The following is a 141039-nucleotide window of genomic DNA, read 5'->3' on the forward strand; positions in this document are numbered from 1 at the left end:
CTTCTTTCCGTGGATGCAATCTCTCCACTGGAGTTTCTGCCCGTGAGCAGTTATTCCAAAATAACAAGCCAGAGGGGTGGGGAATGGATGGGGTTGTGTTTCAGAGGCAGAAGCCCCAGCCGGGTGGCTCCTGGGTGCCGTCTGGCCCCAATGTTGTTATCTTGGTCTCCAGTCCACTGCACGTGCTTCTCCATCCTTTACACACACGAGGATGGGCATCAGGACTGGTTAACACACAACGTGCTTTGTGTTTCCTCCGCAGGAAGAGTCCAGAATTTCTGACTGTACAATAACGACCGATGGAATAAATTCATCACAGTCACTGAGACAAAGGCAACCTCTTCCCTCTAATTAGTTAAGCCCTCTGCCTGTTCCCCTCTGACCCCAGGAGTAAACCACTTTTCCCCAACACTAACTTGTCCTCGAGAGCTGACCATCTGCACGGATCCTTTGGAACCACTGAATGGCACCAGTGATGCGGTCTGTTAAATCCCTGTCTTGTTCTCAATAAGAAGCTGAGTTTCTGACAGATAATGATCAAACCAGGGTCTGGAGCCAGACTGCCCAGATTTGAATGCTGACTTTGCCACTTACCAACCCCGAGCAAGTACCTTCACCCCCCAAAGCCTCAGTCTCCTCAGCTATAAAATGGGAGTAACGAAGCTACTATCTCGGAGGATTAATGAGATAATTCACATGGAAGAGCGGCCTGGCTGGTAGTAACCACCCAAGAAGAGTGTTTTTATCATTGCTGTTGTCTGTCCCATGGCAACTGTGGTTGAATTAGGAGGCAACTAACTCTTTTGAATTAGCTAGAGATAAACCCACAAACCAATGAATAAGTATTATTCGAGGACCGAAAGCCTTTGTCATGACGACATTAAAGTGCTCTGTGGGTATTTAATCCAAAATGAGGCTTTGTTCCAGTCCTGATAAAAATAAGGCTCCGATGGAAGGTGACCAGCTCCGAGGCTTCTCAGCACTGACCGGACGTGAAGTGCCCTCAGGTTTCCGTGCAGTTCAGGGGATGCTCAGGGAATCAAGCGACCAGCAGCACTGCGCCCGCCCCTTCCTTTTCCTGACAGTGACCTTGGAGGGTTCTCTGAGGTGGGCAGAGGAGCGAGGAAAGTTGCTTTTCATCAATCCAATGAAACTATGCAAAGACCTGGGAAACAGAAAAGCAGAGGCCGTTTCTGTCCTCGCGGCCTCGGACGAGTATGAGTGAAAGTCTGCTCTTACGCGGGGTGAGTAAGTACACCTCTGGATGTCGTTCATAATATTTATTTTGGAAAAATATTTTAAAAAGGAATTTCTTCATTAACAAAACAGTAAAAAAAAAAACCTCAAATAACATTTGCACAATATTCCATAAATACATTTATATACAAAAAAATATAATCACATAGATCCGAAGTGCCTTTGTACATATTTACCAAAAATTTAAATTATAAAAATGAACATCACAAAATACTCAAGCTTTACAGATATCATGAAAAATATTTTTACAAATCCAAAAAATAACGCACATTTTTTTCCACCTAGAAAAAACACATTTTAGTATCAAAAAGGACAATAAAGGCAGTGTTTGTGATTCTAATTCAAGAAAAGACTGGCTCATAAGAATCCAACATATACACTCCAAGCAGTGCGAGCTTCTCACGTAGTGATCAAGTCCATTCATTTAAATATATATTCTTTAAAAGCAACTGTCCATAGTGCAATGGAAACGTCCTAAAAGGCAGTGCGACAGGCGCCTGGAACGCCTGCCGGCCGCCCCCTCGGCAGGAAGAGGACCTGGCTTCCCAGCAGCAGTCACGAGCACCTCCGCTCCTCTCAGCAGCATCGTCGGGGCAGATATCCTTGGAAGTTCACTTATTCTAAGAGAAACGGGAATTCGCCACATCACCTCCACTTTACACCTAGGGGGGCCAAGAGACAGAGGGGAGGTTAGCGCAAGTCATAGGCCCGGTTCCGACCCGGCCGGGCCGAGGGTGGGTCGGGCAGCCGCGTGCTGACCTCAGTTGCGATGACGCACTCGTCCTTCTCCTCGGATATGACGTACACCGACTGGTACTTTGTGTCTTTCGAAGTGGAGTACACAGAGTCCGGCCTTTTTCTTTCAGCTGCTTCTCCACTAGAAGGGAAATGAAAGACATCCATAGTCAACACGTGAAAACATTTTTGAACAGTACAATGACCAGAGCTTGGAGGAACACAGCCAGCTGGTCCCCCTGCCCGGCCTGGCCCGAGGCACCCCACGAGGGTCGGGCACCCTCCCCCCTGCTGGCCTTCCCGCCTGCCCCCTCTGGCCCGTAGCACGCACCCCCTGAGGGTCGGGGCACTCTTCTCCTCCCCCGCAGAGCCCTGGGGCTGGCTCTTGGCATCACGCTTGCTGTGGGGCTCCCCACTGGCAGCGGCACCCTTGAGGTCCTGCAGCAGGTTATAGCCCACGGCGGGGTCGCAAGCCTTGAGGCTGTTCTTCTCGGTGCCGGGCTCCGTGTGCAGGTCCACCTTCTTGTTGGTGTTCTTGATCTGCGTGGCCCCAATGATGCTGACAGAGATGTCCTTCTCCCGCCGGCGGTTGGCCAGGTTATTCATGGTCTCCGCCTCCCCCGGGCAGGGGTCGGCGGGGGGCCGGCGCTTCTGCAGCCTCAGCCGAACGCAGACCACGGCGGCAGCGCAGCCCAGCAGCAGCGTGAGGACGAGGACCGCGCCCGCGCCGACGGCCACCCAGGGGAACGCGCCGGCTTGGCCCTCCACGTACTTCTCGGTGAGGTCCACCACCACGGGGCCCGGGGGCAGCTCGGGAAGCAGGAACTGGCAGTTGGGGCCCCCGTAACCCCGGGCGCACTCGCACAGGTAGCGGAGGGCCCGCTCGTGGCAGGTGGCCCCGTTGTGGCAGGGTGCGTGCTCACACCTGCTGACGGGGGCACTGCAGTTTGTGCCCGTGTACCCGGGGGGGCAGGTGCAGGAATACTCATTCACGCCGTCCCGGCACGTGCCGCCGTTGGCACACGGGGAAGAGGCACAGTCGTCCACGCTGTCATCACAGTGCCTCCCAGAGAAGCCGGCTTGGCAGCGGCACACGTAAGCATCGCCAAGGTCTACGCACTGTGCACCTGGGACACGGACAAGGGCAGTGGCTTGTCACCCAGAAAATGCCCTGAAGCACGTGCTGCCCCGGCCGCTGCGTCACACACCAAAGCAGAGACACAGGGGCAGACCGGACAGAGGCCACCGCTTAAGACAACATACATCAAACACAGGCCCACGGCGAGGGCCGGGGTGGGGTTTCTGGTCAAGCTCCATAAATCACCTAAAAAATACAGGCTAATACCTCCTGACATGCACCGTGCAAAACGCTTTGCCTACCGTGCTGCATTCGCCTGCACAGCAAGCCAACAAAGGACCCAGTTTACAGATGAGGAAACCAAGGCTTAAAGAGGATGACGTGCTTGCCCACAGTTACACAGTTAGTGACAAGTAAGACTTGAAACAGAAAGAAAGAGAAACCAAGAAAGGAAGGGAGGGAGGAGGCTGGGGTTTGGTCTTTGTCTTTCCAGAGCCAAGCCTGCTAAACCTCCCTATTCTTCCTCTCTAGACATGAAGCATCCACTGCTCTATCGGTTCAGTGGCTGGAAACCAACAGGAGAGAGAGCTTGACCCCAGGACTGCCACACCTTCTGTACAGAACATGGAGAGCAAAGCAAGCTGATTCCTCTCCATTGATTATCAGACTCCACGCAGAAGCTCCAGAAGCTTCCAGAATGGTCCAGCCTGTCTGGGGCCCAGCTTCCCCCTCTGTGAGTTTGCTTAGGGCATCCCCCCCACTCGTGGAGACCATACATCCTCGCAGCAGACGGCTCTGTTTGGTGACAGAGCAGAGCTGGGCTTCCCTCCAAAAGTGCAGTGGCTGGGCTGGCGCTGGGGCTGACCCGCTGATGTTCGGAGTCTCGGGCACCCGAGGCGCCGCAGGACGGCGCGCAGGTCATTGCGTCTCCACCTGAGCCGGGCCCTGCGGACAAGGAACGCCCCTGCCTGCCTTCCTAGCTCCCTGGGTGCTTCCAGACTCGGGGATAAGATTTCTATAAACAGTTTCTCACTGTTCAGACGGAAGGGCTTCTGAAACGCAAGGCAACTCACAAAGTGATGAACTCAGCCTGAAACTAAACTCTGCGCTTCTGACGCGTTCTCACCAGTGTGGACCACTGGACGTCTCGGATGGGTCAGGCGGCCCCCTTACCATTGGAACAGGGTGAGGAACTGCAGGAATCCATTTTCTTCTCACAGTTAAAGCCAGAGAAGCCCCCAGGGCAGCGGCAGGTGTACCCTCCCTTGGGGTTGTCCGAGCACCGTCCCCCGTTGAAGCAGGGGCCGTCGGCACACACCATGGCACTCAGCTCACAGATCCTGCCGTAGAAGCCAGGCGGGCAGGTGCAGGAGTAGCTGTTCTCGAGGTCCTGAGTAATGGAGAAGATGAAGAAAGCTTTCCTACGTCGTTCCGAGGGACCCACACGGTCTGTCTCAAACCAGAGTTCCCGGTTCGGCAGGAGAGCCCACGGTGGCCAGACTCACCGTGCAGCTCCCTCCATTCCTGCAGGGGCTGGCACTGCACTCGTCCACCTCCGTCTCGCAGTTGGCCCCCGTGTACCCAGGCCGGCAAGAGCAAGTGTAGCTTCCCTGGCCCGTGTTGGTGCAGGTGGCCCCATTCTTGCAGGGCTTGTGGTGTGTGCAGTAGTTCAGGTCTGTGAGGGTGGAGACGGGAAGAGGAGGAGAAGGGAGGCCCAGGGTTAAATTCGGGAGACCGTACTTCCCTGAGACAGCGCCCGGGAAGCCAGGCTGCCTGGCGGGGGACAGGAGGCTTACCCTGGTTGCAGAAAAGGCCCCCCCAGCCTTCCTGGCAGTTGCATTGCCAGGGCTGCTGGCAGGTGCCGTGGAGACAGCCGGGGTACCGAATGCACTGGTCACAGTACCGGCCCTGCCAGCCCACTCTGCACCTTGGAGGAGAGGACAGAGTCAGTGGATGCTGACGCTACCGGCTTCCTAGCAACACCTTTCCCACTCACGAGAGACTGTCTTCCAACAGCATCAACACCGCTGGTTCTCAAATGAGGCAGGACACTGGACCATCCTCAGGAGCTTTAAACCATGTGGATGCCTTCGTCCCACGTCAGAGGGTCTGACTCTGGGTCCAAGGGCCAACCGGGGCAGCATCTCTAGGTAATTCTAATGTGCTGCGAAGTTTGAGAACCAACTAAACTCTCTCTTCTTCTGTGCCGATTCTTTTTAAATCTCCATCTGTAAGTTCCACAACCACTGAGATGGATGACAGCCCTTGACCCTATGCCCGTCCATGTATTTATTTAGTAGAAACACAGAAACACAGCCCCCTCCAACCAGCTAATCTTACCTGCGGTTTTCAAAAGGGCATCTAGAGATGCTTTACTAATACACTAGGTGTAAAAGGACAACAAGAAAAAGAAAAAAGCAGCTCTTGCAAACTTACTTGCATTCCCCTGGCTTGTCGCAAAACCCATGTTGCTCATCGCACCCCGGCAAGCAGATGGCTGCGAGAAGAAAAGGCACAGCGTCAAGCCCACCAGAGTGGCCCCCAGCACAACAGGGCTACAGACCGTGCCCAGCTCCGCCACAGAGCCTTGCCGAGCCCCGGGCATCGACTGTCCTGCCCGGTAACCACCGCGGACTTTACTCAGCCCAGGAGGAGCATTCTTCTTAACACAGCGGCTCCAGGACAAAAGAGCGCGGAAGCCCCCCCTCCACACCCGGCCCCTTTTCTTCTAAGAGAGGGTCAGAAGTCCTTCCCCCTCCTCCTCCCCCACTTCCCAATTCTATGCACAAAGCTCCACCTCTTAATACCCAGAAAGTGTGTGTGTAGATAAGGGTGGACAGCTGGTATGCAGAGTACCAGGGCAAGACAGCTGCTCTATTGTCTGTTCTCTCCCAGCAGCTGCCCCAGTGCAACAATACCGGCCTCCCCCTCGCCCCCCATGCCCCCACCCCTCACACACACCCCAGCGTGTACACCACACACACACACACACACACACACACACACACACACACACACACGTGCACCCTTTCCACCAATGGGAACAGGCGTGCGTCCCAGCCGCCTATCCCCGGAGAGATCTAATCGATGGCACGCGCGAGCTGGGGGCGGGGACAGACTCCAGTGTTTGAATAAGAAGAAAAAAAGTTTAAGTTTATGGCAACCCCACGGTGAGGGAGAGGGAGGGTAGCCAGGAGGGAGGCGGCAGGCCGGCCAGAGGTCCCGGAGGGGGTGGGGAGGCTGGAGGCTGAGGTTTCAGCTGGCTCCCTTCTCCTGGTTATGAAACTCATTAACAAGCCGCTCCACAAGTTTTTAAGACAACAGAGCCAGCTCAGGCCAAGGCGAGCTCAAAGGAGCTGTGGAAAGCTGTGCGGGCTGAGCGACAATGACGCTGCAGGTATGCGCAAATCCAAACTGAGAAGCTGCACCTCCCCGGCGAGAGGTTCTGTCCTGCCAGAGAAGGTTCCCAGGCTCGGGGGCGGAAGCAAGGTTCCCTGGGGTTTCTGGGGAAGCTCTAGGACCCACCCCACCTGACACCTAGAGTGCGAGGTGGCAGTGAGGCAAGTGGGGTCCAGCTGAACCAGGCCCAGGAGCCAGCCGGTCCTCACAACCCTCCTATGCCCCCTGCACCTGTGCAGCTACCCTGCCTGCCTGGAGAATACAGAACTACGGGCAGGCAGGGCCTAAGTCACTTTTGTAAAGGTATGTCCCCCCTCCCAGGCAGGGTACTATGTGAGCATCCTGCAAGCAGGACAAGCAGACCCCTCCCCAAGCATGCCTGGCAGGCCCAGGCCTCAAAACACACCCACCCACGTCCATAGACCCTGCGAGTGAAAGTGTCGTGAACAGTGGAATGTTTTTAAACAGGCCGAGCACACCAACTCCGGAGAGAAAATGAAGCACTTTTCAATGAGAAGCTGTCTGGGCAAAGAGAACTCCTTTGGTAAAAGCACGCCCTGCACACAGCCTCCTCTCTGTTCCTCCCTTCCTTCCTCCCTCCCTTCCCTCAGGCTTACTTCCTGACCCCTGGCCCTGTGTCCAAAATCCTCCCTGATTAAGAAAGGCAGCTTCCCATAGCGGAAGTTAAAACGTCTAAGTTGACCCCAACCTGCCACTGGCTAACTGTGAGGTCTCAGCAAATCTCTCTGGCTCCCCGGCCCTGGTTTCCCCACCAGAACATCTCTCCAGGGCTAAAACCCCAAGATGCCAGCAGCTCAGAGAATATGTCCCCACTGCCGGGGGTGGGGGTGGGGGAGCAGGCCTGGGGAGGGGTAAACTGAGGGAGCGGCGGCCTCCCGCAGGGACTCACGCTCAGTGCAGTACTGGCCTTTCCAGCCAGGGTTGCAGACTTTTTCCCCTCGCTCCCCGCAGGTGAAGTGGCCGAAGGCGTCGTCGCGGGGGCGGCAGAAGACCGAGCAGCCTTCCCCGTAGTAGTGCTCGTCACACACAAATCGGTAGGAGTACTTGAGGTCTGTGCGGCCGCTGCTGTGCAGGTCCTGGGACCACTCCTCGCCCACTGTCAGGTGCCTCTGCGTGGCCAGGCGGCTGATGAGCCTTTCCGGGTTCTCTGCAGGAAGAGGGTGCTCTGTTGGTCCTGACTGGGAGCCCAGAGGCTCGGGGAGAGAGGGAGGTGGAAAGGATGCTGGGCAAGGAGGCTGAAGGCTCTTCTCCTCAACCTTCCGGAGTAACTTGCAGAATGAAAGACGCAGACGTTTGTTTCTGGGGAGATCTGAACTCAAATACATAATAACTGGAGACGCAGTTTGCACAGTTTGGGAGTGTTTTGGTTTGTTTTTACCTGTTGCGAGGTCATCAGGAGAATCAGAGTGGAGAGCTTCAATGATCAGAGAGAAGGTTCCCTGGAGGAAGGGGGAGGAGACAGAAGATAAACCAGAAATGTTTAAAAAAGAATCAAAGCTTTCGGGACGACCAAGTCGTCGCAGATCTGTGTGCAGTGTGTCGTGGGGGTGGGGGGGTCTCTGTACATCTCTTGTCTGATTTCATTTTCCTTAAGGAAATGGAGGAACTTTTTAAAGAGTGGTTTCCTGACGTGTTTTTTCAGCCTGTTAATACAGGATATCGCGGTAAAAAAAAAAAAAAAAAGAAAAAGAAAAGGAAAAACGATTGCGCGCAGCAGGCGGGGCTGGAGGGGCTTGTCTGCAGTCTTCTGGGGAAGGCGCCAAGCAGAGGGCCTGGGGGCTGTCAGGCTGCGAGGGCGACTGAACAACTAGCCAGTCCACGAGCTGGGGAACTAGAACTTTCCCAAGTGAAGGGGCCCGTTCAACTTGGGGGCTAGGCGCAGAGACCGGATACGGAAATGTCCCGGGTCCTCAGCCTCTCTGCCTCACTCTATCCCGGCTGTCACCTCCCACACTCCCCCCCGCCGCCGCCGCCGCCGCCTGCAGATCACCCGGGCGTGGAGTCAATGCCCCAGGCCGCCGCGGACCGCGGCGCCCACCTGCCCAGGCCCAGCCCCGCGCCCCCGCCGCGCCCCGGAGCAGGGCTGGCGGCCGCCTCCCTGCCCACCTGCCGCCCGCCCCGCGCCCGCAGGTGCGGCGCTCACCGGCCAGGTGAAGCCAAAGGGGAAGCGGATGGGGTTGCTGAAGGCGGTGTCCGCGCCCGCGCCGTCCGGGAGGCTGAAGGAGTCGACGCCCAGCACCGGCGTGACGGTGCTGCCGTAGGTGCAGGGAGGCTCGGGGGACACGCTGGCCTGGTAGTGCTTGAGGCACACGCGGAAGAAAGTCCTGCAGGCGCACGGCGGCGGCCCCGCGCCCCCGCGGCAGCAGTTGCGGTTCCCCAGCAGCCCCTTCTTGTTGACGAACTCCTGCAGCTTCAGCTCGAACACCCCGGAGCTCCAGACCTGCGGGCGAGGCTAGGGCGTGGGGCTCCAGGCGCGGGGAGCCCGCCCGGCCGCGTCCTGCCCTGGGCCCTGCCCCCCGCGCGGCCCGCGCCCCGGGTCCCCCCCACCTGACGCCACAGGGAGCCGGAGAGCCCCGCTGACAGCCTACCTGACGGCGCGGCCCTTAGGACCCCGCCTGGCAACTTACCTGGCACAGCAGGGCCGAGAGCACGGCGAGGGCCAGGGCGCACCGCCGGCCCATGGTGCACCGCCGGCCGCGCTCGCTCTCCTCGCGTCCCCCTTCTCTTCTGAAATCGCCAGGGAATGCTCGGGGAGGAAGGTGTCTCCAGGAGCGCGGGCAGGAAAGCGCCGCCGCTTTGCCTCGGGCTGGGATTATCCGGACTTCTTTCCTCAAGGGTCCGTCTCCGGCTCTTTCGGAGGCCGAGTTTCCTTAGATCCTCCCTGCGGAGGCGACTGCGGCTCCGGGGATGCACGGGAGGAAAAAAAAAAAAAAAAGGCTCCCCGGAGAGATTGCTTCTGGCGCGGCAACTTTCGGTTTTCCCCTCTTTCTTCCAACCCACGAGTAGGTAGGGGTCGTCTGCTTCCTGGTTTTGTCTCAAGATTCTTCGCAGGAAAAAAAAAAAAAAAAGGAAGAAAGAAAGAAAGAAAAAAAAGAGAGGAGAGAAAGCGTCCAGATATTCAGCCCAATTCCCGACGAGCTGCAGGGCTCCCCGCGAGTCCGATTAGCGAGCCGGGGTCTGGAAATCCCACGCGCGAGGCGGTAATCCGGCGCCGGCGGAGCGCCCGCGGGTGCGGCCCGGCCAGCTCACTCGGCGGCCGCGGTCCGGGGAGCGCCCTGGACCCGAGTTTTTCCCAGGGACCCAGCCAGTGCCATCCAGGTCAACACCCGGGGTCCCGGACCGGGTCCCGGCGGAGGCTGCGCGCCAGGCTGTGCGTCTGGTGCGGCGCCGGCCGGGGCTCCGCGGGCGCGCAAGGGCTCGGGCTCGCCCCGCGCCGCCGCCTTATATCCCGCCGGCCGCCCGCATGGCTAATGAGATGCAAATGAGCAGCCCCCCAATCTGGCGAGAGCTGTCACAAAGGAGCCACTTTTCCAAACCCTCCTCTCAATGGATCGCCAAATGGTCAGTGAGCTGTAAAATGTGCAACCCTCCTCCCCGCCCCCACCCTCCCCGCCCCCGGCCCTCCCCTGCCCCCGCCCCCAGCCCCCCACCGCACGAAACGCACTCATTTACATTCCTGTAAAACGTTCACCGCAAGAATCCCCTCTGCGCCCGAGGCTGGTGCCGCCGCCCGGGCTCCTCGGCGCTGCCCTCCCGGCCACAGGCTCGCAGAGGCCCCGGGACCCGCGGGGGTGGCGCTGCGCCCCTGCCCTGCCGTGAGCCACCCGGCGGGTGAGGCCGCGTCCGGCCTCGGGAACTCTCCGGTCGCCGCGGCGCCCGCCTTCGTCCCTGTTGCGCGCCGCGGCCGGGGTCTGGCGGCGGGGGCGAAGTCGGAGGCCCAGTTCCCGGTGGGCCGCCCCTTCTCCCGGGCAGCCTCTTCCTAAGGAGGAGTCTCCGGGGCGGGGGACCGGGCACGAGAGGGAGGGGGCAGGCTTGAGCGGCGGGCAGAGGGTGGCGAGAGGGCAGCGGCAGTTTCGGGAAGTTTGGGAAGGTCTGACACCCAGACGTCTCCGGGCAAGGACGGCGACTCTGCGTCTGGGAACACAGGGGCGAGCGCGGCGCCCCCGGGGACCCTGTTGCCGCGAGCTCGGGGTGTCCCCGCGCTGGTCGGCGGCCGCTGGGGGGCGGGGTCCGGCTAGCGCCCGGGATCCTGACGCCTTAAACCACCGCCCCCCCTCCGCCCCAAAAACACACACGCACCCTTCCGGGCGCTATTCTCGGCCTCCGACACCTTTCCTGGGTCTCCGGCCCCTTTCTCCTGTGTCTTCCCCCCTCGGCCTCCCTCTGCTTGGTAAAAAGTGAGTTTGGTGTGTGTCGTTCGCGTGGCTGTCATTAAGGCAGTCTGTTATTGTGCGAGGCTGAATCAGTGGCTCTTTGTGCGCTCAGCTGTATGGTAATGCAGACCGCACCTGCTCCCCGCACAATGCGGAGAGAAAGAGCTCCCCTCCGCGCGCGCCGCGGCCTCTGCAACAATGTCCGGCACATGTTCTAAAGACCCTCTAGCCTGGCCGACTCAACCCGCAACCTTCGCACAACCATCACCTTATTAGGGTTTACACGTCCATCAGACACTAGAACTTTTGTTTTCTTTTTTTTTTAAGGGAAATGAGTTTATTGGGAGGGCCGAGAACACACGTTATCACACAATGAGCTATCTAAATTGCTCTCATGGTTGCGGGCGCAATGCAGTGTTAAGGTGGGGCATGGACTCCTACTCTGGCATCCAGCTTCTTGCTGGGCGCACTTCGAGGTCTCTCTCCCACCCCCTTCTGCTCCTCCTTTATTCCCCCCTCCCCCCAACACCTAGGGCAGCTTCATCCAGGACGAGCAGTGTGAGCGTTGGAGTACATGTCACTTTGATGGCGGCACAGCCCCAGGGCGCCTGGCCACAAGGGCCTTGCTCTAGGTGTGCTACGGCTGCCTTGTTAGTGGGAACGTGCACTGTCCTGGCAAAGTGTGACTTTCATTGAGGCAGATGTTGAGATCACAGTGTACCATATAATGCACGGGAAGAGGGAAAATTCTCAAATACCAAGTAATCAGTTGAAGTCATTCATGGCCATCCCTCCAGCTGTTAGGCAACAGGCTCCCAAATACCTTCAGGACAGATTTTAGGTTTTCCACTGATGCCAGAGAAGCAAAGAATTAATCGAAAGTAATGTGCATGTAATGTTTAAGGCTGAGGTGAGAAAGGCAGGCTTGGACCCCACCAGAACCCCCTACGGTTTGGTTCACAACAAATGGAGACTTCAAAACCTCCTGTGCCCCCAGGACGGTGGCAGTCCCAGCGTGGCCGCCCTCTGGGGACTTTTCGAGGACTCGCTGCATCACCACAGGGCTGGGCCAGTGCGAATCCTAATTTAATCTTGCCACCTAGTGTCAGCATCCTTTTTTCACTACATCCATGTTTCCTCTGAAAGCTAATTTCTGAGAACTCTGCTCCCTACTGCATGGAAGCTGGTGTGTGTGTGTGTGTGTGTGTGTGTGTGTGAGAGAGAGAGAGAGAGAGAGAGAGAGAGAGAGAGAGAGAGAGAGACAGTGGTGGGGAGAGAGGTAAGAGGGTTCCAGGAGCAGGAGAGGGCAAAAGAAGAAAGGAATGTGAACTCTAAATCCTCTGTGCTTCCAGACTGAGAGTAGATTTCGGTAAGAAATGAAATATAGGGAACCTTTTAATTAGAAAATGGAAGTGGGAAACAGGCTCATCTGAATGCCTGTTTAGAAAACTGGAAATAAAAAGTTCCACGCCCAAGGGCTTAAACCTTGCGGGGGTTGGGGGGGGAACGACTTGCCCCAAATCTTTAACAAACCCGCCTCAGTATCAAGTATTTGTTAAATTGACATGGCACAGATTTCTCGATTACAGCGGCAAAGCGGAACTGAAAGGCATCGTAAAATCCATCAGAATCCTGCCCAAAGCGTTCATTCTTTTCCAACTTAATTTATGCCACGCAATTCTGTATTGGGGAAATCAAGCAGAAAGCCCTTTTCTTGCCCTTCCTCCTCCTCCGGCTCTTCTTTCCTCTACTTTCTTCCTCCTCTTCTCTCTCCATCTTCTTCTCCTTCTCTCTCTCTGTCTTTCCCCCCACCCCACATTGGGCCCTCTCCCCCTCTCCCTTTCAAAGCTGAGCTAACGGGAGACTGTTTAACTTCAGTGTTTCTATAGGAGTCTGTTGTAGTTTAACTCCTGCACACCAGTAGCTGAGATGAACAAAGGAGAGACTCGAGGTCCAACTATTCATCCTTTCTTTGCACTTTAATTTTCATTGATTGGGAAGACAAGGGGAGCCCTTAGGGATTCAGGCTGAAGGGGGATGACACGCCTTTAGACGCCATCAGCCCCCTAGCCAGCCATCTGCTCCAAACCAAATGGCGTTTTTTCACTCCCTAACTGCATGTCTGTATACTCCTGCGACTAATCGCTCTGAACCCCCTAAATGCAGGAGGGAGCTTAAGCTCGACTATGTTAAACAGAGTTGCCCCCGTGCTGGCTTTAGCAGCCAGATTCCCTCCTCCCACACACACCATAAATCCTCACCTTGCTCATTAGGAAAAAGCAGGAAACTTTCTTTTAAATACTTTTTGATGTCTCAGCAAATTTACTGTACAAAGTGAGGCTCATTAGGGCTTCGAAGGCACCCAATACATCAGACACAGGAGTGGGGAGAGGGATTTACCACCTGGTGTTGGTGTTTTATTTTTGCCAGGCATTCAGAGCTTATAGCCTGAATGACCCCAATGACCAGGGTAGGCTCAGCTGTATAATCAGAACCACAGCCACACCAACTACAGCTGAGTTCTCTGCTTGTTGGCGACCCTGATCATTTTACCCATCATTTTATTAGGCCACTTGGGAATAAAAGCTCATGACCATCATTTTATCAGATTAAATGCCCATCCTCAGCAATGAGTGTGACTCATGCTGTGGTCAGCCCCATCCTGTTTCCATCCCCGTTTGCCTAAAGAAAGGTTCTATCCCTGAGGTATGTGTGTGGTGGGGGAGGAGGGCTTGGGCAGATTGCAATAAACAATGCCCAGAACAGGATCCAGACTCCAAGCCAGCCCCAGGTTCAGTTTTCTGTGTAAACAAGTCTGGAGACTTGAGTGGGGTTTGTGTTTTCTTAGACCAACTGAATACTGTATACCCAACAGAGAGGTTCTCTTATTCCTAAGAAGAATTAGGGTCCTTGTTCAGAACAAGAAAATGAAAAACTTCCAGGCAGCAAATCTGGTGTTGATCAAACATGCCAGCTTACTTGAAAAAGAAGATGATGAAGGGAACCTAAAGCAAGTTTATTCATTGGCATTAGCATCACATCTCCCACCAGCACACCCTTCTGCCCATTCCCCATCAGTCACAGGTCTGGATTCCTTCAGCGGGTAAAAGAGCAGAGGAACTGGCCTGCTTGCTTCGCACACAGGAAGCTCCACAGACATCTGTGGGTAAAACCTCACCCGCGCGGGGTGGCTGTGATGGATGGTCCCTTACTTCTTCTTAAGGACCGAACCCCAGAGACACGTGAACATTTACAAGACGCACTGACCCGAATGTATACACGGTGTGTTTGCACCTGATCAAGTTCCTTCCGGATCACTCTATTGAAGATACATCCTAACCCAAGCCATCCGTTTGTCCACGGCGGGAAAGAGGGGCAGATCTAGCTTTTATATTCAGGCTCCGAGGCTTCCCTCTCGCTAAGGATAAACGCTACGCGGCACACCAAGGAAGGCCCCACAGCTCGGCCTCCCCTGCCCTCCCTGGGACGTTTCCCTCGGGGGAGGGGCGGCCTGCAGACGCCCAGGACCACTCCTGGTGGGCGGCAGGTTGGCGCGGGGCGGAGAGCACCGGTACCGGAGGACAGAGCCCAGGGAAGACCCAGTGGGCCTGACGCCTCCCCTCTGCCCTCCCTTCCACCCGCCAAGCGCAGACACCCGCAGCTAGGGAGGAAGGACGGCCCGGCCACGTGGTCCGGAGCGGGGACCCCGCGCCCTGGGGCGCAGCGCGGGCCGGGGTTGCGGAGGCATGCGCTGGTTTGCATGAGAAAGGCGGTCGCGTGGCTCAGCTGGCGGCGCGGAGTCCGCTCCTCCGACCCCGGGATCATCTGCCCGGCGGTCCGCGCTCATCTCCATGACAAAGCGCTGTTTACCTGGCGCGGCTCCGGGCGCCTTTGTCCCGATCGGATGACCGCGCAGCTGCTCCGCTCGCCCGCCCGAGCGGCCCCCGACTGAACGCGCCGGGCCGGGCGCTCTGGAGGGCTGCCTGGAGGGGGCGCGGCGCCAGTGGGCGCTCCGGAGGGCTGCCTGGAGTGGGTGGCGGCGGCGGGGGGCCGGGCACTCGCCGCAGGGGCATGAGCGCCGGGTTGGGAGGGCCAGGTCAGCGGGTCACCCCCGGCCGCCGGGCGTGCGGCGGGGGTGGGGGGCACCCGGTCACCTGCACCGAGGCGCGGCCCCACCTGGGGGTCGCCGGCCCGTGACCGTGTCAGACAATGAGGGTGGGAAAGAAAGGGCGGCGCGAGCGACCCGGGCCCTCCCGAGGCCTCGCTCCGGGACGCGCCCCATCCGGAGGTCGCGGGCACCTGTCGCCGGTCCCGGCGCCCGTCAATCACCCGGCCCGCGGGGCGGGGCGCGGGCCGGGCCGGAACCGCGAGGAGGCCGCCCCGCCCGCTTGTCCCAGCCGGACCCGAGCTGCCCTGCGCGACTGCGCCATCCTTCCCCGCCTCCCACCTCCTTTCTGCGAGCATCTGCCCGCAGAGGAACAGATGTGGGCACCTGCGGTGACAGGCCGCATATGTTCCATCCTATTCACAGGCATTCAGACGTGGCTACAATGAGCGGCCTTTGTGCGCACAGTCACTAAATATATTAATCTGCACTCCCCAGAGCACCGGGCTGTTTAATTTTTCACTAGCAATAACATCTGATCTAATCCTTAAATCGGCTCCCAAAAGCCTGCCCTCCCGCCCTCCTTTTTTTCCTCTTTCTCCCCACCCCCTCCCGAAAAACGTGTGAAGCTATTCAACCTTCCACCTGTTGCCTGCTGAACTGGGCGTGGGTTCCTGAGCATCTGATGTCGGTCGGGGCAGGGGGTGGAGGTGGGATTGGGGGCGGGCGGGGGCGGCTGTGCGGGGGATGCTGCCTGGCCACACGGGCACCGCCAGGGCCTGTGTACCAGAAGGAAAATAAGCGCAACGTGCGAGGGTGGCTCCCGAATGCTGTGCAAACAAAGAACGATGATTATTAAACAGCTTCCAAAGCAGCCCAGCATACCCATCCTCTCCGTGGAAGCGCCTTGAAAATGTACAAGTTCCCATTTATCTTTTTGTTTATTAAACTCTGATGGTCATTATAAACACTGGTCAATAGGCCACACAGCCAAAAGGTAACATAAATCTCAGATGTACGACTTAGATTTTTTTTAAGAGATTTTGTTGCATGACTCTTTTATCTTAGCATCCCGTATTCTGTTTTGGTTTGTTTTCGGTCACAATGAGTCCCTTAGTGCCATTGTGGGTGTCACAATGCAGACGGACATCGGGCTGTGAATGAAGACAGAGGCAGTTTAAACAAACCAAGCTCTTTCTTTCCTTTCCGTCCATTGTACTATGAATGGGCCTTCTGCATTCGGCTGCTAGGAGACGGCTTTGCAAAGCCCTACTCCAGTAAATGGGCTGGAGAGAAAGGGACCCCAATAAACAGCCTAAGTATTGGAGAAAAAAGGGGGACAAGTTTAGGCAAATGTTTTTCCACCTTCGCATCAACACCTTTCCTAATCTCAAAACGTAAGACATACTTTCCAGCAGTTTCCCTCCTTCTTGTCACTGTAATTCTTACTCCCCCCTGACCCCCCACACCTCCTAGGAGACGCAGAGTGGGGACAGCACTGGCTCACCATTGAGATGTTTCCAAATGCTGCTTTGTCTCCGGAAAGTAGAATGGGGCATGGGGCTGTTTATCAGTCATCATTGCTAATAACTAAGGATTGCAAACTGCTCTCAAAATGGATGCCTGGATGTGTTGCTAGGTAAGTAGGGGCAGGGTTGGTGAGTCTGGACATTTAAGGAACAATCATGAACTATGAATTGTTTTCGTGGTAGTTGGAACTGTTCTGATTAACATAGGTAGGTTAGCTGAAGCAAGACACATAGCTGTTTTCAGGTCAAGGGTCCAGCTTGAGTACATTAGGGAATGACCCACCACCACCACCTGCGTTTCTCAGGGGCTAGAACGAAGTCACAGGCCACCACCGATCCAAACGCAGTCGAGGGAAATGGGAGAACCACGACTGGCTTATGTCAATCACAGTTCACAGCTGGGGCTACTGTCAGGCCCAGAGCACAGGGCAATGAGAAGGCCAATTCATTTATTCGTTTATTCATTCATCCACTCACTGCTCAAGGGGCTGGAGGTCCAGAGTGAAATCAGACCTGCTTCCTGCCACTAGATGAGTGGTAGGAGTAGAGAAGTATCGCTTGGTCTTTTGTTTTTGGAAAGAGTTTTTGTAGGATTAATATGTCTTCCTTCAATGTTTGAATAGAACTCACCAGTGAGACCACCTGGGTCTGGAATTTTCCTTTTTGGAAGATTTTTACTTACAAATTCAACTTAATATAGGGTTTAAGAAATATGGGGTTACTCAGATTTTCTATTTTTTCTTTGGTCAGGTTTGGTAATTCATATGGTTCAAGGAATTTCTTCATCTCATCTAAAGATGTTCAAATAGTCTCCTTTTTACCCTTTGGTGTTAGTAAAATCTGTGATACCATCCTTCATCCTTATTTCGGGTAATCTGTGCCTCCTATCCTTCTATCATGATCAATACAGCTATGGGTTTATCAGCTTAATTGATCTTATCAAAGAACAGTCTTCTTTCAGAATCTCCATCCTTCACTTCCTTTTGCCTGATGTCTAAAACTAGTAATTTCATAAATTTTATCTAGTTGTTTACAGTGGAAGGACAAGTTCTGTAGGAATTATTCCTTCATGGGCAGAAGCTGAAACAGTTACGATACTTCTGGGTGCAAATAGCAGAAAACCCTAATTTAATATTCTTAACTTTAAGGAAAAGATATCATCTCATAGAATGAGGAGGTAGAGTGGTTTTAGTTAACTTCTGGCTCAACCATGTCGTCAAGGCACAATGTGCCCTCCATCTTTCTGCCCCACCTTTCCTGCCTTGCTGGCTTCCAACATGGGTTAGCTGTCTCCTGTGACTGCATGAAGCCTGCAGGGACCCAAGAAGTCACAAACAGACACAAGGACGGCCAGTAGAGGAAGAGGACAATTTCTTTCTGTATGACGCTCTTTGTTCAGTGACAAAACAATTCTGTAATATTTACTGTGGATCAGCCATGTAGAAGTCAGTATGTTTTAACGGTTGTAGCTTTTCTTCTTTCCCAGTTTTTGGGAAACATTTTACTGTCTCTTAATTCCCAACTTCTCCCTACTTTCAACCTACAGTTTTCTTTTTCTCTTCCTTTCTTTCTGTCCCTGTTTTTCTCTCTTATGTAAATCCTTCATCCCCTGTTTCTAGATTCTCCCACAAACCGATAAATCTGATGTGTACAGTAGAGCACAGGAAAGTGTCTATAGGTGGCATGAAGCAGAAGGTGGGGAAAAGGATGTGAAGAGTCTCATGTAAGTCTTTGTGCTCCTTTTACACTGATTTCTATGTACAACTTTCCTTTTAGATCCTAGGAAAGAGACCTGGGAGTAATCGCTGGCTCTTCCTTTCCTTCACTGTAGTGTATGTAGTCATAAAAAATGTTAAGAAGCCATTAGAATTTAGAAAGATTCGAGTTTGAGTAATAATTGTGCTGCTTACTACCATTGTACTAGTTACTTAATCACTTCTTAAAACTTATAATAGTTTCCTTTTATCAAAGTAATATACTTACAGATTTTAAAATTCAAATAGTACTTCTAGATTTACAAAAAAATAGCAATTTCCTACACCATGCATTCCCACTCCCAATTCTTTCCTTTCTAGCTCGTAGCTACTTCTTTTGAAATTTACTCGTATTTTTAAAAAACTTCCTAATGCTATGTCTTTTTCAGTTGTGTACATTGTCTATGGACTTCCTAACTCTAGAAGATGAAGGTTTAACACTTCCACCTGATTTCCTAGACACACGCATATTTATGAACGCATAGAAGATCACCTCCCATTTTTTCCAAAATAATAATAGCATCCTTTTGATTAAATTACCATTCAGCATTTACCTCATTAAAATTATGGAATCATTATTCACAGCTGAGGCATATGCCACGATTACGTTTTCTTTTTTGTACAATTTTGTCTTTACTGGATTCAACAATTGCCAAATTTATTTGCTTATTGACTTTTCTATGTACCTATTACATACTGTCACCAAACTCTGAATATCTCCTTTTAAAACACTCCAGCAGGGCTTTCCTGGTGGCGCAGTGGTTAAGAATTCACCTGCCAATGCAGGAGACATGGGTTCGAGCCCTGGTCCGGGAAGATCCCACATGCCGTGGAGCAACTAAGCCCGTGCACCACAACTACTGAGCCTGCGCTCTAGAGCCCGCGAGCCACAACTACTGAGCCTGTGAGCCACAACTACTGAAGCCCATGCGCCTAGAGCCCATGCTCCGCAACAAGAGAAGCCACCACAATGAGAAGCCCGCGCACTGCAACGAAGAGTAGCCCCCGCTCGCCACAACTAGAGGAAGCCCGCGCGCAGCAACGAAGACCCAATGCAGCCAAAAATAAATAAATAAATAAAATAAATTCAAACAAACAAACAAACGAAATAACACTCAAACATCTCAGGCATTCCATGGACTGGCTTTTTCCTGGAGATGTGTCTCTAGCTTTCTCCTGGGATTTCCCACCTCTCTCTTCACTTGGATTCCCTAGCGTCTGGGTCCTAAATATTCCTTTTTCTTGGCCTCTTAGTTTTGGAGAATATCCTCCAGCAGGTATCTGAGATAAGGTATTTGGTAGAAAATATTTTTGAGCTGCATATCTGAAAATCTTCCACCCTCACAATTATAACTAATATTTTGATTTTGAGTAGAATTCCACGTTAGAGTTATTTTCTTCAGAATTTTGAAATTTAGTGCTCCACCGAATTTCAGTTTCCTGTAACTCTATTGAGACTTTCCATGCCATGCTAGTTTCCACTCCCTAAATGCGACCTTTCTGTTTTTCCTTATGGAAGATCTTTAAGGTCCATCACATTTTGTGATGATGTGCTTTCACGTGGGTCTTCATAGGCTTGTTGTGCTGGGCGTTTGGTGGGTCCTTTCCACAGGAGAGCATGTCTTTTAGATCCGGGAACTGTTCTTGAATTATTGCTTGAATAATGCTCTACTTCATTTTTCTGTCCTCTTTCATGTAACTCCTATTTTTCAGATGTCAAACTTCTTAATTTTCTAATTTTCTTATGTCTTTCTCTTCATCTTTTTCTCTTTGTTCTGTTATCTGAGAGATATCAAATTTATCTTCTATCAGTTTTTAAGTTTAAATTACTGCTTCTTAAATTTTCAAGAGCACATTTTCTGAATGTTCTTTTATATACTTTTTTTCCTTTCCCTGGTATATGATCTTCAGAGACTGCAGACCATGAAGTTTTTTATAATATTTTCCCTCTTCCTAGTTTCTGTTTGTTCCCTTTTTTGCTGTCTTCCTCAAACGTCTGTTCGCCTTGGTCATCTGTGCATATTCAGGAGGGGCAGAGCCGAGTGCCGCTGAGTGGCAGGGCTCACACAGCGTGGTGAATGGGGCTGTGGTCGGCCTGCCTCCTCTGTCTCCACGGTCTGGCTCCGGGGGTCTGCACCGTCTGTCAGTGTGAGGCTCCTGCTCCTACAGTCCGGGATGCGTGGCTTCTCCCTCACACTGCCTGAATCCCTACCTCCATCGCTTTCCTCCGTTTGCCCCTTCTGCCTACAAGTCCTTCTTCTTCTAATCCTGCCTCAGGCCCAACCCGCCCTTCCAGGCTCAGCTTGCACATTGCCTCCTTGCTGCCTTCTTCATCCATGTGTTCTAAGACTTTATGTGTCACTTGTTCCCTGATACCTGAAGTGTGTGTTTGTCTCCCCAACCACCCGTGCACTCAAGGCTTGAGACCATTTCACATACTGTTGGTGCGACCCTATGGCACCCAACAAGTATTAGGTGCTGAGCACTCTTTATTGATTTTAGAAAAAAATATCAACAGGAAATGAAAGCCTTGTAGGCCGAATGAAGAGATTGCTTCCCAAATTATTTAATACATACATATGGTGTCACTTCAATTTGGTAATGCTTTTTTTTTTTTTGGTGGGGGGCGGGTAGATTCTTAGTTCCCTGACCAGGGATCGAACCCATGCCCCCTGAAGTGGAAGGTGAGTCCTAACCACTGGACCACCAGGGAATTCCCATCAATTTGGTAATACTTTTTGAGTGCTTGATCTTCAAGAGACCCTGCAGGAACAATATTTGACCATCTTATTTCCCTGATGGAAGCCTCCAGCTCCCTGGGGCTTGCAGCAGCCCTCCTGAGATAGGTCATATGTAAAGATAGGTTTTGAGATGCATCTTAAATAACTTGATATTATTAATTGAAGTTTGTCAAGTATTTACTTAAAAAATAAGTTAGATTGGTTTCAAAGTTATTCTTCTGTCATAACACTTGGCTACCAAAATGTTCTCTTGGTTGTAGAGAAAAGGGTGGTGTTGTGACCAGAGGAATGGGAATTGTGTATAATCTGAAGCCTGCCTATCTCCCAGCCCAGGGGAGCATGTCCTTAATGGGAACCTTACTGGCCTTAAAGCAGCTGCAAAAACAAAGTCGAAGCGGTGGCTACCAGAGTCCAAACTCCTTAACGTGAGACGCAGACACCGCACGACCAGGCAAGCGCGTCCTCGCTTCCTCCCCTCCTCCACTGCCGTGGCTGCCCGCCCCGGAGCTCTCATGCCCCGTTCCAGACCGCAAGCCTGCCCACTAAAACTGTGGGCTCCAGAATAGTTAGGGTGGCCGCCGCCGTCACAGCAATGCTAGCAAGGCTCCTCTCTACCTAGTGCTTGCTGTGCTCTGCTGTGTCCTTGGTCAGCCCAGGCTGGGAAGCGCCGCCCTCCTCCAGACAGGGTAGACACCGAGGCCCATGGTCGAGGTGGACAGCGCGCCAAGGTCCCTTGGCTGGAAAATCCACTCGCTCTGGACCCCCGGCCGCCTGCCTCCTGCGGGGCCCGGGCTCAGGGCCAGCCTGCCGTCTCCTAGCAGCCCACACCGCCCTCCCTGCGCTCTTCCGCCAAACTGCGGCGTCAGGGCCCGGGCTCGCGTGTCCGCACCACCAGTGGCCCATAGAGCCAGCGGGTGAGCCAGCGGGTGCCGAGCGAGGCGTGACCCCGACCTCCACGCACCGCGCGGTTTCCGAGGCAACGGGCGCTGCGCCGGCGCATCTCGCTTCCCGGCGCCTCTGGGGCCCGGCCGCGCAGACCCCGCCCACCGAGTGGGCGGGGCGGTTTCTCGAGCGGAAACGCCCGAGCGGAAGCGGAAGTGCGCGGCGGCTGCGGCGGGCCGACGGCTGCGCGGGCGCGTCTCCGGCTGTGCAGGCGCATCTCTAGGTAGGGCTGGGCCTGTGGGGCCAGCGCGTCTGGGCCGCTCTCGGTCGTCGCCTCGGCGCGGCGGCTGCGCTCGTGGTTCTGCGCCGTCGCGGTCCCTGGGCCGCGTCTCCCTCACCGCATGTCCCCACAGCCGTGCGCCCTGCGTGCTCCTCCCGGTGCCGCCTTGGCCCGACCCCTCCCCGGAAAGAGGTGTGCAGTTCCGGGTCGCCGTGTGGTCCCTGTCGGCCGTACCCCAGGGAGGCGTCCTCTGACCTTTGCACTTGGCGTCTCCGAACTTGGGCGCCTTCCGCATTGACCCGGCTGTCCTGAGCCGGAGCCCCAGCACCCAGCAAGCACCATGCCCTCTGGGGAATAAAGGCCGGCGGGATGACGCCTAGGTGGCTGAGAGGATGATTTGTCCATGTCGGCCAAGGAGGGGCCAGAAGTTTCTATACAGAAGGGGAGGGTTCCAGCTGAGTTTCGAATAAGTGGGAGTTGGGAGGTGCCGAGGGGCAAGAGACCATTCATTCCTTCAGAGGGAACAGAATGTTCAAGACCTGCAGGTTTGAGACTGCCTGACATATTCTGGGAGAGACAGGGCGCTAGAGCTGGGGATGGCAGGAAACTCGGGGGAATTGGGAACAGGGAAGTGATGTGATCGGATCGGAGTGTTAAAAGAGTCATCTGGCAGGCGTAGGGATGGTGGTGCTGGGTGACTGCATGTGATAAGAGGGCTTTTGCAGCCGTTTAGGGAAGAAGTTTTAGGACTGAAAATCTGGAAATGATAGTGGGGAGAACTTGCAGGTGAGTTTGATGGGGAAAAACTGAGGTCGTGGTATTTCCAGTCACTTCCACATTTTTGGCTTGAGCGCTTGAGTAGGTAATGCAGAGAATGAGAACCACAGAATGGGGACAGGTCTGCAGCATCAGGTTCCTCACCTGTCGCCTCCCAAATGTATTACGCTCTGGTTCCTCCATGTCTGGCGTCCTCCTCCTGTTTTGTCCTCCATCTCTGTCATTTCTGAATCGTGGCCTCCCATCTTCATGTGCTCTTTGGCCTGCCCACGTTTGGACCTTTCTGTGAGGAGCTACCACTCCTGCACCACCACAGCCTTCACACATTCTCTGTGTGTCGATTTCCCCATCACCCCATCTCTGCCATCTCTAAGCTCTGCCGTAGGGGCTTTCCCCCAACCTTGCCATTCCTCTGTCACAGGACTGCAGTGGTGCATTCCTTATAGGTTGTGTTCAAGGAAAGCAGTGAGAACACCTTGGCTGTGTCAGGTCGCACACTACTCATCTCCATGCATACCGTTTCCTGACCACCTTACCTCCCAGTTGTCTTTGTGTAATTTCGAACAGGCATGTCTATTTTCCAGACATGGAAATCTCTAATCACTTCTGGCCCTCTGTTTTCTCGTCTGTGAACTGAGAAGACCGCAGTAGGTGTTGGTTGAGGTCACTTACAGTTTTTACTATTCTGAGGTTCTCCCTACTCCCTGAGCCTGAATCAGTGTCATTTATGGGGCAGGTTTACTGTAAAGCTAATGAAGTTCAGGCTTCAGGGGCCTCGCTTTCACGGGCCCCTTTCAAGGCACTGGGAAGGACCTCAGTGGTCTTGTGTTTATAATTGTGTGTCTTTTATTTTTATTTATTTATTTTTAAAAAATTATTTATTTTTGGCCACGTTGGGTCTTCGTTGCTGCACGCGGGCTTTCTCTAGTTGCAGTGAGCGGGGGCTACTCTTCGTTGAGGTGCGCGGGCTTCTCACTGCAGTGGTTTCTCTTGTTGCAGAGCATGGGCTCTAGGCGCGCGGGCTTCAGTAGTTGTGGCTCGCGGGCTCTACAGAGCAGGCTCAATAGTTGTGGCTCATGGGCTTTGTTGCTCTGCAGCATGTGGGATCTTCCGGGACCAGGGATCAAACCCGTGTCCCCTGCATTGGCAGGCAAATTCTTAACCACTGCGCCACCAGGGAAGTCCCATAATAGTGTATTCTTTTTTAGAAGAGGGACTTCAAATTATATAAGTTTCAGGCCCTACAGTACTTGGATCCCTACTAAACTGGCCATTAGTCATATCCTGCTGTCTTGGTTTTTGTGTTCTTGTCCTTCAGACTTTCCCCTCCCCACCTCCTCCTCCTCCTTGTGTGTGCCTCTTATTGAGGCTTAGAGAGAAAATATGAATGAATGGAGCTGGTCAAACTCCTGCTGTAACCTGGCTTTGGTTTGCTCTTGGGTCAGGAAGAGAGGTGTCAGAGATTGGCAACTTAGCACAGTGGGCAGAATCTTTACAGCAGTGCATGTATTTGATTTGCTTGTCTGCTGGGTTGCCATGTCCTTCAAGAAAAGGTTGAAAGTAAGAAGGGAAGTTCACTTAATTGAGATCATAAACGCAGCTCTTATCTCTATGGAAACCAGAATCATACACTGGAAATTCATTCAGAGGAATTAATTGCATCCTTATTTTATTAGTTTGAAACTGAGGCAACCCTTATGCTATCAGTTACTTTTATAGAGCTTTATAATAAGTGTGAATAACTTTTACATTTTCATTTGCTTTTAGAAGGAAATTTCTGTTTCTTTATAAGGTGTTCTGTTGGAAAAGTCTTCAGAGTTAAAACATGCTATTTAAGGTTTAAATTATTTATATAAATATAATAAGATATTTCTAAAGGATTTTATAGTAGTAGTTTAAAATCTGCCAAATTGAGAGGTAAATCATTATCTTATTTTTACAAATAAGGTAATCAGTGATGTACAAAGAGAGTCAGTGATTTGTCTTCAGTCAGCCAGTAAATCAGGGCCATTGCTAGCTAAAAAAGCCAGGTCCTAAGCACCCGTTTCCTTATAAACAAGTGTGGTTCAGAGAAGGAGGAGTCCGTTTAACTCAGCTCTTATTGTCGAGTGCTTACTATAGCATGCACCGAGTTTATACTTCCACATACCTGTCCAGCTGCACGCCCGTGTGCATGCTAGGCTGTAGAAAGTACACAACAGACATGGATGCTTTCCCCATCAGTCCTTGAGCCCGAAGAATTAACTCAGTACAGATTCGTGTAAGTTACTGTAAGTCATTTATAATAAAACGGTCTGCAACCAGGACAAGGGGACAGTAACACTTTGAACAGCAGAGTTTGCTGGATAGTTGAGTTTTGGATTTTTGCCCATTAAGCATCAAAATTTCACATTTAGGGTGGAAATCTTTCCAAAATAGAATATTTCCCTGCTTTCTTTTTAAATTTTTTTTTTTAATTTTAAAAACTTTTTTTTTTTGCGGTACACGGGCCTCTCACTGTTGTGGCCTCTCCCATTGCGGAGCACAGGCTCCGGACGCGCAGGCTCAGCAGCCATGGCTCACGGGCCCAGCCGCTCCACGGCATGTGGGATCCTCCTGGACTGGGGCATGAACCCGTGTCCCCTGCATCGGCAGGCGGACTCTCAACCACTGCGCCACCAGGGCAGCCCTAAAAACATTTTTTTAATTAAAAAAAAAAAATTACTTTTAAATTTAAAAAAAAAAATTTTTTTTTATTTTTTGGCCACACCACAATAGCTTGTGGGATCTTACCCCAGGCCCCATGCAGTGGAAGCGCGGAGTCCTAACCACTGGAGCCATTCCCTACTTTCTTAATAGAGTGTGCTAAATGTGATATGAACTTTCCCTAATCCCTGTGATATGATCTCAAGTAAACATTTTAAACATAAAATTTGTGATGCAAACAGTGTTAGGGCTCGTTGAGGCACATACAACTGTTTTCCCTGTTATTTGTTTGGAGTTTTTATGTCTTTCGGCCTCTTTCAGTGTTTTTGTCCCTTTGCTTTCCCCAGGTCAGCTGTTAGAGGTTCTGACCCTTGTCAGTATGTGCGTGCCTGCCTCAAATGCTCTTTCCATACTTTTCTTCACTGTGGACTTAGGAGCTAATTGTTAGAACTATGTAGAAGAAGAATTTATAGATGATAAATCAGAGCCTGAGAAGTTGTTTATGAATAAATTGTTTCAGTTTTACTTGTGAATTTTAAAATTTATGTTGGAGTCTTATCCTGAATTCTGGATACATGAGGCATAAGTTTTTGTAGGTGGCAGACATTTTCCTTTTCTATGTTCATTGACTTGAAGGGGTTTTGTAGCGCTGCAGTCGGGTGCGGAAAGACCCAGGGTCCAGCCTTCTGGGTTGCTCCTTCAGTCCAGCCTTTCTGTTGGGCCCCTGGGACTGGGAGGACCTTCAGAAAGGAGCGCTCTGGGCTAAGCGCGTGCCCCGCAGGCTGACTCTGCCACGCGAGTTGGTGTTCCGCGCGTGCCGGCAGCAAGTGCAGTGTTGGGGTGGGGGCTCCCCTAGTGAGAGGAACCGGTTTCGGAGGCAGGTGGATTCAAATCCCGGCTTTGCCGTTGCCGTCTGTGACCTCAGGCAGGTGACTGAGCAGCTCACACTTGCTGGCTGCCGCCCAGCAGCCGTTCGTTCCTGCCTTCGTCGCTGGCAGGCGTGCCCCACAGTGGAGTCCGAGCAAAACTTGATAGCGTGCCAGTGGGACGAGAGGGGTGTCTGCCGTGGGGCTCGTAGAATAAGCTGCACATATTTAAAGTGTACGGCTTGGTGCGTTTTGACATGTGTTTGCGCACCCGCAGGCTTTCTTCTTTCCTGACGGACCCTGAGCCTTTGCTCCTTCTTTCAAGGTGCATGTCTTAGGGACTTCGTCTTGCTGGTTGCTGTGCCTACAGCTGCTAGATCTCTGGTATATCGGGGAGGGTGGGGGAGCAGAAGAGCCTCTCTGTACCCTCCTTTGTCTTTTGCAGCAGGAAACAGGGCTCTGCCTCCCTGCAGTGTTGGGGTTCTTCCATATCCACATGAGGGAGGGTGCTGGGCTTTGCGGGGGGGTAGCTGGTTTTCCCCAGTCGGGCCTGCCTCTCTCCCTCCTCCACAGCACAGGCAGGGCAGTGCTTCTAAAATGCGCTTGCTTAAGAGCCTGAGCAGCATCTGCTTTCCCTTAGGATGAAGTGTGCACGTGTGTGCGGCTGTGCAAACTGGTCGCTGCGCCTCTTCGTCTCTCTAGACTCTTCTTCCCTTACGACAGAGGTTCTGGCCAGACTGAGGGGTTTTGTTTTTGTTTTTTTCCCCCGTTTTCCACGTTGAAGAACACATTTATAATACAGTAAATAAAGTGCAGATTAAACTACCTAATAGAACAGATATTTTAAGCACCTTAGAAACACTAATTTAATAATAAAAAAGACACCTTATGGACTTAAAAAAGATTCATCCCTTATTCCTCTTGCTTACGCACCCCCCCCCCATCCGCCTGCTCTCCCCTCTCCCTCTGGCTGTGCCTGCCGGCTCTTCTGCCTCATGTCAGGGCCGCTTGGAATGCCCTTCCTCAGGATGGCCGTCGTGGATCCCAGGTCTGGGTTGGGTCTTCCTGCTGAATATTCTGCACGCCCTCTGCTTTTCTCTGCCCTACAGTAATGCCCAAGTGATCATTGCTTGTTGGAGGCTTTCCTGCTGGAGCATAAGCTGCCAGAAGGCAGGGACCCTGTCATGGCTCCACAGCTGCTGTAGCGATGACACAGGTAGCTGCTGAATGAGTAAACCCGACTTATGTCTAAATAAAGTTACCTGGTGTCATTGAGGAGAAGTAAGTGTGAGTGAGTTACAACTACAGTTAGGGAAAAATGACCAATATGTGCTTTTGCGTTGACTCAGCAGTTTCACACCTAAGATTAATCCCAAGGAAATGATCAGAGATGGTGTGTTCAGAGATGTGTATTCACGGATGTGACTGACATTCTTATTTATGGCATACGGCATTGGAAATGAATGTTCAGCAGTAGGGTTAGATAACTCCTATTATGTCTACATGGTGCATCCGTTAAAAGTGACACTGCAGGAGGTTAACATTACGACTTGGGAATATATTCATAATAAACTAAGACACAGAAGTAGATTATAGAAAAGCATGATCCCAATTTTTAGTAACAATGAATAATTAAAAAAACTAGAAATATGTACTCAGATGTTTGTTGTAGTCACCCTTGGAAGGTGAGATTATGAGTAGTTTTTTTCTTTTTGTGCTGCCCTGAATTTTCTGCAAAGAACATGGCTACTTTTTTAATCAGAAAAAATTTTTTATAAATAAGTACGTTCCTGATATTAAAAAGCAATATAGGTTGTAAAAATCATAAATACAGTAAAGCCTGACTAAAATTTATATGGCTTTGTTTTAAATTTTGAGATAATTTAATAATTTTGACTTGTGCTGGGCTTATTTCACTGAACTTTAGCAACTAATGAAAAATGATGACCAAATTTATAATATAAATAAAATTGCATCACAACAATTGAGTCTTATAAACCTCATTTTGCATATAAGAAGAATGAAGTAACTTGCTCCAAGATTCACTGCTAGTAAGTGGAGGTTAGAATTTCAACTCAGCTCAGTTTTGTTGTAGAGCCTTCCCTTCTGTCAGCAGTGCTGTGCTGCCCAGCGTTCTTTTTCCCTAGGACGCAGCCAAGAGGGGTCGAGCTCCCAACTCGGTGCATCTGCCACGCACGGTTTTCTGAATGTTGGCGTCAGTGGTCATGGCCACACTGTGGTCCGGAGGGTCCTCCAGGGAGGGCACACTGAGTCTGGAGTTGTGACGGCTGTAGGCTTTCCATTTCCACTTGGAATAAACTTTATTGAGGTTGAAGTTAGTGTTAAAATATCCCTCTGACACTTGTTAAGACAGTGAGAAGGACTCTCTTCAAGACTTGAGTGGTGAGAGAGGTGGGCTCAAGTTCGAACACAGCACAGACACCGGGGGATTGAGAGCCTGCAGCAGAGGGAGGGTCGCTGGGACTGGAGGGCGGGGGAGCAGTTAGATCAGATCTTGAGGAGGGTCACATGTCAAGGGTGGGGTTACTCAAGCTGACTCAGCAGGAATCTGGCTAAACTTGGTAAGGATGAACTTGCAGCTCAAGGTGGAGGCCTGTCGAGAAGAGGGCCCAGGAGCCTGAGTTTGGTCAGGGAGAGCGTGTCGGCCAGTAGTTCCGCGAGTCCCGTGTGGAGGCCTCTGACAGCAGGGAGAGCAGCCTGGTGCAGCCGCCCGGACCACCTGCAGTGAACCGCAGCCCTGGCTGTGAATTCCAGTGAGCGCTGGGCAGTTGCCGTGTCTCGTGTGCTGGCCTGGGACACATGTTCATCCCTGAATTTTCAGTCCTTGTTCTTACCCTGCTGTGTTGAAAGGGTCCCTGTAAGTTCCTCTTTTTAGCTGAGGCTAATGGGGAGGAGAGGAGAGAGCAGACTTCAGATCCTCCACTTAAAGGTGTGAGGGGCCTCATGAGAGGGCCCAGGCCCTGGGCAGCAGGTTACCACTGGGAGAACAGTGGTCCAAGAGTCAGACACGGAGCATGGAAAAAGAGGACTGTATGTTCTTCACTGAATCCTGGGACATTGTCCAAGAGATTCTTCCAATATTCAGTTTTCTAACAGAAGGTCCCTCTCTGTTTTACTTTGCTGTTTACTCTTCATGAGAGCTCAAACACTGTGATGTTACACGTTAACTTGTAGATTTTTGTCTTGTAGAGACATTATTTCTGTCTGATAAAGATCTATCCAAAGGTTATGGTTCTATTTCTGTAGGACATTAACCCAATTCGTCTCCAACTTTAAAAAGCTCACTTTGGTCGGCCAGCTCTTCAGATGCGCTCGGAACTGGCTTCCTGTCTTACAGTTTCTTTCATTAATTTATATTTGCATGGGTTATGTCTTTTCACCTTTGAACATTATGCCTTGACACCTTTGGGATGCTGGATGTGGCTCAAGGTGGCCACAACTGCTGGTACTGGTTGCCTACAAACACTGCTCCATGGGGGGCAGGGTGTGTGCCCTGGGCTGTCCATGGGTCCACTGTTGCTGTGTCCAGAGTGACTCTCCATGTGTAGCTTTTGACCCCGTTCTCTCAGTGGCAGATAGGGTGCATATGTGTTTTGCTGCCTCTCTCTTCATTTCTCCAAGTGTTTGTCAGTTGAAAGACTGTGAATAAAGGAGCTTCTGGGCTTCTCCTTCCTCTTCTCTCCAGGCCTCATTTACTGGTAATCCAGTACATTGGGATTGGTCTGGATGTAAGGAGAACAGAGCCATTGCTAGGAGCGAGGCCTCCTCCCGTGTCACACACTCTAGCTGTACTTGTGCACCTGCTGCTCTTTCCTAAAATCTCCTGCACTGATGCTTTGTTTCCCAGACCAGTTTGTCAGCTACTCAAGGGCAGACTCTACTCTGTACTCTTTGCCCACAGTTGGAGTCTATAAACTTGTTGATCCCTGATTTCTCTTTATACACTTGCCCTTTGATGCCTTTATCTATTTATTCGTTCACAAGTGGTTGCCAGGCCCTCATGTGCCTGATACTGTGCTGGGTGTTAGGGATCTGACAGGGTGACATCTTCTGCCCTGAGGCCCACATTAATGCACGTGACTCCCAGACTGTATTTTGGGCAGTGGGACTCCTACCTAGTGAGACATAACTTTTGTTTTCCAGGCAACAGTTATCTAGATAATGACAATTTCCTGTATAATTTGCAGGTAGAATAAATGAAATTTTGTATATGTGTGTGTATATATACGTATAATTTTACAATATATATATTGCATAATCATATATGTATTTGCAGTCATCTTAAAAACTACCTTTAGAGTATATGTTGTTAGCAGTAAAAGGCTTAAAAAAACGGAAGAAAGTTGTTTAAAAAGGTAATATCCAGATTTCTCTTTTTAAGCATCTCCTTTCACACCACACTGACTGCATTGATGGCGGGCTAACACTGCATTAATGCTTTGAAGAGCCGAAGTGCCGGAAGGCATCCTCTAATGCCCAAGTCCCCAAACCTTTGCCTATCCAAAATTGTCTTTGTGAATGCCATAGAAGAGCACATTGTAACATAACATTCCTGAGGTAATTTGTGATTCAAACTGTGAGAAATTGGCAGTGTGAAAGACAGGAAAAACCAGTACATGTTTAAAAAATAGTGAGCTTTTCACTACTGGGGTAAGCAAGGAGGAAAAACATTTGAATAAAATCAAAGCAGAGGCTGAGCCCGACTTCTTGCAAAATAAAGAGGAGAGTGTTTCAAGAAACTCAGTGTTGCCACTTGCAGTTTTAGTAGAAAAATGCTTGAAACAAAAATGTCTTTTTATCGGTGAGGGAAGGCAGCCAACGCAAATGTGGCAGAGCTGCTACACAAACGGGCCCACGTCTGTGAGGGGTGGGAGTGAAGGCGGTGCCGATGCTTTGCCCTCCTGGCTCCATCTCCACGTGGGCTTGGTGGGAGGGTCCTCAGCACCCGCACGAGCTCGGGGAAAGAAGCAGGTCTCCTCCCGCTGTATAGAAAGAGTCCGCCTCCTGCTGGGTAAGATCTGCCTTGGATCCACTCGTCGTCCACAGACCTTGCCTTTTTTTTTTTTTAAATCCATTTTGGTATTTTGTACAGCCTGACATTGTGTTCTGAAACATATCCCCTTTCCACACCAGGCCCGGAGGGCCCGACTGGAGAACTGCCTTATGGCTGAGATAATCATGTTATGAAGTCCATCTCCTGCTTCAGAAACACACCTTCCCAAGATGAACCCACTGCTAGTAATAGGTCTACAGTGGTTTGGGGTATATGGATCCACTATGTGTAACAACTTAATGAGCAAGGCCTCACTCAATTTCAACTTAAATGTGTGCTATTTGTGTCCACTCAGTTTTTAGATATTCTTTATTATTAATGGCTATTAAACAGATAACTCCAAATTCTCTTAGGGGCAAGGGTTCATTAACAGGCAGCAAATTCTTAAAAGATAATCCACGAGGGGGCCTTTTCCCAGCCTAGTAATTTATTTACTGAAATAGGGCTTACAGTTTTTTACCCGCCAGGGTTGTTTTGAAGAGTGGAGACGTGTGCTTTGAGTGCCCAGTGCTGTCTGGCAGGAAGTGGGCACAGACAGGAGCTGTTACTGCTGTGCGTGGGCAGCTTGGGGCTGCTGCCCTCAGTCCCCAGCCTGGGAGAGGCACCATTTGCTCTTGTGCTGCTGTTTGCATAGTAAGGATACTTTTGTTTTGTTTTATCAGAGGACCGGAAGCCCTGATGAAAAGAATAGGCCGTTAAGATAAAAGATGTCTGACCACTGATGGGTGTTACTGGCTATACTACATCTTTTGTTATGTGTAAGGACATCATACTTATTACATAAAGGACTCTGCTTAGATTTTTTCCAGATTGTGAATTCTGATCCTTTGAACTATTTTGTGTGTTTTTACATTTTAGAATGGGCAGTTTTCCATCCAAAGTCAGTCAGTCACCACCTCAAATGTTGCTGCATTTGGCCTAGTGAATATTCATGTAGTTTCCTTTTTAACACCTTTATTGAGATGCACTTGATGCACAGGAAACTGCACATATGTACAGCGTATGATTCGAGAGGTTGAGCATGCGTTCACCCGTGACACCATCCCCACAGCCAAGGTGGTGAATGTGTCCATCACCCTGTCTCCGCTCTGTCAGTCCCTGTCTCCTCCTGCCCCACTGCAGACGACCACAGGGCTCTTGCCACTGCGGGCAGCTCAGCTCTCAGTGGGCTAGGCTTTTACATAAGTGGGATCGTGCAGTGTGCACTCCTTGGTCCAGCTTTCACTCAGCAAAATTATTTTGAGAAACATCAGTGTTGCACGTATCAATTTTACATTTTATGTTTTCAAAATTAACTTCTGTTTGAGCTGCTAGATGGGCAGTATTACTTCTTTGAAATTGTTAACCTGTTTTCGAACTTTGTTGAGAAATCTCTTGAGTAATAGTCTTAGTGACAATCTTAAAAGAGTGCTGCCCTGTGCTGTCCTGGTGGAAGTCCGACTCAGCACCTTACTCGCAGGCGCAGCCCCACGGGTGTGTCCGGGGAAGCCTCTTCAGGCTCCTGACCAGCGTGACGTGCTCTGTGTTGTGCTGGAGACAGAGAGTGAATGTTAAATATTGTCTGTGTTTGCTCTGAAAGGAGCCATATGTCTGGTGATAACGCCATAAGTACTCATTTCTTTTCCTTTCCAGATCCTTTCCAGGAGGTCAGTTATGGGTGTGAGAGGCTTACAGGGATTTGTGAGAAGTAGCTGCCCACATATATGTATGGTAGTAAATTTCAAAGAGCTGGCAGAGCACCACCGAAGCAGGCATCCTGGAGGGACTCCTACCATTGTGGTCGATGCCATGTGTTGCCTCAGATACTGGTACACGCCGGACTCTTGGATCTGTGGTGGCCAGTGGCGGGAATACTTTTCTTCTTTGCGAGAATTTGTGAAAACTTTTACAGCTGTTGGCATCAAGTTGGTATTCTTCTTTGATGGCATGGTGGAGCAGTCCAAGAGAGATGAGTGGGTGAAACGAAGACTCAGGAACAACAGGGAGATAGCCAAGATCTTCCATTATATCAAGTCCCACAGGGAGCAGCCTGGCAGAAACATGTTCTTCATCCCCTCAGGGCTGGCCATATTTACTCAGTTTGCTTTGAAGGCCCTGGGTCAGGAAACTCTGTGTTCGTTACAGGAGGCCGACTATGAGGTGGCTTCCTATGGCCTCCAGAACAACTGTCTTGGGATTCTTGGAGAAGACACTGACTATTTAATTTATGACACCTGTCCCTACTTTTCCATCAGTGAGCTCTCCCTGGACAGTCTGGACACCATCATGCTCTGCCGAGAGAAGCTCTGTCAGAGCCTGGGTCTCAGCCTGTCTGACCTTCCTCTTCTGGCCTGCCTGCTTGGCAACGACATCATCCCAGAAGGCATGTTCGAAAGCTTTCGTTACAAGTGCTTGTCTTCTTATACCTCTGTGAAAGAGAACTTTGACAAAAAAGGTAACATTATCTTAGCTGTAGCGGACCACATATCTAAAGTTCTTCGGTTGCATCAAGGTGAGAAGAAGCTGGAAGAGATGTTACCTTTGGGGCCAAACAAAGCTCTTTTTTATAAAGGAGTGGCATCATATCTTTTGCCAGGACAGAAGTCTCCATGGTTTTTCCAAAAACCTAAAGGTGTAGTAACTTTGGACAATCAGGTACTATCCATGAGTTCAGATCCTAAATCCAAGCAAGAAGTTCCCGTGTGTGCAGACCCTGAATCCAAGCAGGAAGTTCCCATGTGTACAGACCCTGAATCCAAGCAAGAAGTCCTTTTGTATACACACCCTGAATCCAAACAAGAGGTTCCCGTGTACACAGACCCTGAATCCAAACAAGAAGTTCCCATGTGTACAGATCCTGAATCCAAGCAAGAAGTTCCCATGTACACAGACCCTGAACCCAAGCAAGAATTTCCCTTATGTACACACCCTGAATCCAGGCAAGAAGTTCTCTTATGCACACACCCTGAATCCAAGCGGAAATTACCTGTAGGTACGGACCCTGAATTTAACCTAGAAGCACCCCTGTGTACAAACCCTGAAATTAAACAAGAAGATCTTGTAAATATGGGGCCTGAAGTCAAGCAACAAATAACTATGGTTTCGGATCCTGAGATCTTGAAGGTATGTAGATGTGCCCACCCAGATCTAACGTCATGATGGAAAGTATACCCATTGATAGATTTGACAGTGAGTATTTATTGACTGCCTGCAGTGGTTAAGACACTGGGGTGGGGGGTGGGGGTGGCAGGCACAGGACAGAACCCTTGGAGTTTAGCTAGGAAGTAAGATACAATACATGTGAAAACCCACATTATAAACTCTGTCTCACGTTGTTACATCACTGTTACAGAGAGAGTGCTCGAAATTTGGAAGAGAGTAATCACTGTGGGTGAAGTAGAGAGAGAAGCTCCCAGAGGAGGGATAACTGAAGCCAGGCCTTCATGGGGCTGAGATTTGTTGTGAACAGGTGAAGATGGGGTCTGTGGGAGCGCTGGAGGGGTGGCCTGTAGAATCTCCCCTCAGGCACAGTTCTGGGACAGGTAGCAGAGGCATGGGGTTTGAAGGGCTAAGTAAGGAGAAAACAGTTGGAAAAGATAGACTGCGGCCAGATTGTGGATTTTGGTACATGCCATGCTAGGAATTTGGACGTAGTCCTGAAGGTAATATAGAGCCTTGATAGTTTTTGAAGGAGAGCCACTGTTTATTAACTGCTTGCTGCATGTAGGATCTGTCTACGTGCAGTGCGTGTATTTTAGCTCATTGAATCCTCTCGTTCTCCTTGGGTTACAGAGAAGGTGCATGTCCACATGAATGCCCTGAGGCATCTCAGCAAGTGCAGAACCAAACATGACCACAACCTTTCATTGTTCTGGCATTGACTGTCACCATCTTGTACAAGTTAAAAACCTGGGGACCATCTCTCCCATTTTTCGTAACCAGTCTCTCCCAAGTCTTGGTACTTTGATCTATTCGGTGGATCTTACCACCCTAGGCCAAAATATCGCTTGTGTGAATGACTGCAGTCATCTCTGAGCGCTCTTCCTAAACAGACTTCTGCCCCTTCCAGTCCATTTGTCATGCTGCACACAGAAATAAAACCCTTATTTGCATTCCGTAGCTCTTAGGAGGGAAACAGTAACCGGAACAAGGCTGGCAGCCATCACCCAGCCACTACCTGCAGCTCCACCTTTGTCTGCCCCTCGGCTGCTTGCAGCCTCGCATGTGCTCTTCGCCCTCCTGGACGGCTCTCCTGCCCCCTTCTGCTAGTCGATGCCTGCTCGGCTTTTCCACCACACACGCAGAGAAGCCCCCTGGCTGCCCACCCTGTGTGTGTGTGCCTGACGTTTGCAGCGCATGCCCCTGGAATGTCGTATTTGGTTCCTGTCTTTCCTGCTAGATGGGGCGGTTCTGTGAGGGCAGGACCTTGTTTGTTCTTGTCATTGCCAAGCCCCTTGTCCTGTCCTGCTGTCGGTCTGGTAGGGGCTGCTAGTTCAGTCTCAGAGGGGATGTTCTCTGTCTCTTGTATCTTCAGGTTTTCTCTAGTGACTTCTTCCCTCCCTCCTGTACAACTGCAGGGGTTCTCCTGTCCAAAAGGTCTTTCCCCTCTTTCTCTGTTACATATATTGTAGCAGAGGAGCTAAGAGGTAGAAGGTGATACATGTTTTAAGAGAGTTGTAGGTGAAAAAGTATTAAGAAGTTAAATTTATTCTACTGGGAAGCATTCTTAACTGCTTTTTAGAGGAAAAAGAATGTGGGGTGGACGTTGGAGGAAGGTTAGAAGTGGACCTCCACGTGGAGGTGCTGCCAGGCAGTGGGACATGAGTAGAACATGACAGCAGGGCACAGGTGGGCCTCAGCAGAGAATGAGGAGTCGTCTGATGAGGAAGAAGGAGAAGAGCGTGGAGGAAGGACAGAGAACTAAACCTGGGCTCGACTTGCATGTGTTCAGTTTGGTCGTGCAGGTGGCTCTCCAATGACACATCTCTTTGTAGTTGTTCATGGTTCCCAGCAGGTGTTCCTTGCTGAGTCTCCTTCGGTCATCGCACAGCTCTGTCGCTAGATGCGTGGGTGAGGACATAGGTGTGAAAGTGACATGGTCTGCAGTAGTCACACGACTAGTGCTTGGCAGACCCCGGCGTTGAACCCAAGCCTTTGACGCTTTCCAAGATCACCACTGCCTTCCCTGCTGGTCTAGAAGTTCATTGGCGCTTAGAGAGGTGACACAGTCGTGGTCGGTAGTGTAGAAGCAGGAGAGTGGAGGAGTGTGTAAGGGAACCCCCCTGCTCTGAGTCTTCATTCGAGAGGCGGCGGTGTCTGCGTCTCAGCCAGCCCAGGACTCTGACTGAGCGATCACCTGCCACATCCACAGCGCCATTCCAGGCCCTCTCTGCTCACTCTCCTTTGCTCTGGCCCCTGCCAGTCCCTGACTTCCGCTCCGGTCTCCCGTCTGTGTACACCTTGCACCTGTCCCGTCTGGGCTCCTCGTCACACTCCCTGGCTCATCCGCCACACCCACCCCATACCCACCTGGGCTTCCGCTGTGCTCATGGGCGTCCTGGCCATCTCACCCAGTCTCCTGCAAGGGGAGTGCGGACAGGTTGGGTCTGACTGCCAAGGGTAGCACGTGTGTGCTGAAAGAGTTCAGGATTTAGTTCTTACACTCTTTAAGGAGGCATTGGCTATCAAGCAGAGGTGTGGTGAGATCAGTTCTTTGTTTTTTGAAACATTGGGTACACGGCAGAGAATGGCTATTGGCACATAGGAGGGTTGGGTGGCCTCAGAGAGCTGTGGTCTCCCAGGGGCCTGGGGGAGTTCAAATTACAGGGATTTGGGGAGCAATTTGGAGGCAAAAAAGGCAGGAGCTGGGGATGGGGTTGCTCTTTCAGGAAGTTTGGCAGAAGCCTGGGATGGGAAGAGGCCGGCACAATCTGGTAGGCCTGTCTGCCGCTTGCGGGGGGAGGGTAAGGGCAGATAGTCTGCTGTTCCAGTGACACTCGCATTTACTGAGCTTAGTGATACCTTTGAAAACAATTTTGAAGTTTCTTAAGTTTCCCTTAATTTTTCCTTAAAAAGTTTTTTGCAATGGAGTCTTCCAGCCCTGTCAATAGGTAACCAAAATTCAAATGTGTGCATTTTGACCACACATAGTCACCCTGGAAATCCTTAGGTGCAAAGTTGCTGAATGCAGCAATTACCTGAGTACATACCCACAACCACTGCTGTTTCCTCCAGAGTTACACACTGTTGGATAAACTGAATTCTTGCTTTAGAATATTCAGGTTAGGTGCATATGTTAAAGTTTTTCCAAGTGTGGAATGCTATATAATATCTACAGTTAAGGGCAGAGATAAAAAGATACTGAGGTGATGAGCTAATTAATGAATTAATATTACGCTTGTAGAGAACTTCTCTGAAAACCCTGTGTATACCCAGAAAAGAATGTTACATCTCAAATTCTGTAGAGTTGCCAAAATTGAAGATTTCTTAGTAGAGTGAATATAATTTATTATAGCTATATACATAACTTTGTCAAAATACTAACTCTTCTGAAATAAAAAAAGAGTAAGAAATGGAAGAGGGAATAGGAGAATAAATTAGAAGGTATTCTGCCTTAAAAGGATCATGAAATATCTAACCATATTGTTTCTGATAGATTCTGTATCAAAAGGGGTGTTATAGAGAAATAGGTTACTTCTAATGATCTTTGATTGGTTAGAGCATCAAGTAATAACTCTTTTGGAATCCTTGCTGACCTTAAAGTTGCTAGTTTGTCTGCCATCCTGATTTAAAGAAATTTTAGCCATGAGATAGACACTCGAGTATGTCCAGCCTGAGACCAGTACTTACCACCTATTGGCCACGCACTATGTGCCAGCCTTGTATATTAACACATTTAATCCTCACGATAGTTCTGTGAGGTCAGCACCTTTGTTAAACCTGTTTTACATATGAAGGAAGTGAGGAGTTAAAGGGATTAGGACTCAAGTCTACAATAATGAATGGGCGTGACTGAGCTGCTTCACGTGTATGAATAACAACGGGACACTGACACACAGAGGTTTTGGTGTTCCAGGTTATTGGCAGCACATTTTAAGGGCCATTAGTGGTAGGCTGGATTTAAATTCTGAAGAGTAATCTAGATGAATTTATTCCTGCAGTAATAAGAATGTTTTTGCAGGAACATGAAACCTGTATGGAGGATATTATAGGCCGTCTGATCTTAGCTACTCATTGAATGAGAAAGTGGTATCCATTTAAATCATCCATCTCATCACCTACCATGTGCTGCCACTGTGCTGCATTCGAAGTAGAAAGAAATGAGTGCCCAGTGCATAGTTGCTGCTCAATAAAAAATCCCTGAACAGTTGAATGAACGTGATGCAGTTTCTAATCCCAGGGAGTTTATGGTTTAATAGGAGAGGTAAGGCCAGGTAACCAGTGTAGGGTAAATGTGAGTTTGAGCCCATCAGGCCAGGGGTAGGTGAGTTCCTGCTCAAAGAGGATGACAGGGTTATGGAGAGATGACGCTTTAGGGGACCCTCAGAGGAGCAGAGACTGGGAAGTGGCTGGTTGGGAAGGGCTGAAAGAGGTCAGTTTTCCGGAGCACAGGGAGGATTCTTGCAGAACTGTGGAGGTTGGGCCCCAGAGAGTCCACGAAGGGCAATGGTGTACGTGGGAAAGGAGATGGAGGCCTCCGCGGGGCCTCCCTTGAGTCTCAGGCTGAAGAATCTGTGGTAGCCGGCCAGATGCTTTGAGGAGGCATTGACTGGGCCTCTGTTTCCAGGAAGGCAGAGTATCGCTGGGATGAAGGGTGGCTTGGAGAGAGGAGACACTGGTGGGGGCGGCTGGAGCCCTGGGTAGCATCTCTCCGTCAGGTGGACAGGATGATGAATGACGGCAGGAGGAAGTACGACAAGTCTGGTAGGTGATTGGAAATTGGAGGAGGAGCAAGAGGAGTAATAGAAAGCTTTGAGCCAGAAGCCCAAAGGAAAGGAGGCACAGAGGCCAGCTTGACGTCATGAGTTCGAGTGACAGTTACTCTATTTCTGAGCCCTCAGAGGCGTTGGATTTCCTATTAAAGGTCACTGTTTTGTTTTCAGCGAGAAACCAGTTGCATTTAAATTTCCGGCAGGTCGCCAGAGCACATCACGTCCAGGCAGAGAGCTACTTGGTGTACAACGTCATGAGCAGCGGGGAGGTCGAATGCAGCAACAGTCTGGAGGATGCGATGGACCAAGCTCTGCCCAGCCAGGCCTTCGTCTACCGCCCAGTGCGGCAGCGGGTGTACTCCCTCTTGCTGGGGGATAGCGAAGGTGAGTCATGGTCTCGCAGTGACTGTGCTCATGGACCTGAATTCTGAGAACTGACCAGACAAAGTAGAGTGCATTCTTTCAGGACTCGGGGTTTATTTCTCTGTGAAATCTGTAATGTAGAATGCCACTCGCATCTGTGCAGAATAAAGGGTAAATGCCTTGGGACGTCTATATCTAATTAGCAAGCATTTGACCAGTATTCATTAAAAGAGAAGTGCATTGTTTCTGTAAAATGTCGAGGTTTTTTTTTTTTTCCGCGGCACAGCATATGGGATCTTATTTCCCCAACCAGCGATCGAACCCACGCCCCCTGCATTGGAAGTACAGAGTCTTAGCCACTGGACCACCAGGGAAGTCCCTAAAATGTTGTATTTTTATGCCTTAAAAGGATTCGTCCTTTTTAAAAAATGTGAAAACCCTTTCCTCCTGTAGGAGTGTAGGGTGTGTTTATTATTAGAAGACAGCGTCTAGTTACTCTCCCTCAAAATGTGAGTTTCGTAAAATGATTGTATATAATCATATATTTTAAAATATAAACAAAATTTTCCTTTGGAGTTTTTGTAATTAAGTTTATGTTTTTCCATCTGTATTTCAGTTTCACAGTAGGAACAAGAGGATAAGGAGAGGACCATGGCTAGGCCAGTAAAATTGAGAGGACCTTTAACACCAGGAATAAAATTAATCAGACCCTGTAACCCTCTGTTAGGAACAGTCTGGGGAAATTGGGAGTGTCGGAGAGCGCTCTGTAGCACAGACTAGTGATGCTTAATGCATGCAGTTACCTCCGTGCAAGGCCTTGCTGACCTGAGGCAGGCTGCTGGAACACCATGGTCTGATCGGATGGTGCTGGGATGAGAAACAGAGTCTGGCACACTACTATCAGGGCAAGGATTGAAGCAGAAAAGTCCTGGTGAAAGGATGTCTGTGGCCCATTTGCCTAAACTCCATTATCTCCAAACCTACCAACATTACTATTAATATTATTCCAGAAAGGAAACATTTACATAATCTAAAGGTGGTGATAGAATCATCAGATTGAAGTGTTGTGATTATTCTTTTTTTGGGCAGAAGGAGTGACAGGTCCTTTGTACCCAGATTTTATTAGATTCCCAGCACCACCCAGCATGTGCTGCCTTCTCCCATAGGTGCTGTGAGAGTTCAGACACTGATGTGGCCTAAGGAGGACATGAGAAAGATGTTTAAGCTGATTTGAAGACAGAAACAGAAGAACCTATGTAAACTTTGAAACCAAATATTATTGAAATAATTTTTCTATTTTTCTTATGTGGTTCTCTGCCCATATACTCTTTCTTAACATGAATGATGGCACATTGACTCCGATGATTAAAGAAAAGATATCTTCATCATGAAAAAATTTCATGTATTATTTTTAGAGTATTTTGTTAAATGAGGTTAAAATATATAAACTTCATAACTTAAATTTCCTACTTTGTTAATGCAATTTATTGACAGCCATAGAGATCACTTTATTAGATAACCACAATAACAGGAAAATTACTCAGATTGAACTTATCTTCACAACTGACCTTCACTCTCCTTTTTTCTTTCTCAACTTTTTGGCTTTCTACATGAAGTCTACATTGTTAGGATGTAAACATAAAAAGCTGCTGTTGCAGGTTTATTTATAATGAATGTAATAAAGCGTATTCTATGCTGTTTGCTTGGCTTGGCTTACTATTGCCCATGCACCTAAAAGAGATGTCTTTTCTACAGTTGAGCGTGGTGTTCTATAAAATGCCAGTATTGCGAAGAGGGCTATGAGAGTCTTCCACCGACTTTCTGTCAGCTTGTTCATAGTTTTTAAGAAAAGAGTGTTGAAATCTCCAGATACTGTTGTGGATGTTTTTATTTATTCCCTTCAGTTCTGTTAGTTTTTACTTCAGATGTTTTTGAGGTTCTGTTATTAGTGAATGGTATCAGACAAAGCTGGCTTTGTCTGATACTAGTATACACACCCCACTAGTATACACACCCCACTTTTCTTATGATTATGGTGTATCTTCTTTCTGTCCTTTTACTTTTAAACTATTTCTTTATATTGAAAGTATGTCTCTTTTAAGCAGCATATACAGTCTTTCAATCTCTGTCTTTTAATTAGACTGTTTAGGCCATTTACACTTAATGTACTTATTGACAGTACATGTAATGTCTTCATGGGTTTAAGTCTTCATTTTGCTCTTTGCTCTGTTCTTTCTTCCCTTATTTTCTCCTTTTCTGACTTCTTTTGGATCAATTGAGTAATTTTTAGTATTTTGTTTTATATTGGCTTATTATTGGACTTGGATTATTAGATTTACCTGTTTTTGTTTGCTTGTTTTTTTAGCAGTTTTTATAAGGTTTATAATATATGTCTTTAATGTGTCACAATTTGACTTCCGTATCATATCACGTAATGTGTATTGTAAAAACCTTACAACAGTGTACTTGCATTCTCCCTGCTATTCTGTATATTTTTAAAACTTTTAAAATGATTATATACTCAAGGGAGTTGCAAAAAATAGCTCATAGGGTTTCATGTACCCTTTACCCAGCTTCCCCAAAGATGACATCTTATATAATAAAGTACAATATCAAAGCCAGGAATTTGACATTGGTACAGTACTATTAACTAGATCATAGACATTATTCACTTTTCAGCATTTTGTCCACCCATTCACTTGGTATGTGTATAGTTCTATGCTGTTTTATCCCATGTCAAGGTACAGGAATGGTCCATCACCACAGGGGAACTCTCTCATGCTGCCCTTTTGTACCCTGCCCTCTGTCCCTGTCCCCTGGTGACCACTAGTCTGTCCTCCAACTCAACATTTTGGTCATTTTGAGAATGTCACATAAGTGGAAACATAGTAGGTAACCTTTTGAGATTATGCATATGTTTTAAATCCCATAACACACGATTCTTATTTTTATTTTAAACCATGGCTTGGCAAACTTTTTTGTGAAGGACCAGATGATAATAAATATTTTAGGCTTTGAGGGCCCCACAGTCCGTAACAACTGCTGAGCCCTGCTGAGCCAAGTGCCATGGACCTACATCCAGAAGGGTGTGGCTGTGCCAGTGAAGCTTTATCTAGTTTTCCCATGTCACAAAATTTGAATTTTATGTCATTGGTCTGTGTCACGGAAAATTCTTCTTTTGATAATTTTCCAAGCATTTAAAACAATATGAAAAGCATCATTAGCTTTCAGACTGTATAAAAGCAAGCAAGCCAGATTTGGCCTATGAGCCAAGTTTTCCAACCCTTCCTTTGAACAGTCAGTTGTCTTTTTTTTTTTTTTTTTAAGAATAATTTATTTTTTTTGCTGCGTTCGTCTTTGTTGCTGCGTGCAGGCTTTCTGTAGTTGTGGCGAGCTGGGGCTACTCTTTGTTGCAGTGTGCGGGCTTATTGCATCGCGGTGGCTTCTTTTGTTGTGGAGCACGGGCTCTAGGCCGTGCGGGCTTCAGCAGTTGTGGCACATGGGCTCAGTAGTTGTGGCTTACAAGCTCAGTAGTTGTGGCTCGCAGGCTCTAGAGCGCAGGCTGAGCAGTCGCAGTACACGGGCTTAGTTGCTCCTCGGCATGTGGGATCTTCCCAGACCAGGGATTGAACCTGTGTCCCCTGCATTGGCAGGCAGACTCTTATCCGCTGTGCCACCAGGGAAATCCCAGTCATTTGTCTTTTAAAGGAGTTAATAGGTGAGATGAGGTCTTCTGTGTGCACCATTTCTGCTGCTCTTTTTTTTTTTTTTGGTACGCAGGCTTCTCACTGTTGTGGCCTCTCCCGTTGCGGAGCACAGCTCCGGACGCGCAGGCTCAGCGGCCATGGCTCACGGGCCCAGCCGCTCTGCGCCATGTGGGATCCTCCCGGACCGGGACACGAACCCGTGTCCCCTGCATCGGCAGGCGGACTCTCAACCACTGCACCACCAGGGAAGCCCTCTGCTGCTCTTTATTTCAGAAATATAATTCTGCTGGATGTAGAATTTTAGGTGTTTTTGTTGGGCACTTTCAGGGTGTCATTCTGTTGTCTCTGGCTTGTGTTTCTCATGAGTTGACGATGGTCCTTCTGACTGTTGTGTCCACAGGTTGTAAGTGTGTGTTTCTCTGGCTGTCCTTAGGGTTTCTTCTTGATTGCTGGTTTTCAGCCACTGTTTAAGCTGAGCTTTGGAGTCGTTTCCTCTCTGTTTATTCTGCTTGCAACTCTTGAGCTCTTTGGGTCCATTTCTATTCCCTATTGACTTAGAAAACAACATTTCATGAAACGGTGCTCAACTTTTTCTATCTCTCTCTCACGTATCACTCTGGGCCTTCAGTTACGTGCCTGGTTCACACCTCACAGTGTCCCTCAGGCACCAAGGCTTGTTTTTATGCCTCTTCTCTCTGTGATTCAATTCGGGTCACTCTTGTTGTCATTTTCGCATTTCCAGTGTCTTTCCTCTGCAGTGTCTAATCTGCTGGTAACCCATCTGGTGAAATTGTCATTTCAGATATTGTGTTTTTCAGTTTTTTAAAACAATCTTCCATTTCTTTCTTCCCTGTCTTCATGTTTTCCTTTAAATCCTTAAACTTGTTCACAGTAGCTGTTTTCAAGTCCTTGTCTACTAATTCCGTCATCCCTGTCATTGCTGGGCCTGTGTCTGTTTATTGACTTTTCCTCCTTATAATGGGTCCACATATTTCTGCTTATTCTGATGTCCAGTATTTTTTATTGTATTCTAGAAGATTTTGGATCTGTGAAGGGTCTTGATTTCTGTCCTGTCGGGCAGTTCATTTACCTAATCCTTTCAGGGCTTGCCTTATAGGGAATTTCAGGAGGTAGAGTGGCCCTGCTCCTGAGGCTGGGCCTTCCTGGGCTGTCACCCTAGTGCCGGTGTTTGACAACGTCTCTGCACACTGGCCGCAGGGGCCCCTGGGTCGGGCAGCAGGGTTCCCCATGGTTGTCTTGTCTGGCCTCACTGAGCTTTGCCCTGGACCCACCAGGACCTCGAGCATGCTCCTTTGCAGACTTCTGGAGCCCTCTCTGCACGGCACCAGCTCCTGGTTCTGCTTGCAGCCCCTGCTGTCACGACAGCCTCGTCCTCTCAGAGAGTGGCTTGTTCTTCCAGGCTCTCCCGCCCTAGGTTGCTGTCTGCACGGTGCCTCAGGGTAAAAAGTGTCCACTCGAGAATGCGGTGGCTTCTAGAGTTGTTGAAGAGGGGAGAGTCGTCAGCACAACTGCCCTGTCTCAGCCAACCCCACCCTCCTCTAGTGTTCCGGGTGCTGACGGCATTGAGTGCTAGTGTGGCTCTTGTTCCTTTCTTGTGACTGTTTTCCCCTTGGAGAGTTTTATCCTGCATGTTTATACATTTTTCTCCCATCCATATGTCCGTTTTCCTTTATTGGAACTGCTAAGAGATGTTGCACTTCCTGGTCTGATGTTCTGTTTCTTCATCTTCTACTTCCTGGTTTGTTTTTGCTGCGTTTGGGTAACATTTCACCACTCCAACCTCAGCTTTTTTTGGAGAAGTGTCCCTCTCTCCTTCCTCTCTCCATCAGGGCCTTTCTCTTCTCCGTCCTGAAGCTCCTCCTGGACCGTCAAATTCCTGCTGGAAGCCTCAGGTTGCTGGCCTGGCTCCTGTTCTCAGTGGCTCTGTTGGTGGGAGGCCATCAAAGCTGGGTTTGCCCCCTTTATCCACAGGTGATTTCATTCACTTGCATTGCTTTAAAAACCAAATCCATGTTGAAAAATACAAAATTTATTTTTCTGGCTCAGACCATCCTTTTTTTAAATTTTTTATTGGAGTGTAATTGCTTTACAATGTTGTGTTGGTTTCTGCTGTACAATGAAGTGAATGAGCTATACATATACATATATCCCCTCCCTCTTGGACCTCCCTCCCACCCCCCATCCCACCCATCTAGGTCATCACAGAGCACTGAGCTGAGCTCCCTGTGCTATACAGCAGGTTCCCACTAGCTATCTCTTTTACACATGGTAGTGCATGTATGTCAGTCCTAATCTCCCAATTCATCCCACCCTCCCCTTCCACCCCTGTGTGCACATGTCCATTCTCTATGTCTCCGTCTCTATTCCTGCCCTGGAAATAGGTTCATCTGTACCGTTTTTCTAGATTCCACATATATGCGTTAATCTATGATATTTTTCTCTTTCTGACTTACCTCACTCTGTATGACAGACTCTAGGTCCATCCACATGTTTACAAATGACCCATCCTTCTGACCAGTTCTCTTTGTCCCTCATGCCCTTGAAAACCAACTCCCCCAGATTCCTCCCTTATGCCATCATCAAAATTGATTTCCTCTGAAGAAGCTTTGTGCTTTTCATTCTTAAGCTTATTACAGTTCGTACTTGCGCCCTGTTCACATGCGTGTTGTCCGGTGGCCCTCCTCCCCACTAGGCTGAGAGAGCAGGGACTGTTCAGGGGGCATTTTGCCACACCTGGCAGATTTCTCAGGTGAGTTAGGTGACCGATATTATGTGTGTTGAGTGTGTGTTTAAAATGTTACCTTTGGGCTTCCCTGGTGGTGCAGTGGTTGAGAGTCCGCCTGCTGATGCAGGGGACGGGGGTTTGTGCCCCAGTCTGGGAGGATCCCACATGCCGTGGAGCGGCTGGGCCCGTGAGCTATGGCCGCTGAGCCTGCGCGTCCGGAGCCTGTGCTCCGCAACGGGAGGGGCCACAGCAGTGAGAGGCCCGCGTACCGCAAAAAAAAAAAAAAAAAGTTACCTTTTCAGGAGTACTTGCATTTAGCAAGGCATTCCTTAGAAAAGGATTACCCTAATGGTTGAATTTCAGACATGGGAGGGAGAGCGATGGTCTCTCAAATCCCAACTAGGTAAGCAGCTGTCTCTAAGCCCCGTCTGACTGGCAGGCAGGAGCCCACTCGTTTGGAGTGAGGTTTAGAATCAAAGTTGCCTTTAACTCCACGGTCATCGACTCTCAGCACTAGGGCTCCTGCAGGTGCACAGCTGTGGACGCTGGAGGTCTGAGCCAAAGCACAGCACCGAATTGATGGCTTCATACTTCAGAGTTCCTAATTATGGGCAAGATTTGGATAATGGATCTGTTGGATACTCCAGTTCATCTGGAATGTTGGAGGATGCCTCTTTAGGGAGTGGTTGGTCGCTGTCACTCTTACATGTATTTTATATAGTTGAATATATGGTATTTAGACAGCTCAATGGCATCATGGCCAAAAGTAGGGAGAAACCCTGAAATCAACTCAGACCTCAGCCCATCCTTGGCTTCATACCCATTCTTACTGCTGATTTTAACTCTGTCTCCGTTTTTTAGTCTCCCTAATGATAAGATTAGGTTAAATCACCATAAAACTTGATATATTTTAGGAAATAGAAGGAACTCAGAAAGATGCAAGAAGGCAGATTCTGTTCTGCTCTCCTCCTCTTGTCTCACTGGTTTGCAGCTCTGGAGAAGAGCCCACGCCTATGGCAGTCTTTAACAGTTAAGGTTAACTGTCCTTTTTCCTTGTCATTCTCTCCTCGTTTTCACTTAGCAGACACATCTGGGAATCCATGGGAGTTGCAGGAGAATGATAGTCTTGTGATGGGCGGTTAGGGAGTCATGTCATCCGTGTGGCACCTTTACAAAGCGCCTACAGGCCATCAGCTCATCCAAGTCCTAGAGGTTGACCTAAAAGGTGACTTTTTTTTTCAAATGTATACAAAAAAGAATGGGGAGTTTTTCTATATTTTTAAGGACTAAAGCCGCACATAATTACAGATTAAACCAGCAATATAAAAAATATTACAGGATCATAAGGACATATGTATACTTTTTAAAGCCTGGAGGATTGTTATCAAACTTGAAAGTACAGTACTTGAGCGGTTAAAGTTGATGTTGCTTCTGCTCGTTCTCTTTCCCCTCCCAGTGCTCACAGACCCTCCAGGTTGTGTGAGAGGAGTGGGCACTGCTGGCAGTGTGTGTTGGCATAATCAAGAGTTTTTATGGGAGAGCGGTTGGGCATGTAGACAGTTCCACAGTTTTGCTCCCAGGGGAAAATGTCTTAGTTATACTAGAAGCTTTTATAAAGCAGTATAATGTGTCTGTCCTTTGGGAATAGCAGAAGAACAAGTTTGATTATGCTACTTTTCTGTTTTCCGTATAAAGTGTTATAGCGTGAATAGAGAGTAAAACTAGCAAAGAAATTTTACTTGAGTTTTTACTTTGCTCTTTTGAACTCAGAGCCTAGCAAATTGAAAGTTCAAATGAGAAAATCAACCTTTTCTTTTAGGAATTACCAAACTCAATTTCCTCTTCTCTTTTTCTTGATGTGTAGGTATTTAAGAAGATTATTTTAATTCAGACAAACCAAATTATTGCAAACATTTCTGCTGTTGTTTCAAAGTGCATACCAGATTAAAACCTCTGAAATTACGTGGTACCCCAGAGAATGTGCTAAACTATAGGATTTTCAAGCAAAATGCATTTATTTTTATTTTAAGAAGATTTCAGGTAACACTTTGCATCCGGCTGTGGCTTTTAGAAGGAGTGGGGAGCTGTAACTGTGTCTGTGGTAGGCATAGTCTGAATTAACAGTGAAAATGCTTCCAAATGAATGTTTAGGTCTGGACAGAGACCGTATCCAGACTACAGACTTACTCTGCCATGTTGATAGCATTTTCTAGCTGCTCTGCACTGCCTTTTTACCCTCTTCTGGCAGAAGGAGGAAACGAAGGCGTATCGAGGGTCTCTGTCACCAGGCAGCTCACCAGGTGAGGGCAGGACGCAGAAGAACCTGCAGACACCTGCCCTCCACTTCGGAGAAGATGCTTGTTTTTATCCCTCTTTTCCTGTATCCTTCCCCACAATTTATAAAATGTTGTTTAGGGAATGAAACTTCAGATCAGCAGTTCTGATTGAACTTTTATCCTCTGGCTAGTTAATTTTATTTGAAAATTAAGAGTTTCCTATTCAAGGCTCTGTAAGTAGATAGCTGTAAGTACTGCATTTTAAGGAACATAGTTTGTTGTGCTGAGACCTAGTCAGTTAAACTCATCAGATGTCAGTTAACCATTTTATTGTAAAAGCAAAAGCTTCCCTTCTTTTGTTAATTAAGAAATACTTTGTAATTAATATTCACTTAACCCTCAGTGGTCTAAATTATGGAGAAAAGAGGGAATTTGTTGTCAGTGCTGGTCTAAATAATGAGGAAAGAGGGGATTGGGCATCAGTGGTGGTCTAAATTTTGAGGGAAGAGAGATCTTGCTGTTGGTGCTGGCCTTGGGCCTGTTTCTCTGCCGGGCCTGACGCAGAGGTGAGCTCACAGCTCCTATTGGGCTCTCTCGATGGGCAGCTGTTTCCTCCTGGATTGCAGCTGAACGACTGATGCTGTGTGGCATTTCTCTTGGAATATTTGTCCAAAAGATGACTTCCCTGGGTCTTAACAAGAAAGGAAATAACAGAAGGTCTGTCAGGTGTTTTTATTTTATTTTATTTCTTTAATTTTTATTAATTTATTTTTTGGCTGCGTTGGGCCTTCGTTGCTGCGCACGGGCTTTCTCTAGTTGCGGCGAGCGGGGGCCTGCTCTTTATTGTAGTGCGCAGGCTTCTCATTGTGGTGGCTTCTCTTGTTGCGGAGCACGGGCTCTAGGCGCGCGGGCTTCAGTAGTTGTGGCACGCGGGCTCAGTAGTTGTGGCACACGGGCTTAGTTGCTCCGCGACATGTGGGATCTTCCTGAACCAGGGCTCCAACCCGTGTCCGCTAGCATTGGCAGGCGGAGTCTTAACCACTGCACCACCAGGGAAGCCCCTATCAGGTGTTTTTAAATAAAGGATACCAGTGCCCAATGTGAACCTATCTTTACTTTCTTTGTGTGTTATTTAGAATTAAAACTTTGAGGTGTCAACTCTGAACCTCTGTGCTGTGAACAGTTTTAGATGAAAGATGGTCACTTGCACGTGGTGTGAAGTGCGGTTTTGTGAATGTTTCAGTGATTCCCCAGGAGTCAATTGGCAGGCTAGGTTCATCAATGGCAGCCGTTGAGTGTGAGTTACTAAACCTCCTAAGGTTTGTCTCTTGGGATGAGTAGGACAGTATTCACTCAGTTGGCTGTTTTTTGGGGTTTTTTTGCGGTACGCGGGCCTCTCACTGCTGTGGCCTCTCCCGTTGCGGAGCACAGGCTCCGGACGCGCAGGCTCAGCGGCCATGGCTCACGGGCCCAGCTGCTCTGCGGCATGTGGGATCCTCCCAGACCGGGGCACAAACCCGTGTCCCCTGCATCGGCAGGCGGACTCTCAACCACTGCGCCACCAGGGAAGCCCTGGCTGTTTTTTAATATAATGGAAACCTAGGCCAAGAGGATTATATAGAAAGTGGATTGTTTTGTTTTTAACAACATCAAGAATACTTCTCATATTTTCTTTCTTTTTAAAAATTTTTTGGTATGTGTGAAATTTAGACTGAGATGAATTTGCTCATTAAACTTAACAGTTAATGAATATTTGCTCTGGGCCTTGTTTTATATGAAGAAGACACAGTTCTTGCTCTGGGGAACTCACAGTTAGGGTGGGCAGCCGTGGGAAATATGCAGGCATATGTGGGACTCTGGCCAGAGAACTAGGGGAGGGAGGCATGGGGTGCTGGGGGGTGCAGGGGCAGGCGCTGGCCCCACACTAGAGGGACTGATGCCTAACTGAGAGTGAGGGAAAGGGAAGGGGGGAGTTCACCGTCAAGGGAAGTGGGCCTCTGCGGGGTGGGGGGGGGGCGGGCAGAGAAGAGAGTGCAGACCAAATGCAGAGGTAAGAAAAGACAAGGTGAGCCTGGGGATCTGGGGGGCTGCAGCTGAGTGGAGCACGGCACGTGAGCCGGAGCTGTGGTTCTCCAGGGTCCCGCAGCGTCAGCCGCCCAGGAACCGGTCACTACCCCCAGAGCAACTCAGGGGCCCTGGGCGATTGCTGGGCTCCGAGGTCCACACTTTCTTCTGGTCCCTGGGCAGCTATTGGGGGATCTTAATTAGAAAGAGTGACCGACCTGGTCAGATTTTCATTTTTAAAAAAGCAAAACCCCAAAAGCCCCATTGACATGGAGAATGGCTTGAAAGGGGATGAGACTGAAGAGGAGCCTGCTTTCACCAGGGCAGTGCCGGCGTGAAGGGGGAAGGCCAAGAGTTCCCCTTGTGGGCCCAAGGCCAGGGCTGGTGTGGTGAGGGCCCTGGGGGGGACAGGGTCTGGAGGCCGCAGGGGAGCCAGACGCTGATGGCTTGGAGAGGCTGAGTGAGAACGCTGAGTAGGACAGGCTTCCGCCACCTCCGCTTTGCTGAGGATGGTACAAGAATGGAAGCCACCTGAACTTCTGTAGCAATTAATAATCCAGCAACAGACAGAAAGGCCTTTAATTCTAGATTATTTCTATCAGCTTTCTGAATTGTCTGACATAACAGTAGTCTTGATAGTTGCGTAAAGTAGTGAATTTAAGAACAGAAAGGATGTCCTATTCCTCCAGTTCTCTGTAAATGTTTTCTGGAATGGTGGGAGGGTGGGAAGGAAGGAAGGCAGAATGCTGCAGGAGTCATCTCTGTGGCTGCCTCTCTGCCTGGTAATCACTTACCCAGGTGATCCTGCCATCCCCCCCACAAGGTTATCATTCTTGTTGGAATGAACGGATGGCCGTCAGATCAGAGGGTAGGGGGCCCACTGCTGGAAGCCCAAGGCCTCTCAGTGACCTTGGATGTGAGAACTCACTGTGCTCACCAGCGTGGAGTTGGTCCTGGCCAATGTGGGTCTGGTGCAGTGTTAGCCTGGTGATGAATTGGCACTCACGCATGTCCACTGATGCAGCTGTCTTTACTCAGGTGGTGCCAGCACCTGCCCCACTGTCAAGGAGTGGTTTGTGTACTCTGGGAACCCACTGAGGCAGCCGGACCTCGTCAGGCCTCTGCAGATGAGCATTCCAGGTACAGACAGCCCTGATTGAAATAAATCATTGATTTGTTGATGTGATGCAAGTCCAGTACTGATCTCTGTGGAAACATACTTTTCCAGAACTGTACACGTACTAATTTTCATTTCTACCATGGGTCCCAGAGCAATATATCTAATAAAGTTCTAAAACACCTGAGGAAAGGGCGTTATACCGATTTTCCCGGGGCCAGTCTGCCGAATCGTCCTGCCTCGTTCCCCTCCCACTGCTCAAGGTGCATGCGGGGCGGGGGGTGGGGGGGGGGGGAAGAAAGGTCGTCATGGGTTGGGCCCCAGGACCTGACGCCTGGCCCTCACTCAGTGAAACCCACCCAACTAACAAGGCTGGGTTCTTGCTACTCTGTTTGAGTCAGTTCTCATCTTGTTCCCACCACTGAAAGTGGGCTTGAGGAACTGGGGAGGGGAGGTGAAGAAAAGTTATTTTAACTGGAAAAAAAGTTTTTTCAAGGGAGGTATCTTAAAACACATAATGGGAGAGGAGGAAAAAACAAAGTTCTCCTAAAAATTAGTTGAAGTAAATCCTTCCTTCCTGTGAGTTCTTAGTATCTGAAAAAGGTCAAGCATGTTTGTAGGAGATAGTGTTTTACATACAGACAGCTGAAGAAGAGGGGTTTAGGGTTTATTTTAGTGGCCCTCGTTAGTGTTTTGGAAAACAAATACTTTTCTAAAACTTTTATATTCCGTTTTTGTATGTATTAAATTCTCTTAAGTCACTATTATTTTCTATCACTCAAGCCTATAATTTACCAAATAAGGCTTGAACACTGCAAAACATTTTGCTTATAAGTGGAATTGTATAGGGAGAGAAGTTGAAGGAATATTTCCTTACTCTCTCAGTTGGTGAGTGATATACTCAGACCTAAAAAGGTGCTTATCACAAAAACAAATTAAGATGAACTGACATTTGGTTTTACAGCAAGAAGTATTTTTAAAGGATAGCCAAAACCGTTTCCCAGAAATGTTCTGCTATATATGTAATTTTCATTTTATAGGATCTTTCCAGAAATAATGTGGAAAGTGATTATGATAGTTCTCTTCCTCATTTGAATTATAGAGAATATTTGGTTATTCATTATTGTGAGTTAATTTTAGAAACCACTCCATATAAGGTTTTAATAAGCTCTAGAAGTCATTCATTTATCAGAGAGACTGCTTCTGGGTCTTGTGAACCACAGGTTTGTGCGTGTGGCACACCCAGACTGCAGTTGGGACTCTGCTTCCAGAAGGAGCTGGGGACGGCACGTCTGCCATCACTAGGAAACTGGAAATGGGATCTTGAACTTTTGTTGCAGGTGGTTTAGATGAATTACTCTGTTCATGCTTATGTTAATAGTGATACAAGATGACAAGATTTTTATATAAATAGCTTTCTATATCCATGAGGAAAAATGCCAAGTGGTTTTAGACTAAATTGGAAAATGGACTAGCCAATTCCTGTCTCAGGTGTTTTCCATCCTCACCCTGACATGTGGGAGTAAAACCAGTGGACTCCTGCTGCTTGATCCTCACCTTGGCAGGCCCCTTGTGCACAGGTGCATGGTGTCCTTGCTGCCTGATTAAAGCCATCCTTTCCAGCCAGGCCAGTGGCGCTGCTAGAGCTGTTGCTTTAGGGGAGACCGTGTCTGATCCTTCTTGTTCTCCTGAGATGGTGCCATTAGGTTGGTATCATGGATGTTACATTTTCAGTGAGTCTCCCCATGTAGTGGCCAATGTAGAAAAAAAGACTTCTTCCTCTAACAGCACACATGATTTAACACTTGCTTTCTTAAATGGTGGAAATAAAAAATAAATCAGATGTTTTTTAACAAAGTAGAAAGGAGACAGAAGGGGAGCAGAAAAATTATAAAGATTACCTAAAAATTAGGTAAGAATTAAAAGGGGGAAAGAATTATAAATGACCAGCCAGGGAGCAGAAAAATTAATTTCATTACTGGTATATTTTATTCATGGAGCTCATTTACATGCATATATTCTATCCACATCCCCATCTTTATGTGTGTGTACATATACACACATCCAGATGTACTAGCTATATTACGTTTATAATTGTATAGATATTACATTCCACTTATCTTACAATATGTCACGAAAGATGATGTTCCTGGTAACACAAGAAGGGTGTACCTTGAAATTTCGCTTCCTTTCCCCAGACGACCCTTCCAGGATCCTTACGTCCATGTGTGTTTGTTCATTCATCACACTTCACTTACGGATGTTCTGCATTTTGTGGTGTCTTGGACCACATAACAGGGAAGCATTTGAAATAGCTTTCTAGCTCTAGAACTGGAGATTCTTCTTTAGACAAAGTGTAGATGATTTCTTTTTTCTTCACAGAGCCATTTTTTAGTCATAATAAGCATATCCTTATTTTACAAACCTAGGAAAGCTGATTGCACGTATCTAATTGGTAATTTGTGTGTCTGTTGGGGTGGCCCAAAGTTCATTCGTTTTTTCCGTAAGGTGGCTCTAGTAGCACTTAGTTATCTTTAACTTCATTCAAAACAGTTTTGTTAGATTGTATGTGACAGCTGTCATATCAGCATGCGTTTAATAAAAGACTTACCAAAATTGGTGAATTTTTGTGTAGCCATTTTAACATTGAAGATGGAAGAAAAAAAGCAACATTTTTGGCTTATTTTGCTTTATTATTTCAAGATAGGTAAAAATGTAACCGAAATGCAAAAAAAGATTTGTGCAGTGTATGGAAAAGGTGCTGTGACTGATCGAATGTGTCAAAAGTGGTTTGCGAAGTTTCATGCTGGAGATTTCTCACTGGATGATGCTCCATGGTCGGGTAAACCAGTTGAAGTTGGTAGCGATAAAATCGAGACATTAACTGAGAACAATCAACGTTATTCCATGCAGGAGACAGTCGACATGCTCAAAATATCCAAGTCAAGAGCTGAAAATGATTTACACCAGCTGGTTATGTGGATGTTTGGGTTCCACATAAGTTAAGCGAAAAAAACCTTCTTGACCGTATTTCCACATGTAATTCTCTACTGAAATGTAATGAAAACGTTCCGTTTTTAGAACAGATTGTGACAGGTGATGAAAAGTGGTTACTGTACAATAATGTGGAACGGAAGAGATCGTGGGGCAAGCAAAATGAACCACCACCAACCATACCAAATGCCAGTCTTCAACCAAAGAAGGTGATGTTGTGTATATGGTGGGATTGGAAGGAAGTCCTCTATTATGAGCTCCTTCCGGAAAACCAAACGATTAATTCCAACCAGTACTGTTCCCAATTAAACCAACTGAAAGCAGCCCTCGACGAAAAGCATCCAGAATTAGTCAACAGAAAATGCATAATCTTTCATCAGGATAACGCAAGGCCGCGTGTTTCTTTGATGACCAGGCAAAAACTGTTACAGCTTGGCTGGGAAGTTCTGATTCATCCTCTGTATTCACCAGACATTGCACCTTTGGATTTCCATTTATTTTGGTCTTTACAAAATTCTCTTAATGGAAAAAATTTCCATTCCCTGGAAGACTGTAAAAGGCACCTGGAACAGTTCTTTGCTCAAAAAGATAAAAAGTTTGGGGAAGATGGAATTATGAAGTTGCCCGAAAGATGGCAGAAGGTAGTGGAACAAAAGGGTGAATACATTGTTCAATAAAGTTCTTGGTGAAAATGAATAATGTGTCTTTCATTTTTACTTAAAAACTGAGGGCACTTTTTGCCCAACCCAATAGAATGATTTTTTTAAAGTGTTGGTCAAGAATCAGTGAGTAAACTTAGTATTTCTTGGCTATGTAAAGATGTTTGACTCACTAGAATCTTGCAGATCATCTTAGAAGACTATTTTATAAAATGAAATGAGGTGGAGTGGTATATTTTATGACAAGAAGGGGCTATATTTGACTCCTTCCATCATTTGGTAAACAACTATAGTGAAGTTTTCTTGTTTCAGCTCCTCTTAACATGTACTGTTGAAGGTTTCCATCTTGACACTTGTTAATACAGGTGAAAAAAGTGTTGTCACATCTTGGAGGTTTCTGTGGGTGGTAACTGGAGGTCACCAACCTGCTCTGTGGGTGAGAGCATGTGCTCCTCGTGAGGAGATGCTGTCAGGGCCCCAGCCTCTGAAGTCACCTCCCTGATGTTGTGGATTAGAATAAATGGATTTAAAACCTCAGTCGTGTTTTTCTTCCATTTGTAAAGATAATTGGAAGCTTTGTCAACTAAATGTTACAAATACACGTATGAGTCACAAGCCAGTGGTTGAATTTTGCACTGACTGCTTTTTATACCTAATTCACTGTATTTTGAATGTATTAGGTAGAAGCAGTATAACACTGTCATTTTGCAAGCATGAAGTTAGCTCATCCATGGAAGTTTAGAGTTTAATATATTGAGATGTCAACTCATTCTAGTCTGTTTATATCTGAATGAATTTTTTTACTTATTGTAAATAAGCTACTGAAGTTTATCCAACCAGAATAAAGATTCAGTTTGCATGTGAGTAGTCAGCGTTTTTTATTTTGTCTTTTTTTGGCCAGGGGTGCTCTTTCAAACAGAATGCTAAATAAATATTCATTTAAATCAGACTTACGAATTAAAACCTTCATAAGTAAACTTGAGACACAGTGTATGCAGGTTAATTTCTGGAAGTGTCACCTCTCTCGTTCTCAGAGTGCACACAAACCAGTTTTATGGTTTCTTACCCTAGGAATATACAAGGAAAATAATCATAGGATAACTCTAAAACCCAACGATTACATTATTTCCGTATAGAAAGCACACAGAAATGCCATGGCTTAGAGTGTAGGAGTGTATTCATTCACTCGTGCATTTATAGCTGTAAAAGCACACTCCGGACCATTGCTTTGTTACCAGTGGGGCATCCAGCAGCCTCCACCCTGGGGTGGGTCCTCCCAGGCATCTCAGACAGTCTTCCAAGTTGTCATTCACAGAAATGACCACTTTCCTTGTCCGTCTGCGTGCCCCTCCAAGGGCTCGGTTGCTCCGAAAAGCCTTGAGACTTTCCTGTCTGTCCACGGATTCAGGCAAAAACCTTTGCCAAGTGACAGAATTTGGTTTTTGAAACTGATGTGTTTCAGAGGCAGTGTATTGTAGTTGGTGACCTACAGACCAGATCACCTGCTTAGATCTCTGGATTGTTCTTTGGAACATCTCAGCTGCCCATGGAACTCTGGGTAAAGTGTAAGGGCTACCCTTGATCTTTTCTGGCAGAGTTACACAATTTTCTCATATTGTGAAATATTTTTACTTTGCTATTTTCAACTATTTAAAAAATGTGAAAGTCATTAATAGTTTATGGGTTGTACAAAAACAGACAATGAGCTGGATTTTGCCCACAGGCTGCTATTTGCAGACCCCTGCAAGATGATTGTTTTCCGGAAAAGCGTGTTTCTAAGAAGGAATAGCTGACCCTATGATTCTCTTGGAATAATATTTCTACCTTAAAGACTAGTGCCATTGTTTTTTTTTGTTTTTGCCAAAACAAAATTACCTTCATTTTCTTTCTTCCAAGGGAAAAGATGATTTAATAAATAATGAAAAAGTATTTTGAGGAGGCGGGAACACTTCAGCCATATCAGAAATGCAAGTGACTTTTGCTGGGCTGTTTCACTTCTGATGGTGGGAAATACACACCTGAGAATATTGAATGACATTGTGAGAAGCATAAACAGGAAAGGGGAAGAACTTCCTTTTTTGAGTCACTTAATTCTGATACCATTTGGTTAGTGAGTTTTGTTTTCTTAGTGAAGCTGTGGGATGGTTAGGTCCAGCCGTCCTTGCACTTGAGGATGCCTTACAGCCACAGGACCTACAGAAAGTCACAGCTGCTGCTCTTGGCAGGACCTGGCCCAGCCCAGGCCTGGCCCCTCTGGGCAGAAGGAGCAGGGCTGCTGTGTCTTCCTCCAGACTCATGCTGCCATTGATGGTGACTTGGGTAAATGAGTGAGAAGTTTTTCTTTTCTTTGATTTTAATAGTTTAAACATATATATGAAATGTAGGAATAAAACACAAATTTAGTAGAATTTTAATATTTTAGGAATTTCTGTTTAATAGTTCTAGGGATGTGCTTTCCAAAGCTTGGGGCTCACAGGTGCCCTGCTTATCCCAGTCTCTAGTTTGTTCAGTGCAGACTCCCAGGTACTTTACCTAGCAAAGCAGAATTTCTGCATACAGACTCCAGGAAATGTATTTTTTACAGTTTTGGCAGCTGGTTCTTTTGCACAATGAAGTTTGAAAACCGCTAGTCTGGGGAAATAACAGCAAACTAACAGCAAATAGGTGGTGTTTCCACCAAGCACCCCATCGCAGCTGTGCTGTGTCTCACGCCCTAAGACAGTACAGCGAGCAACACGGGTAGGAAAAAGCCCACTTCCCCCACAATGTAGCCATTTAAAAAAAGAAGACTGGTTTCAGTGAAATACATATATGCTGACCTTTTAGGGTTTCTGCTTGTTTAAACCAGGAAGTTCTGTTCATGTTTATTTCCAGTTGCTTTATACTTTAAAGCCCAAGGGTATCGGGAAGGGAAGAAGTTAGTGCCCTTTATTCCTTTATTGTATTTCTGCAGACGTGTATTATAACCTGCTACTGCAAAGAATAACGGTAAATGGACTTTCCTCTAACTAGGGGGAACGCCTAGTTTGAAGCTACTGTGGCTGAGCCAAGAGGCAGGACTACAGGCCCAGCGCTTGGACACACTCCTGGCCTGTTTTGACCTTTCCTCCTCGCGAGAAGAGCTGCAGGTGGTTGAGAGCCCCTTTCAAGCGTTGTGCTGCCTCCTGATCTACCTCTTTGTGCAGGTAACCTCCTTTCCTGTCGAAGCTGCTGCTGGCACCCCTCACTCCTGGCCCTCGCCTTTCGTGGGGTGTGGTGCTCTGGGATGTAGCCGTGGGTCGGTCCCCTGCACCATCTCTGCCCAGTGTCTGTTCCATAAACTCCAGTCCTTCGAAATGCTCGGACTCAAGTGAGGGCGTACATTTGAGAAGCCCCGTCTGCTGCCGGACTAGAGGTGGGCTGCACCTGAGTGTGATGGAGACTTGAGGCGTCTGACCCGTGCAGGAGCCCGGTTGCACTTTGCTCACGCTTGCTGAGCTTTTTGGGCTCTGGAGTGTTCCTGTGTCCCTGTGTGGGTGGTGGTTCCTGTTGGTGGGGTTTCACGTAATGGTGAGAAGGTCCAGCGCTGCAGTCCGGCTGACCTGGCTAGAGTCACAGCTCTTCCCAGAAGCACAGAGCTACCAAGGGAGACTACTTCAACTTTCCTAAGTCATCTAACAAACGTTCGCTTTTCAACCTGCGAACGGGATCACACCTTCTTCGTGAGGCTACTGGCCAGGCATTCTGTAGAAGGCGAGAAGTGTCCTGCACAGGTGCCCAGAGAAAAGCCCACCAGGGTGGTTGTCGCTGTCAGCCACCCCCACCCGCGGAGCTGGGCCACGCACGGGGTGGAGAAGGCCACAGCCACGCGTGGGGAGGCGCCACCAGCTCCTCGTTCGTGCGGTTTGTTAGTTTATGCAGGGAGCTTACAAGGGCCACTGAAAACATTCGCCTTTTATTAGTTTCCACGTGCATGATAACGTTGGGACGCCTCAACAAAAGAAGGGCTTAAATACCTTCCATCTCCTACTTCCCTTCCCCAGCTGAACTGTTTGCACAAGTCCTTTGCCATCAAGTGTCTGTTTCTTTAGCCATGTAGACCTTCTCACCAGCTTTCCTGATCCCCAGCAGCTGTCCCCTCCTCTGGTCTCTGTAGGTGATAGGTCTGCGTCTGCTTTGCCGTAACTATCAAGTTTTCATTTGTCTGGAATAGAAAATTATGTTTCTATTTTTCAAACCTGAATTCATTGTCTTTAAGAAACTTATGGTAGAATTACATTTCAGGGGACTCATATACTGATTTTTCCTTTCTAAAAGTCCTCTGTCATTTTATAGCTAGTCCTGTATTTTGCATTTTGTACAAACGTGGTATATATAGTTAAATCACCCTTAGAGATTTTATTGCTTCTTTATTGGTTTCACATGCACCAGTATCAACTTTAGTTTTGAGTAGAATTTTCCTTTATTTGCACCAGACTCAGCAAAGTGTAAATCAATAAATGATGGCAGGGTTATTTAGTATTTAAATGTAAAAATATATTTCTTTTTATATTTTTACTAAATGTACATGCATGTATTGTCAGTTAATATTTTCTGTCCATTGTTTATGAATCTACAGGTGGCTGAGGTGGACCCATAGAGGGAATTGGGAAGTGGTAGATGACCAATAGCTGAGTTTTCTCCTTCAGAAAGATCAGTGCTTTTCTTCTCAGTATTCCTTGTGAACATACGGATAGTGATGCCATGTGTTAGCGCTCCTAGGACTACGTTTTGCATTATTCTTTTCCAGCAGTAGAGATAGGTCCTTGAACCCATTCACAGTCACCCGATACAGCTCTGCTGTCTTGTCAGCTGTGCAAGTGATCGTTAGTTATGAACATCCACTTCCAACAGGAAAAAAATTCCAAATCACAGAACAGTCACTTTACATCTCATATTTATATAACCCTGAAGCAAGACAAGCATCAGGAAAACTTCTACTTATACCTTCTTTACACTAGTAACTGCCCTTTCAGTGAACATCTCTTTAGTGTAAGTAAGTCAGCATGAGATAGACTCAGTGTTGGTTTGACTTGCAAGGACACATTCAAATTGGAACTTTTTAAAACTAGAAAACAAATTGACACATCAGCGTTGTCCCTCAGATCAAAAGGTACTGTACTGTGTTATTATTCACGGGGATAACTTCTCTCAGGATTAATAAGACTAAAAAGGTAATTTTTAAAAAATACTGTACTTTTATATAGTTAAGCTTATATTAGATGTTTTGATGTGCCATACGGGTTAACTACATCCTGTTCAGAGTACAGAACCTGTAGAGAAACAAAACCCTCTCTTTTGTTCACTTGGATTCGTACCTACAAGTGAGCAGCATTTTTTATCAGAGGCTTATCTGAGAAGCTTTCCTGGGAGTGTAAGTTTGCATCATAGAAACTTTACATATTTTTTATAATCTATACTGGAGCAAATACTTTATAATAATAATATCCATTATGCAAAATTCTAAAAAATTGGTATTACTAAGACTTGCCTCCTCTGATATGTTATAGATTTGTTAATTACAAAGGTGGTGGCAGAGTATGAAATAGGTTAACTGAAAAAAATAGGACATGAAAGAGTTATTCCTTTCTCATAGGTAGTGTCTTTTAAAATCAGCCTTCTGCAAAAGATGCTAATGGCAAGAAGCAGAACTAACTGTATGCCAACAAACCTGTCTGAGCAGAGAGAGGTGAGGGTTTATGGGTTTAAAAAAAATACTTTCTGCTTGGTCTTGCTTCTGTGGATTGGGATCTTTTTTCTTGGTCACGAGTGCTGCACGTTTGTAGATTTCTTGGTTTTTCCCTGAAATAATTACAGCTGTCATTTATACAAAGGCAACAACTATTTTGGAGTAAACATGGAAATGGATAGTGACGGGACCAGTGTGGCATTTGGTGGCAGAGCCTTGTGACCCTGTGAGGAGGGTGCAGAGGTGTTGCCGATGGCCGGGCCTGGTGCCGTCTTTGATCTCCATTCCCTCCTCCTTTCCAGGGTCCGTCTCTTTCTCCATATCTCTGTCTCTCCTTGCTTCTCACTCACACTTTGGTTAGACTCTTTGATTCCACAAAGGATGGGAGGGGACTCATATCTGGGGAATCCTGGTTTCCTTTAAACTGGGATCTGAGGACACAGTTGATGTCTGGGGCTGGCAAGAGTGGGTGTTTATCCCAGCTCTGATCACTCTGGCTCAGGCCAGCTGTGGGTGCTCTCCGTCTGCAAACCCCTGAATTGTCAGTTCTGGAAATATGTGTCAAAACTTGATGACCTGTGTTGCTCCAAGACTTAGACTTGGTCATAGCTCAGGCTTTCCGCAGGCGCTCTGGAGCGTTCTGCCTTGCTAGTGAGTAACAGGCTCCCCAGTCCAGCTTGGCCCTAGGTGTTGTGGAGATTTTCACACCAGGGACTGTGGGTGGTGGGAGAAAAGACCCTGCTCACCTCCACTGGCGTCTCTTCTGCTGCCTCTGTGTGTGTGTGTGTGTGTGTGTGTGTGTGTGTGTGTGTGTACGAGTGTATGTGTGTATGTGCACATGCATGGTGTCCCATGGCTATATTTGGTCCGAGCTGGTTTTCCTGGGGCTGACGCTGGCTCTCTCTCCCACGCAGGTGGACACCCTCTGTCTGGAGGATCTACATGCCTTCATTGCACAGGCCCTGTGCCTCGAAGGAAAGACCACCATGGAGCTTGCAGACTTGCAGGTACTGACTGTCACACCTCTAAGGGTGGCCCGCCTGACCAAACGGGTGGCACACTTGCCAGCCTTCTTTACATTTGGTTGTTTTACAGGAACGTTCCCCATGACTTATTTATTTTGTAACTGGAAATTTTTACCTTCTGAACCCCTTGACCCATTTGGCCCACCTCCTACCCCGCCTCTGGCAACCACCAATCTGTTCTTTGTGTCTATCAGTTTGTTTTTGTTTTTGTTTTGTTTTGTTTTAAGATTCCACATAGAAGTGAAATCGTATGTCATTTATCTTCCTCTGATTTATTTCACTTAGCGTCATGCCCTCAATCCATGTTGTCACAAATGACGAGATTTCATTCTTTTTTTACGGCTGAATAATATTCCATTGTGTGTGTGTATGTATGTGTGTGTGTGTAACAGTTTCTTTATCCATTGCACTCATCGGTGGACACTTACACTTAGGTTGTTTGCGTGTCTTGGCTGTTGTAAATAGTGCTGCTGTGAACATAGGGGTGCAGATCTCCTCGAGATAGTATTTTTATTTTTTTCTGATAAATACCCAGAAGTGGAATCACTGGATCATATAGTAGTTCTATTTTTAACTTTTAAGAGCCTCCATGCTGTTTTTCAGAGTGGCTGCACCAATTTACGTTCCCACCAATGGTGCATAAAGGTTCCCTTTTCTCCACACCCTCTCCAACATTTGTTATTTCTTGCTTTTTGATGATGGCCATTCTAACAGTTATGAGGTGATATCTCATTGTGGTTTTGATTTGCATTTCCCTGATGATTAGTGATGTTGAGCACCTTTTCATGTCCCTGTTGGCCATCTGTGTGTGTTCTTTGGAAAAATGTCTGTTCAGATCTTCTGCCCATTTTTTAATCAGATTGTTTTGTTTTTTTGCTATTGAGTTGTATGAGTTATTTATATATTTTGAATATTAACCCCTTGCCAGATACATGATTTGCAAATGATTTCTCCCATTCAGTAGGTTACCTTTTCATTTTGTTGATGGTTTCCTTTGCCGTGCAGAAGCTTTTTTTCCTTTTTTTTCGGTATAGTTGATGTACAATAGTATATGTTACAGGTATACAGCACAATGATTCACAGTTTTAAAGGTTATATTCCATTTATAGTTTTTATAGTTATTATAAAATATTGGCTTTATTCCCTGTGTTGTACAATATATCTGTGTAGCTTATTTTTTTTATACATAGCAGGTTATATCTTTTAATCTGCAGAAGCATTTTAGTTTGCTGTATTCTCACTTGTTTATTTTTGCCTTTGCTGCCCGTGCTTTGGGTGTCAAATCCAAAAAAGTGATTGCCAAGACTGATGTCAAGGAGCTTACTGCCTGTGTTTTTTTCTAGTCGTTTTATTTTTTCTGCTCTTATGTTCAAGTCTTTAATCCATTTTGAGTTGATTTTTGTGTATGGTGTAGATACAGTTTCATTGTTTTGTATATGACTGTCCAGTTTTCCCAGTATCACTTGTAGAGACTGTCCTTTCCCCATGGTATATCCTTGGCTCCTTTGATGACCACTTATGCATGGATTTTTTTCTGGGCTTTCTATTCTGTTCTGTTGATCTTTGTGTCTGTTTTTGTGACAGTACTGTTTTGTTTACTGTAGCTTTGAGATACAGTCGGAAGTCAGGGAGTGTTATGCCTCCAGCTTTGTTCTTTTTTCTCAAGATGGCTTTGGCTATTTGGGGTCTTTTGTTCCATACAAATTTTAGGAGTGTCCTATTTCTGTGAAAAATGCCATTGGTATTTTGATTGGATTGCATGGAATCTGTAGATTGCCTTGGGTAGTATGGTCATTTTAACAATATTCATTCTTCCAATCCATGAGCATGGTATATCTTTCCATTTGTGGAAAGGTCCTTTTAAATGATATGTGTATTTACACGTTTATTAAAAATCCAGGTGATGGGGCTTCCCTGGTGGCACAGTGGTTGAGAGTCCGCCTGCCGATGCAGGGGACCACGGGTTCGTGCCCCGGTCCGGGAAGATCCCACATACCACGGAGCGGCTGGGCCCGTGAGCCATGGCCGCTGAGCCTGCGTGTCCGGAGCCTGTGCTCCGCAACGGGAGAGGCCGCAACAGTGAGAGGCCCGCGTACCACACACACACAAAAAAATCCAGCTGATTAGATTATATTTGTAAAGATTATATCACATTTTATATATATATACTGTACACACATTCATTTACAGACGTAGAAGTCTGCTATATATGAAATCAAAGAATACAGGAACCCTTAATCTGCAGGAATATAAAAAAAGAAAGAAGAAAAACAGTATTACTTGGTACTAAAAAAAAAAAAGACAGGCTTTTTTATAAAGCAGGGAAGGCAGTGACCAAGGACACTGGTCTCCTGGGTGCTGAGAGCACGGTGGGGCCAGGCTGTCCATCTGTCAGTCAGTCTCCAGTCGCTACTCTGTCCTCTCTGAATGCTGGGTATGTACTTGCTAGTTTTCCTGTCAGCGTCGTAACTGTCCATGTGTGCGTTCAGCCTACAGCTCTAGAGGACAGGGTCTGCTTACGTGGTCCTTTCATACTTGGTTTGTACAGCCCATATGAACACACGTGCATGCGTATAGATAGAGATGCAGGTGCATGGCTAGCAGGGAAAGTCAGTTAAGTAATATTCTGAATTGTATAGCAAATAAGTCCCCCGTCTTAAGCGACTTGAAAGGGGGAGGGTGGATTCTTAGATTCTTCTATCTGTATCATTTAAGACAGGGATGCCTCAGCCAGAGAATAATCACGGGTAAGGTATCACATGTCATGATGTGTGAGTTCCTGTGGTCACTTGCCCCCGTCCTTTCCTGGTTCCTGCCCATCGGGCGGTGGTGGGAGGAGCCCTGGGCCTCAGGAACCCTGGCTCCTGCTGTGTCCTGTGAGCAGTACCTCCAACTTGGGCGCCCTGTGTGCCTGTCCAGGAATGTAAAAGGGGTGCACGTAGCTGCCTTGCTCACCCCCAGGGTTTCGTCAGACTTGGGCACGTGCCCAGAGTGTTGTGTAAAGTCCTCTATGAAGCTTACTGTCACTGAGCCTAGCAGAGCCCAGGCCTGGCGTCCCAGCCAGACTGCGTGCTCTCAGAGCCTCTTTGCTCCGCCCCAGGGTGCTCCGTGGTTTAAATTTGCTTTCACTCTTTTCTTTTGGAATGAGCCAAAGAGACACTGGGGCTTTGTTTGCCTGTCAGTTCCTCTCTGCTGCATTGGGTCCCTGAAACCAACAAAACGATAAACCATCTCCTTTCAGGGGGAGACCCCCAACTGCTGGAACATTCCAGGCTCACCTCTCCCACCCCCGGCGCTCGGGGAGACCTATCTGAGCCACCCCGAAGCCTAGCTTACAGGAGGTGGCTGGCATCTTTCCTGGCACTACCAGGGCTCCTTGGAAAGTTCTTGGTCTTTTTTTTTTCTTTTTTTTTTTCCCTTGCAGTACGCGGGCCTCTCACTGTTGTGACCTCTTCCGTTGTGGAGCACAGGCTCCGGACACGCAGGCCCAGCAACCACGGCTCACGGGCCCAGCCGCCCCGCGGCACATGGGATCCTCCCAGACCGGGGCACGAACCCGCATCCCCTGCATCGGCAGGCGGACTCCCAACCACTGCGCCACCAGGGAAGCCCTCTTGGTCATTTTTGATTGGGAAATTGAAAGGAAAAGAAACAGGAGTTAATGGAAAGGAAAATTCTGTTCTGAAATTCGAGCTGTACCACATTAGCAAGGGGTCTGCTGTGAGCATAGCATCTCATCGCCCCGGTGAGGATGTTTCAAGATTTACTGGACACGTGACGATTGGGGCTGCTCCACGGCTGGACCCACTCTGCCTCCTATTGGGTGCTGGTCGAAGGCCCAGTGCTCAGCACATTTCGAATTGAAGGCAGTGCTGTGCCTTGGCGCTGAGTGCACGGGACCACAGGCAGTTCAGTCAGAGCCCTGCGTCTTGGGCTTAGACTCCAGAGTGTGTTGGAGCCACATTAAGAGGCCACAGCTCCTTTTCCACATGGGTTCCCCAGCATCGTGTCATCCCCCCAGCAGCCATGCACTTCTCAGGTGGGGAGCAAACGCAGCGTGTGTGAAAAGCAGGTGTAGACGTCTTCATCGAGAGATCTCTACATAATATTGCCTTGGCTGGTAAATCCTCACTTTCTAAATCACTCTAAGTCCCATAGGCAAAAATCAAAATGCTTTGAGGACGTATTGAGATCACATTCTTAGAGCTCATCAGGATAGGGTGCTGTGCTGATTAACTCACCGGGACAGCCACAGAAGCACAACATTGTGTAAAAGCGCACTCAGATTTAGAAGAATGCTTTCATTATTAGGCAGCTCAAAATTGGATGAATGAGTGAATAGTAGAAATAGAATTGAAAGTTTTAGTAGACTTTTTAAAGTTGTTTTGTAAACATAGGAGATGAGTGCTCCAGACAGATTAAATTAGATGAATGGGTAGGAAACCTGGTTTCCATATTTTCCTCATTTTTATTCTCTCTGGCATGCTTACGACTTTCAAATGCTTTTCCCAGGCAGGATATCGTTGAGTGACTTTGGGAGGGAAGAGAGGTAGTGAGAGGGCTCAGAGTGCCTGGAGCCCAGAGTCCAGAAGGCCTGGTGCCCAACGGTGGCAGTAGTCCCAGTTTCGCGTGGTTTGTATCACAGTACAGGCCCTGGTACTCGGTCCAGAAGATGCGGTCTCTCCGGGTGAGCACGAGCGTTGTGAAGAGACCGTAAGGTGCACAGTGGGGAACACGGCTGACGAGCCCTTGAGGGAACTGGCTGTGAGGGCTGGTCACGCCTCCTCCCTGAGTCCATCTGCAGTGCTCAGACAGGTTCTCCGGGCGAGAGGAGCCCGGGGAGGATGGCTGTGCCCCTGGGAGGGGGCTGGGGGCCCTTGTTGAGTGAAGGCGTGTGGGTGTGAGGGCAGCGACAGAGCCGGCGGGAGGCCTCCTTGAGAGTCGGGAGAGATCTCGGCCCGCCCTCCCGGGCCCGTAACGGTTCAGAAGGGTCGATCTCTCCCCCACCAGACACCCTGGGGTGTGTGCTCGGGCAGGAGAGAGCGAGGGAGGGCCAAACCCAGCCCGCCCCCGCCCCGCGCCCGCCCCCGACACAGCCAGGCTCAGTCGCTCACACATTGTCTGTGGACGCGTTCACATCACAGCTGCAAAACCGGGTGGTTGCGATAGATGCTCTCTGCCCTTCCCAGACAGCTGGCCAGCAGCCCTGGGCGTGAACCTGAGAGCTGGTTGGTGGGCACGGACGCTCAGGGTCAGAGGAGGGGTCCATGTGTACATTCCTGGCATAGTTCACAGCTGCCCAACTTTAGAATCTGAGCTATTCACATTTGGGTTTTCGTCCCTCTCCTGTTTTTGTCTTGAATCCTAAGCAGATGTTACAACTTCTTACTGCTTCTTACTACAAACATTCAGGTATTAAGACTTCAGCACTCTGGCTTTGAAACTGTCTCTAGCCTCTGTTCTCCCCTTTCCAGGCCACTCATACCCCAGGGTAGATTAAAGATTTTGACGCTCAGAATCTGCACTTTTCCAAGTAGGCTGGCCTTCCAGGCCCTCTGATTCTGTCTGCCCTGGTACCTGTCTTGCAGTCCAGCCCCCGTGAAGCAGGCCCTCCACAGACCCCAGCTTTCCATGCCCACCAAGACCCAGCGCTCACCACCAAGGTGACTTCTTTCCTTCTGCAAATACCTGTAGTTACTCCTGGTTACCTGTACTTGCTGATAACACATAAATACCTGTAGTTACTCCTGGTTACCTGTTTTTGGCAATTACACAGGTGCTGTGTGATCCCTCTTCCAGTGTTGCAGGATCTGCTTCAGAACCACGTTCTTCCTTTTCTCAGCGTGGGTCTCTTACTGTAACGCTGCTCTTGGATACGTGTCCCCTTTCTCATGTTGTTCAGACTGTTCTTAAACTCCTTGGCTTGTGGCTTCTTCAAGAGTGGGGACTCCGCTTTATTCATCTTTGTGTATTCTCTGGTACCTATGCTTCTGAGTAACTTAGCAGGTACTCAGCTAGTATTCAAATGAATTGAGATACATCCTTCCTGGGGCGGAGTAGGGGGCGTGCCGAGTGTTTATAACTTCCATGGAGCCCCTTTGGTGTGTCGTATGTACTCAAATAATTGTCAGTTTGCTTAATGTTTGTATAAACCGCTGTGATGTTGGTAGATGTCCTTTTTATCTTCACGAATAAGAGCCTTTCACATAAAATGTGTTTTTCTACAGCAGAAACGGACCTCAGACGTAATTTCAGTTTCACCTTTCTTTTTCTACAGCAATGTGATTTCCTTTACAAACCCCATCTCGTTGGTTGCGGTATATATCCCGGGGTTGAGCGGGTGGGCACCCCCCCGAGACACTGTGCCAACTCGCTCTACCAGTGGGGGCTGGGCTCCCTCGCCCCACTGCCCCCATGCCTGCTCACCTCCCACATCAGCCGGGCAGCAAAGCTCTGACATCTTGCACAGAGTTTCTTCCCCAGACCCACCTGCCAGAGGCGGAGCTCGCTGGCTGCCTGGCAGTCCCCCTGCGGGCTCTGAGCTCCACTCGCCCGAGGCCCCTCCCCTTCCTGCCCCACGCCTGCCCCTTCCTCTTGCTCACTCTTCACACGTGGGGCACATCGGAGGTCTTTCAGGTTCTCCGGGGGTGAGGCTTTTGAAAGTCAGAGGTCGGAACTTGGCAGTTTTACCCTTTCCTGTCCCCATGTATTGATGGCACAAAGTCTTAGGTGACTGAAGGCCTTAAGGAAGAATGGGAAGAAGGGTGGAATTATGGTTAGAATTACCTTACTACATTTTTTTGTAAAGATTAGCCTTTTACCATTCTTTCAGTCCTGGGCCCTTTCTGCAGTTTTGTACTTGTAAACATAATGGCAGACCTCATGGTGGTCGTGGACCCTGGAGCCACCTTCCTTCTGACTGGATCACTCGAGGCTGCAAGAGCTGCCTGAGATGAGGTGACGGGGCGGGGGAGATGAGTGCAGCTTCGAAGCCATAGGACGTCTGCATGTGTTCAGGTGGCTCTGAGTCTGGAGAGGGGTCAGGACCAAGGAGGCGGTCTGGAGTGGACATTGCGGGTGGTAACACTGTGGGAATAGCAGGCTTCATCCTGCCAGCCGTACGTGGGCTGTGCTGCTCCCATAGGTATTTCCTCTGTCACATAGTTTTTCGTGAAGGAAAACTTGACTTCAGACCAAGCTGCATGTTCTCTTCTTTCCTCTGTTCTTGGGTCCTTTCTGTGAGCCACAAAGCACTCTAGTAGGAATTGTTTTTCCTGTTTGTTATCTGTGGTCATCCATTCTGAACCTTATGTGTAGGTCAGGATGGAGTTGGAAGTTAGGTGTGTGTTCAGAGGCTGTCTCCTCATGCCCTGCACCTGCGGGGGCTGCAGATCAGAAGGTTATGGTTGGCAGGCCTATCAGTCCTGCCGGACCCAGCACGCCCGAGAAAGCCACTGACTTTGGCCGGGTGGAGATTTTGTTTCTATGTGTGGTGAGTACAGAAAACCTGCAGTTGTTCCACAGGGTATTGTGGGTATTTTAGTGATGTTACAGGGTGCTGCAGCTGGCCCAATCCTATGACAGGCGGCCCTTGCCAGTTTCTCACTTATTTCATTTTACTCTCTTCCGCTTTTGTTCCTTGCAAGTGTCCATTTAAATTCTAGGAGTGCATCTCAACACAGTTTACTTTTGCCTGGATTAAAGATGTGGCGTAAAAACGACATTGGATAAGAACGTGTACAGGAGAAATGGAATTTTCATCTCGCTTGCTGAGGGCAGGAGCCATGTAACGACTGCCCACGCAGGCCTCAGTGTTACCCTCGGGGCAGCACCTGTCGTCTCTCGTGGTGACCCTGTGTTCGCGAGAAAGAAGAGCTTTCTGGGTGCACTACTGCTGGTGCCTTGTTAAACGGTGCCCTGCCTCTGATTTCTTTTTCCCTCTAAGGTAGGATCAGAAGGTGGTAGGCTTCCCCACACAGCCTTCACATGTCACTTATTTACATGTAAATCCAGCAGCTGTTTTTAAAGTACCCACTGTGTGGACAGCCCTCCCGCAGTGACCCACCTGACACGCTTACCCCTGCTGTGTTCTCACAGGCTTATCTGTGTGTCAGACAGATGCACTCGTGTTATCCTCCACTTAAAGATGAGTGGCTCTCCAGGGCCTACCAGGTGGTGTCCGCACCCTCCGTACAGATGCAGAGCCTGCTCCTGTGGTTCCCGCCTTCCCCCCGACACACTCACCACGAGTCACGCGCTTGACTCCCTGTCTCCTGCCTATTGGCTCGCGTCTCTCCCTGTCCTGGGGGTTGGAGCTGACTCTGGTACCTGGCCCGTGGTTGTGTGGGTGATGTGTAGGTGCCAGCCACTGGCCCCGCTGCCTCAGGCGGCCTCCTGCCCCTGAGCAGCATCATGTCTTGTTTCACGGCAGGAGGGAGTGCTGGACAGAGATGGGAGGGTTGGAAGGTAAAGCTGGGAAGCTGCTAGGCTCCGGGAGACTGTTAGTATTGGATTCGAGCCCTCTGCCACCCCTGTTGGACACGGAGAGTCTGGGGGTCACAGGTAAGTTACTCAGTGCAACATGAGAAGCCTCCAGGGGAGGATCTCAGCAGACGGCCCCATTTTCGGTGGTCTCTGCCCTCAGGAGCCATCTTTAACAAGCTCTCCTGGAAGCGCGGGACCCCTGTGTGACTCAGGAGGGCTGAGGAGCAGCCGGCTGTTAGGAAAAGCCGGACCAGCCCCTCGTGCGCCTGCCCCGCAAGGTTCAGGCGGCCTCCTTGGGCTTGTGTTGTACAGTTGTGCCTGCCTGTAGCCACAGAGAACTTAGGTGCAGAACCTCCTGAGTGCAACCGGCCTTTCAGACCAGAGGAGCTCAGAGTTTGCCTTTGCTTTGTTTTCTGGTGAGTGGTAACGAGTCTGCAGTGCTCTCCTTGCCGTGTCTGGATTTCCACCTGGTTTTAGGACAGTCGCTCTGGTGAAGCAATGCCTGAAACGGAGCATCGGCTGACTAGGGGGTTTTGGCCTCCATGTATACATAACTGCTAATACCTTAGCGTATAAACACCACACAGTTGAGCTGTTTACTGTTAAAATATTGACTGTGAGGCTTTGCAGCGTTAGAACTGGTCTTTCTGGTTTCTGTGTCCGCATTAGATGCTCCATCACCTCAGCAGGAAGCGCTCAGGGCTCGGCTCCTCCTTGTCTTCATTCCAAAGCACCTTGAATCCTGTTTCCAAAATACGGCCGCTTTTATTTATGACTTTTATTGGTAAGGCCATACCTTAGCCACATGGAATTAGCCCGTGCTCACCAGCGACTCCGAGTCCGGATTCAGGGTCAGCCTTCTGCCACACTGACTTGTTCCCTAAATTCCAGTTCTTTGGGGAAGAAGAAGAGTTGCTACGTGACTTTCTCTGTTGCTGGAAGATACCCTCAGATTTTGATTCTGCAACCTGTGAAAAATCTTCTGCTCTTTCAACACAACCAGCTGTTTATTTTTGGAATACAGACTTGGTTGCAACATTTGAAAACCAGTGTGATTCACTTCGTTAGTACCACGCATGATGCAGAGAAAGTATTCGGTTGAATTCAGTACCTGTTTGTCGTAAAAAGTCTCAGCAGACCAGGACTGGAAGGGAATTTCCTTAATCCAACAAAGAGTATCTACAACAGAAATCAGACCTGATGGTAAAACAGTGGAAGTTTTTCCACTCTGGTGGGAGTGAGTCAGGGGTGCCTTCTTTCACCACTTCCCTTACACTGGAAGAAAAGAATAAAACTGTCAGTATTGACAGGTAGCGTGATTGTGTATATGGAAAATCCAGATCTACAGGGCAACCATTAGAATTACTAAGCAAATTTAACAGGGGCTGGTGCAGAGTCAACATACACAATCCAGGTATATTCTACAGAAACAATAACAAGTAAAAATAGCCCCCGCATTTTTTGTGTTTACACTAACATCAAAGAAAAAATATGAAATACTTAGGAAAAATCAACAGCTGGGCCAAGTCTCCACACTGGCAACCATAAAGCATTGCTGACAGGATGCGCTCCTGGGCTGGAAACAGGCTCACTGTTTAAAGATGCCCGTTGTCCGCAGCGTGGTTCATAGGCTCAGCATCCCCAGTCAGCCCCGCATGCAGTGGCGTGTGACAGCCCGGAGGGGTGAATGGCCTGGGGAGACCCCAGCAGCGTCAGTCCGGGGAAGCCGGAGCCCGTGTGTGCACTTCACTTCCGGAGCCGGTTCCGTCAGCTCACTGGCGAGCAAGCCCGTTCCTGCTTTGAGGAGTCGGTTAGCGCTACCTCTGGGGACAGTGGGTGTGACAGGGAGGGGCAGAGGGGCTTCTGTGGTCCTGGTGACATTTGCTTTGTGGCCCAGGTGTTGGTTGCCTGGTTTGTTTGAGAATTCAAGTGGCGCACATAGGATCTGTGCTTTGCGGAGTGGTATACTTCATTTAAACTTTACTTTAAAACAGACAAACAGGTGTCGAAGAGATGAACAGAAACTGACTCCATTACTGGAAAATGTGCTTCATGAGAGAACTGCCCCCAATACTCAGAAAATACGCAGCCACTGCGTCAGTTCACCTGACCTTGAGCAGCCATGGTGGGTGCCCTGACCTGGGGTTGAGACCTGCCCCGACCCGTGCGGCCTGCAGTGCAGCCTCGAGGCTGGGCGCTTTGCAAAGAGGGGAATGCGGGAGGTGGAGAAGGTCCAGCGGTGGGCAGGCGGGAAGGTGCCGACTGACACTGCCACTCAGGCCCCCGAGTGGGGTGGTGCATCTGAGAAATGGAGCATTTGATTTTACTGCACTTAAATTCAAACCTCACCCAGGGCCCCAGCTGCTGGTGTGGACAGTGCGGCTCTAGACAGACAGTACCCCGTGTGCGTGGGTGCACAGGGTGAGGGCTCGACGACTGAAATCAGGGAGACGGTGGAAGGTGCTGACAACAGCGAGGGGCAGATAGCCTGGTGAGGGCGCGGGCAGAGAGACCTGAGGGTCACGACCACGCTTCTCTCAATAAGGGAGGTGAGACCTGACTTAAAAAGGGCATGAACATCTGTCCCTTTTCCTGGTTTACTTCAATTTTGTAAACTATGTGAGATACATAATGACATTTAAAATCGCTGCTGTTTACTTTGAGCAACACAGATCCACCCGATGCCGACAGACTGAGTTGAACTTGCCTTGTTAACAAAACCCCGTGGACAGTTGCTGCCTGTCAGTTCACTGTGTGTGGTCAGCACAGGCCACAAATTCCAGAAACACGAGCGATTGAAGGCGAAGGGCGTCTCTGCAGGTTCTCACCAAACGGAGCCCCTGCTGTGTCCAAGAACAGGAAGGAGGTTTGACAGCAGAATAAATATTTTGTATGGGTGTGACCTTAATTTGTAAGAAGTAACAGACCATCAACCCTATGCAGTAATAAGCCATTTTATTCTTAAATGGTAGACATTCGTGTAAAACATATCTAATAATGTTCACAGAACTCAGTGTGATTTTTTAAAATGCGGTGACTCATCTGTGTCTAAAATGCCCCCGTCTTGGCTTCTCTTCCTTTGCCTTTGCTTTTAAAGAAAGTTTCCCAGTAGGCCCGAGGCTTCAATCCTGTCACCTTCCTGGCAGGTCAGAGCTTTGGCCTTTGCAGCTCCAAGGGTGTCTCTGTGTGCGGAGCAGGTCGCACCCCGAGGGCGCAGCGCCTCTGGTTCTCTGCCCGAGTGGCGGCTGCCTCCTCACCTTCTCTGTGCGTCTTGTCTCCACAGCTCGACCACGTCGACCCCAGGGCCGTGCAGCTGGGTACCCTCCTGGTCCGCGGCCTCACCACCCTGGTGCTGGTCAACAGTGCCTGCGGCTTCCCCTGGAAAACGTCAGACTTCATGCCCTGGAATTTGTTCGACGGGAAGCTGTTTCATCAGAAGTACCTGCAGTCTGAGAAAGGGTACACAGCAGAGGTGCTTGTGGAACAACACGTGAGTTCACAGTTTTCTTTATGCTTAGAAAAAGTAGGTTTGAAATCAGTTGCTCAAATGCATCACGAAAACTCAGAGTCCTCGGCTGGAGGTCAAAAGGGTCCGCAGCACCTTCTGTCCTCACGGTCATTTTACTTTAGGAACAGACCCCAGACGTCCGCTCTGAGGAGCCGCAGATCCCAGGCTTTGAAATTGACCCAGAAGTCCGTGAGGCTGCTGGTGCCGGTGGCCTCCTCCGCTGTGGTTGTGCTTCAGGCCTCAGGGTCAGCGTTGCTGAAGCTTCTGCCAGAACCTGTGAGGAGGCGGGCGAGCAGCGTCCTGCCCAGTCTCACACATTTTAAATTTTCGAGTGCTTTCGCTGCTTTTCCCCTTTTTGAGTTAAGAATGCACGTTCCCTGCAGAGCTGCCTCTGCAGACATCAGACTAATTCGATAGGAGCGGTGATGATTTGTTACTTGAAAATATTCCCTGAAGGCTGACAGTTTAGTTGGGGTCATTGGCTGCTGTTCTGGCTTTGTAAGTACAACTGCTACACGGTTCCTGGAAGATTTCCAAGTCGGGCCCCGGCCAAGCTCATTTGGAACGTGTGTTAATACCCACAGGACCCTGTCATCAGCGAGAGCTGACTGTCTGTGACGGGTCAGCGCTCCACGCCTTCGCATCAGATGGAAAACATTACTGACTGATGTGCCGGTAGTGCTGCTTCGCACACAGACACAGTCCAGGGCGTCATAGGAATGTAAGTGTTCAGAGTTTAGAAGCAGCCACAGTTATGTAGTCAACAAAAGCAGAGTACTGACAAAAATGTCCTGTAAGTGTGGCCTTAGTACCGAATCAGTGAAAGGTAACAGTAGGCCGGGCTCACGGCCTGCACATCACCCATCACGGACCCCTCCCTCCTTTCCTTCCTAATGTCTTGACCAAGTACAAAATGATTACAGGTTCACACTCACTGCTTTAAAACAAGTTAGGGCAGATAGGATCAAATATTCAATAGTACAGATGAGGCTGGAAAGGAAGGTCGCATGTTAATTCGTTGTCTGTGGCCTTGCTCTTTCCACTTACTGTCTTACAACCAAGAGGAACTGAGGTGATAACACATTACCGGCATGGATGTTTTAGGTATGATTGTGTGTTAGGGCCATAGATGTCACAGTAGAACTTGAAGGCCCTTTTGGAAATGCTTGTATAACCTACCGGGGACAGAGAGGGTGTAGCTGCCACTGTTGCCGTTCCAGGGCATGCAGGAGAAGATCAGTTTCTAAGAACATCTTGCTGAGTTGCAGTGTGGAAGGGAAACTGCAGCCATGCCCACACCGCTGCGGTGTCCTTGGGCACAGCATACTGTGTAGTTTCACTCACGTAGTTGCGTCTCCTGAGTGCCTGCCTGTGTCTGACACTGCTCCGCCCATCTGGTCTGTTTGCAGAGGTCCTGGCTCACCAGATTCCATGCCCTGAAGTCAGTCGTGTGCAAGGCCTGCATGAAGGAGAACAGACCCATCGTCAGCAGGCGGCACTGGCGTTCACACCACTCAGGTGGGTCCCAGCCTCTTGGTCCCAGGAGGGGCCCCACTGCCACGTGCAGCTGCAAGGAGAGGCTGATAAAATTGGAAGAAGAAACAAACTTAAGATGATAGTGTGCTGCTGAGCGGTTTAAGTTCTGGCCCCCTTAGGAGGGGGTTTTCAGAGGGTTCATGTGCTGAGAGTTAAGGACCCTCCTCTGGGGCTCAGCCTCCTTTCCAGGAGGCCCTGAAGTACACACGCCGCTGGGCTGGTGGGCCTTTATTTGACAGAGGTTTGGACGTATTTTTTCTCGTGATAAAAGTACATGAGAAAACACTTAGAATATAAAGAAAATAATTAAAAATGAAACTCAAATAACCTTTAATTCTGTCTCCTGAAGATGATGATGACAGGTGTTTTCCTGGGTTTTCGTCTCATTATGATTATACTCTGCATGCTTGTGTGCCCTGTTCTCCTTGGCACTTGACTTCCAGCGTGATCGTGGTCACGGTGGTCAGGCTCCCCTTAAACAGAATCCCCACCACCACACGCACTGCCTTTGCGTCGTAGCCCCCCCGCCTCAAGCTTCCGTTTTTTCTCATTATACTTGATGCTTTTCTGTGTGTTGTTTCCTTAGGATAGAGTTCCGTGGTTCACAGAATTATAGATCCAAACATAATTGGATTTTAGATAAATGTTGCCAACTTGTTTTCTAAAAACACACGGTCACTTCACACCTTCACCAGAGGGATTAAGAGTTCCTGTTTCATGCATTCTGGACACCACTTAAAAGTTTGTTTTTCTGACTAATTTGATAGATGAAAAAGCCTGTCTCCTCGATTGGGTGCTTCTTTGTTTATCAGTGAAGTCAGACATCTTGTTCAGTAGCTCATTGTGTTGAGTTCATTTTAATCACGTTCTCATGTCCTCGTTTGGGTAGGATCTATACCTGTAACTGTAGCAGCCCCATTTTTTCTTGATGGAATAGAGAATTACCCCAAATTCCTACTCCCCCAGACCGTCTTGACTTCTGCTCACACCAGCCCTGCACGTTTCGCTCCGAGATACTTTGTGCCATGAGGTCGGTGAGGCCTCGGGTCGCGTCCAGCTGCTGCTGGTCAGTGCTGTGTAAAGGGGCTTCCGGCCCCTCCCCACTCCTAATGGTGACAGAGTCCCTCCTGGCCTCGCCCCCTCTCCATCCTTTACCTTTCTCCAGCTGCCTGGAGATAGGCGGCGTTTGAGACCCCAGAGCAAAAGTTTATTCCTTGCAGAAGAAAGAGGCAGCTTCTCTCTGTGTCCCCTGTTCCCCACATCTGTTGGCAGCATGTCACTCAGGCCGTCTGCCCTGTGAGCACCGCACCAGGATTCCTGTCACTAGTGAGATTGTTAGCAGAGCAGTGACAGGCTGGCTGCAGACATGCAGATGGCAGGATGCAGGCTTTGTCAGCTACAGTAGTCACTGGGATTTGGATGCCTGAACCTCTTTCTGCATTTCAGAGTCTGACACTCAGGCTTAAGAGGACTGTACATGTGACAGGTTTTCTTGAAAGCCCTAAGACAGCCTGTGGTTTCACAGAGTTTAATGCTGCAGTACGGTCACTCCTAATACAGACAGGAAACTCTGTGATCTCTTTCTGGTGAAGTGTCCGTAAGATGGCAGACCTGGGTGATCCTGTCGAGTTACTCCAGATTATGGAAGAAGCGGTTTCAACAGATAATCATGAGTCAATTTACGTGATGTGGAAACTGCTCCTTTTTTCTGTCCTCGATGTCATCATTTTCTTCACAAATACAGCCTGATATTCTGTGGTTCACTCCCCTGGGCCCCGGTGGCTCGCCAACACCGCACAGGTTCTCAGTGGCAGAGCCCAGCCCCTTGGCCCCAGCCCAGCGTCCTTCGGTCACCTGCACGCAGCCGCTGTCTCGTTCTCCCGGGACGAGCTGGTGCCGTTGACACTTGCCGGTGCCTTTCAGGCTGCTCCCCGCCCTCAGCTGGCAACAGTGTGCGCGTGGAGGGCAGGGGCCCGGGGCTGAGCCAGTGCGGAGCCGCCTGCCCATGTCCTCAGAGCGCTGGTTCACCCCTGTGGCTGGTGCCGGGCAGGCTTGGCCTCCTTTCTTTATGGAATAGTGTGAGGTACCAAGGTAGTGTTTAGAATCACATTTAAATATGTACTTAGACTTGCTAGTACTGAATTCTAGTAGAGACAAACAGAAGAAGGCGTCAGGGTTTAGGAATTTAGAAGAAGAATTTAGAGTGAGCCGATTGCATGCCGATGAAGTTTGCGGGGAATTGGGAGGAGAGGGTGGCCTGGTCAGGCCCACCATGTCCCAGAGCCCCGCGTGCTGGTGGCCAGCAGTGCGGGCCTGGGCCTGTGGCCACTGCCCAGGGCAGCTGCCCGAGGAGGCAGAAAGGAGAACTTACTGCCCTGCTTTGAGGGACCTGACAAGATAGCCTGCTCGTCCCCCCCACAGACTCCTGGGAACAGGTTTAAGTGCAGCCCTGACCCAACCCAGCCGCCGTGCCGTGGCCCCAGCATCTGCATTTTTCAGGGGCTTTCCCTGTGATGGTAAGGACGCCAGAAGTTTGGGAGCTGCCAGCCCAGGGTCACCTTGCTCTACTCTTAAACACGACTGCCATTTGGAGTTCAGCGTCTGGTAGCTGCTGACGTGCTGATCACGTGTCCCCACAGGGCGGAGGGGCCGACAGGGATCCAGCGACCACAGGATGAGCTCTGGGTACAGCCGGTCTGGCCAAGGACAGCACTGGAGGGACCAGGGGCCAGGTAAGAGGCAGGCGGGGTGGCGGCAGTGTTCTGGAGACTGCCTCGCAGCTGTTTTGGAAATAGGTTGTATGTTTACAAGTAAATAAACAGATAAATGTACTGATAGATCTGATTGCTTTGCCTTGTGAAGTGGAGACGTAATTGCCATGCTCGGTGCTAGCCTGCCTCTGCTCACCGCTTTATTCATTTTCTGTCAATTTATTCATCTGTTCAAGACCCAGTTTTTTGTAATTTACTCAAAGGAAGGCTCTTGTAAAGGCTACATATACATACATCCTTCTAATAAGAACACAAACAGTAGCATTCTACCAGTAGAAGCATTTTCTTATGTTCTATGACTTGTTTTTTTTTTGCGGTAAGCGGGCCTCTCACTGTTGTGGCCTCCCCCGTTGCGGAGCACAGGCTCCGGATGCACAGGCTTAGCGGCCATGGCTCACGGGCCCAGCCACTCCGTGGCATGTGGTATCTTCCCGGACCGGGGCACGAACCCATGTCCCCTGCATCGGCAGGCGGGGACTCTCAACCACTGCACCACCAGGGAAGCCCTATGACTTGGTTTTATACGTAAGAGCCTTAACAGTGTGATCTGGGAAGTAAGATGAATCCTTTGCTTCTTATGTGTGTAATACAGATACCTGGTTTGAACGCATAAAGATGAATTTAGTACGTTGTGGCCACGTGGACTCTGAGCCAGGCTGTGTGTGGACTGCTCGTCCCGTGGTGGCCTGTGGGGGGCTGAGTTCTTCCCACTGGTTCTTGGTAGAATCTGCATTTACCTAATGTTAGGAGTCTGTTGTACGGTTCCGTGATGCCAGAGTTTATGATGACTGTTTCGGAAATGCCCATCCCTGTTGGGAGAGGAAAGCTTCCCAGAGTTAGACTCGCAGGTGCTGCAGCTGTTCCTTTGAGCTTACTTCACCTGCAGTCTCTGCCCTCCCAAATGACGCCACCCACTGTCACTTGAAGCTTCAAGGTGGGCTGGTTGAACAAAGTGAGTAAAGTTCCATCTTCTTAGAATCCCTGGTCCATTGTTGGGACGGGGTTACTTCCGCCCAGTGCCAGCTAAGTCATCTGAACGATCACGTAGTGCCGTGTCACTGAGCAGGGAAAATACCTCCTTTCCATGACTTCACAGCGAGAAGGTGCTGAGGTTGACTCAGGTGCAGACAGGGCACCCGGAAAACCATAGGCAGGTCTGTGTACGCTCTGGAATCAGAAGGTGATAGCAGTGCTGTGGACTCATGGCCGAGGGCGCAGCTCCTCAGACACTGGGCTGGGGGGCTGTCCATCCGTCACACCTGCGTCGTGCACAGGGACATGCTGCCGATGGCACTCATCCGTCAGCCCCATCCCCCTCTAGCTGGGCGGTGGGACTGCTTGGAAACAGGCAGAATTTCAGCTTCTGACTCTTGAGAACGATGGGCCTTCCTCAGGGGAACCAGGGGCAAGGTGTTTCTGAGAGAAGGAGGACCCTGGACAGATATGCGGAGGCCTGGAGGGAAAAAGGCGGGGCTCCCCTCCCCCCGCTGGGTTACACGAGGGGTCCGAGGAGAGGGGCAAAGCCATGCACAGGGGGCCACAGCCGCGGAGGAGCAGGGGCGGCCCTTGCCCGGCCGTGCTCTCCCCTCGCGAGGGCCACACAAGACGCCCTTGGTGTCCTGAGCAGGGCGATGCCAGGAGGGGCGGCCGTCAGGCAGCAGACTGTCACCCACATGCCCAGAGCCCTCGGCCTTCAGTGCGGAGCCGGGAGGAAACGTCCTGCGGTTCTGACTGGGTTTGGGTCTCGGTGCTGGTGGCCCTGGGGCCTCGAGGCCTTGTGTGGTGGGCTTGGAGCCGGGTGCGGCCCGGATCCCCCACTCCAGATATGAGTGCGATGCTGGTCCCCCTGGAGTCAGGCCCCCAGCAGAGCACGGAGGGCGGGGGAGCTGGGGGCCATCTTTAGCTGCCTGGCCCGGCGTGGCCAGGGTCAGCCCTCCCTCCAGAGTCCGCTCCCAAAGCCAGGAGACAGGCCCCTGCCAGTGTCTCTCCAGCCGTCTCCCTTCCCACCACCACCCTGCGCTCCCCATCGGGGCCTGGTGTTCTGTGAACGGCCACCTTCCCTCGCCCCTTTGGCTCAGGCCTGTGCCCTCTCCCTCCTGCTGGGCCTCGGGTCAGGAGAGCCAGGGTGGGAGGCTGCAGGTTGAGACGGGCACCGGGTGGGAGAGGCTGTGACCTCGGGCGCCTGCGGGGGAGCACTTGGCCAGCACCAGGCCGTCCTCTAGAGGGCGTGTCACCTCGAACAGCTCCTGCACCACCCCTGAGCCTCATCATTGGGTGTCCGGCCCAGGTACCCCTAGTGTCCTTCTGGCTCTGAGCCCCAGGTCCTTTGCTGCTGCTTTTTCACGCTGGGACAGTGGCCCTGCAGAGTGCATAAGAGGCAGACCTGTGTCCTTGGGATGCACCATCGGGTGCAGGCCTCGTGTTGCCCCACACCGGGTGGCGTTGGGCCTGGTGCTCCCTTGAATTTGAAGCCTGTAGAATAGTACACGCTACAGACTTTCTTTTCTTACTTCACTTGGGTCCAGACAGGCAGAAGCTGTCTCGAAACCTGGGTCCACCACCTGCCAGAGGCCTGGCCTGAGCAAATCACAGATCCCCTGGGGCTGTTCCCTGACGTTTGACCTGGGGCCGGGCTCTTCCTGCAGGCTGTGCTGAGGGCTGGAGGGAAGGCACCCGTGGACCTGGCCTCTGGTGGCCCCTACGCTGTCCTTTCTGAGACCTTGTTCCTCTCTTGCTGTTAGCTCTAGTGTTTCCCTTAATATTTTCACGCTGACCTGTTTTATTAGAGTTATTAGTTTATTAGAGTTGTTTTTCTATTAAAAAGCAAACAAAGTCAACTATACCTCAGTTAAAGCTGTTTTTTAAAAATAAAATAAAGGAAGGAAACAAAGCAAAGCTTGACTGTGCAGGCTTGGCCTGTATGAGTTCAGCCATCACTTGACCACAGGACCAGAAGCCATTGCTTAAACACCAAATCCTCTCCAGGACATTGCCCTCAACCTGGTCAGAGTTTCCTCTGGTTGCCGGCCAAGGAGAAAAGGTCGTGAATGTTGGCTTCGTCCTTACTTCCTTGTGATGGCAAAAATTTCAGGAGCGTGTTAACATTGAAGAAGGAGAAACAGTTTTCCTTGGATCTACAGTAAACGAAGAAGTTTCTTCAGATTCTGTTGGCAGAGATCTACAGTAAACGAAGAAGTTTCTTCAGATTCTGTTGGCAGACAGGAGTAGTGTCTGGCAATTTCTCCTCGCGCAAATTAGAAAAACAGTGACTTTCCTTAGGGCGGAAGCGTAGACACTCACCATCAGCCCTGGTTCTCTGCTGGGGAGGAATCTTCCTCTTGAGACCCCACGTGACTTGACAGCTGGCCCCCTGGGGAGTGGCAGGAGCCCTGCTGGTTGTGCGGAGGCCCAGGTGCTGCCCGCGTTCACGTATCCTACATGTGTGGACTGGGCCCTGTGGAGGTTGAGGTCAGGCTGAGTGGTGTTGGTGAAGAGAGCAGTGGACGGACACAAGCCTGAGAGTAAGCAGGTCAGTGCAGAAGGACGGGGACACCCGGACGCTGAGGGCCTCTGGGAGGCTGGAGGCGGCAGTGTCCCAGTGGGACTGGACCAGAGTGCTGGCAGGCAGCTGGTGACTGGAGAACAAGGGGCTCCTCGTTGGTCTGGCGGGCTTTAAGGTGCTGGGAGGAATGATTCAAGGAAGTGGTTGGGTCTGGGGGAGGGAGGGTGAAAGGTTGTCACCTGCAGGAGCACAAGGCCAGGTGTTGCCACCACCTTGGGCTGATGAGAGGGGTCGAGGACGCATGCCAGCAAGGCCTGTGCATGTCTGCTGAGTCTTCCCACCTGGTCTCAGGCTTCGGGCACGTTGGCAGAGCAGAGGCCCCCGGGGAAATGTGCTGTCTCTTCCCTTCTTCCTCCTCTGCCAGAGACCTGAGCTCTGGGCCCCACAGGTCTCACTACCAAACCTCAAGTGCAGGTCACAGGACCCAGGTCGATACGTGGACTTAAGGAACCATCGACTCAGGGAATGAGGCCAGAGGTGCAGCTGCGACTCCTCTTTCAGGTGTCGGTGGTTCCCGAGCTTGTGCCGGTGCCTCCGGGGTGTTTTCCCTGTACACCCAGCACATACGTCTGATAAGGGGTCTTTGAAGGAAACCCCTGCTCTGTCGGGGCCACAGTAGCCACACCAAAGTCAAGGGGTGCTAGTGCCAGAGGGCTGGGGCTGAAAAACTTCCTCTGGGAGGCCACAGATCAGAGGCAAATTGAGGTGGTGAGCACTGAGTTGGTGTCAGACTTCGGAATTGAGGAGTAGGGTGGTGGAAGTTCCGACGGGACACACATGAACAGCCGGAGTGTGTGCACTTGCATGTTGCCTGACATGGAGAGTGCTCAGAAAATGTTACTGCAGTGCACGTATGTTTCCTAGTTGCAGATGTTTTCATATAGTATATGTTTCGTACACACACACACACACACACATTTGTATACATAAAGTCTTTTATTGGGACAGGAATATGTTTTTTCAGGTTAGGTAATCCACTTTTTCAGTTTTATGCTATGATTGAATTATGTCATCTCCACTTGGCCAGCACATTTTTTGCTGGGTATTGTCTACTTTTGAACTCCTGTTTTAGTATTTTTTGGAGATACTAAGGTAGTCCAAGCAGAAGGTTGTCACTATTTCCAGGGCAGAGTTAACAGGCAAAATTCTTCCTATTAGTGAAAAACTAAGAATGCCTCAAAATGAGAGTATTCAGTTACTGCCCAGAAGTTGGGAGATTTCCCACGGCCGCCCCCTGGCCTGATGAGAGGCCAGCCGTTCCATTTGGGCCTGGCCGGCCGAGAGAGGTGAGAATCACAAGCCTGTGAGACCTTTCTGGGCTGAGATCCAGTGAACTAGGGGTGGGGACCCCGGACCAGCAGAGGTGTGAACCTCCCCTCACTAAGGGGGTGAACATCAAAGCTTTCGGAACTTTTAAAATGCTAGCCGGCAGCTAAAGTGAGAATGGTTTAACCTCTTCCATGCTGTTGGTGAGAAATGATGTGTTAAATTCCACAGTCAGTAGCCACAAATTTGCCTGTGATTTCTTCAGATTTTCACTTCTCTGTGGTAATTCTGTAGGAGGCCTGGGCTGTTGTAAAGCTGCCTCCGATCATCTGTGATAACAAGGGTGGGGCCTGGAAACCTCATTCTGGCCACCGCTGTGACCTCCTGCTACCCTCCTGGGGGTGTGGGTGACAAGACTGCCCATCATCCGTGAGCACGGGCGGGAGGTGGGCAGCAGCCCCATGGGCAGGGGCAAGGAAGCCCTGGGCTCTGCTGTGGAGGGAACCACACTCGCGCTTTTCCACACTCAGCAGAATGTGCCATGAGCCGTCTCCACGTGAAAGGCCATTTCCAGACTTCACTGACAGCAGCGACTGTGCAGGCGCAGTGCAGGCGGTTGGAACTGGAGTTGAGGGGAGCAGGTTTGACGCTGCTTCCTTCCACTCACAGGGCTGCCTCTTAATTAATTGCTTCCTACTTTAATGGAATAATTATGGTGGCCAAAACTGAAAAGAGAATAAAGTTCTGGCCCCAAATATAACTCAGGTGTTGTTTTTATACATACTTAGAAATGTGCCATTTTTTCTCTTTGAATTTTAGAGAAATTTGATTCTGAATTTTTGTTTTCATATTTATTTGGTGCAGGAAGTAGACAGTATGACCCTGACCAATGGAGAAGATACTAATCATCTTTTGGGTAAGTCCACCACTTATATCTTCAGAACAAGTCAGTTTTATCAAAGGTTGAGGTACAGTATCTGTCTTTATAACATACATCTTTCATGTCAAGTGCCAAACTTTAAAAGAATTCAGATGTTAAAACCTCCCAACAAGGAGCTAAGTTAACTTGGTTTCAAGATGAGCTTGCTTCCTTCAGAAAAAGTGTGCACAGAAAGAGATGCAGAGTCTGGCCATGAAACCCAGCACCCTCCTTCAGAGTGAAGTAATCAGACAGTGCCTGTCTTCTCTGAGGAGGGGCTGACCTGTGGCTTCTAGACCCAGCATCACGTAAAGAGGACAAACATCCTTGTCAGTCTTCTCCCTCGTATCATATAAGAAACGCCTTTGTTGGCTTATTTTTAGACATTGTACCTGATTCCATGGCCCCAAACGGTCATTGTTAACATCTTCATTCCAGTGTCTTCATCTGTGATGTGGGTATGGTTGGTTTCTTTTAATGAGTGGGAATCTCATTATATCCCACTTTTTCTAACTTTAACACTAGATAGTGAGGATGCTTCCCAAATGATCTTGTCTTTGAAGACATGATGTCTACTAGCTATGTCATTTTCCAGGAATTGTTTTCTAATTATAAATTCTAACCAAAAGTAAAGTTTCCAACCATATCTTCTGTTGGTCCTCAGAAGTGTTTGTATAGCGAAAGAGGTACCAGCTTCCTTCTCACCTTCCTGGTGGGAGAGGTAACTGCGTAGTCTTGACACAGCATGAGACTCGTGGGTCTGCTTCTGTTGTGTCATCCTTTTCATTTTGCACTTGTTAGGCTCAAGCCCAGAGCCTGTGCATGTGAAGACACACCCGGGTGCTCAGCAGACATCAGGCATCAGGCAGGAAGCCTAATTTATGATGCCACTAATGAGTGGTACATTTGTTGCTCTTTGTCTGTGAGCCCTGCAGGGCTCTTGTTGTTAAAAAATATCTTAAATGAATCCAAGTTCAGAGAAATTCTTTTCATGGAGGAATTTTCAGATAATCCAAAAATTGAAATAGTAAGCCCCAGATTGTTCTGAACTCAACCCCTGAGATTCTGATAATAGAAGAAAATCTAGATTAGGGGTTAGAAGACAGGCCCTTCATTAGCAGCTGTCTCCCTTTGGCCTGGAGCTGCTGTGACTACCAAGTCCCCTTCTGGGCCACAACCACGACTTGGGAGAACCCCAGCACTCTCAGACATGCTCACCAGCACTCATAAGACGTGTCCTTCAGTTGACATCATTAAAAACAAACCCTAAACGAATCACAGTTCAGTTTGTAACTTTGCACTTGATGCTTCACCCTGACCGACAGCTCTGTGTGCATAGCTCCTGACTTTGTCTTGTGTTTGAATCCCATCTGGTATTTACCAAAAAGGGATATAGTCTCCCGCTATTTTAATACATGTATATCTCTTACGTTTGAAATATCCTCACCCCTTCCTGCTGGTCCTTCTTAAGGACATCTGCATGTCTAGTCACTTTTCATTCAGTCTTGTAGGACCTACAACCTTATTTCCCAGCTTTGGAAATAGATCTTTTTTTTCATGTTTCCTGATGGGAGGGACTGGTCGTGGGTAGAGCTTGGTGTTGCTCTGGTGGGCAGAGCTCAGTAAAACTTTAATCTGCTTGTCTGCTGATGTGTGGGGCTGGGTTCCCTCCCTGTTGGTTGTTTGGCCTGAGCTGACCCAGCACTGGAGCCTACCTGGCTCTTTGGTGGGGCTAATGGCGACTCTGGGAGGGCTCACGCCAAGGAGTACTTCCCAGAATTTCTGCTGCCAGTGTCCTTGTTCCCGTGGTGAGCCACAGCCACCCCCCGCCTCTGCAGGAGACCCTCCAACACCAGCAGGTAGGTCTGGTTCAGTCTCCTATGGGGTCACTGCTCCTTCCTCTGGGTCCTGATGCGCACACTACTTTGTGTGTGCCCTCCACGAGTGGGGTCTCTGTTTCCCCCTTTCCTGTCGAAGTCCTGCAGTCAAATCCCACTAGCCTTCAAAGTCTGATTCTCTGGGAATTCCTCCTCCCGTTGGCGGACCCCCAGGTTGGGGAGCCTGACGTGGGGCTCAGAACCTTCACTCCAGTGGGTGGACTCCTGTGGTATAATTGTTCTCCAGTGTCTGTCACCCACCCAGCAGTTACGGGATTTGATTTTATTGTGATTGCGCCCCTCCTGCTGTCTCATTGTGGCGTCTCCTTTGTCTTTGGATGTGGGGTATCTTTTCTGGTGAATTCCAGTGTCTTCCTGTCGATGACTGTTCAGCAGTTAGTTGTGATTCGGTGCTCTCGCAAGAGGGAGTGAAGGCACGTCCTTCTATTCCGCCATCTTGAACCAGTCTCCCCAATTTATCTGGACTCTCTGGGGAGGCAGACAGGCACAAGAGGCCTCTGGTGGTACAAAGTTCCAGTGCCTCGTAGAGTTCAAGGGAAGGAGAGAAGTCTGCTCTGGGTCCCCTCTGTGGTCACTAAAAAAATAACTTCAGTTTTAAACACCTACTGTCCAGCCACACAGCTTCCTGCCTCTAGATCTGGGTGATCCTTTGGTCAGATCAGGACCCCAGTCCACTTGTCCAGCCCCCTTCATTGGTCCTCACATTCCTTCTCTGCTGTATCCCCTCCCTGTTTACCTTCCATGATCAGTAATGAAAGTGACTTTCTTGTATCTATTCTTGACTGCTTTGCCTCTCTCATTTTACTATGTTTTGTGGTAAAACTGCAAACTTCGGTTAAATCCAATCCTTTGCATTTGTACTGTGGCTAGAGAAAAACCCACAGTCACCCTTACCAGCCCCACCTTAACACTCACGCTCGCCGACCTCAGGGAAGTCAGCCTCCACTCTGTCCCACTGTCCACACGTTTCACCTCTCCTCCCTGCTTAGTTTTCCAGCACTCGCCCCAACCTCAGTCACAGCTGACAACGCTGCTTCCTGTACATTCCTACAGCCACATTTGCCCTCTTTCACGCATCAATGCATTATCAAATCTAAATTGTATAAGCAAATGCCAGGAGAAATAGACAAATCCAGAATAACAGAGGGAATATCTACTTTTTCGTCTCCTCCTGTGGATGAACTACCCATGAGTCTCTTCAGCTGTGCTCTCAAGTCCCCATCACCTGGTCAGTGGCATTGCTCCACCACAGCCTCCCCCCACCGCCCGGCTCCTGAAGCATCAGCTATATCCCCTGGTTATTCCTCCCATTTTGCAAAAACCCTTTGTAATCTGCTTTCTCTCCAGCAATCACATCATTTCTTTGCTTTCCTTTGGAGAAAAATAATTTTGAGCCCAGACTCCTATAGTCAGCCAAATTAGCATTGTAACATCAGAGCAAAACATTAATACACTTTTAGGAATTGTAAAATTTTGACCAGCAGATCTTTTCCAAAAGAAAGTGAGTGTGCTCTAGCAAAATGAGCACTTCAGCTAACAGGAATGCATGGGATATAGGAAAGTGTTGAACAAAGAAATCAGTAAAATGTATAGTTATTGCTATATAATTATTAACTGTAAAAATGGAATAAGCAAAAACAATTGGAGACTAAAATATCAGAGTATTATAAGGAAAGTTATGAGTGTTTCTGGGACATAAGATGAAAAGCAGTGACTTCCCTGGTGGTGCAGTGGTTAAGAATCAGCCTACCAACGCAGGGGACATGGGTTCGAGCCCTGGTCTGGGAAGATTCCCACATGCCGCGGAACAGCTGAGCCCGTGCGCCACAACTACTGAGCCTGCGCTCTAGAGCCCGGGAGCCACAACTACTGAGCCTGTGTGCCACAACTACTAAAGCCCATGCACCTAGAGCCCGTGCTCCGCAACAAGAGAAGCCACTGCAATGAGAAGCCCACGCACTGCAACAAAGAGTAGCCCCCGCTCCACAATGAAGAGTAGCCTCTGCTCCCCACAGCTAGAGAAAGCCCACGCCCAGCAATGAAGACCCAACACAGCCAAAAATAAATAAATAAATAAACAAGTAAATAAATAAATTTTTTTTTTTTAAAAGTGAAAAGTAAAGGCAGACTAAATTTTTTATCTTGCTTAGAGAGAGAATAGGTTTTGAATAAATCTAGCAGTTTTTAGAAAAATGTAAGTTTACGTATGTTTGTAAAATGTAGGGGTACACTCTAGAGGAAAGAAAGAAAGGGGGGAAGAAAGATGATAGAGGAAAATCTGTCATACCCTTTATGCACCTGACATAAATCAAAATTATAAGCAACATACAAGGAGAAACAGACCCAATAAGAGTATATTTAATACATCTCTCTCTCAGAGATACAGATCAGGTAGACAAAAGTATGATATACATTTGAATAACTTCATTAAGAAGTTTACTGTAATAGAAATATACAGAACAATATATGCCCTCTTTATTTATATTATTTTCAAAAATAAATGGACAGTTAAAAAGTCTAACTGGGTATTACATGTTCCAAAGTAAATCTCAACCAATTTAGTGAAAAGCAGAAATCACATAAGACATATTTTCTGTCCACAAGAAAATAACTTAAGAAATCAACAACAGAAGGATAAAAAGCAGAAATCTTCCCACTTGGAAATTAATCTACCATTCTGAATTTTTACTGAGGAAATCAAAATCAAAATTACTTTTAGAAATAATAATAAAAATACTACATTCAAAAATTCATGGCAGGAGAGTGATGTCAGGGACGATGCTGCAGTAGGAGGCTCCGGGACCCATCTGCCTGGACAGCAGTTGTACTGGCAGCAACTGTGTGAAGGAGCTGTTGTGGAACTCTGGAGTCTGAAGGCTTGCAGCTTCCAGGGGAAGGCGTGGCTGGTTAGTTGTGATTAATTTCCATCCATCCCTTTTGGCTGCCCATCCTCCAGCCCTCGGCAGACAGCCGTGTCCTCGTTCCTAGAGCAGCTTGCTGGAGCCAGGATGGGCAGTGAGGTCCTGGGCCACACATCAGGCTTCTTGATTGCTGAGGGACAGGCGCTGGCCGCCACTGTCTCAACCCCACAGTATTTAAAGGAGCAACCCCTGTGGAGCTTTTGTTTCCTCTTTTTTCCCTTTGTGCTCTTCTGGAAGCCAGACATTAAAGGGTTAGGACATTCAAAAGCAAGCATATATACAGGGGAATTTAGAAAGCCACCACACATGGCCAGGGAAGGATGCAGGCTCAGAAAAGACGTGAGCAGGCCTCACATGTCCCCCTCAGGCTGGTCCCCAGCACAGAGGCGGCAGCAACAAACAGCAAACGCCAGGAGACGAGGAGGATCAGATCTCCAGGATTACCACAGTATACGCTTTAAATGTCCAGTTTTCAGCAGAAAATCACAAGGCATACAAAGAAATAGGGAGACATGTCTGGCAGCTGAAACTGGCCTCAGCAGACAGCAGTGTGATGGCATCAGTTCATCTCTGACCTTTAGCTTTGTTGTGGAGGCCGCTGTCAAGCTTCTAAAGTACCACTCACGCGTCGCTGAGGTTTTGTTTCTATCTCTGAGGTTTGCAGAGGAAGGAAGCTGGGTCTGAAGGCGTTTGCCTCCTTCGTGAGTGACTCGGTTGCGTCCTCCTCCTTACCCTCCGTGGCCCGCAGCCTGCCCTCACCTCTGCACCTCCCTCTTTTAATCCACCTTTATGCTCTGATTAGCACGTGCCGTTCTTTCCATTGTTCTGCAGTAAATGGAAGCTTCAGCTTCAGAATGGATGTTCCAGATTCTTCATTATCAAGATTTTGCCGCATTTGCTTCAACTTTCCATGTCTTTTCTTTGCTAACTTAAACTCTCTTTCACTTTGTTAAAAGACAAACTAAGGCATATTAAATTTTTAAGAGTTTATTTGAGGAAAAAAATCAATTCAAATTGGGCCGCACCAAAGCAGAATCTGTTTGGAGGCGTCACCAGTAAGAGCCGAGGGGAGCCTTGTCCAGGGAGGAGGCGAAGCAAGGCCAGGAGGCTGCTGGCCGGCTGAAGCTCATAGCCTCTCTGGCTGCTTGTGATGGGTTGTCCTTAGGTTTTGGTTCCTTGATTTCAAGGCATTTGAGGGTTTGCTTACTTAGGCTGCTAAGGCCTTGGAGCCAAGTCAGTCTGATGGCCTCTTTGTTTAATTAACAACCTCTACACACTGGGTCTGTCTCTGGCCTGTGGTGAGGAAGGTGTGTCCTTCACTCTCTAAGGAGGTCAGTGTGAGTGAGCTTCTAAGGAAAGGCCTTAGGCCTGGCCATCCTGATGGGCCCCAAGTCAGGGAGGTCCAGCACCCAGCCCAGCTTCTTGGCACACACCTGACCACCAGCAAGAGCTTCCAAGGAGCCCCTGCTCAGAGCGGTGGGGGAAGCCAGTCCATCTCCAGCGCGGCCCACCTGCCGAATGGACGGTGACATGAAGCCAATTCACATCTTTCAGGTCCGGAAACTTCTCAAATGATTCTGTGATGATTTCCTCCTTTCATTTTCTCTGCTCTCAATTATTTGTCTCAGAGGTTAGACACTGTATTCTGAGTCCTATAATTATCTTACATTTTCCTCCTAATATCTTTTTGTCTTTTTACTCTACTTTGTGGGAAATTTCCTAAACTTTATTTTCCATCCTTTCTGTTAATTTTTTAATTGTGCTGTTTTTAAATTCTGAGAGCTCAACATACTTAGTTTTTATCACATTTTCTTCTTTGTGTCAAGACTGCACGTTTTCTCTCACACCTGAGATTAATTACACCCATAAGTTCGTTTTATTTTGTTTCTCTTCCTTCATAGACTGTCCTTCCAAGTTTCTTTTTCTGTATGTTTGTTTTGGTCTCTGTTTTTACTTTAGTTTTTTTTCCTCAGATGCCAGGTGATTCTTGAGTGTCCGCTCTTGTTGAAGAGTCAGGCATTAAAAAGGGGATTGGAAGTCTGTGCCTGGCGGGGCTTCTACCCGCCATCTTCTCAGTCATGGGACCCTTGTGGAAGCCCTGGCACTGGAATCCTTCGCTCTGTTACCTCGGGTTGGTCAGTTTCCTTAGAGCAGAGACCTCTAGTTTCTTCTGGAGGCACAGAAGGGATGATGTAGTTGAGAAAATCTGAAGCTCTGCGTGACCTTTGGAAACAGGGTGAGGGGCCTTGGAATAACCCCCAGGTTTCTGACTTGTGTTGGGTTAAGATCTCAGTAGCGTTGACTTGGAAGCATGGGGAGAACAGCAGTAACCTGTGGGTGTGTTGCCCTTGAGACGCCGATGCCGCACACGCACGCGGATGCAGGCGCACACGGCGAGCACATTTGTAGAGAACTAGGAATAGCCCCTGGGGCACCAGCACCCACACACCATGGAGAAAGGGGAGGTTGAGGGAGAGCTGCCTGAGGGTGCAGGAGGAGTTGGGTGCAGGTGCCCTGGGTCGCGGGGAGGAGCGTCTCAGAGGAGAGGGGCTGGCACCTTCCAGCATCTCCGAGGCAGGAGCGACCCACAAAGAAAGGATGATGTTGAGCCCTGAGGACAGCAGGGGTCAGATGGAAGAAGCACATGGTTGGTGGCGTCAGATCAGGAGACCCGTCGTGGGCCTCCAAGGCCACACTCAGTGAGGGGGCACCGCAGGGGCAGGGGGTCCCTCAGCTTCTCCTAGACTCTCCTCCACATCCAGGCAGCACAGCACCCATGCAGACACACACGGCCTCAGGTGTGATGCTCCCTGTGGACGGAACTGCAGCTGACACACCCCTCCTTTCCTGCCCCCCCCCCCCCCCCCCCCGCACACCCAGGCCCTCCAGCTTAGGAAGCTGTCCTGTCCTGGCAGGAAGAGCGGGCTGGCTCAGAAGATGCGGTTGCCACGGAGACTCACGCAGCCACTTGTGTTCCAGGCAGTCCAGCCAACGCCTGCCTGCTGGGTGGGACAGAACCCTGTCACCATTGGAGAGAGAATTGTTTTAAAACTTGGACATTGAACATAGTGCCTCTGGCTTATCTACAGTCAAGACACATTGTAAAATACACTGTGTTTCACACGTTACTGGCACCCAGTCCAAGACGTGCATGGGACGTGGTGTGTGTTTTAAACTCCGTTCCCCTTGTGCATTTCACAGGCAGTGGGTAGAGAAGGGAGCCAGGAAGACAAGGCAGAACTGAAGACGCTCACGGAAAACCACCTGCGACACGTCGCCCAGAAGCATCACTGCAGCTTCACCCCGAATACAAGTATCGTCCTAACAGTGAATGTAAATGCAGAGACGCTCGTGGGAGAGAATAGGGAGTGGAGAACTCAGCCACACTGCAGGAGTCCTCTGGTCGGCTGCACAGCAGAGGCCTCGCTGTCTGTCCAGAGCGCGTGGTTACAGCTCCTGCTTCATTTTCACACAGCCCAGTGCACACTCCTGTCTTCATACAGCTGTCCTTGAGTTAAAAACACGATTTCACAGAAAGTTACTTTCTCACAGTGGTGGGCCCAGGCTTCTGACATACAAGGATCCTTGTAAAATGCATTGATGTGTCCATGGTACAGCTTTTAGGTTTTGATTCCTTGTTTAAATTTGTCAGAAAGGCCATTTTGTCAGGAGTTAGAGTTTTCTACTGGTGAGTGGAAATGACTGGTTTGTGGTGAGCATTTTGCTCCTAGGAATTAGCCAGACCTCATCATTAAAGGAGACACATGCAAGAACCAGGGAAAAGCTGTGACCCATCCAGGAGCCGGGCACCAGGGCCGCATTCCATGTGCTCTGTTCCTCGGCACTCTCCACAAGGTCCTCAGGGAAACCTGCAGCTGTACAGATGGTCTGGTTGGGTTTGCCATCTCTCTTCGTGTCATAACGGTGATCTGTGATACAAGTTTGTGGTTTATGCCAAATATAAATGCTTAGTCTGTTACTAATGAGAAAACATGACTAACTTCTTTGCTTCTGATTTTCATTTGGACCTGTAGTTAAAGTTCTAGAGCTGGAAAGGCCTTGGGGCTCTAACCCAGGCCTCTTAGGTAGCAGACGACTCCCATGAGGTTACCGTGGCGACAGCAGGGTCTGGTCCTGACTCTGCCTGGCCTCCTCCTACTTTGTGGCCCCGGTGTCCTCATCTTCAAATGCAAGTCACACGTACTCCCTAAAAGGAAAAAAGTGATTTCTGTGCTGATTTGTTGTTCTTCTAATGTTATTTAAATTCGTGCAGACACACCTTAGATTCCTTATGCTCACAGCTCTTCCTTAATACAGCTTTCAATCTAAGACATTATGTAGATGAAAGGAAGCTAAATTATGAAGCAAATAGTGTCAGCATCACAACCGCAGCAGCTCTCCGTGGGCTGCCGTAGCCTGTGCTGGAGGAGGGCTGTGCCAGGACAGTGGCGGCTGAGCCTCTTGCAGGGCCTGCGGTGGCGGCACAAGGGGGAGCAGAGCCTTGGGGGGAACGAGGCTTGGGGCACCCTGCCCCGGGCGCCCACCCACCCCTGCAGCTGTGGTGCGGTGGGTCCTTCTTGTGCCTCGTGCCCCTTGGTACCAGGCCGGGAGTCCCCCACTTCGCTGCTCCCTTGAACTGGTAGAGCTTCTGGGGGACTGGGTTTCAGGAAGGCTCCTGCCTGAACTGTGCTGTGGGAATTTCTGCAGCAGCAATGTGTGTGTGATCCCGTGGAGGAACGCAGCACGGCAGGGACGCTGTTTTCGTCTGAGATAAAGTGTCCTTTTTGAAAGTACTAATTAGTTGGATTTTATAAATCTGATTTTTTTTTCAGGTTTCAACACCCAGAATTTGGTTATGTTCATTTTTTTCCATCCTTTGAACTTCTTGTTTAAAATTTCAAGCTCTTTCAGGCACCTGCCACAATTTAGGAAGAAAAATAAATAAGCAGGCACCACTATTTCCTGACTCACAAAAAAGAAAAATAAATTTTGCAAAAGGGAAATGAAGCACATGTGTGAGGCGGGTCTGTGTTTTGTACGTGGTATTGAAGCTTCGGCTGGTGACACACAGGTGACTGGACATCTTCACCGGTCTTCAGCGTCAGCCTGGCTTAGTGCCCAGTGAATTCCTCACCCCACTGTCCTGCCGGCTTGGGGAAGAGCAGGCTTGCGGACCATGATGTTGTCAGACCATGAACTGCGTCCCTTGGTGGAAAGAGGGACGCTGAACGCCATGCTCTGGGGAAGCCGCAGTTCCGTGTGGGGAGAGGGGACCTGGGCTGCTTGCAGGTGCTGCGTTCGGGGGGCCCCGCAGGGCCTGATGCCCATAACTTCCTCCTGTTTGATGCCAACGTGACCCACGGCCGAGCCGGCCGCCTCCCTGTTAGTGTAGCAGAAGCTGACTCGTGGCTTCTTCCGTGGCTCCCGTCTCCCAGATGTTCTGGGAGCTCCTTGTGAAGCGTTAAGAAGGGCTGGAGCTGGCTCTGCAGACTGACCGTGAGACCCCATCCACGGAGGTGAGCCAACCAACAGTTGGCAAACATCCCCTCACGTCGAGGTCCTGTGTGGTTAGAAAAGCTACTCCCTCACGGTCTCAGGTGGCACCCAAGGCCATGGCTCGTGCCTCCCCCACTGTTCCCGGCCCAACCGAGCCCGCCTTCTGTGGAAGCAGCGCGGGTCTGCGGGGCGGTTATAGTTCTGAATGAGGAGGTGGATGGCGAAAGCCGGCTTTATTAGAGGTTGGGTAAAAACTGAAGTTGACTTCAACCTTCTCTTTTCGGCAAGTTGTCTGAACTAAAAAGGAGAAGCAGCAGCCTCTCCAAAGCAGACTGGTCTTCGCGTCTCTGTGGTTTTCCCGGAAAGCCTCTCTCCTGGGGAGCCAGGTCAGCGCCCACAGGACACGCAGGGAATTGCGGGGGAAACGTGTGCTGGTGCCGACGACTAGGCCCCCGCGGGCACCCAGGTCAGCGCCCACCTCTGCCCGGAGGTCAGAGCTGGAGGGCAGGGGGTCCGGCAGGCAGTGACTTGAGGGCAGGAGGGAGCGAGGCCCACTGGTCACAGCTTCGCACCTGGACACTTGTCTGCACTAGAGCCACTAAATGTTAGTAAAGCTGAGCATCCGGGGGAAACCTCTTCTGGGAAGGTTCCACGGGCTGTAGGTTTTCTCGCTGGCTGTTTTACAGTTTCGTCGTGTCCTAAACCCATTTTCTTTGAGGCAAATCTGGCACCAAGAGTAAAACACTGTCCAAGATCTGTTTTGTGGTTTGATTCAGCCTCTCCAGCCTGTCAGTCCTTTGCGTTAGCAGCTAACTCATAAGTTTGTGTAAAATGGCGTGAGATATACTCTCCCTTTTCTTGATCCATGTAGCTGTTAAAATTCAGGAAAAGCAGATAATTCGATTAAATTAAGCCACCAGCCTGTCTATTGAATCAAATGTTCAAGCCACAGCCCTTAACTTCGGATCCAGACCAAGATAAAAGCCTGTCACGTGTGAAGAGATATTGAAATAGTCTGAGCCACTGATACACATCTGGTGTCACCCCAGCCTTCCTGTCCCAGGCAGCAGGCCCGGCGAGGGGGATGCAGTCAGCTCGAAAGGAGGAAATTGTCTAATATCTTTGGCGTTGGTCTCGGAGCAATGCACTTCTGAGAAGACAGTACTGCAGTGGCTGAAGGGATCATATGACTCAGCGTGAGTCGCCAATTTAAGGCTACAGAACTTTCTTTCTTTCTGAAAAGGTTTTCCCAAAGAGTCATGCTCTTTTTTTTCCCCCCCTTAGAAATCCTCCTCTTCCTTTGCTCTTTTCTGATATTCTGGGTTTCAGCATATTTCCTTCTAACAGTTGGACCTTTCCAAGTCTTAAAGCTGGATTAAAATCGTTTTAATCCCGGATGGTATGTAGCGAGGTTCAGTCCCTGGCCCTCATAGAAACATTCACAGCACATTATAATGAGCTGATTGTCAAACTGAATGTTTCTGAGCTTGTGTGGACAGACGTCAGGAAAATCACCTTGTTATGTTGGATATGAAGGATTTCTCTTTCATGGAGGAGCCGCAGATCACTACAGTAGACTCCCAGGCTTTGGTGGCCCCTGGCAAGTACACAGAGTCGTAGAAAATGTGCTTTTCATCCTCTTAGGACCAGTTCTCGTTCTTACTGGTCTTAGACCCCTTTTATACCTAGAAACTATTGAGGACTCTAGGTTACTGCATTGAAAATTAAAAATGGTAAAAAACCTTAAATGTGTATTTATTAATTCATTTAAAAATAACATATTTCCCCCCAAAAAATTAGTGAGAAGAGCAGCATTCTTTTGCACTTTTGCAAATCCATTTAGTGTCCGGTTTTAGGAGGGACAGCAGACCGTCTGCAGCAGTGCGCCATTCGTCTGAGAGAAAAGGAGGACCGGCCCCAGGCCTATGGCTCGAGAGCAGGAGGCCTCTGGTGCCTTTTCAGAGATGGACAGGCTTCCTGGAAACCATCCCACACTCCACAGGCAGGAGTTCTCTGAAGGCAACTGCAGTGGAATCTGAAACCGCTTCAGTAACTCCGGCCCAGCGTGTGTGACAGGCATTGGTCTGCCCTGCACTCTGGGCGCACAGTTGTGTACCCTGCTTGGTCATGTGGAAAATACTGGCTCTCTGAGTTCTGCAGTCTTCCAAACGCTGGCATGTTTCCTTATACGAGACTCACACTCGCTGCTGTCGCCCGCAGCTCCGTCTGAGAGCTCTTCCCTGAGGACACCCTCCAGCGGCTGTGGCTCACACAAGGGCTCCCAACTCTAATTTTTGCTTTAAATTTCAGATTTCATCATTGGCAACAAAACTGTTTTTGTGTTGTTTTCCTTGAAATGACAACTTCAGCACCTCTGGAAAGGGAAAGTGGGAAGAGATATGGGTTAGAATTTAATGCATTAAAAAAAGCATCAGAAACAAAATGGCCAAAAGCTAACGCGGGACAGCCTGGAGGAGGCGTGGATGGAGGTGTGGGAGCCTGGGGACAGCGGAGAAGCCACGTAGGTTGACGCAGCCGTTCTGTGGGCAGACGTACTGACGTGACATTTGTGTGGGAGACTCTGTCCCCAGGGTCCAGATAGGAATTTACTCTCGTCCTGTCCATACAAGGCTCATTCTGAGTCAGGCAGCCCGAGGAAGAGGGAGTGTCCGACCTAACGGGCCACAGGACACGTTCAGATGCAACTGGGACAGAGGAAGGTGTGGCGTGTGCAGGGGTCTTCTCCTGTCGGCCGGGCTGGAGGCTGATACTTAAACCTCCCACGAAGGGGGTCAGACCAGATGCGGTGAATATTTACAAACAGCACAAGACGCAGAATCGCAGGGTCACGCGCTGGCTGGTGGCCAGGCAGCGTGACCACATGCTTCCCGCCCTTGAGTCCCCAAAGTCCCCACGAGGACCTGTCTCTGCCCCACCCTGTCCCTGAAGACGCTGAAGGAGACGTTTAATTCTCCTTCCCACAGGGAAGTGTGCTGCTTCTGTAAAAGCCGCAGGCACAGCCCAGGGCTGGCAGGGCTGCCCACTGGGCTCTGGGCCCCTGGTCGTCAGCGTCCCACTCGGCTAACTGAAGCCCAGCTGCACACACAGGCGCTAATGTCCGTGACGCAGCACCAAGGGGAGGGCAGGGAAGGAAATGTCAGGGTACCAGGGCGAGCGCCCTGCCCACCCTCCATCTGTGCCCACGGCAGGGCTTACGAGAGCATATGCTGCCTGTTGCTCACTGACCATCTGCTCCGAGTTGCTGAAGTGTCCCCGTTACCGTGGCAACACAAACACTCCCTGGTCAGGTTTCACTTTTATCTGTGCTCTGGAATGGGGCTGGGGAGGGGTCGGGTCTTCCTCCCGGCCCTGCTGCCCCTCCTTCAGCGCTCCCTCCGCCTCTGGCCTGGCCCTCTCCCCCCAGTTCGGAGCACGTACGGTTGGAAGGAGAGCTGGCCAGTCTGAGAGCTGGGTGGTCGTGTATTTCTGTTGGCCTGGCGCCTGACTCCGGAATGGACCCTTCCCCAAATTTCAGGCTGGTGTCTGCGGGCTGAGTCTCTGCCCGCACGGGAGAGCTCCAACTGGCTGGGACACGGCCCCTCGGCCAGGGAACATCTGTCCACCCACGCAGTTTGGGGAGCTGGTTTAATGGGACAAATGGGTGGGCTTTCATCAGCTGTTAGCAGGACCGTTTCATGGGCCCTGTTGTGGGATCCACGTCCCTCCTGGCAGCACCAGGGGGCTCCTTGCAGGGGGTGCAGCTGCGGAGCCTCCTAGAGAGTCCGTGTTTTCAACTGGGGTTGAGAGCTGCTGAAGGGAGCGGGCCGGTTGCAGCCTCCTCTCCACCGAGGTGTCAGGTGGTGAGACTGGAGACCCCAGCGGGAGGCTAGGAGGGGTCTAGGGCAAAGCCAGACCTTTGCTACGTTACCCCAAAACTGAGTTCCCCTCTTGGGAACTCTTGGTGAGCGTCGAGCCAGAAGACACAACCAAGCCCAGTGCGGGAGAAGGATTGATTACTTGCAGCAAGTAAGGAGAGCACCGGGGATATTTCCCAGAGCAGCAAAATCAGGGATGTTTTAAGCTAAGGGTACCTGCATCTTCATGAGGGGGCTTGAGCAGAAGAGAAGTCAACATAGAATTGGGCAGAGGTGGACACAGCCCAGGCTTTAGCTGACTGAAGTTGGGACGGTCAACATCACTCTTGGCCTCCTGGGGGGGACTTAGTTCCTGCAGAGTAACTCAGACTGTAGTGTGCGCCCCTTGGGGAGGAGCTGGGACTCTGTTGCATCGCTGTTCCGTTGCTTCTTGACTGCTCTTCCTTTGGTCCTGCGTTCCCCGCCTCCATTAAGATCATTAACTGCTGAGACCTGTTCAAGGGCAAGCGCTGTGTCCGTGTCAGATCACAAAAGGCTTAGGCCCCAAATGGCTTCTTATGTCAGGAAGGCCATGCCTGGTTCTTTCTCCAGGGACCCCCTACCCTGTTTGCTTACAGTTACTTTCTTTTTTGAGAACCGAGGGATACAGAGATTCTGTTTCTCCTGCTGGTTCTTGTCGGGGAGACCAGCTCCCAGGTCTGGCTGTGACCTTGGGCTGCTTCTCTCCGTCAGGACGGCGTGTGTGTCCGGGGCGCTTCCACCGGGCACCACACAGACGTGCACGAGGAGGCCTCCCAGGCTGCTGAGCTGCACATGCAGGGCCCACGCCCAGGTTTATCAGGAGAGGGCAGAGCATGGCAGTTCCTCCCAGAAACAAGGGCGCCAGGCCGCCCTCCGTATTCTCCAAGTTGATGGGACCACCCAGAGCTGGGACCAGGCAGGAGGGCAGCACGGGACCTACTCCAGGGTTTCTGGGGCCCCCTCGGCGCTTTTTCAGCCAGACCCTGGGCGTGGGCAGGAGCGGATGCCCAGGCAAGACCTGAAGCATCTTATGGTCTCCAGGGAGTCAGTGGGAAGCCAGGGACCCGGGCGACTCCGTGCGGTATAGGAAGCCACCTCTGGGGAGGAGTCAGCCTCTCGTGGCCAGACTCACCCACCCAAACCCCTCCTGAGATGCCCGCCCCGCACAGAGCCCCTGGCTGCCGTGGTGGCAGCGCCCCCAGAATTTCACAAAACCTGCTGTAAAGGTTCATTTGTGGCTCTAGGACGCGACTTCCCTCAGACCCAGGGGCTGGGTGTCACCACGAGGGTCTTGGTGCCCCGCGGTCACTTCATGAGCACGGCACCCCAAGCTCGGCAGTGGCCCTCAGCCTTCCGCACCGCACTGCCCGCTGGAGCTAGTTAAGCGTCCGCACCCTAGCCGGGCCCCTGGCCACCTCCTGCCAGGCTCCCTTCAATCTCCACTCACCCGCCCCGTGCTCGACCGCAGGCAGGTCCTCACTTCCTGGAAACGAGAAAGCAGGTGCTTGGCTGCTTATTAAGTTACACTTTCCTGGCCTTTCACCATTGCACTTGTGAGCATAAAATAGTGTTATTTCAATAAAATTAAAATCTGGCCTTCAGCTTCCAAATTAACAAACATTGCTGGGCACCAAATGGCCTTAAGAGCAAGTCAAACTTGGAATTTTACCGAAAGCAAAACTCCTGTTAGACTTATTAAATTCTCGATGGCTTTTTAAAATAGGAATTTCTTCATAATATCTCAAGTATCTTTTAATTTCCAACAGATGCACATAAAAGACCCATTTCCAGGTTACTTGGGTAAAGGGTGGCAAGTGCTGATTTCCCTCTGTGCCATTTACCCTGTCTGTTCCAACATTATTTAAGCCATCGCAAATGTAGAAAGAAAGCGAACATAACATTGACACCAAAGAGATCAGCAAAAACGAAAGCTATCAACTAATCTAATGTATAAGCAAGTGTGAAAATCCTAAGTAAGTAATTAGCAAACAGAATCCAACAGTGTGTTAAAAAGATCATACACTAGTAAGGGGCTAAGTAGGTTTTTTCCAGTGAAGTAAGAATGGGTCAATACTAGGTCTTTTGATATAAACCACCATCTAGTAGAGCAAAAGATTAAAATGTCTTTGTAGATGCCGACAAACATTGGATGAAATTCAACATCCACTCGCAGCTTTTAAAATGCTCCTAATAAAACAGCAGTTGATGAATACGTCTTTAATATTATCAGTGCTGTCGCAGCCTGAAAGCTCACATCCTGGGGAACCCTGGAGACACTGGGAAGAAGACAGACCCTCACAATCCCACAGCCCCTTCACACAGCTTTGGTGGTTCTGGCCCATGCAGTTGAGTCAGGAGAAAGAAACAAAGTACAAAAATGGGAAAGGATGAGATAAAGTGATGATTACTTACAGGTTATTTCATTGTATATCTGGAAAACCCTAGAGAAGCAGCTGAAAAATATGTACAAAAATATAAGAGAATTTGGCAAAGTAATCAGCAGGCTTCCTGTCTGGAAACAAGAACCAGTAGGAGATACGACAGAAGAAAAGGCTTCATTTATCACAGCATCAAAAAAAAGATAAGCTGTATAACAATGTGGTTAGGAAGAAATATGATAGTCCTACAGCAAGAAAACTGTACAGCACCTCTGGGGAACGCGCACACCAGGACAGGAACCAGCACGCGTGTGCTTGGCTTGAAGATGCCAGTTTCCGCACAGTTAATCTGCACACATAGTGCAACCCCAACTAAAAGGTTAACTCTTTTCAACTAGACAGGTTAAATCTAAATTTGTGAGAAAAAATAAAAATAGGGCAAATCTAAGAGAAAAATAATAGAGGAATTAGCTCTATCAGATATTAAAACACATTTTGAAGTTATATTTTAAACTCTCTGTTACTGGCAGATGGATAATTAGGAAGTCCAGAAACAGACCCAAAATACATGTCATTTATGATAAAAGTGTTTAAATCGTTGGGGGAATGTAGTGGTGCTACATAGACAAACATCTTGGAAAACTATAAAGCTGGCCCTATACTTCATCAAAGTTAATTCCAGACAGATCAATGATCTGAATGCTAAAGAAGAGAAACAGACGTGTACTGACTGAAAGAAACCACAGGAGGGTTTTTATGTTGTATGGAAGGCCTAAATATAGCACAAAACCCAGAAGCCATAATGATACGAACAAAAAGATGACATAAGAATAAAAATACTCTGCGTGGAGCTAAACCGTCACCGTAAGCCAGTCAGAAGATGAAGATAAGCTGTAAAAGATGTTTGTAACAGAAACCGAGAGGAGTTTCTTTGTTATTTAAGTCAATAATAAAAGAGACCAATAGGTCAATGAGGAAAAGGAGGCAAAGGACGTGACACACAGCTCACGAGAAGGAAGGAGAAGTCGCCCTTAAACGAAAAGATGCCCAGCTTTTCTCATAAAACTCCCCGAGCAACCATGTTCCACTTGGGTCAGGCTGAGCAGGCAATACGAAATCCCTCCCTTCTCAAGGGATGAAGAAGGTTTGGCATGTCCATCAGAACTCTATTTCCATGAATGTGTTCCACAGGTACAGTCACGCGTGTGTGCAGTGACACGTGTGTGGTTATTCGTGGCCATGTTGCCCGTGGGTCCACCCTCATCCACAGATGCTGTTGCGTGTCACCTGCCCGCTGAGCGCTGGCCCTGCAGAGCGGAGCTCGGAGCCCAGCGTTGTGGCCACCAAAATCCTCACCTGAGACTCGGACCCATGGACGCTGTCGTCTCCCGTTAGGACCCCGATGTGAAGGGCTGGCTTGGGACAGGTGTGGCCCCCAGAGCTCTCGGTGGCTTTGTGAGCCCCGAGTCGTGGGGCCCAAGTCCCTGCAGGTCACAGGCCATCCTGAGGGCCCTCGTCCCTCCAGAGACCCTGCCCCTCACGCCCGTACCCGCACTGTCGTGGGAGACCTCACCAGGGCCCGGAGCAGCCTGGGCTTGGGGGGGGCCCATCCACAGGGGCCGAGGAGCCACCAGCTGGGTGTTCACTGAAACCACGAGGTGTGTTCAAATCTCCTCATTTACATCTCAGCATGTGTCTGTGCGAGGCTTTTCTCCCTGTGGGTTAATTTGCAGAGAAAATACTGCAATTCAGAAACATGTACAAATTGAAAAGGCACAGGAACGCTGGAACTGCCTTTTCTGATCACTTACTCAAATTCATAGGGCTGTCTGAGCAGGATCCTTGCTCCTGGAGGCCAGTGGAGCCGAGGGACTTTGACCCCACGGAGGGTGGGAGCCCTGCCTTTCCACCCTGAGCACGGGACCCCTTCTCCCAACACAACCCATGTCACACGAGCGAAGCAGTGATCGCATGGGATGAACTCACCGGGAAGAGACGAGGAAGCTGGACATATGTATGTTGTGGAATAAACTCAAGAATTGAAAAGCCTTGGAACTAGGGACCCGGGTTTAAGGTTGAGGTCTCCAAGTCTGTGAACCTGCCCCTCTCCCGGGGACGCGAGTCCCGTGCCAGATACAGGCTGGCACCAGGTGGGCCCCCCTCGGGGGCTCGACCGGGCTGGCAGGAGGCTGTCCCCTTGTCCGGGGTCTGTAGCTCTGCGGCACCTGCCCACTGTCCAGACGCTGTCCTCCTCCCCGAGCTGACCATCTCCCCCTGGAGCCCAGCTCCAGTTTCCAGCTGTTCCCACGGATCTGAGAAGAAACTACGGTTTGCACAGCAGCCGAAGAGGCTTTTTCATTCTGGAGTATCTGTAACAGGTGGGAAACCGATCTCCCAAATGAGCCTCGTTGACACCCCTCTGTCCCTGTTTCTTGTGGGGAGAACAGCACCTGGCTTATAGAAGCTACAGCCGCGGCCTCTACATGTAGTCGGGCCGCAAAGCCAGGTCTGATTGCCCAGTTCAGTTTTAGTTTTGCCCACAGAGGTAGCTGTTCTGTTTTGGCTGTGTGATTGTGATGACGGGGCTAAGTGAGACAGGTGCTTCTCTGTAAGCACCTTTGCTGAGCGCACAGAGCTTGCACTGTGACTGTAAGTGGCCTCAGCCACTCGCCCAGTGATCCTGTCGGCTGCTTTTTGTGCCGGGGGCCAGGAGACCCCCTCAGCCCCACGTCGGGCGCACTGCAGAGGAGGTGGAGAAGATGGGAGGGGCTGGGGTTCCCATCACAAACACTCCCTGCAGCACGTCCAGCTCACGGGGGGTGGACCCCACTCCCCGGCCCCACACATGGTTCTCTGAGCCAGTCCTGTTTTCTCCCAGGGCCCCAGCAGGGCACAAGCTGACCCTGATTTCCATAAGAAACTGTGGCCGGCATGAGGGGCCGGGGCCATGTGGCCGAGGTGGTTGGGATACTGGCTGTGTGACTTTTCAGCAAGTTACCCTCTCTGAGCCTCAGTTCCCTCAGCTCGGAAAGCAGGACAACACTGGGTATCATGTAAGGACCGGCATGCAGTGCCCAGCACACGGGAGGTCTGAACAGTCGCCGCTTTCCTCCCTTCCCCCCCCCCCCGGTGGGACCCCCGAGGGGTGGGCCCAAAGCTCGATGTCACTGGGAGTCACCCTTGAGCCGTGGTTCTTGCTTCTCAGCGGATGTGCCGCGCCCGCCCCGTGGGTTCCTCAGCAGTGGGGATGGGGGCAGGGCAGGAGGAGGTGGGGCCAGGGGGCCACAGACGTGCAGCCCCATCTGCCTGGGACCCAGGCGGCAGTGCCGTTGCTGTGTTTGTGTCCAAAGCCCATGTTTCATCGCAGAACCTGACAGTATGTGGATGGGATACTCGGGTGATCACCTTGACAACAGGCACCTCTAAATCCTCTGTCCCGGCAGATCCGCAGTGGCCTCGCCCTCCTGGCGAGAATGGTGCCGTGTTGCCTCACCTGGGTCTACAGTGTGTGTGTGTGTGTGTGTGTGTGTGTGTGTGTGTGTGTGTGTGTGTGCGAGTTACATCTCTCGGCAGCTGCCGCCCACGCAAGGCCAGCCAGCTTTTCTTTCTCCTCTTCCCCCCAGGGGAAGGGGCCTTACCTGACGCAGCAGGGGTTTGTGGAGTGTCCACTTGCAGCTTGCCAGGCAGGGGGGGGTCGCTGCTCAGCCGGCCACCACCTCGCCCCTCCCCGGCTCAACTCAGGCGGAATTGGAGCTCTCTGGGCCACCGCGACCCCCCCCCCCGCCGAAGGAGTCCCCGTGACTTTGGGGGAGGCAGCGTCCCTGCCCTCTTCTGAGAGGGAGCCATACGACCCTGGGTGGGGGTCAGGCAGAGAGGGCAGTGGGGCTGGCTCGTCACCACCCAGCTCTGCTCGTGCGAGAGGACAGAGGAGGACCAAGCACACCTTCCTCACCTCCGACCGGGGGCGCGTCCCACCAGCCCTGGTGTCCTCTGGGGCAGTGTCGGCACGGCCATCCGTGGGTCCTCTGGGGACCAGGGTGGGTCCTCCACTTTTCTTGTAAATGAGGAACGGAACAGAGGTCTGCCTCAGCCCCGAGGGGGCGGGGCTCTGGCCCTGACCCGCAGACACAGGAATCTGCTTTCTTTAAACAAGAGCGGGCATGCACCTGCGCTTGGAGTGGCTGTTAGGTGTGACCCGGACGTTGGGTCAGGTGCTCGCTGACCGCTGACCCAGCCCCTTCGGCCACATTTCCTCAGGCTCCTGTAGCGGACTGAGTGGATCTCAGACTTTGTGGCCAGAACCGCCCAGAGTTCAGGACCAGGCGGGCACAGGAACCTGCGTTTCTAACATTGCTGAGGAGCTGCTGGTGCCCCTGGCCCGGGGAGCAGACTTGGGACCCAGGCTCACTGCTGACATTCAGCTTCAACTCCAGGGCTCGCGGGAGGCGCCCAGGGCCCCTAGGAGGCAGGAAGGCCCAGTTAAGAGGTACATCATGCTGCTGAGACCTGAATTTGTGTGTAAATTTCCTGGGGATCCTGGTTCAGGAGGCCTGGTCCCCCTTGTGATCAGTGTTGACAGCACAGAGCATCCCAGGGGCCACCTTGCTTCTCAGTGCTGGGGACCAGGCCCCGACATCCGCGGCTGGTCTGTGGTCTATATGCCCCCCTTCTCGACCGGAGGCCTCTGCCTGACCCATGGGAGCCTGCTCCGGGGGACTCGGAACTCCTGCCCGGCCCAGTGGCCGGAACCCCAAACGGCTTAAAATCTCTGTCCTGCTGGCTCTCACCTGCTGACGAGGACCTGGTTAGAGGGCCGGCGGGTCGTGCCCCACCCAGCCTCCAGGCTTACCCACCTGGGTGCCGGGACCCAACACCCGGCCCCGGACCAGCCGCTGAATCGCCCGAGGGCGACGCCCCTCACGCCACAGAGCCTCGGGCAGAAGAGCTCCCTCTGCTGACCCTGCGCTGCTCTCCCGGCCCAGGCTTCCTCCTCTGAAGTTTTCCCTCCCAGCCCCCCATGCAGACGTGACACGTGATAAAGAAAAGTGAGCCGACCTCCGGCTCTTATCTGGGGATATGGGGCAGGCGACCCTTCCACCGACCGACCCGCCACGGACACGCCAGGCCCCTCTCTCCGGCGGACGGTGTCCTCCTGCCGTTGTGCTGGCCCCACACCAGTGTCACAAATCACAGCGTTTCTGAGCTGAGGAGACTCCAGGACGAGCTGGACGACCACGCCCGCCCCTCCAGCCGACGGCATGGGGGCAGGGGGAGCGTGCCTGGGCCTCCATCTGAGCGACGCCCCTGACCTCGTGCACCTGTGAACCGCTTCACACTTGGACTTCCCACCTGCGAGGGGCCGGCAGGGGGCGCTCAGGACACCGCCCTCCCTGGGCTTTGAAGTGGCCACGCCTGCACCTCGGCCAGCAGAGGGTGGGAGCCTGGCGGTCATCACACCTTCCCGCGGGTTGCAGGGTTGCCCGGGGCCTCCTCCGAGGGAGTCACAGATCTGCATAACCCAGAGGAGGGGCAGGGTGGCAGCTCAGGGCAGCTGGCAGATGAGAAAGGTCAGCTGTGGGCCCCCCCAGGCCGCAGACCTAACCCCAGCAATGGCTTGGGGTTCCAGGTGCCACCTGGGCGGGCTTGGGCTGTTCTCTGTGGGAATTGCTGCAAAGACACTTCTGCTGCTGGGAAGCTGGTGGGGAGCAAGTTCCGGGATCTCCAACTCCACAGAGGGGTCTGAACCCCCAAAGCCGGGATTACGTCGGCCTTTGCCCTTGGATCACAAGCCAGACCCGCAGAGCTGTCCCTCAGAACACGGGCTTACTGAGTCAGTTAAGGCAATGAAGCCGTGTGGCCCCCGAGGACTTGATGGGATTAAGGCTGAGGGAGGGGTGCAGCCCGAACCTGCTGGCAGGGGGGCCGACGTCCCCCAGGCTTCCCGCTGCCCGTCATGGCCCCGGGCCCTGGGCAGCCCTCCAGGGTCCTGGCTGCAGGGTGAGGCTGGGTGTGGAAGAAAAGTCACTTTGGGAAGCTTTCCACTCAGGCCTGCCTCGCCGCCAGGGGTGCTCAGAATATTGCTTTTGAGAAGATTCTGAGGCGGGGCCCCAAACGCTCTGTTCCCACAGTGGAGGGCCCAGGACCCGGAGCCCGCGGCCTGGAGGCCGGAGGCAGCGGCACGGGGCCCAGGAGGGAGGGTGGTGGGCCCCGGCGCTGGCCGGCGAGCTGCGTGCCTCTAACCCACTTGACAGATCAGGGAATCGAGGCTCTGGGAGACAAGGCACCCACCCAGGTCACCGCAACCCGGTTCTGCTGGCTCCCAGGGGGCCCAGCACTCTGCTCCTGTCCCACGGCGCCACAGCCCCTCCCTGTCAGGGGCGACGGAGGCCACATCCGAGCCAGGAAAGCCCTGTGCCAGCACCTAGCCACAGGCCCCCAGGGCTCCGACTCCTCAGGAGACAGGAGCGGCCACAACCCCTGGGTGCCTGCACACCCCATGACCTACTGAGAACAGCAGACGTGGGTGTCGAAGGAAGCGGAAGTGAGGACGCATGGGGGCCCGAGGGGCCAGGGGCAGCCAGCACTGCAGTGGGTGGGATTCGGGCCATGCTCAGGCCTGCGCCAAGGCTTCGGTCAGACTTCTGGGAAACGGGGTCCCCCAATCAGGGCAGCAAACCTTGTCTCGATGAGGGTGGGGAGAGCCGGTGGGACAGGTGTGGAGCAGACACACAGTAAATCCTGGGGAAAGCGGCAGGGGCACAAGAGGGAGGGAGGTGGCTTCTGCTGGACAGGCAAATGGGGCCGCATGTCTGAGCCTCCATCCAGCCTGGGGTAAAGCCAGAGGGAGCAGGCGTTGGGGCAGGCTCAGGCCAGGCCACACCGTCAGAAAGGCTGGGCTGAGGTGCCTGGGCCGACCCCTCTGGGACACACTCGTGGCGCCTCGGATGGGCCAGGCCACGCTAGCTGTGAGTGCCAGGGCTCCCGGCCTCACGTCCACGCCCGCTGCCCTGACGCTGCCTGGTGACTCTGGCCCTGCGAGGGCTGGCTGAGCAGTGTTCTAGAAAAGCCCACCCTCTGTGTCCTCAGAAGCAGGCCAGCAACTGGCCGACCCCCCAGCACATCCCTGGAGCCCCCTTTCTACCCAGTGGTCTGTCCAAATCCTCCCCGCGTCAAAAGGAATGCTTTCAGCTACAAGTAGCAGACTCCTGGAATAACAGTGTCTTCAGCAAACAAGCTATTTTTCTCACAGAACAAGGAGTCTTGAGGTGGGGAGCTCAGGGCTATTTCAGTGCTCACTGATACCAGGCCGCTGGGTGAGCGCCTCCTCATGGCCACAACGTGGCTGCACAGCCGTAAGTGTGATATGCTTACACAAAGCCAGAGGGAAAGGAGTGGGTGAGAAAACCTCCACCTAATTAATAAACAAATAACATAATGTGTGCAAGGTGTCCCATAACAGGGGCAGCAAAATCGTAGTTATCGCTTTTATTAAAAAAAAAAAAGAAAGAAAGAAAGAAAGAAAGAAGAAAATGTCCAGCTAGTGGGAGTTAGCATGAAAGAATCTTGGCAGGCAAGTGACAGCTTTTCCAGCCACTGAGAACCCAGAGTCTCTGTGTGTGACCAGCAGAGCTGCAGGAGCATGTGGACCCATCCAAGGAGAAGGAAACAGCGGGACGGACGCACCAGGCCAGCTTCACGGGCAGCAAAGCGGAGACTGAAAGAGGTGAGCTTCGGAACTCTTTGCCTGAAGTAAGAAAAGTGGAACATGGACCTTGACCCATCACGTGAGTAGCTGAACTCTTCAGAACCAGACGGGGAGTGGGGGGGGTCACTCCATGAGGCCTGTCCGACCGGCCACTCCCTGTTCCTGGCCAATCTGAAGACCACCTAAGTGACAGTCCGGCCACGCCGTCTGCTGTCTCAGAGCCCAGCCCGTCCCGTCCCGTGTCCTCTGTAGAGTATCACCAGCCCAGCCAAGATCAGCGAGGCCAGAATGGCTCCCAGAAACACATCCAATGCCAGGAACACGCCCTGGTCCTCTGAATGAGGGGTATTTCGGCTGTGCACTCGGGACAGTGCCCCGCACACGGCGCTCCCTCTATGGAGCTGCCTGTGGTTGGTGACGCCCATGCACCGGGCAGCACTGCGAGACAGAGGCAGCCTCCCTCCATGGGTGTCGCTAGCGCCTGGGCCTCATGCTTTCTCAGACAGACCCTGCAGGACAGAGCAGCTGCTGTGAGCGGTGGTCCAAAGAGAAGGGAGACAGTGCCACAGGCGTCTGGGAAACCCAGGTGAGACACAATGGTCCTGTGTAGGCTGCTCAGGACGCCGCTCCGTGCCGCCTTCCTGGAGGCTCGGGGATTGGCGACGGTGCCATGTTTCCAGTGTGTTGAGGAGGGCTGTCCGTCAGTGGGGGGGTCCCGTGCCTTCCCTCCTCTTCTGGGCCTGCCCCTCATTGCTGCCGTGTGCTGGGAGCCATGGGGCCACCAGAGCCGAGCCTCTGCTGCGCTCGGGGCCACGGTGGGCGGGGGAGCCTCAGCGCTGGGCGCTGTCCCCACGTCAGCGGTGGGCTTTCCAGGCTGCTGGCCCACGGTAGGATGGGGGAAGACAGGGAGAACAGCCCTGAGTGTGAGGTTCTCTGAGACAGACAGAGAAGCTCTCCCACAGAACCCTCCTGTTTCCTGAGCTGAGTGGCAAGGACTTGGCATGCCCGGAGCCTGGGAAAGTCCCATTTTACACTTCCTGCTGTGTATGGGATTTAGGGCCCCAGAGAAGCGTTCACTTTGCCTGGATCCAAATTGGTGCTGTCTACTGCTGAGGCTAGTTTCTTTTTTTTCCTGCTTTCGCAAAAATGAGCAAGTTAGCATAGAAGCACTGAGAAGTCCCAGCTGCTCCCGACCCAGGCTCCTGACCCCTTCCTGAGGGCACCCGGAGGCCAGAGGAGGATTGTGGTCCTGGGTGGTGCCTGGACTTGTAAATCCAAGGGGAACGGCAGCCTCTGCTCACGCCGAGCACACGGGGCCCCGGGTGGCTGGCAGTGTTTATTGTGTTAAGCTTCTTAGACAAATAGCTATTAAATATGTAAAACTGTTAAATACTACAAATCCCTCCCATCAAATGGCGATGATGAGAAGCTGGCAGTGTTGCCGCACAATCTAATCCACGAAGTTTGCATGACTTTGTCAGACAGAGGGGCTGCCACCCAGCTGCTGTAACCACAGAATGGGAGGAGGCCGCACATCAGAGGCCCCTGAGATGAGGGTCTCTGGGGATCTGGCCAAATGATCTAAAGCAGACATCTGGGCCTGCCTGCGGGTTCAACAGCCAGGTCCAGGGGCGGCTTAAGAAATGCTAAATTATTTTCCAAGGAAAACAATGCATAATATAACATACAAAATGCCTAGCACACAGTAGGGACGCAATAAATACTTGTTGAAGGATTTGATGAGCGATGGAACATTTGCATTTTGGTGTAACTTTTATCATTGCGTAATCAAAGAAATCCAAAATTCACAGCAATGCCGCCAAGCCACAGAGCCTGTGGCCTTCCCCATCCCGTGTTCAGCCTGGGTTTCACGTCTGTCCAGCGCCTGCCCCGTGTCGGTCCCAAAGTGACCAGTTGTCCCCTATTGTTACCGTACGTCTCAGCACCCCAGAAGACTAACCACACTTTTTACTGAAATATAGACATAGGAAAATATAAATGAGCAAAGAAACTACCTCCCTCAAACATAAGGAACTTTAAATGACCTGTGTGCCAGTGTCACTAGCAAATCTGCAAGAAGCCACAAATGGTGCCACCATGGGTGAGGAAGTGGGAAGACACCAACCACCCCTACGCTGGTCACGGCCCTGCAGAACCCCCGCACCCCAGCCCGAGACACGCGCTCGTGCATGCCCACGCACAGCCCATCCCCTGGGGGGTGCAGAGTCAGGGCCCCCCATCCTCGTGTCAGAGGGTGGGCAGCGTGGCCTCTCCAGGCAAAGTGGTTTTTTTCCAGTGAAGTAGGAATGGGTCAATACTAGGTCTTTTGATATAAACCACCATTTAGTAGAGCAAAAGATTAAAATATTGTCTTTAAAGATGCTGATAAACATTGGATGAAATTCAACATCCACTCTCTGTGTGTGAAATGCTCCTAATAACATAGAAATCCAAATAAAATAGAGATCCGACGCCCTGGAGCCCTCTTCAGACCCTCAGCTGCTTTTTTCCACAAGCTCCACGTCTGGCCCCTGTCAGGCATCCCCAAGCTTTCACCACCACACAGCTTGTGTAATGCAGACAAGTATTGATATTCCTGACCTGTGTTTTATGTGTCAAATAAGTAACATAAACAGAAAGTGCTCACAGGTTCAGCAATACTAGCAGACTTTTTTTTTTAATTGAAGTGTAGCTGAGTACAATATTATATGTTTCAGGTGTACAGTGCAGTGACTCACGATTTTTAAAGGTTATACTCCAATTATAGTTATTATAAGATATTGGCTATATTCCCTGTGCTGTACAATGAACCCTGTAGCTTATTTTATATAGAACAGTTTCTCTTAACCTCCTAACCCCTAGCTTGCCCCTCCCCCCTTCCCTCTCCACACTGGTAACCACTAGTTTGTGTTCTACATCTGTGAGTCTGTTTCTTTCATGTTTTATTCACTAGTTTGCTGTATTTTTTAAATTCCACATGTAAGTAATATCATACCGTCTTTGTCTTTCTCTGTCTGACTTCTTTCACTTAGCATAATAATCTCTAAGAAGTCCATCCATGTTGCTGCAAATGGCAAAATTTCATTCCTTTTTAGTGGCTGAGTAGTATTCCATTGTATATGTGCACCACATGTTTACCCATTCGTCTGTCGATGGACATCTAGGTTGCTTCCATGGCTTTGCTGTTGTACATGGTGCTGCACTGAACAGTGGGGTGCGTGTATCTTTCTGAATGAGTGTTGAGCACCTCCTGAGCATCAAGCTCGGGTGTTGTGCACAGAGTTGGGGCGGGTGGGGAGGGGAGGTAAAGAGACAGGTGCCCTCAAAGGGCCAGCAATGGATGAAGCTCAGGGCCCACACCACCACTGCAGGCAGCTCCGAGTGGTAGGGTCACCACTGGTAGCAGAACCTTCTCTCTGTGTACTGCCAACCCAAGGCCCCCACTGCCTAGACCGGCGGCAGTGTTGGGGTCGATCACGTGAGGGCCCGGTGAAGGAAGCGGGGCATCTGGCCCGTAGGCAGAGGTGGCCCCCAACACTGTCGGCCAGGGCATTGTGAGAGGAGGGCTGAGAAGGAACGGCCTGGGAGGAGGAGACCAGCTTTGCAAGATGTTACTTAGGCTCATAGTGGCTTTTTCCCTGGCTCCTGATGGGGATGGCACCTCAGCACTTGTGCATTCGGGTCCTCTCTGCTTGGAGGAGAAACTCGGCTCCCAGTGACAGACAGCCTTGGTGGATCAGTGTGGCCTGGAGGGGAGCAGACATTGGCATCCCCTCACCTCCCAGCCGAACTGGGAGAAGGGCTCAGGGAAAAGGGGGCTGGCACAGGTGTCAGTCAAACAACACTTCCCCTGCACCCCACGTTGTTACAGAAGTGGAATCAAGCTACGAATCAGCCTGGGAGCTACCATCAAGAAGGCAAGAAATAACAGATGTTGGAGGAAGAGGAACCCTCGTGTGTTGTTGGCAGGGATGTACAATAAGTCAGTGCAGCTGCTGTGGGCAACAGAGTGAAAGTTCCTCAAAAACTAAGAGTAGAGCTACCGTACGATCTAGCAATTCTGGTTCTGGGCCTTTGTCTGAAGAAAACAAAAAGAGTAATTCAAAAATTTATATGCACCCCAATGTTCATCGCAGCACTATTTATAAGTGTCTTTACAGCCAAGACGTGGAAGCAACCCAAGCGTCCATCGACAGACGAATGGATAAAGAAGATGTGGTACATATATACAATGGAGTACCACTCAGCCATCACAAAGAATGAAATCCTGCCACTTGCGACATGGATGGATCTTGAAAGTATTTTGCTAAGTGACATAAGTCAGATGGAGAAAGACGGATTGTGCAATTTTACTCATCTGTGGAATCTGAGAAACAAACAAAACATAAACAAGCTCATAGATACTCAGCTGTATTGTGTCAGATGGAAACTACACTTGTGGTCGTGATCACACTGTAGTGTGTACAGATGTCAAAGTATATTGTTCTACAGCTAAAACTTCTATTTTAAAAAAAGAAAGAATCAGCCGGGGGGTTGCCTTTGCAGGAAACGTGGTCACAGAGGGGCGATGAGGGCAGGCAGTGGTATCAGAGGGCGCTCGACACGGCCTCTGGAACAAGGGTGCAGGGCAGGAGGGAAAGGGGACCTTTCCCACGTGCATAATTTATTTTCAAACCTGTGAGAGGCAAGCAGATGTTGTCTGATGGTTTTGCTTACAGGCCCAAAGTTGCCACCAGGGCCCAGCTAGTCTGGGCTTGTTTGTCACCGGCACAGGTCTGCACACAGAGGGGCCAGCAGGAGCCTGGAGCTCCCACCCAGCACACCCCCTCCAGCAGGGGCTGGAGGCCAAGCAGGGCTGCCCCTCCAGCGGGTGGGCGGCCGCCATCTGTCCCCCCGTGGGGCTTCTGGGTGTGGTCCTACCTGAGGCAGAGGGCTGGATCAAATGAGCTTTTGAGGTTCCTTCCCTCACAAGCCCCTAAAGTCTGTTCACTGGAGCCCATGAAAGGTTAAAAGCATAAAGCAACCGTGAATATAAAAGAGTCAAATGGAAGCTTTGGCTTTCGCCCTCCTCTCCCTGTGAGAGCCGACACCAGGGCCTGCAGCTCTCAGCTTCTAGAGCTGCTGCCTGCCCGCACGCCTCTGGGAACTAAGCCATCAACAGCAGGCTGAGAAGTGAGGCCGCACCATCTCCGCGCACAAATGACTCTGAAGAGTGTCTGAGATCAAAGGAGCCAGGCGTGTCTCCGGCTGGGCTTGTCCCACAACGGCCCCCAGACGGGAATTCACACCTGCCTGGGGCTGGCCCCGCGTGAGGAGGCATCGCCTGCAAAGGTGCATGAGTTTGAACTTTCAAAAGGTGCCCTCCGGCAGCCCCTCCAGGGACAACAAGATGAAAGGGTGACCTTGCTACACCACAGAAGATGCTTTTGTGGGGTCTGCATTGCAGCGGACCCTCTTCACAGGTCCTTGGCTTGAGGCCTCTAATCCTGCTTTCCACAAACTGTGCCCCTCGCCAGCCAGGTGCAGAGCTGCAAGCTGTGTTGGAGTCCAGTGGGCTGCCCGGTGTGACTTGGAGCCAGAACTCGAAGGATAAAGAGCGAGGGCAGGACACATTGGGAGGGACAGCGGTGGACACCTCGGCCAAATGGACGCATAAAACCTTAATCTAGTAGCCAGAGTGGATACACCTGAACTTGTTAACACGACCGATTTCCCTGAACTTCCCCCATTCAGCTGGGAAACCAAGGACTGGCCACTTGAGTGTGTCACTGTAGCCCTGGTGACATGAGCACATTCACTCAAAACGTCTCTCAAATGGTGCCCGGAGCACGGGGCTGGGGGCGCGCGTCCCTGCAGGGGGACTGCTCTCTTAGGGTAGCTTGCACACCCTTGGTGCTCAGTGAATGTTTGTTGGATACACGATTTGATGCTTGATATAACCTTCCTGAGGGTTAGCATCTGTCACGGAACAATAATTCACCCGAAACTCTTCAAGTGATGTATGTTAGTTGTTTCTGCTCATTTCAGTTACTGTTTAGCAGTGTTGTCTGAGCATCTGGGTTTCGCCCCCGTGGCTCGGACGTGCATGGAGACTTCAGCTGTCCAAGAAGTTTTCCCAGAACAATCAAACTGCAGGCCACCGTAGTTCACCTGAGCCCTGTGGCCCAAATCCTACGAAAACACTACTTCAGGAAGAACTTAATTTTTGTCTACAAGAAGTGTCATTGGCTGCTATACACCATAAACTAGTGAGATAGTTGTCAACAGAAATCCTTCCTAGAATAGACAATTTTCTATTTAAAATTTGCCAACCTAAAAAATACCTACACAAGATTGTTTGTTTCTGCCAGTTTTTCTAAAGCCTGACTCATGGCTACACAATTTACCCTTGATCTTGGCTCACCAAAGATGGTCTTAGTGGTTTGAAAGTCAAGTCGACAGAGTTCTAAATAAGCCCCCCTTTAGCAGTGGATGGAGCAGCTGTCCATCTGGGCCGTTCACTAAACACACACCAAACTCGGGGCACCCCTGCCTGCACCCCCGGGGACGGGACGCCCTCTGGACAGGCCCCAGGTGAGCCCCAAACCCAGGCCGTACCCTCTCACATCTGCCCCCTGAGGAAGCAGAGCTTTGCTCGCCTAGGTACTCACTAACTGTTCCTGTGACAAAGGAACAGAATTAATGAGCGTAAGGGTGGCCACCCTGGACCCCGGTGCTCGACTGCTTCTGTCAGCAGAGGTACTGGCTAAGGGTAGGTGGTGACCGGGCACAGCTGCCCCTCCACCCCAAATGAGACCAGCCATCACCAAGCAGCTGTCAGGCCGGCCAGCCAGATTCCAACAGGTGGTCTGTACAGGTTAAAAACTCCCTATGCTGTTACTGGTTCTCAGAGCTATCCAATTCCCCCTTCCTTCTTCTGGGGAGAACTTTGTTATGAATAGAAACTTTGAATCTCAAGGTGCGTCCTCTGTCCTTCCCACCCGGGCAGGAGAACCTCAGACCAGACGCAGAGGAGCAGAGCCCGTGGTGCTGAGTCCCCTCCTGCCAGTGGGGGGCGCCCTGAGCCACCCGACCGGTCATCAGTGCTCACGTTGGCAGTTCAGGCCAAGATGCGGACAGGGGTTCAGGGATCCGCTTCCCAGCCCACCAGCCAGGAGAAAAGGACTAAGATGAGGGGCTAAATGATCCCTAAGGCCCTCGGCCCCAAAGTTCTACCACCTTACCGGGCTCACGACCCCACTCACACTCTGGCCCTTCCCAGTGCAGGGGCACTGGGCAGGTGGGCAGGGGCAGGGGGGCAGGGGACGGGGAGGCTGGAGGAAGGCACTGGGGCTTGGCGCGAGCAGGCACTAGCTGCGTGACCTTGGATGAGCGCCTTAGCCTCTCTGATCCTTGGGGTCCTCTTCCAAGGCGGGGATGTGGTGCCTCCCTGTCAGGGCGGTGAACAGGGGCGCAGACCCGCGAGCGCAGCGGCTGCCACCAGCTCCCACCCTGGAGCTCACCTCCCACCGGCTCCTCACAGCCTTCCCCTCCCCCGACCACATCCCTGTCACTAAGAATTCATGGTCTCCCCAGATGTGTTGAAGTTCCTTAAAGAGGCCTCGACAAACCATGAATCCTTTCAGTTTCCTCATTTTAAAAAGCTGAATGACACTTTCAACAACTTGTACTGCAAACGTTACCATGGAATCCAATGGAAAGTTACGTAAAAGTCCTCGAACAGTCTAAACATGACACGAACGTTATTTATTGTAAGGACACGCTCACCATGGCGACTGATTCCGTGTGGCACTTCACGTTATTAAAAGTGGATCTTGCCACAAATGCTCATGATCCAAGGAAGTCTCTGTCATGGTTTTTTATGGTTTATGGTGGGGGAATGAGCTTCATTTGACAACCTAAGAGAAAGAAAAGTAGATAATTAACTTTGGTGTTTTTCCATTTACCTTTTAATTGTTTTAGCTCATTGGTTTTGTCTTGTTTTGTTTTTCTTTTCTCAAGTGACCACGCCTGAATACAGGCTGCATGCTCAGTAACAGAATGGTCTGGGCAGTCCCGAGGTGTGCCAGTCCCTCTCATGCCTCCCCAGCCAGCCAGACCCCGCCCCGGTTGCAGCCGTCCTGCTGATCGGTGACCAGTTTGCCTGGGACAGCAAAAAGGGAAGGGGACTGTTTCCCCTGGTCCCACGTCCCACTGAGAAAGGTTCAGGGGAGACTGGTGTGGTGACCAGACAAGGCGGGGCTTCCGGGAGTCTCCAGACAGCCAAAAAGGAAAGTCAGGAATCGCAGACTCACCCCCTACCACCCTTCTGTCAGGCAGGGTCTCACTGGTCAGCCCCGAACTTCAGCTGAGATCCGAAGCACAGTCAGTGGTGCGTCCGAAGAAAGGATGAGCGAGAGCCCCGCCGGGGGCCATCTGGCGGGGTTTGTCCCCGGGGCTGCGGTTGGAAGAGGTGGCCCTGGCACGCGGCGAGCCGTGGGGCCTGGAGGAGGGAGGTGGTCTTGAGACAGGCCGTCTGCACTCCTGCTTGGCGTGGCACCGCGGTCAGTTCCTTTCCCATGAAAGACCCTCCCAAGTCCTGCTAGGGAAGCCAGTGAGTCCTAAACAAGCCACGTTCATTTGGCGTTTGACTTTATGACGTCCTTCGCTGTCTGCAGTAGCTCTGGGCAGTGAATGTTTATCAGTGAGGCCCCGAGCGCCACTGCCTGCGACTGGAAAGCACAGTCGCGGTGTCTGGACAAGACGCGGTTTGTCTTCTCGCGGAAGGGAGTCGCCGGTCCGGCTGGAGCTGCACGATGACCCAGGACCGGGGGGGGGGTCTCATTTTGCTTGAGACCCAGATGCGGAGGAGGGCGCCTTGTCAGGGCCCTTTCGGAGACCCCAGCAGCACCCTCCGGCTCCTGGGGAAATTCCCAGGCTCCCGGGCAGTCAGCCTGGTGCTGGCAGCCCTCTTCCCGGGTGAGTAACCGAGGTCTGAGAAGCTGTGCCTTTGACCCAGATTATACAGCTAACAAGTGGTGGGGCCAGGGTTCCAAACCAGAATCCAAACCCAGGTCTGTCCTCAAGTAGGCAGGCACGCGCACGCGCAGGCACACGTGTGCACACACCTGCACACGCTGCCGAGGGCAGCTCAGAAGGCCGCCCGGGCCCAAGGGCCTGCACGCAGGCACAGCGGCCACAGAGCATCCAGGGTCAGGCTTGGGGCTGCGGGAAGAGCAGCTCCGTTTCTGGTCCCATCTGCAGACTCTGCCGGTGCCGTTTAGCAGAGAAGCCCTAAGTCCCCACAGATCACTCTTCACTGTTTAAAGAAAAAGGCAGGTGAGGCCTGGCAGCCCACGGAGCTACCAGCACCCTCTCCTGAGGTCTGCGTGCCTGCAGGGCATCTGACCGCCCTGAATTCTAATCCTGGAAGCAGGAGCCCCAGCCCTCTCACCGGGCTAGTCCTGAGAGGGTGGGGCAGGGGTTGTTTCTGGAAGTCCAAGCTAGAGCCCGCCCCTCGGCTTCAGACTCCGGAAGTGCCTGTTCCCTGTGTTATGTCCTCCTCTGCTTGAACCAGCTCAAATAGATGCAGGTATCTGCAGCTATACTCTGACCCCCAGATCCTGCATTTGCCCCCAGCCGGGCCTGCGCTTGCCCCCTTCTGGAGGTGAAGAATGCTGCTGACGAGCAAATGAACCCTTGGGCCTGTTCTTCCTTAGCTAGAAAACAAGCCGGTCGGCTGAGTTATTGCTCAGTGAGTCCTCACCTCCAACCCTCCCACCCCTTCATGGGAGGGTGGTGAGGACTTGCCACCCTGAGCCAGGCCTGGAGAGCTGCCCCCTCGTCCCGGGAGGGGGCCTGCCAGGCCCGCTGCCCACAGCCCAGTGGCCCACAGATGCTGAGTGAGAAAGGGAGCTTACTGCCCAATGCCCCCGAGCACCGGGGTGATGACTTGGGGCACAGGGTTGTCATAGCGATAGCTGGTTACTGCACCCAAGCATGGTTTTGAGAATAAAACGAGACATTAGACGGTTTCGTGTGTCACGCACACACGCGCACTATCGTTGAGACACCGTCACCTGACAGTCTCTGCCGGTGTCTGAGATCCAGCTGTTCGCTGGGAATTCCTTTCTCCCCGGTTCTTCTCTTCCCTCCACCCATCTCAGGACCGTGCAAGGGTCTGATCACAGACGCTGTGCTCTGTAGGCAACTCCCTGGCGTCTCCCTACCCTCCGGGTGCGGTTCTGCTACCTCAGGTGGGGCAGGGCACCACCAGGACAGTGGCCCCAGACAGAGGGGCATCCGCAAGCCCCTCGAAGCCTTCCTGGGCCGCCATCTCCACCCTCCTCCCCAGCCGCCCCACAGCTAGTCCTGTGTGTCCGTTCCCTTGCTCAGCTCTGCCGGCTGCGTTCCCAGCCAGGACCCCGTGAGATGCACTCAGGGAACCTCTTCCACACCAATGAGTCCCGCGGCACCGCCCCCCTCCAGACCCCGCTGTGTGATTTAATAAACACAGACGCCTCCACCTTCCCCCCACGCCAAGCTGCCTTCACTCCTCCCCAAGGGGAGCTGTCGTGCTTGCCATCGTGGCCTTTCCCGGCAACTTCTAGTTGACTTGGGGACACACAGCCTCTCCGGTCTGCACAGGTGTAGCTTCCCTCCACCTTTGGCAAACTGCCCTCAGGCCCAATGCAAACATAGTAATTTTGCTCTCTCCATCTCTTCCTTTTAAATTTCCTCCACAGCTTCCCCGGGAGTAAGGAGGCTCAGACAAGCTGAGCAAAACCCAAGTGCCCCTGAATCTCCCTGAGCCTCAATTTCCTCATCCATAAAATGGGGGTGTCCTTTCCAGGAGGTGTGGCTGAGCCAGAGGCAGCTGTGCTCACCTCCAGCAGGTGCTGGACGCCTCTCCTTCCTCTTTGTGTGTGTCTCTGCCCCTGTCTCTCTGTCTCTCTCTCTGCCTGTGTCTTTCTCTGTCTCTGTCTCTGCTTCCACCCCTAACGGTCATGCCCTGGCTACCTGGCCTCAACGCTGAGCCCTGGGCGTCCAGAAGACGCACATAGGAGCCCCTGCCGTGCTCACTGCCCTTCTTAAGTCACTCCTAGTTCAAGGGTAGCGTCTGAATCTGCCCTTGGCCCAAGAGGCAGAAGGCCCAGGGGGCTGATGGGAAACTGAGGGGACGGCCAGCTTCTCTGCAGGAGCTGGAACTTGAGACAGACAGGCAGCAGAAGCCAAAGCCAGAAGACACACAGAGAGCAGGTAACGAGAAGCAGGGTCGGCACAGGGGCCACCTAAGAGGGGCTGCGTGTCCTGGGCCGACCATCTTCCTTCCCTCTCCTGACCCCTCCTGATCCGAAGGCTGCATCCCCCCTTTGCATCCGCATGAGCCCCTGCAGCCCAGGTGGGAGGGTCGGCCTGAGCCGCGGCCACATCGGCCCTTCCGTGTCTGGGGGTGTGTCTTGTCTTCAGCCAGGCCTTCGAGGGGCCCGGCCGCACCCTGACCCCTTGTCATCCCGAGTCCTTGGCTCTCCCAGGATCGCGTCTCCTTCAAAGTGGCCACACAAGCTAGCTTGACGAGCTAATCCCAAAACCTGAAAGAAATGAGGCACCATTGAAAGCAGTCAGGCAGATGTCACCTAGAGGATGGCTCTCCCTCTCCTCTGCCCAGAAGGCTGGTAAGTGGGGACCTCAGACAGGTCTGGGCCACCAGTATGGACTGTCTGAGTACTTTCTCCTCACGGATTTCTCATCTAGAGCAGAGTCGGAGGGGATTCAAAAGCAACAGGAGATAAGCCTGGAAAAGCAGGTTTTCTCCTCATTGTAGTAATTCTTTAAGTATAATAACCATAGTAACAGCTAATGCTTATTGGTCACGTATTACTTGTCGGGTGTGTTTTCAGCTTAAGCCACTGAACCCTGTGGCACAGATACTACCATCATCCCCATTATTTTACAGATGTGGGAACTGAGGCACAGACAGGGCAGCACCAGGAGTCTCACCCTGCGTTCTCACTTCAGAGCCTGAACTCCTAACAACCGCTGTCCTTTGCAGTTTTCAGGGAACTGTCAGAAGCTAAGAGATCTGTAACATTTCAGGCTTTGGGGTCAGATGCGATCTCCTCGCCTCTCCAGCTGCTGTGACTGTGGGGAAGGATTTAACCTCTCTGAGTCCCAGGTTCCTCATCTGTGTGACAAAGTAGGGCTACTGTCAGGCTTAAATGGCATGAATTCTGTTACAGATGATGCCGCCCTCCTGGTCAGAGCCGAGCCTCCAGGCTGAGAGGGGCTGGTGAGGGCGGAGTCTGAGGACTGTCCCTTGGGCAGGAGTTTTCCTTTGTCCCCTCGGTTGCCGCCCTCCTACCTCTACCCCACGGAGTGCTTTCTGATGGTTCTGGAAGCCCTCCTGCCTACCCATTTCTGTCCAGGGCGACTCCCCAGCTTGTGTCTGCTGGTTCCCAGTGTGGCTTCACGCTCATGACATAGAATCACAGAGTCCCCTCAAAACCCGTGTTCTCGAAGGAGCGGAGGGTCAGAGGCCTGAAGTGGTCTGTCCCGTGTCACAGGCTGTGCAGTACAGACGGTCACCAGCCGAGCAGGGGCTGGATCTGTTCACCACAACCAGGTGCTGTGCACCCTGAGCGCCAGGCACCCGTCCAAGCGAGCAAGACGTGTGAAGCTTTGCCCTCCTGGCTGCAGCCGATAGGGGACAAGATTATAACCGACAGACGCTGCGCAAGGGGCCGCAGCAGGAAACAATGGCGGAGGTGGGGAGGGCGTGGTGCTCCAGAAAGGGACGAGGGAACCCCATCTTCTGAGCAAGCCACCTGCGCAGGGCGTCCCACAGGATGGGCGGGCGGTGCCAGCTTCCCGCCCGCTCGCAGGGGCCCTGCTCCCCCGCCAGCTTACGTGTGGCCTCCTGCCCTGCCTTTCGGGCCCAGGCTCTCTGAGCACCTACTGTTTACAACAGAGCAGGGAAAGAGTGCGGCTCCTCCCAGAATGGGGCGCAGGGGCTGGGAAACCAGCAGGTGCTCTGGACAGAAAGCTCTGCAGAAAAGAGAATATCTGGAAACAGCCCTCTGACCTCCATGCCACAGAGCGGGAATGTACCAGCTTGCAGAAGCGTCTGGGTGACGGAGCTGCCCGGGTTTCAGCACCACTCCCCACGGCCCGTGGGCAGGCACAGGGACTCCCAGAAGGGGAGAGAGCAGTAACCCCCTCTTATCCTCAAGCCTTTCTGTGCCTTCCCTCACTGTCATTACCACATCTGTGAACATCTAGATGCCAGAGAAACAGGGCACTGGACCAGATCTCTAGTAGCCAGGTTCTTAGGCAAATTTTTCCCCTTTAAACGAAGTAAGTCTATTAAAGAGTATGAAAGACAACAAACAACTCTGGACACATGGCCTGTTGAGGCTAAAAGAAATGAAGGTTTCTTCATTGGGGAAAGGCTTTGGGGCGACATCTCAACTCTGGGAAATAGAGCACAGCTAATATCTGGGAGGAAGGCTCTCGTGCTCCGACGTCTCGAATGCTGATGACTGTTGTGTGGTGTTTGTTGTGCTGTGTTGTGTTGCTCACTTGCCTTTCTTTCTGGGAGGTTGTGCATCTCCGATCTTCTCCTTCCTTGGAAAGTTTTAGCAAGTAGGCAAATTCACAAGTATGAAATCCATGGGTAATGAGGACTGACTATACGTATGTACACATACATGTAGTCTCAGGGTATGTACATGTGAGATGGGCACCAAACATAGGCTGCATTGAAGTTGCCATCCGTGTATTGTACTACTTTGCTGTGCCCTGTTTGCTCCAAGCACTGGGACTGAAACACTGAGAGACACAGAGTTGCTGCTCCCAGAGGCTTTATTCTTTTTTTTTTTTAAATGTTGAGCCTTCTTTTAATTTATTTATTTTTATTTATTTTTTGGCTGTGTTGGGTCTTCGTTTCTGTGCGAGGACTTTCTCTAGTTGCAGCGAGCGGGGGCCACTCTTCATCGCGGTGTGAGGGCCTCTCACTGTCGTGGCCTCTCTTGTTGCGGAGCACAGGCTCCAGACGCGCAGGCTCAGCGGCCATGGCTCACGGGCCTAGTTGCTCCACGGCATGTGGGATCTTCCCAGACCAGGGCTCGAACCCGTGTCCCCTGCATTAGCAGGCAGATTCTCAACCACTGCGCCACCAGGGAAGCCCTTCCTAACGGTGTGAAGACGTCTGTCTGGGGAGGGGAGAAGGCGAGGTGGCTGGTGGCCTGGAGGCCCGAAGTGGCTGGCGAGGCTCCAGAGCCCCAGGCCTGGGGTGCGGTTAGTTCTGTGGACGAGAATGGGGCTGGTGGGAGTGGTTAGTGGGATTTTGACTCTTTATGTAATTGTGGGTTTTTAATGAAAAGGTATAGTCACGTAGCATAATATACTAACAAAAATTTAAATAACAAAAGCCAAGCGTATCCAAGTTCCTTCAAGAGTGGCCTCCAGAGCCCTAAGAAACACCCACCACCAGAACTTGGGTAAGGAAGGAGAAAGCATACAAGTCCAAGGTGCAGCTAATGGAACAGGAGAAAGCTCCAGAGAATGCACTGTCACAAAGCCGAGACAGACAGAAGGGAGTCCAAGCAAGAGAATTCTTTTTTACATTTGGCCTGAGTACATCCGTGGCGCCTTGACAAGAGCACTTTGATGTGTCAGAGTGCAGGAGGTCACGTGGAGGGAAGGATGGCGAGTGGTGTTTACAGAAAGTGTTTTGAGGAATTTGACTATAAAGAGAATCAGAGTAATGGAACAGTAGCCGGAGGGGGGTGAGGAGGCCAGAGGGGTTCTCTTGTTTCTTTATGTGGGAGGCCCTAAAGCACATCAGTTTGCCAGTGAGGATGACCAAGTCCTAAAGAAAGACCAGTAATTCACAACAGAGGAGGGCGTAATAGGAGGAAAGAAGACCTACACAATGAGAGGGAAAGGGGTCTGAAACTCCTGTGAAATAACTGACCTTTGTTAGGAGGAAGGACCTTCTCCAGTTGTATCTGGATGGAATAAAGAGAGAAAGGTGCATATAGGAGTATAGACTTGGGAGGAGAGTACAATGATAGTATAATACATCAGGGGCTTCCCTGGTGGCACAGTGGTTAGGAATCTGCCTGCCAATGCAGGGGACACGGGTTCGAGTCCTGGTCCGGGAAGATCCCACATGCCGTGGAGCAACTAAGCCCGTGCGCCACAACTACTGAGCCAGTGCTCTAGAGCCCGCGAGCCACAACTACTGAAGCCCGTGTGCCTAGAACCCGTGCTCTGCGACGAGAGAATCCACCGCAATGAGAAGCCCGCGCACCTCAACGAATAGTAGCCCCCGCTCGCCGCAGCTAGAGCAAGCCCACGCGCAGCAACGAAGACCCGACGCAGCCAAAAATAAATAAATTTATTAAAGAATACATCATAAAATGTGATTTAATATTTGTAACTTTATAAGACTTCTCGTATAAAAGAGTTCACAAGTCTGAAATCAATCTTTGGTTAACAAACTCAGTTTTGGGGTCTGAAAATATAGTCACCGTATCATGCTGGGTCATTTACAAAATTTTGCATGCATAGAGTTTTAACTGCAAAATGGCAGGAAGTGAGAGGAGCTGGTCCCATCCAACTGTTTGCATCAAACTAACCCCAAGGGACCTTAGGGAGTGGCCAGGGACTGGAGGCCAGCCCACAGAAGGCCAACAGGGGCACATGCCAGGCAGAAGGCGGAAGTGACCCAGGAAAGGCACTGGTCAGCGGCAAAGCCCTGTACCCTACCTTCAGTGGCAGCTGCTGCCTCCTAAGCTCAGAAACAAAGGCTTAATTCGGAGATCAGGCTCCCGCTGGGATGGGAGGAGAAGCTAGCGCAGCGGTTCCTCAAACTTCCTACCACCAAGAATTCTTTTTATCTTTCCCACCCCGCCTCCATTGACCCACCCTGTGTCGGGAAGGTTTCTCTTACAAAATTGCATTTAGTAACAATGAATTCTTCAAGAATCAAAGATATTTATAGCTTCCAGCCAAAGTTTTATTGAATAAAGCCCTGAGTTTGTTAATTAATTATTTTAACAAATACGTATTCATCAGTAATGGTAGACGTGGATGTCGAGCCCTCTAGGGTAAGAGTCAGAAGTCACCATGCAGTGAGGAGCTACCCTCCTCAGGACGTCTGTGCAGGAGGAGAGGGGAGCGGGGACGAGGCAGGGAAAGAAGAGGAGGCAGAGGTGGGTCAGGGGCAGCTTCCCAGAGGCACCCCTGAGCCGGGACTTGAAGGAGAAGAAGGACAAATAAGAGTTTCCAAGTAGGGCTTCCCTGGTGGCGCAGTGGTTAAGAATCCGCCTGCCAATGCCGGGGACATGGGTTCGAGCCCTGGTCCGGGAAGATCCCACATGCCGCAGAGAAACTAAGCCCGTGCGCCACGACTACTGAGCCCACGAGCCACAATTACTGAGCCTGTGCGCCTAGAGCCCGAGCTCCACAACAAGAGAAGCCACCGCAATGAGAAACCCGCGCACCACAACAAAGAGTACTAGAGAAAGCCCGTGCACAGCAACGAAGACCCAAAGCAGCCAAAAAGAAAAAAAGAAAAAAAAAAGTTTCCAGGCAGATAGAAGGGGGTTCGGTTGTGGACCCTCCAGAGAACGGGAACAGCCTGAGGCTTAAAGAAAATAACTGCAATTCACTGACGCCTTGCTGCGCGTCGGGGTCCGGGCTGAGCACTCACACGCGTCACTTCATCCGCTCCTCCTAACGTTGCACACATTTCACAGGTGAGGATGTCTGAGGCCGCATGGCTGGGAAGTGAGGGAATTGGGCCCCAGGGCCGACAGCCACCGACTCTGCAAGTGTTTTTGGCCCACAGCAAGCAGCTTGTCGTCACTGGAAAGGGACAGTGGGAAGACAGGCCAGGACCTGAGGGTGCTGGTGCGGCTCGGCTGCGCCACGTTGGTCTGCAGAGCTGCTCCAGTGCCGGCGGGGAGTGGGCAGCGTGCAGTGCAGACGCGAGCACAGAGCCATGCACTGCACCGCTGCACAGTCACCCTGCAAACACAGAGAAAGCTGAGCCTCTTCTTGGGCCTTATTTCACATTAATGTCCAATTCATGTTAGATTTTCCAAAATATTGTCCCTGGATGCCCCCTCTAAGCTGGCATCTTGTGAACACCCAGGGGCTCATGGCACACCCTGGCTTCCTCTTGGCATCCAAGTCTGTCTCGGCTGCTGAATGAGCCCAGCTCTGACTCTTTCTGGGTGGAAATCCACGTAGATTTGCTTCCTATCTGTAACTTTCCTTAATTCAACCTCCTGTCACATACACTTGTCACAGCTGTAAAGGAAGGAGAAGAGCTGTGATCTTGCCCTGACCATCTGCCACATTTGCAAGGAATACTGTCCCTATAGAAGCTGATTTTGGAATGGAGTCATGGAGGAAGCTGAGATAAATAAGTGTCTCCTTTTCTGGACAATTCCTTGAGATGGAATCTACTCCAAAAGGCAAGGCACTTAGTTTCCGCCCAGAAACTGATGTCACTTGGGCAACAGTATTCCATCTGAAAGTGACAGTGACAATGAATTGGTATCATAGACGCAGCTGGACCTCGCCACGGCACATTCACAAGTGGATGTGACATGTCACACGCCACCCAATTCCAGGTCATAGAGGCAAGAGGACACCTTTGAAACTTAAAGATAGCTTTAGTTTAAGGAAAATAGGAAAGAATATGCTCAGGAATAATCGTTTGGATTCAATTCTCCTTCAGAGTGGCACAAACATAAAATATAAATAGGTTTACAGAGGCTTTACGTAGATTGTGGGTGATTGATTCATGGCCGGCTGTTAAGGGTAGCTCAAGACGACCGGGCTATTTTGAGGCCAAGCTCTGGGAGGCACCCTCTCGCTCCCACAAACTGTTCCCTGGGCGCTTTCAGAGAGAAGCTGCGCCTGTGCAGCCCACCCTCTGACTCTCCTTTTAAGGCCATCAGGGATCTGAGCCCGGCAGGCAGGGAGCAGGCAGGGCAGCTGGATGCCTGCGAATAGCTTGACTCTGAAGTGTCTAAAAGGGAGCCTGACAGCCTGGGCCTCGCAGAAGAGGCACCGGTCACACAGACCCTCTGCCCCGGTGCCCAGAGGAGCCATCTGGAGCTGAGCTGAGCTGGAACAGACCCTTGGCTGGTAGGTTCCCTGAGTCCCTCTCCCAGAAACAGTCCCAACAGGAGCAATAAAGATAAAGGCAGAGGTGACAATGAGACTAATAGCAACGCCTTCTTACTATGATCCCTAGAATAAAATATGAACAAAGGTGTTGACCACAAGCAGGCATAGGAGATAGTGTTGAATACAGGGGCTAAACTAAGAAGATTCACAAGCGCAAGCCAAACTCCCTCAGTTAGTGGGCCAGGTAGTCTGGGAAGTGTGTTATTGGAGAGAGCAAGTGATATTTACATTATTAACACAGAGCAGGGTAACATGATAGAAACCCCGTTTAAATACAAAAAACCAAAAACCTTGGAAGAAAACGCACTGCCCTGGAGGAGAAGCTGTGACCTTGTGAGGGAGCTTCCTACGTGGCCCCGGGGATGGGCTGAGTGGACGAGCCCCCATCCCTGGAGATGCTCATGCAGAGGCCAGGTGCCCCCACCCCAGGGCAGGGGGAAAGGAACATCTGACCTGCACAAGCGGGAAGCTTGAAGCCCTGCCCTGTCTGAGTTTGGAACATATGATTGAAAGAACGTTGTGGCTTTTTTAGAAACTGAAGTATATCTTACAACGGCATAAACTAAAACAATCAATCGTACTTAGATATGTGTCACATCACAGTAGATTATTGTTTGACTAATAGGAACAGGTCAAATTTGCCAATCTAAGCAATGGTAAGATGTAAACTTAGATTGCTCTGTTGATGAAAAATTGAACTGAATCTGATCAAGCTTCTAAATCTAACTACCAATTTATAGGAAAAGACAAGTACAGAAGCTACAGGAATATAATCAGTAATATCCAGAAAGTGGGAAACTCTGCAGTACAAAGCACCTGGCTTCTTTGACCTTTGAGTTTCAAGAGATTGAAAGAGATTAATACAGAGAGAGAGAGATTGGCGAGAGAGAGGGAGACTGAAGAGAGAGATTGATTTATTTGGCTCCAGGTTTGAATGAACTGTAAATAGACATTTGTGAGACAATCGAGAAAATTTGAACATAGACTGGATATTTCGTTGAGAAATTAGAGTTAATCTTTTAAAGTATGATTATGAAATTGTGATTATATTTTAAAATATGATCATTATCTTTTAGAGGGTTGAAATATTTACAGATGATGTTATAGGATTTCACCTGATTTCTTCACATCAAATAGATTCTTTAGAATCAAATAGAAGATTTCTTTCTTCTATTTAATAGAAGATACAGAACAGGAGGCACTGAAGTATCAGGAGGGCTCAAAACTGGCTGTAAATTTTGAGCAAATGAAGATCTCATATTAAAGTTTTCTCCAGTGTAAAATCACATACGTATTTTTCTCATAGAATTACGAGGGATACGGGACAATACAAAGTTATTAAGGGGAGAAGAGAAAGTTAAAATGCCCCCCAAAACTACACCAAACTTCCTGATAAGTTTTTTGTTTTGTTTTGTTTTGTTTTTTTTGCGGTACGCGGGCCTCTCACTGTTGTGGCTTCTCCCGTTGCGGAGCACAGGCTCCGGACACGCAGGCTCAGCGGCCATGGCTCACGGGCCCAGCCGCTCCGCGGCATGTGGGATCTTCCCAGACCGGGGCACGAACCTGCGTCCCCTGCATCGGCAGGCGGACTCTCAACCACTGCGCCACCAGGGAAGCCCTCCTGATAAGTTTTGACCAGTAATTTGTTTCCCTCCAATCTGTGAAAACTGTAAGAAAGAATGTGTTTTTTTCTTGTTTTTGAAGTGTTGATATTTGACATTACTCCCAACTTCCAATGGAATAAAAAAGGCATTGGTGATTTTCCCTGGAGTTTTTCTTTAATTGTTTTGTGGGGGACATATTGGCTCTAAGCATTTATTAGCGTGTCTTTTTGAGGGAAACTCTACACCCTTCAATATCATTTTCTTTGTTAGAATTTTGTAATGTTTGCTAAAGGTTAAAACTCCTTTCACCTTCATGAAGCCTGAGGGAAGTCAGAATTCTCTGTGATTTTCTCCAGACGACCCACAGACTTTGTACACCTCTTTCTGAAAAGGCTAGGGTTTCGGTTTCATAATTCGACAGATAAGCAAGACTAGTGTTCTGGCCATGCCATTGCCTAACTGGCCAACAGTCCTGAAATACAGCAGGCATGCGCTCTGCAGTTAGCCCCATCCTTGCCCCACCTACCCACCCCCAAAATATTTGTGGCTTATGAAAATAGCACCATGAAAACAATAGTTTTTATTAGTTAATAATTAGGAAATGATCAGGTATATCTCTTGATGTCAACATGGCTGGTTAAAAGTGAGATACTCTGTCAAACAACCTAATTTTTTACCAACTCAAACCAAATTACCAGTTGGATTTTTCTCATTAAGTTAGCTGATTACTAGATTGCATCCACACTCAAAATAAAATATTGTGAGGAGGTTGGCAAAAATGGAAGAGGAGTTATTAAATGTAGAATTCTAAATTTACAAAACTTTACCTAAAACTTTTTTTTAATGACAAAATATCATTATGGAGGTCTATAAAATAAGGAAAACCACCCATATTGGGCCACTCCACTGTATTAATTTGGATGTCTTTTCTTCTGCATTATTATATTCATGTTTTCACATACCTTTGGTCATGGCGCACAGACAATTTTCATTCTGTGGATTTCATGTAATGTTCTGCCCTAATATTCTGCAGTGTTACCACAAGGGCTTCACGGGCACTACTTTTAAGGGCTGCAGAGTTCCTAGGTAGTCGGTATTTCATAAATTGCTCAATCATTCCCAATTACTTTTAAGGGCTGCAGAGTTCCTAGGTAGTCAGTATTTCATAAATTGCTCAATCATTCCCAATTGTTAGTTTTTTTTTTTTTTGCGGTACGCAGGCCTCTCACTGCTGTGGCTTCTCCCGTTGCGGAGCACAGGCTCCGGACACGCAGGCTCAGCGGCCATGGCTCACGGGCCCAGCCGCTCTGCGGCATGTGGGATCTTCCCGGACCGGGGCACGAACCCGTATCCCCTGCCTCGGCAGGCAGACTCTCAACCGCTGCGCCACCAGGGAAGCCCCCCAATTGTTAGTTTTTAAGGAACTTAAAACAGAAACACCGTCTGGACGAGGTTTTTATTTATCTAGATGTGCTTCATGTCAGGACCCCCACTAGCAGCAGCCCACATGGGCCGAGTCCCAGTGCTTTTCTCAAAGGGAACCGTACACCGCACAAGAAGAAGCTGAGGCTTCAACACATGACCTTCGTGTTAGGATCCCAGCCTCCCTCTGAGGCACAACACAAGAGTCACTAAGTGCTTGGCTTCTTTCTCAGGAAGAATCACCAGCACAGTCTCCCTTCTGCTCTGCTCCCTCTAGAACCTATATTCCTCTGTGTTGACTGTCTCCCTTCCCCCAACATAAGATGAGCTTCTCCAGAGGACTGGTGTCTGTTCAGGCCTGGCACGGAGATGGTGCTCAGCTGGTATTTGGGGGAACAAATGAGCCTTGCAAACTCATCCCCAAGATCCTCAAACCCCTGGCTTTTTTTGTTCTCAAGTCCCAGCTCACATGGTTCATACTCTTTTCAGAGCCTGCAGAAAGGAATATGACCAACCACCCTGGCTCTTTGACATTACCCAGGGTCTCCTGTCCCTGACCCTGTGTCTTTCTCCCTGTTCACACCTTCCCCTTCCCTCTGAGAAGTTTCACAAGGATCCTACAAATGGGGAATGTTCTATGACATTTAAGGCTTCCAGAGCCTCGGAGCCTGGGAGCGGGATGGTTGGCAGTTCTCCGGGAGGCCTTCCCCAAGCCTACAAGCTTCCAGAGATCCGTGCACTGCACCCCTCCCAGGAAGGAACTCTGATAACAGAGTTCGTACAGTCCGAGATGACCTCCTGAGACGCTAGCCAACATTTCAGGGTTTGTAGGTGGATGTTCTTAGCATCCTAAATGAAGAGGAAAAACAGCAACATCGTCACAAACGGACCAGCAGCGTCTTCACCCTCTAGGCCAGCCTCATGGCTCTGAACAATCAATTCAAAAAGTAAATGAGATTATCAAAACGGGAAGAAAACAGAATCCAGGTGCAGGTTTTGAAATAGTTAAAAATAAATGTTAGGAAAGAAAACCAAAACTAAACAGGTACTCTTAACAAGTCGATTACAAGTGTTAATATTTGAAAGACAGCCTTGAATTGAAATGTTTGGTCAGACCGTATATTACAGCATGTTTCAACCTTTGGCTTAGAAAATGTGGTCATTATAATGGCAAGCTTTCCTTTTTCCTTTTTAAACTTTTTCCAGTTAGGGCAGGTCAGCCTCGGGGTTACCAGATCTCTCTTCTGAGCAAAAGAGAAGAAAGGCAAAATTACCTGTGATATATAAGGAAAACACATGTACCCCTTGCCAGTGGCACAGGAAATCAGTAGAAGCCAACTCCTATTAAATCAAAAGGCATTAAGTTAAATGCAAGAAAAGCAAGTCTTTTCTTGCATTTTCTTGGGGGTGTAGTTACTACTTGAAGTAAGCAGCCCACTCACTGGGATTTAGAACTTCATTAAATGGACATTGTGCTCATGACTTTGTGGCTAATTTCTACCATGAGCGCCTACACAAAATCTTCACCCACGAATCTCAGCGGCATTTGTAGCCTTGGGTCCTTAGAGCATCATAACATCACATTTCATTTGAAAGGAACATACTGAAGTTCAAGAAGTAAAAGGATTTACTGGTAGCAGAAAACAAAGAAAACCCAGAGAGAGAGCGCAGTAGCATAAAACAAATACTGTCTTAATTTCAGTCCTACCACCAGTCAGCTACCTGAGCAAACCCCGTCAGTTTCTCCATTTCCACAGAAATACTGTGTTCTGATGTTTTTCTCCCCTCCTTTCTCTTTCTCCCTCTCTCCCCTTCCACCCATACACATACACAGGACCTCCAGTATAGATAACTACCTACCAACTTTTCGGTTGATCTCTACCGGTATCGATTACTACCAATTTTTCTGCGTTTATCTCCTGTCCTTTCCACTTTGATATGAAGATGAGGGGATTTAGCGCATAGCAACGCAACCCTCCTTCCAGGTCACCAAACAGGACTTACCACCAGGCTCAGGGCTCTCACAGGAGCCCAGCAGTCTGCACTGGCAGAACTTGGGCCAGCAACATGCTTCCTTACCAAACACCAGGTCCCCAGCTGCAGGATGGCCAGCCGAATGAGACAACACTGCCATCAAGTGGCCTCGGGGAGAGTGGCCCACAGACCTGACATCCGTTAAGAGGGACGGTCCGATGGCCTCCCTGGACCGCAGCCAACTCCTCCTCCAAACCCACAGCTTCTAGCTGGGCCCCTCCAGCAGCATCTCACTGCAGAAGAGGCACAGGTTGGGGGTCTGCCTGAGGACAGTGTGTGAGACCACACTCCAGGCCACCGGTACTTTCTAAGTCAGCCCTGTGGATATCAATTCATACCCCATGGTGGTTTTTTGTTGCTTTTTGTTTTCCCCGGCTGTTTTTTGAAAAGATTTTCCTATTACAGAAAAAACATGTTTCAAAGATGATTACACACTCCAAGGAGGCACTCAGACCAGGGAGAGCCACATGGGCAGCTAATCTCATGCTAGAGGAGAGAGGAGAACAGATGCCTTCAGGACAGAGACGCCGGGCACCTGCTCAGAGAGGGTGATGGTGGCCGTGGTGGTCAGGGCCTCCTCCTGTCTGGACGTGCCCAGAGTCACTACAGACACACCGTGAGCCCCTCCCCGTCCAAGAGAGTAAACCGGCCCCCCATAGTCCAAATTGCCCATGGACATAGTTGCCGCCTCCTCTGCGGGGTGGGAACCTGAATGTACTTCCCGCGTTTAGGCGTGGCCTGCTGCTGCCGACTCAGGAGGAGGGCTGGACGGCGAGGTGAGGCAGCATCCGTCTTCCTTTCGTGCCCATCTGGTGGGCGTGGTGGTGCCTTCAGCTCCTGCCAGCGTCCCTCTAGCTTCTCCCGACTGCTGTGCCGGGTGAGAGTTTAGCTCAGCCCCTTGTAGCCATCTCTGCGGGTAGTGGGGCTGCTGAGAATGTCCTCACGCCCCAGTTCATAGTTTCCAGACTGGCCGTGTGTTCCCTTCACACCCACTGTCCCTTCCCAACAGCCTAGGCTGCACTGTAGACTAGGCTCTGGCACCAAGCACACACACATCTAACCGGCCCCTCTTAACGGCACAAGGTCAAACCTGTAACCAAGCCTTCATTATATGTCTCCTAAGGGTTGTTCCTCTGATTGGGCCTGCCTGAAGAGTTAAGGGAGTTTTCAAATTGGGTTGTTTCCTAATGCAAATTTTCATGGCCTAGTCCAGAAGCCAGGACAATACGTCCGGGGTGGGCCCAGGAATTCATTTTTAACAAGCGCTCTACATAATTCTGATAGAGGGGACCTACTAGTCACACCTTGAAAGTCACAAACAGAGGGAATGGTAGACCCTGGAGTCAGAAAACGTTACTGAAGGGCTCTCCTAGGTAACAGGTACAGAAAAGCAGTGGGAAAACCCATCAGGGTAATCACTGAGATATTTTAGTAATAAAGACGATTTTCCTACTAAGTGGTTCATGTTCCTCTCACGTAGGCTTGCAAAGTCACTGTCTCACAGCCTGATTTGTCTTTGCAGTTAGAGCAGGCAACGTGGCTGCGTGTGAAACTCAGAGGCACAAGAGTAGCCCCTGCCCGTCACAGGCTCAGCTCTGAGCCAGCGCTACCCCAATTGGGCAGCCCTGTCGAGCAGACTGCAAAAAAGCATTTCTGCTCTGATAATTAAAGAAAAAACAAACATCTACACAGCATTCCAATTCAGTGTGTGTGTAAATCAAAGCCACGGCTATTACCTCCAAAGAGTAAGTACTCCTTTCCCCCAACAATTTCCAATATTATCAGATTCTTTCAATTCTGTGCTACAGGCGGGAATGTAACTCATCTGTAAAGCAAAGTCACAACGTAATGGCAGCTTTCTAATCAGGACCTTAAAGGCCGGCACCTCCGATCTATCAAAGTGCTAAAAGGCTGCCTTTTTAAGGTGAGCACTTGTGATTGAATGACCTATAAAAGCCACTCAAGCAACTGCAGTCAGAGGGAGCTCCAGAAGGGTCCATATCTAGCACATTCTGGACAAGGCCTTCAAATGAGACCACGTTCACGGTCTAGAGGAATATTATGCTAAAATAATTTGCACCTGAGGGTGGGGGAAAAAATGGTCCTAGAAACCTCAGGAGGTGAGGACCTTATAGAAACATTTTAGGCACAATATACATAACTTTAAGCGGTGAAAAACTGAACCCCAAATCAACAGAAAATCCTTTGAAATGAAAAGTAAAATACACCTGTAGCTTATATAATGGTTAATTTAATGTCGACTTGACTGGATGACAGGGTACCGAGATATTTGGCTAAATATTATTTCTGGGCATCTGTGAGGGTTTCTGGGTGAGGAGGTCGTTGCCCTCCCCAGTTTGGGTGGGCATCACCCAATCATTCTCGCTCCCTGTTGAGCTAGGACTGCCACCTTCCCTCGTCCTTGGGGACAGGATCTCACCCCGTCGGCTCTCCTGGTCTCAGGCCTTCAGACTCGAACTGGAACCCATGCCCCCCCACCTCCTGGGTCTCAAGGCTGCAGACCACAGGAAATGGGACGCCTCAGCCTCCATAACCATGTGAGCCAGTTACCAATAATAAATCTCCGTCTGTATCCTACTGATTCTGTGTCTCTGGATAACTGGTATAATAAAGACGACAAATGTGTACTTTGAATGGGATAGTCTAGTTTCCAGTTGTGATGTTTTAAGAGAAATGAATGAGATGCCACCACTGCATCCTTGGTGCCTGTGACAGAGTGAGTATTCAACAAATACCTCTCGAGCAAATTTTAAAATATGTATCCTCTACGGGGTTTTGATCATTTAAATGCCTCATGGAAGGCCAACGGTAAAATTGGCCGCGAGGCAAATCACACCCCTACGTAGCACAGAATTTGACTTGTTCGACATCAAGAAAATTACTCCCACATCCAATGCTGACTCCATCCCATTTGATGGAGCCAAAGTGCACTTAACATTAGCTCTAAAGCAAACACTCTATCGAAATTTAGGTATCAATTTTAACATTTCCAAAGTGTTTATACAAATTATTCCAGATTTCTGGCTAAAGCCCGTTTAAAGGGCTATTTGCTTTTACAGTTTTCTTCTATTCTGGTTGATTTAAAGATTTTCCTCCAAAACAGCCATTCCAGACTGTTTAACAATCCCAGGGATGATAAATCTTAACATATTCTATTTATATCCATTAATGTCTTAATAAAACTGGGGTGGTTTAAAGGTAATCTGCCCTTCAAGGCAAGCTGGGTGGACTAAATAAATTCCAAACCCTCTCTTCGTAAGATGGGCTGACCTACCAGAAGACGGTAAGCTGATCAAAACAGTGAGCTTTCCCAGACAGATGAAAGCTAAAAGATTTGGTATCCTTAAAATACAAAAATAGCTCTGGATGACAGAAAAATACAGGAAGAATGAAGAAAACGAAAGGAAAAAGAAACTCTACTTCCTAGTTCTGTCCTGGAAGAAAACAAGTCATAACAAAATAAGTGCTTGGGGTTTTATTCTTTAATAAAACAGATCAGTCCAACAGTTCCAAGGTACAAACTTAACCAGTTTTGAACTAATCAAGGACAACGGCACAGAACTCAGTCCTTCCGCAGAGGCACAGTCTCCTCCCTGATGCCCTCCTTGGTCACGATGCAGATCCTGAGTGCATCCCCAGTGTACACGTCCCTCTCGGCAGCAGAAATGAAGACATCTTTCACAAGCCGCATGGCTCTGTCCAAGGACAGTGGGACATGCTCCACATTCTGCATGTTCTTAAAACCAACCTGGTGGGACAGAAACCTTGGATGAGGCATCATGTGACCATACAAAGGAAGTCCAGTCTCCCCCAAAGCTTTCACACGTCTCAGCGTTCAAAATGAGTACATCACACAAACTTCAAATGTCCCTCAACTGAAATATTTCCAGACCTGGCTGAATTACACATACCTAACACCTGACCAATATCCACTGAGACAAAGCCCCTGCTCTTGAGAAGCACACAGCAGAGGCGTGAACATATGTAAGCAAACTATCGTTACAGAATCTACTGAAACTAAGAAGAAAATAGAGCCAGGAGAGCCCCAAGCCGTCCTAACTAAATCTCCTGGGAGAAGAAAAGAAAGGCTTCAGCAGAAAATACATCTAAGTAGAGGAGTGCTAAAGGATAAACGAGTTCAAGGATGGAGTAACATTCCAGATGGAGGCTGTGGTATCTCCAAAGGGATGGAGATGGGAAGGCACATCACTTCAAGGACCTGAGTGGAATATGAAGTGACAGGAGATGAGGCAGATAAGCGATAAGCAGAAGTAACTACATACTACGCAACGAATTTTAGACAAGCAAGGAGGATGAAATAGGGAAGTAAGCTTGGAGGCAAAAAGGATGTTAGGAAATAAACACAGTGATCCAGGCAAGATGCCATGCAAGCCTGAATGTAGCCAGCAGTAACAGAAAAGGGGGCAAATTAAAAATATACTTGGAAATTAGAATACAAAACGAGGTGACACAGAAACGGTGAGATTGGGGGAGAAATGCATTTTCATGATTTCAGGTAAAAATGGCAAGAGGAGAACCAAAAACATGGACCAACCATTGTAGACAGAAGCACCTTCAAAGCCGTGAGAACAGGGAAGAAGCTGGAGCCGTGGAAGGGAGGGGCGGCAGGAGAACCAGTGGAACAGAGACAAGAAGGCTGGGTGGGGCAAATCAGCCCAGCAAACTCAGCAGCGAATTACAAGAAAGCGCTGACTTCCGCACTCCCCCAAGCTGGTGAAGAGAATGCAGAGGAGGCACTTCGTGTTAATGCCACCGCCCCCTGGACGCAGTCTTATTACCTGGTTGTCAAGCAGGGGCTGCAGCATGGCACTGGCTGAGCCTCCAGCCTTGAAGGAGTCTCTCTGGTAGGAACCCACCGGATCAAAGCTGTACACAGCTCCCTTCCCTTAAAGAAGAAAACAGTCTCCATAAGGATGCATCTTGACCACATTCCCAAATCGTGGTAAAAATAAATCTACTCAAAATGTGATACAAAATGGACTATCAACTTGGCTAAAATTTCAGAAGAAGTGCAGTCTGCCCTTCCCCTCCCCTCCCCTCCCCTCAGAATGCAATCGGAGGCCCACCTGCCCACTCCTGTCCACTAAGGCGTTTGCCACCAGGAGCGTCATGCTCTCTTCAAGCTACCATCACCGATTACCACGCCGTGGCTCCCACTATGTATGTGGTCTCAACAGGTTCACTAGTTAACAATCACAGGTCCTGCTCTAAGTTCTGCACCAAACTCCTCACAACATTCCTAAAAATCTAACTGGTGTAGTTGCAGTATAGACACAAGTGTAAGACTTTCCTGGTGCTAAACGTGAGAAGCATGAAAAACTTACTGTGTACTTTTAAACTAATAGTAAGCACACTCTTTAGCATCAGCACCATAAAAAAATCAATTTAATTAAGAAGAAATTCCAGGGACTTCCCTGGAATTCTCTGGCGCAATGGTTAAGAATCTGCCTGCCAATGCAGGGGACATGGGTTCAATCCCTGCTCCGGGAAGATCCCACATGCCACAGAGCAACTAAGCCTGAGCGCCACAACTACTGAGCCTGCGCACTAGAGCCTGCGAGCCACAATTACTGAAGCCCACGTGCCTAGAGCCCGTGCTCCGCCACAAGAGAAGCCACCGCAATGAGAAGCCCGCGCACCGCAAGGAAGAGTATCCCCCGCTCGCCGCAACTAGAGAAAAAGTACGTACCCTATGACCCAGTAATAATTTCACTTACAGAATTAAGATTTACCTACAAGTAATGCTTACATAAACACACAAAGCAATATGTACAAGATCATTTCTGTATCTCTTACAGAGCAAAAATTTACAAGCAACCAAATCCATTAGCAGAAAATGGTATGTCAACATAGCAATGTGCAGACTAGGAAGAGGAGGACAGGTCTGTGGGACACATCCATAGGACAATGTAAAATAAAGAGCTCTGTGCTATGTAGAGTACAGTCCTATTTTTGTTTAAAGGCATTAAGTAAACTACACACATTTATATATACACACAAAAACATATGGAAAGATTAATAAGTAAACTGTAGTTATTCATCTTTGTGGGATTACAGACAAGAAAAGAAGGGAATCACTTTATATGCTCTGGTATTGAGTTTATTACAAAGAATACATGTCACTAATTTTTAAAAAGGCCTTTTAAAACAACTGTGTTCTGAGTGTGAGAAATCACGGATCATTTATAAGGTATGACTTAAAAGTGACACAACTGATTTTTAAAACACAGTATGCCATAACTGAAACACTCCAGTAGTTACCCTGGGAGATATGAGATATGGACAATCTTCTTACTACCATGGACAACTGCCAACATTAGCTGTGTGTATTTTTCCCACCACAGAATTACGGAGATATAACCGTAACCCTAACCCGGCTGAGGAGGCAGCACCTAAAAGAACCTGGAGAAGTGCTCTCCTGGGAGCAGGCTTAGAACAAGAAACAAGGTCACAGCAAGCAAGGCCACTAACTTCAACACATAAAGAAGCGCTATGAGGTATAAAGCCAAAAGAACAACTGTATCGCTCATGAGGCCAATAGGCCACAAGTAAAATGAGGCTCACAAGATTTACCCAAGGGTAAACCAATCTCAGAAAACCACACACACCAGCTTTGAGGAAAACAAAAGAGTGGAATATACCGAAGACCACAGCTTCAAAGACTTCCTTAGAAAAAGCAAGAGACATCTGTAACATGAGTGCAGAAGGCATGAATCTTGGCTGTAAGTATAAAGGGATTTTCCTCATCAAAATAATTCTTAAAAAGTGCGATGATTTCAAAGTAAAAAATAAAATAAAACCAGACAAGTCCTAGGAAAAAACACAGGTAAACCTTTGATGGGGAAGGCGTTTCTAACAAAGTTAAGACACTCAATACCATAAAGAAAAGACTGACAGATTTGTATGAAAGTCAGGAACTTCTGTATAGCTCAAGACACATCCCAAAAGGTCAGAGACCAAGAACGCTCGTGCACGGCATCTGCCACACGTTACACAGGGTTAACACAGTTGTTCTTATAAATCAGCAAGAAAAAGACTGACCTGCGAATAAGGGAATAAGCAAAGATTAACACATGGGTCAGTCTCCAAAGAAATGCAAAGGGCAATAAACACGAAGACACCCAACCTCTACAAACAAAAAATACATATAAATTAAAACAACAAAGTATTTACTAGGCAAAGACCTAGAATGTGTTAAAATTCTGAGACTGGTTAGGATGCAAAAACAGAACCAAAAAAACCCAAAACAAAAGAAGGTACTCACACCCCTGCTGGTGGAGTGCAGGAGGACTGTTTCTGAAGGGCACGCCCATGGTGTCAGCAGGATGCAAACATATAGATATTCTCTGACCCAGAAGCTCGACTTCTAGGAATTTTTTCCAGGGAGATAAGCTGGGTCGGAGAAATACACAAAATTGTATGTACAGGAGTTGTCATATTGTTTATATTAAGAAAACTGGAAACAACCTAAATAATCCTCAGAGGACTGGTGGGGAAACTATGGTGCCGCCCTATCCCATATGTCAGCCTGGAATCAGTATGCATGCCTTTATCCACCAGCATAAAGCTACCTCAGTGATAATACATCCACTGGACAGTCCCAGAAAAACGTATAAACTACATCCTACTTATGTAGTGTACAAGCACGTATGCACACCAAGATATCTAAAAGCATGTTCACTAGAAGTTGAATAGTAATTATCTCTAGGGACAGGCTTTGGGGGATTACTACTTTTATCTTTGTATCTTCCAGTACTATTTGACTTCTATAAACATTATTGTTTTCATTACAGAAAAACTAAAGCCCTCATTAACTTGGGGAAAATTTTTTACAAGAGGGCATGATTGCAACTGGAGAGGTAAGGGCACAGAGGTCAAAGTAGATAGCTGTCGACTGTGTGCTAAAGTCAGCTGTTGACCCAGTGTCCTGAGGGTCTCCATAGGAACAGAGCCCCACTTCCACCAACACAAAAGACAGGAAATAAAATCTCAAAACAGGGACTTCCCTGGTGGCTCAGTGGTTAAGAATCTACCTGCCAATGCAGGGGACACGGGTTCAAGCCCTGGTCCGGGAAGATCCCACATGCCGTGGAGCAACTAAGCCCGTGTGCCACAACTACTGAGCCTGCGCTCTAGAGCCCACAAGCCACAGCTACTGAAGCCCGCGCACCTACAGCCCATGCTCCGCCACAAGAGAAGACAACACAATAAGAAGCCCGCGCACCGCAACCAAGAGTAGCCCCTGCTCGCCACAACTAGAGCAAACCTGCGCACAACAACGAAGACCCAAGACAGCAAAAAAAAAAAAAAAAAAAAAAAGTCTCAAAACTTCAGCAGAGGCTCTGGACTTGGAGGCACCAGGCTTAAGCATAGACAGGGTAAAAGGCAGGTACAAAAACAGAAGTGTTAAATGGAGAGCTGATGTGCTCCTTCAGTGCAGACCTTTATGTCCAGCTTTTGATTATCAATCTTCAGTACAAATGGACGGCCAAAATTCAAAAGAAATTTGAAGGAAGCCTCCAATGTAGAAGGCAGCAGCCAAAAATAAACAAGATGAAGAAAGCAATCTGAGGGCTTCCCTGGTGGCACAGTAAAGAATCTGCCTGCCAATGAAGGGGACAGGGGTTCAATCCCTGGCCCGGGAAGATCTCTTCCCACATGCCGTGGAGCAACTAAACCCGTGCGCCACCACTACTGAGCCTGTGCTCTAGAGCCTGTGAGCCACAACTACTGAGCCCAAGTGCTACAGCTACTGAAGCCTGCACGCCTAGAGCTCGTGCTCCACAACAAGAGAAGCCACAACAATGAGAAGCCCATGCACCACAATGAAGAGCAGGCCCCCGCTCGCCGCAACTAGGGGAAGCCCACGCTCAGCAGCGAAGACCCAATGCAGCCAAAAATAAAAACAAATAAATAAATAAAATTTTAAAAAAGGAATAAATTGTCTCAGTGGGTGTATACATATTCCAAACTTATCAAATTATGCATTTAAAAAAAGCAATTGGGGCTTCCCTGGTGGCACAGTGGTTGAGAGTCCGCCTGCCGATGCAGGGGGACACGGGTTCGTGACCCGGTCTGGGAAGATCCCACATGCCGCGGAGCGGCTGGGCCCATGAGCCATGGTTGCTGAGCCTGTGTGTCCGGAGCCTGTGCTCCGCAACGGGAGAGGCCACAACAGTGAGAGGCCGGCGCACGGCAAAAAAAAAAAAAAAAAAGCAGTTGGAGAAAATGCAGAGAACACAAGAAAACTTCAAAGAAGTACAAAAAAAAATCTAGCAGTAACAGGA

At 49.8% G+C, this 141039-nt stretch overlaps 3 protein-coding genes across 7 annotated transcripts in view; 1 reads left to right on the forward strand and 2 right to left on the reverse strand.

The window, feature by feature from the left end:
• Positions 1 to 1265: 1265 nt before the first annotated feature.
• On the reverse strand, positions 1266 to 10061 carry DLL1 (delta like canonical Notch ligand 1). 2 transcript variants are annotated; one of them, XM_029224090.1, is made up of 11 exons: positions 9118 to 10057; positions 8634 to 8930; positions 7869 to 7929; positions 7380 to 7637; positions 5507 to 5567; positions 4867 to 4997; positions 4576 to 4745; positions 4244 to 4460; positions 2324 to 3119; positions 2017 to 2134; positions 1266 to 1919 (listed from the first exon to the last, which is right to left on the reverse strand). In XM_029224090.1, exons 1-11 carry the CDS (start codon positions 9169 to 9171, stop codon positions 1914 to 1916), a joined length of 2169 nt encoding a protein of 722 aa, XP_029079923.1. In that variant the 5' UTR covers positions 9172 to 10057; the 3' UTR covers positions 1266 to 1913. The 2 variants fall into 2 exon arrangements, with proteins under 2 accessions (XP_029079923.1, XP_029079922.1); XM_029224089.1 differs by having other exon boundaries at positions 1349 to 1919; positions 7380 to 7929; positions 9118 to 10061.
• Positions 10062 to 22092: 12031 nt separating this feature from the next.
• Positions 22093 to 92980, forward strand: FAM120B (family with sequence similarity 120B). Of its 4 annotated transcripts, XM_029223628.1 has the most exons (11): positions 22093 to 22157; positions 33189 to 34658; positions 39670 to 39850; positions 51661 to 51762; positions 58405 to 58577; positions 62014 to 62106; positions 73892 to 74098; positions 75526 to 75634; positions 78292 to 78384; positions 84116 to 84167; positions 92191 to 92980. In XM_029223628.1, exons 2-10 carry the CDS (start codon positions 33210 to 33212, stop codon positions 84154 to 84156), a joined length of 2448 nt encoding a protein of 815 aa, XP_029079461.1. In that variant the 5' UTR covers positions 22093 to 22157; positions 33189 to 33209; the 3' UTR covers positions 84157 to 84167; positions 92191 to 92980. The 4 variants fall into 4 exon arrangements, with proteins under 4 accessions (XP_029079461.1, XP_029079459.1, XP_029079460.1 ...); XM_029223626.1 differs by lacking the exons at positions 84116 to 84167; positions 92191 to 92980 and having other exon boundaries at positions 78292 to 78513; XM_029223627.1 differs by lacking the exons at positions 22093 to 22157; positions 84116 to 84167; positions 92191 to 92980 and adding an exon at positions 22527 to 22940 and having other exon boundaries at positions 78292 to 78513.
• Positions 92981 to 135191: 42211 nt separating this feature from the next.
• PSMB1 (proteasome subunit beta 1) overlaps positions 135192 to 141039 on the reverse strand; it is a 17903-nt gene continuing 12055 nt past the window's right edge. Inside the window, exons 5-6 of the mRNA XM_029224212.1 lie at positions 136531 to 136637; positions 135192 to 135479 (exon numbers count right to left, since the gene is read on the reverse strand). Coding sequence (XP_029080045.1) covers positions 135294 to 135479; positions 136531 to 136637 — 293 coding nt within the window. The 3' untranslated portion in view covers positions 135192 to 135293. The remainder of the gene's footprint in view (positions 135480 to 136530; positions 136638 to 141039) is intronic.

The sequence above is a fragment of the Monodon monoceros genome, unplaced genomic scaffold (genome assembly GCF_005190385.1).
Source record: "Monodon monoceros isolate NGI ecotype Baffin Bay Population unplaced genomic scaffold, NGI_Narwhal_1 Super_Scaffold_15, whole genome shotgun sequence".
NCBI lineage: Eukaryota > Metazoa > Chordata > Mammalia > Artiodactyla > Monodontidae > Monodon > Monodon monoceros.

What these genes read in the sequence shown, in the direction of transcription:
- DLL1 (XM_029224089.1), bottom strand. Translation starts at nt 9,171, where the DNA reads ATGGGCCGGCGGTGCGCCCTGGCCCTCGCCGTGCTCTCGGCCCTGCTG. An exon ending in TTCCTCACCCTGTTCCAATG is followed by an intron (nt 3,120 to 4,243) that starts GTAAGGGGGCCG and finishes TCCGTGTCCCAG; the next exon opens with GTGCACAGTGCGTAGACCTT. An exon ending in AGTGCCCCGACCCTCAGGGG is followed by an intron (nt 2,135 to 2,323) that starts GTGCGTGCTACG and finishes TTTCCCTTCTAG; the next exon opens with TGGAGAAGCAGCTGAAAGAA.
- FAM120B (XM_029223626.1), top strand. Translation starts at nt 33,210, where the DNA reads ATGGGTGTGAGAGGCTTACAGGGATTTGTGAGAAGTAGCTGCCCACAT. An exon ending in TGATCTACCTCTTTGTGCAG is followed by an intron (nt 58,578 to 62,013) that starts GTAACCTCCTTT and finishes TCTCCCACGCAG; the next exon opens with GTGGACACCCTCTGTCTGGA. An exon ending in CTGGCGTTCACACCACTCAG is followed by an intron (nt 75,635 to 78,291) that starts GTGGGTCCCAGC and finishes GTGTCCCCACAG; the next exon opens with GGCGGAGGGGCCGACAGGGA.